Here is a 144179-nt window from a genome sequence, read left to right as displayed (position 1 = left end):
GTGAGCTTCACTCTGAGGTTCTCTCCTGAATGTCAGATGTCAGCAACCTGGATGTTGGAGGCCGAGGCCCACCCCCCACCCCCAGTGGGGTGGATGACACAGGCTGGTGGTATGCCCTCTGCCCATGGTGCCTAGGGTTCCCCTCTTGGGAACGGGGACCTTTTATTGTTCTAAAGTCTCTGCTTCTCTATTATTTTCCCCTCCTGATGACTCTTCATCCATGAGTATCACTGATTGGTGTCTGTATGGTCATCATACTACCCACGATCTGTCCTGTCAGCATAGTCCTTTGTTTCACAAGTCCATTACATAGATACATCCTAATGTAGGCTTTCAGGGCCTTCTATTAATTTGGTCTGTTTCCCCAAAACTGGAACCTCAGGACCCCACTCTCTTGGGCCTTGTGAGCTGGTGCTACCTTATGTTATGGAACAGTGTGGTATATGCCCACAATTTCTCAGGCTATGGATATGTCCGTTGGCCTTGTTGTGTTAGACACCCTGTCTGCCCTAAAGACTGTGAGAACTGTGTGACTGTGACCAGGCCTTTAAAAAACAATTCACCTGTGCTGCCACCCTGGATTATTGTTCTAATGCATATATATTTTATCTACAACCCAGTTCCCAAAAACAAACCTCTAAATACCATGTTCTAGCCATCACAGCACTAGTTCAAGTGGAGTGGGAGCTCCAAAACCTACATCTATGAGGGGCTGTCAGTCTGGATGTGGGAGCATGAGCACAGTTAATCAGCACGGCCGTGCCGCATAAAGGTCAAGGTCTTACAGGCACAGTGTGTGGCCATCACCAACCACAAACGGCAGTCAGGGAGTATCTGTAAGTCCATACACTTTATGCAGAAGCTGACAGACATCTTCATGCCCTGGGACCCAAGTTGCAGCCATGCTGTCTACAGCAGCATGGGCAGCCTACCTGCCTGAGCCCCCACCCTGGGCTGGCACCTGGGGCTGCCAGTGCCCATCCCACTGAACTCCCCTGCTGCAGCCTCTACAAGCAGCTTGCAGAACCTTGGCCAGCACCTGCCTTGCCAGCTCTGCAGCCCCATCCCCCACCATGAGGCACGGCCGGCCATGACACCTCCGGCCACCAGCAGCCGCAGCTTCCCCTGGAGGGACGCCCAGCCAGGTACCCACCCACTGTGGCCACCAGCCGTGGCCATGTGGTAAGGCCCACACTGGAGGGAGGGTTCTCCCCTGCTCCTGGCCTCCAGGATTCCCTCCCTGAACCATCGAAGCTCAGGGTCCCATGCTAAGTCTGCAGGTGCGCCTGGGGCACCATGGCCATCAGCAGCAGAAGGGCATAGTGAGCTGAGCGTCCCTCAGTCCACGCAAACAGATCCTCACACACCACCTGGACACACAGGACTGGCACAAGGAGGTGTGGAACTAGCATGAATAGACACAGGACTAGTCAGACAGGGAGTTCCGGGTGCAGCTCCTGGCCCTTGAGCATGAGCGGTGGAGGTGCTGTGGGAGCAGAGCTCCATCCTAGCCTGGGCAGTGCAGGCCACAGAAGATGATTGCTGGGTGCTGGACACTGTTCTGGCCCTGGCAGTCACCTTTGTGCTCCCCACTGACCAGCCCCCAACCCTACCCCCACCTGTCCCCTGACAGCCACCTGCCACCCAGAAGCAGGCCCCTGCCTCAGCCTGGGAGGAGGTTCTGAACCACCATCAGCATCCAGGAGTCCCTGCCCCAGATCCAGTGCCATCCAGCACCCTGCTCTCTGGGCCCAGCCCCACCACTTGCCACAGCAGGTGAAGAGCCAGAGCTGCCTGCCGCAGGGCCAGGACTGCATGCTGGCCCTGCCAACCCTGGACACCAGTTGCCAGAGGGGGGAGCCACCCAAGCTGGGGGACCACCAGCTGCCATTGCCCTTGGGCAAGCCTCACACCCACCACATTCACCGTGATGTATGCACCCATGAGGGAACAGCCAGAGGCCAGGATGCTGGCCACCCATCCCTGGGGGGTGAGACCATGACAGCACCCAGCTACAAGTCCAGCTACAAGTCCAGCACCCCTGGTGCAAAGTGCTCACTCTCAACTAGGCACAGCAGGCCAGGGTTCCTGAAGATGCAAATGTCATGGGTGCTGCTCGCCCAGCCAGCACTCACATGTGTGGAAGGCCTGTGGTGGTCCACAATGGCCTGGAGCACAATGGAGTGGAAGCCCCTCTTACTGTAGTAGGGCCACTCCCCATGGGGCAGGTGATGGGGATATGGGTCCTGTCCAGGATCGTGATGTACTGGGGGGATCCCAGGGCACAGAACCCTGCCACCACCACTGGGGGTCATGCACATGGAGCACAGTGTCCTCCAGTGCATCCTGGAGAGTGCCGCACACCTCCAGGACAGCCTCCTTGATGGTCAACATACTGCAGACTGGCAGGCATGGCCAGCCTGAGCAGGGCAAGGGCCAGCCAGGTGTCTGTGGAGAGAGGCAGCTGCATGCCAGTGTCCTGCCACTTCTGGTGTGGCCAGAGCTGCTCCATGAGGTCCTGGAAGGTGGCCCAGATTATGCAAAAGGCCTCCAGCTATTGCTCATTGCCCCAGGTATGCTGGACAATGTGCCACCACCGGTTCTGGCTGGCCTGGTAAACTCAGACATGACAGAGCTGGAGGCCCAGGAGGGTGATGGTGGCCCCAGAGGTGGCATCCTGGAGCCCATTGGTGGTGTCTCTGCCAGGCTTCAGCCAGGAAGACGGGACTGAAGCAGCAGGTGCTCTGCAGCGGCCCTGGGATGACATGCAGCAGCTTGGCAGGTGGTCGCTGCACATGGAGGAGCCAGGAGGAGAGATACAGCCATGGGTCAGGCAGCAGTCAGTGCAGCAGGCCAGCCGGGCCAGTGCCGCAGCCAGCAGGAGCCCAGGATGCTGATCATCACTGCCAGAGGCAGAGACTGGAGCAGCCATAATGCAGGGAGACAGATGCAGTGAGGACAGCGGTGCCACATGCCATTCCTGTCCTGGACATGCTGCTTCTGGCCAGGGAAGTGGCTGGCCAGAGAGCAGCGAGTGGGGCTGCCTTTTGAAGAGGGCTGCTGGCAGCTGCAGCTGGAGCCTGGAGCTCCCTGCAGTGGCAGGAGGGGCCCATTACAGGGCCTTGGGAAGGAAGAGCAGGTTGGCAGCACATTTTCTCCTGCTTCCCTGCATGTATAGATATTTGCCCAGTTTTAAACTGCATTCCCTCCCCTTCCCCAACCATTTCTGACTTTTTCTCTTCCACGCTATTCCCTATAGATAAGTATAAGTAAGCTAAGATTTAAGATAAACTTTAACATTTTATTTTAGGTAGTAAGTTTTATTTTTCTCTTCCCTCTTCGCAAATAAGTGCCCTGCTATTTTGATAACAATGTCACTATTTTATAAGTGATAATTATTATGTTTGCACTGATTTTTTACTGCTTTTATATTGTGTGATTACTGTTTTAGGCCTATATATGTAAGTTAAGATAAGTCATGTCAAGTTTCCATCTTGTAATGTCAAGCTTATCCCCATGCCCAGTTGTGTAACCTATGAGTCATACTACCCCTCCTATGTAACTTTGTTCCTGAATGAATGGGGATGAATGAGGGTGCTTGATCAACAATGGCAGTAGGTCTAAAAATAGCTCCTTCTGAATAACCAAACCGTCAACACCGATACCTGAACAAATGACCCAGTCATTGGAACCACTCTCAACATTCAAGACACAAAAGATGAGGCAACCCACCATTGTGCCAAGCTGCACATGCTCAGTAAGAACACCTGAAGCCCTTTGGAACAGGACTGACCGTGCCTGGATAGGCCCTCCCCATAGGAGATCAGAGGTAGTGTGCCCCATAGTAAAGACTGACTCCTTGGGAAACCCTCTCCATCTGGACCAGCACCATGCCACACCATCTATCCACCCAGAGGCCCTGCTGGCGACCATCCACTGGACAACACCTACTGGACAAAGACCCCTTTCCATCCTGGATAGGTAGCTATCACCCCATCCCCCCTCTCTTCAACCAAGAACTTGGATTCTGCTTCTCTTCCCCACCTGGACTCCAACCCTTCCACTGAGTCTCTTTTTCCTGCTGCCATTGTGAGTGCTTGTGGTGGCGGGGGGAACCAATACCTTCATGGGGCTGTGCAGTGTGTTGTCTGTTTAATAACCTGTTATTTTGAAAACCTGAGTTGGGTTTTTGTCTGTTTCCTGACTGTATCCTCCTTGCCACTACTTATCTGCCCCCCCCACTCACTCTCTAAGCTGCCATCCTCAGTTTCCATCCCCAAGCTCCCAGGTTTCTGCCCCTCTCTCTTTCCTGGCTGTCTCCTCCTTGCCACCACTTATCTGCCTGCCCCCGCTCCACCAATATCTCAGCTGTCTGCTTCAGTTTCCAACCCCAATCTATCTTAAGTAACCCCAAGCCTCAGTTCCTCAGCCAGCTTCTTTCTAGTCCACGGGTTCTAATCTCAGTTCTGGCAACTTTCACTCCCTACACTTTAACTCTCTCTCTCTCACCTTAACCTTGCCCAGGTACCCCAAGCACACACATACACACTGTACCATCCAAGTTAGGAACTTACCTGTGTGTATGTGTAGGTGGGTTGTATGTGTGTGAACTGGTATATGTGTGTATATATATATGTCATTGTATGCATGATATATGAATTAGTGATCTGTGTATGTGTTGTACTGAGCATTTGGGTATGGACAATTGATTTCTGTCTAACTTTTGGGGTGTATAGTGTATGTGCTTGAATTGGTGATAAGTGTGCATGTGCCTAGGCTGGTTTGGATGTGTATGTTCCTGAGTCAGTAGTGTGTGTGTATGTGTATGCACCTAATTGATTCATGTGTTTGTATATGTGCAATTGTGTCACACCCTCCTGTCTAACAGTGCAATATTGAGATCCCATTCCCATAAGGCAGGCACGTAGTAGTGGCCTGGAAGGGCACCTGCAACAAGCGAGAGTAGTAGACTCAGCTCCACGGACATGGTGCAGCACAGAGCGCAGCTGCTAGGGGCCCCACCCCAGCACGCCACCTGCTGTGCCTCTTCTGAGGCCTCCACCCAGACAGAGCCCCTTGCCCCCCTATCTGTGGGGGAGGCTCAGTGGGGTCCTGGTAGCCGGCGGGAGGGGCGGGGCCCAGTCGTTCCCTTGCCTGTCCCTCTTGTGCCCAGCTCAGGGCTCTGGAGGAGCAGGTATGGGAGCTCCAGGCTGAGGTGAGCAGGCTGCGGTATCCACAAGATCCAGGGCTGCTTGGGCTAGTGTGGTGGAGGCTCCCCAGGTACAACTGAGGAACAGGTAGGAGGCCCTAGCAGCTGTGATGGAAAAGGGCGAAGGGGATGCCTTCAGTGGGGACGATGACACTCCATGAACAACACACACGGAGCAGAGAGGGAACATCAGGAGAAGGAAACACTGGGTTCTTGTCATCAGGGACTCCATCCTAAGGGGAACAGAGGGTCCCGTCTGCTGACCTGACCCCATAGCATGAGAGGTCTGCTTCATGCCTGGGGCTTAGATTCAGGACATCACAGAGAGGATCCCGGCCTACATTCGACCCTCAGACCAGTACCCCATGTTTCTCATCTACATGGGAACAAATGACACGGTCAGAGGCAACCCAGACTGCATCATGAAGGACTTTGGGGCCCTGGGAGCCAAGCTCAAGGAGACGGGGGTATTATCCTCTATTCTCCCAGTGAGTAGGCGTGGACGGTGACATGAGGCCTGCATTGGTGAGGTCAACCAGTGGTTATGTAGTTGGTGCCACCAGGCAGGCCTCGGGTTCCTGGATAATGACCCATACTTTCATGCAGGAGACTTGCTTGGGTGGGATGGGCTACACCTCTCTCCTAAAGGCAAGTGTGTCTTCTCTTCCAGGTTGGCTGATCTTGTGCGGTGTGCTTTAAACTAGCTTCACTAGGGGATAGGGTCACAGGAGGACTTGAGGACACCTCCCAACCAAGAAAAGTGATATACACAAGGAGCACCCAGGTAAGCAGCAAGGGTCCAGATAATCCTGAGAATCATACGTACCAATTAGATGCCTCTACACCAATGCTCGTAGTATGGGGAATAAGCAGGAGGAACTTGCCCTCTGGATAGCTAGTTCAAACCCAGACATAGTAGGGCTTACAGAAACCTGGTGGGATTCATCCCACAGCTGGGCAGTCAACATTAGGAACTATAGGCCATGCAGGCAGGATAGAACAGGGAGGAAAGGCAGGGGTGTGGTGCTCTACGTCAAAGTGCAGTGCATATCCTCAAACAGCAGGATGGGGTCAGAAGAGGGGCAGGCTGAAGTGCTCTGGGTCAGGATACGGGGGGTTCGTAGGGAAAGGGACTTAATGGTGGGCACCTACTACAGACCTCCCAACCAAGGGGAAGAGCTGGACCACAAATTCTTGGGTCAGCTTACGGAGGCACTTAAGGCAAAGGATGTAATTGTCATGGGTGATATAAATTACCTGGACATCTGGTGGGAGGAGCAGTCAGCCAGGTTCAACTGCTCATGGAGGTTCCTGGCTGAGATACAGGACTTCAACTTAACCCAGGAGGTGCACAGACCTACCAGGGGGAATGCCCTGCTGGACCTGGTCCTGGCCACAGGTGGCGACCTGGTGAGAGGACTCCAGATTCTTGACAACCTGGGCGATAGTGATCATCACTTGTTGGAATTCACAACCTAGCTCAGGGTGTCAAGGATCTGCAGCAAGGCGGTAGCCTTAGACTTTAAGAGGGCCAACTTCAATGAGCTGAGGAGATTAGTGGGAGAGGCACTAGGATCCAGCTAAGTTGCAGTAAGATCCAACTGATTTACCTCTCTAGTTTTATATCTTCCCTTTTGTATTTTTTGAAAACAAATAATGGCAAGAGAGTTCTAGAAAGGGAGACTATTGTGTCCTGGCAGATTGACTGCAACATATGAACATCAGAAGGAAAATCTTCTACCTACATGTAGACATGCCCACTGTAGAGCTAATTAGGCAACTCTGCATTAAGCGTCATGTGTAGATGTGCCAACTGTCTTATAATTAAGATACTATATGGCTGTTGGATGGAATTAAACAACATCATTATGGATAGTATCAGACTACCCTCTGGTTGGTCTGCCCACACTCTGCCTCCTGGATTTCCAAAACATAGCTCAGCTCCTTGCTGGAAAAGGTGGCTGTACCAAAGATTGTAAAAACAATCCATCTCTTTTTTTTTCTTAGCCAATAGATATGCAAAGATTCAGCCATCAGCTAAGGTTGCTGAATTCTACTGCACATTCCCCTTCCCCAGTCCTATCACACTATTTATTTACTGTTATTTCAATTGCTGCAAGCTAAGCCTATTACAAGAAGACTGCAGCAAGTTAGCACTATGTGGCTTAATAAAGTTGGTGGCTTGAAGGAATATGTACATGGTTATTACAAATGTGGTTATGAGGTTCTCTTCATGCCATGTGGTTCTACATTTATTTCCCCTCCACAGGCAGAGGGGAAATGAGTCACCTTTATGATAAGTACAAACCCAATGGTGTATGTTAAACCACACTCAGATTGTATCACAGTGGCAAATACAGAAAAGACATGGCACTAGAATAATTTTTCGGCTCATAGCTTCTTCCATGCTTTCATCTTTGACCCAGTGAGAGGGATTATAAGATAAACCAAGGCCAGTTGCACAAACACTTATAAAAAAGTGAATTAAAAGCATGTTAAGGAATTCATCTCTCCTTCATATCATTGTACACTTCTGTTAATTTGCCGTGCATTTTACGCTGATCCTTGGGTGTTGAAAGAGAGAATCCAATGCCAAAGACTGTGCAGTCCTCTCCATGCTATCCACAGAACTTCCACTCCTGCTCTAAGGTCTGGCAGCACCATTCTTAGAAAAAACAGCCTAGTATATCTGCTCAGTTTGCCCACTGCCTTTTTGAACAGACTCTTCTGCTTCTGAGGGCACACCTTAGGGTAGCAACCCCCTCCAAAGCAAGCTCAGCCTGCAAAAGCATATATGTAGCTGGTTGCCTTCCTCTGCTGCTCCCCCAACAACCACAATCCCATCAAGAGCCTATGAATGTTTTGATATAATTATTAGTGTCTGCCTCTGCTGCAGCCTCTTTACCTGTTCACCAACTCTAACCAATAAATGTCTATAACCATCCTGTAGTAGAGTTGGAGTGTCATTGTAGCTGTGATGGTCTAGGAAATATTTAAGCAAGGTTTTTTTGGTGATATCTTGTATTGGACCAACCGTATAGTTGAGAGGGAAGGTTAGACAAGCTTTTGGGCACAATAACCATCATAACATTTTAAACTCTTTTTGCTAGTTACCACAGTACCCCTCCCCCCCCTCAGAATCTCCCTCCCAACACAGACCCACAGCAAACATTTTACCATTGCCAAGTTCATCAAAGCCTGGGAAGCTTCCAAGCAAATGGATTTCCAAAAATTTAAGACAAAATATTATCACTCTTGACATGAAGAATGTGAAAAATAATTATTTGTTCTTCTACCTCACAGGAGCTGGCACATTGTAACAAGCACAGGTGGGGAGGCTAACACTGACTCCAAATGAAGGATGAGACAAAGTAACTAAAGAGACACGTTCAAATAACATTTGTATTCAAGAGATGGCAATTCCCAATCTGTGGTACCTGTACCACCAGTGGTATGCAGACAACCTGTCATTGGTACACATTAACAGATTTATTGTAATTACTTTATATGACAAATATTTGCTGCTGATACTGAAGGTTGTATCATTTTCAATCGGTGGTGCATGATCTATCAAAGTTTGGGAACCGCTGGAACTTAAAAGGCAGAAGAGCAGAGGCAAGAGTTCCTGAAGCATAAGGAGAAGAGAGAAAAGGACAAGGAAATGGCTCTAACCTGACAGATAAAACTGATGGGAGCATCGAAACAACAGACAACCCTCCTAGAGAACATGGGAGCCTGTTGTCCAGCTATAGCCTCTGCAAGTCCTGCAATCTCCTAGTTCTGATATCTCTGCATTCTTGGACCCACTGTTCAATTAGTAACACCTAGATTACAAAAAAAAAAATCTCTTTTTTTTCACATCCTATGCTATAAAATAGGAATGTCCAATTGGTGGTACAAAGAGTGAAAGGGCAAAATTATTTTGCAGCCCCTGGGCTCCCACTCAGGCATTACTTCTCCAATTGCTCCAGCTGCAGCAGCAGCAGCAGCCAGGGTTTCTGGTCTCCCCTTTCCTCCTGCTCCCCACTCTCAGGGGCAGAGCAGCACAGTGTGGCACAGTCCATAGCACCAAGGGAGCCTGCTCCTGGGGAGTTAAACTTGGGGACAAGAATGCCCACACATGTAGTGCATCAGGGGGCGCCTGTGGTTCACGCTGCTGAAGTCCATGTGACCTGACCCCACTAGTGCAACCTGCAGGGTGTGAATCCCCTGGCCACTTAGAAGTTGAAGAGCCCTGCCAGACAAAGAAAACTGTAGACAGAGATCCTCTTGATTCCCTTCTCTGCAAGAGACAGGGCCTCCTAAAAGCATTCTACACCCCAAACATGAGGCCTTGAAAACACAAACCTGTTTGCACTCTGCACTTTAATTGCATTTTAGGTTTTTATCAGCTGTAACTTTCCATGGCACCTTGCGTGCACAGTATTGTTCTCCTCTTATAACATCTAACTTGGGATATTATTGTAATTTGTTTAAATATCCTTGAAACTGCCTTTGGCAATGTGGTTTTATACCTTTAACTCTGTGTGTGTGTGTGTGTGTGTGTGTGTGTGTGGTTATTAAAGCTTTTGTATAAGGCTTTAATCATGATTATCAATCATAATATGTATGTGTGTATATATATATGTGTGTGTATATATATCACACTGCCATAATGTATAACTGTTCCAATACAGAAGGGAACCTGGGCCTTACTTTCCATGTGACTCTTACTCATGCAATGGAGTCGTAGAGTTGGAGTGCTGGGGTGGCCATGAGGGTCATCAATAAACCTTGCTTCATACAATGCAGGTTGTTCCAGTGACTATGGTCATTATACAAAGTGGGATGGAAAGAAGACACTTTCCACACAATTTTTATGAAACATTTGAATTTAACATAGGTCCAGTTTCAAATAAAAACAAAACATTTCTGAAGAGGATTTGGATTTATATTCCTTTCTTAGGGATCATGGGCATCTATAATAGGGAAAATAGTGACTGCAGGGACTATGGAAAGAAATGCTATAGAAAACCTGCAACATTCCATGAAACAAGAATGTGGAGAATAGTGAACCAATTGGAAGAAATCAAAAGACCCTTTCCACTAACAAACTAACTGGACTTCTATAAAACAGCTAAAGGGAAAAGACAGAAAATACAGAGGTAACAACTATATTCATATCTCCTTCAAGCAACAGGCTTGATAAACATTCTGCTGCTTTGTACAACACCAAAAACACCAACACAGAGAGACATATATGTACCCCTGCTGCAACTCCCTTGCAGGACATCCATAAAGATGGTCACACTTCTAGTGTCACCTAGTTCATTCAATCCCCTTATAACTATAGCATTTACTGATACTGTTTCATACTTTTGAGTACTGTTCTTCTGAGAGATGTTTCCCTGTGCATCCTATGATTATTCATGATGTATTAACCATATGGCCCTACCCTTCCATGTAGACTCTTGTCCTCATCTTACTATGCTGCAATTAGAATGAATACTTCTGGATTGAATACTTCTGAAAAATGAAGGTTCTGGTAATGTAACTTTCATAAGGCAAGGTATATTTCTTTAACTCTTTTGGGCTGAGTGGGGATTGTAATACATGACTGTAATATACCAAACTTTTATCTCTACATCTACAGATTATTTCTAGAACAGTGTCCATCTAGAAAGCTTCTCAGAATTGGATATCTCAGAACAGCTGCTAAATGACTATGCCTGGTATGATGCCATGTTAAGCAGCAACTTTTAAGACAGTGTATCATTTCCCTTTTTGTCGGCACTAGCAGATCATATTTGATTTTCCACTCTCAACCATAAGGAACTTGACTCAAACAGAAACTATTCTCAGACACATCAAATAAACACTGCCCGCACCTTACACATGAATGCAAAAGTGTCAAAGAAATACTCACGAAACTTTAAATTATCAGAACCACTGGGCAGCTTCACAGCTGAGTGAACAATAAGCAGCATAACAGCTAGGATCATACAACTTGTTATTTTTACTAAAATAATGAGAAATATAAAGGCTAAGGCTACAATAATAGGCAGTTTTCTTACCCTATCTCATATACTTCAATCATACAGTATAATGGACTGCTTTCTACCTCCTTTTATATGGTATCTACATCAGAAAAATATAAATAAACTGAGCCTTTTCTAGTGCCCAGTCACACAAGATCTAAGGGCTATAGGTCTGAAGAAAAGGAGTGTATTTATTTTCATTTATTAAAAGATATATGGGACAAATATTCAACTTGGACAAATCCATAGAAGAAGATTAAGCTATAGTGGGGACCCAAGAAGGAAATTAGTCCTCCTTTTTTAAAGCACTGTTTTCCATTGACATGAGAAAGGACTGCTGCTAAATTCTTATAGCACTGTGGAGACTGATTTTTTTGTCAGTGACACTAAAAATGATCTCACATTTTCATTGCTGTTCCTGAGACACAACATAGTCAAGTAGTTAGATCAAGAAGTTTTGGAATCAGAGAACATGTCTACCCAAAACACGTTACTGCATAGCAGACTAATTTGCTGAGCAGTAAAAATGTTCCTAACTTGAATCAGATTTATTTTGTCACATGTGATATTGTTCATTTCCAAATAAACTAGACTGTTTTCATTAAGCATGCTCATTCCAGCAGCTCACAGGAAAAAAATAAGAGGAGTCTGCTCCCACAGGATTTTAAAGCCAGCCAGTCATTAATCAGTGGGAAATGTTTCTGTAACAGAGAAGAAGATACAGGAAAAGGCAAACAAATTAAAACCAATATAGAAATATTTCTTTAAAAAAAAAAGAAAAGAAAACATACACACATGTACATATATACACTGTATCTTTATATAGCAAAGATGCACATTTGTAAAAATATGTCCTGGATGCCCACTACTCAAATTTCAGAAGTGGCAAACAATTGAGGAAGCAACACAGATATTGTAAAATCTTTCCTTTACCCAAAACTGTAAGACTGAAGCTACTGAAGAAGCTGTCCTTGGGCATAGATACTGTGCGAGTGATATTACCATCTAGCCAGATTTCCTGAAAATCCTTGGGAGAGCAAATATAAGCAGTCTTCTATCCCTTCCTTCAACCTTTCCTGCCCTTACCCTGCTTCTCAGTGATCCATGCAGTACTGAATATGCAGAATATTACTACTAACAACAATGAACAAAAATTACTACTAACTACTAACAACAATGGAAATACGGGGTGCCTGAACACACAATAAACTGGTGTAACATATATCCATTTTGTATAGGGCCCACAATACACAATTATCTATCCTGAATAATGGAGCCAGTAGGCACTACTACAACATTTTTTCCAGTAGGAGGTAGGGAAGCCAATAATAGCCTGCTTGCATTAACTAACCAATTCCCCAGCCACCTACCACATCCTCTTGGTGGCAGTGGTCTTGATACTCCCAACCTTGGGGATGTCTGGCCTGGCTTCCTCTACCAATGGAACATGGTCCTCTGTTGTGAGGGCTCTGTATCTGTTCTCCAGGCAAACTGCTGCAGATGGAGGTGAAGACTTTTGTTTGCTGCCAGAGGTGGCAAGCTTCCACCTTCCTGGCAGTCCATGTCCTCTTTCTTCTCTAGTGCTGCCTCTGGTAGTTCTTCCTCCGCAGTCCTAGAGGTCTCCTCCATCATGGAATCAAATTGTTCCAGGTTGCCAACTGCTTCTCTGAAGCATATGAAATGCTTGGACTCACTGTCAACTTCACAAAAAACAAGACATTTTACTTTACCTACCCCAAACCATCCAGCAGCTTCCCTACAAATTACAATTAGGAGGGCAGTCCTTGAAGAATGCAGCGCATTTCATCTACTTGGGTAGTCATCTTTCACAAAACATGGATATAAATTGGGGGGGGCAATTATTTCGGGTGGAGGGCCACTTAACGAGGTTTGATGAGCTTTCAAGGCCTGCATGGGTAGCCGTGCCCCTTGACAGCTGCCCCACCCCCTGGTTGCCATTGTGGGACCAGAAGTCCCACCCCTATCCCCTGACCTTTGCCACAGGAAGTCCCTCCCCTTGCCCCCCTCCTGAACTACTCCTTTTTGGGGACAGGGGATTGTCATCTTAGAATCATAAAAAAACCAAATCATGCACTAGAAGTCAAACACCTATTATAACATATTTTAATTTTATTACAAAAAATATTTTTGTCATTTGCATTTGCGTACTGTATATAGAGGAGATTGCATAATAACTCAAAATAAATTCTGAATCTTGTATATTGTGGGGGAGTTGTGTGTGTGTGTGTGTGTATATGTATGTATGGTGGGGTGTGGGGAGGTGTGGCTGTGTGTGGGGGGCATAGGATATGTTGGGAGTTGTGTATATGTGGTGGGTTGCGGAGGCAGCATGGGGGTGTATGGCATTTGTGGGGTGTGAGGGAGGGTGGGAGGAATGTGGGGACCCCCCCACACACTTCCTCCCTGAGCACAGCAGCAGGCTGGGGTGCTCTGGGCACAGTGTTAGTGCCTGGCTCCAGCCAGTACTGCACATCGCAGCGCAGCCCTCCACTGGGCTGTCTGTATTGCTGGCGCTGCCCGCACTGGCAAAATACAGGAGGGAATCCCCAAGCACTGGAGTTGGCTGGGGTGGGGAAAGTAGCTAGCTCCAGCACATGAGGCTTCCCTCCCATGCAGCATGAGTGTGGGGAGCACTGGCAATACAGATGGCTTGGCAGGAGCTCCACCCTTCACCACAATGTACAGCTCTGCCACTGCTCCCTGCCAGGGCTGTATACCATGGGGGAGAGTGTGGGGGGTCCCTGCACCCTCCCTCACACCCTGCCCAGCCAGGCTCTGTGCTGTCGCCAGCCTCAGCCCCGCACAGGGAAGCCTGCAGCAGTGGTGGCGGCAGCCATGCACAGAAGCTACTACTGTTTGGGCAGGGCCCTTCCACCTACAAGGATGGGAGCAAGGTACAATAGGGTATGTTGGGGGAGGCTATATACATGGGTGCCTCACTCCTACCCTCACAGGAAGAAGGGCTCAGCAGGACACAAATCATTGGTGGGTGCCACCGGCCAGATGAAAGTGCCTGGTGGACTGGATCTGTTCTGTGGGCCGTATTTTGCCCATCCCTGATGTAGATGATGATATTCAACGCTGAATAAAATCTGCCAGTGCTTCCTTTTGATGTCTCCAAAACCATGTATTTGATGTTCATGCCAACAGGACGCAAACCAAACTTCTCATCTATCAGGCTGTTCTTTCCCTACCGTGTTGTATGGGTGTGAAACCTGGACAACATAATGGAAATGGCTGAAAGCCTTGGAATGTTATAGTCAGTGATGCCTTGAGAAAACCCTCCATATCATTTAGAAGAACAGAAAATGAATGCCAGCATTTTGGTTCTAGCAAACATCACCAGCACCAAAGCCATGTTTATATGGCACCAGCTGCAGTGGACAGGACATAGATTCATAGATTGTAAGGCCAGAAGGGACCTTGGAAGATCACTGGGTCCATCCCCCTGCACCAAGCAGGAAAGATAAATGGGGGTCAGGTGACCCCAGCAAGGTGACTGTTTAGTCTCCTCTTGAAGATTTCCCATGTAGATGACTGCACCACCTCTAGAGGGAGTTTATTCCACAGTCTGAACATCCTGGCTGTGAAGATGTTTTCCTTAACATTGAGCCTGAATCAGTCTTCCAGGAGTTTGTGGCCATTACTCCTAGTTTTCTCCTCGGGTGCCCTGGCGAACAGTTGCTCACTGAATATTTAATGTACTCCCCTAGTGTAGTGGTAAGCTGCTACCAGGTCCCCTCTCAGCCTTCTTTTCTTCAGGCTGAAAAGTCCCAGATCCCTCAGCCATTCATTGTATGGCTTGTCATGTAAGGCTCTGTTCACATGGATGGCTCTTCATTGGACTCTCTCAAGCTTGTCCATGTCCTTGTTAAAATGTGGTGCCCAGAACTGGACACAGTACTCCAGCTACAGTGCTGAGTAGAGAGGAAGAATCACATCCTTGGTTTTGCTGGAGATTGATGCATGCCAGAGTATTATTTGCCATACTGGCTACAGCATTGCACTGCCGGCTCATATTCATACTGTGGTCTATTATTACCCCCAGGTCCCTTTCATTTGTGGTGCTAGTCAGTTTGGTGCCGCCACGCCTGTAGGTGTGTTGAGGGCTGCTCATCCCAAGGTGGAGAACTTTACATTTCTCAACATTGAACTTCATCAGATTCTGATTGCCCAACAGGAGCCTGTCTAGGTCCTCCTGTATCTGTAGCCTATCGTCAAGCATGACCATGCTTCCCCACAACTTGGTGTCATCCACAGACTTGGCCAGTGAGCTCTTCACCCCCACATCCAAATCATTAATAAAGATGTTAAAAAGTACTGGGCCAACCACTGACCCCTGCAACATGCCCCTGCCCACTTCTAGCCAGGATGACACAGATCCGTTCACTACGATTCTCTGGGTCCTATCCTGCAGCCAGTTTCTCACTCACCCGACTGTCTCAGAGATAAGCCCACAATCCTTCAATTCACTCATGAGGACATCGTGGGATACTAGATCAAAGGCCTTTTGGAAGTCAAGGTATACAATGTCAACCTGCTCTCTCATGTCCAGGTGGTGAGTTGTCAAAAGGATGTCTGACAACAAGCTCCTAAAACAGGTTCTCAAAACTTGCAAATGGTTACTGCTCTAGAGGTGGGCCGAAGAAGAGATTCAAGGACAACCTGAAGGAAAATCAGAAGAAATGGAAAATCATTACCAATGAAACTGGAACACTGAATTATCTTCAATGGCTCTGTGAAATACAAAGCATCAACCATTTTCAGCAAACATGCCTCACTAAGGAGTCAAATAGGTGAGAAAGACAGAGAAGGAGCTATGACCTGACCTCACCAGGATCCACTCCTCTCTGGCACTGTGTGCTATAGTTGAGCATGCCAATTTCAAATAGACCTGTCATCTCCAGACCCACAAACAATGTGTGTGTGTACTGGAAGAGAGTCATCCTCATATAAAAAGAACTGCCAGAAACACCAGTGTAAAGTCAGATTATACTGGTGTGATGTCATGTGTCCAGAGGAATACAGAGATGAATGTAAACCTATATTTCCTGCCTCCCAGTATATGTGAAAGAGTGTCTGTAGATTTTGAGGGAAGGTAAATCATGTGCTCTTGACTATAGTTTTGATCCTCCACAGACCATATAGCAGAGGGAACACATGGCCTATAGTTTGTACACTATAATCAAATAGTTGGAAAGGAAAAGCACATTGCATTGCAATTATACAAAGAGGGTCTGTAAAGTAAATGAAAACCATATACTTATGTAAATACACAGAATTTAAATCACAGATTGTCTAAACCGGTCTCTAAGGTCTACAAATACAAAGGGTTTCTGCAAATTATTCTCCAGCATAGATGGTATCAGGTTGATGTTCTTTGTTTTACAAAGAAAGTGGAACTATGTGTGCAGTTCACATGGCACAGTAAGATAAACAGTGGAAAAAAGGAATGGCTACAAACCAGAGTTTGTAACCAAAGAGATAGATGCCAAACCTCTCATAATATGCATGACTAGTTCCTGACAGAGTTAAAAGTTGCTAGGTACACTAATTAAGGATAGACTTTACTGAAAAGAGGGCCATTACTGATTTAGGTGCTACTTCTGTGTTTTGTAAAGTTGATTTTTTGTTGTTCTTGCCAGCCAAACTAGAAGAAAATGCACCATATGAGACAGGTGAACAAAGAAGCCGCGTGCAAGATCTCCAGATAGTACTATCATCAGCACGGAACCCAATAACATCATCATCTGACTATAATATAATTCACTCCAAAATAGTGTAGGCCCTCTATGCTTCTGGTCCAGCCACTCATGAGAATAAAATAAAAAAAAAGACTTCTAGATTATTTTTAAGTTAGCACAACCATGTGAGATATACAAATAAAAATTGATATACCGTTCCATCAAGAAAATGCAGCAAAGATGAATATTTATAAAAATGTTGCCAGATTTTCCACTAATCAAATTTTGGAAACACCAAACAGTGGCAAAATGATGGATCTTGGGAACTTTTCTCATACACATGACTGCACAATAGATGCCACTGAGTACAGAACTGCCAGCATCAACAACATTCCCAAGCCAATCAGCAGGCCTCAGAGAAGTTTTTGAAAGCTTCTAGGCCAATGCAAAAATGTAATGAATTGTGAGCTAGACTGTTCTCAGTGGTGACAGATGACAGAACAAGGAGCAATGGGCTCAAGTTGCAGCAAGGGAAGTTCAGGTTGGATATTAGGAAAAACTTTCTCACAGGGAGAGTGGTGAAGCACTGGAATGGGTTACCTAGAGAGGTGGTAGAATCTCCATTCTTGGAAGTTTTTAAGGTCTGGCTTGGCAAAGCCCTGGCTAGAATGATCTAGCTGAGAATGGTCCTGCTTTGAGCATGGGATTTTTCCTGAAGTCGCTTCCAACCTAAATATTCTATGATTCTATGAGAATTTTTAACTGAGATTCACTTTGAGCTGTGCATCCAGCTCTTCGATAGCTTGCATTTTTCTCTGTCTATCTTCATGGGTGACTGCAGCAACCGAGAATATCTCATCTGTTTGTGCCAACAATATTTTTCTAATATTAATAAGAGAGATCTTGTGTAATCTAGGAAACACTATGGCCCAGAGACATGCCTCCTAGCTTTTTCTTTGCTCAAGGAATGTTATAGTCTATGAATGGTCCTTTGCTTTGAAACTCATTTCCTTCCTGTGCCCAAAAAATAGACTTGGTAGAGGTTTGGGCTAGAGCTAAACATGTACTGAGACATATAGTTGTATCATTTACAGTATTTTGCATTAGTTAAACTGTAATACTAATTATATATTTTTATGTCCTTCCCCCAGCCAAGAAAAGAACTAAATCATGCCACTCTTGACAATTCTGTGGCTGCATGGGCTATGTAAGTATCAGTGGAGAGGCAACTGGGGATTTCTTGTTCCAAAACCACAGACCCCTAAAGTTAAGCTAGATAAACATTAGACTCTTTTTCAGTTATAAGTTGGAGCAAGTGATGGGCCATAAGTTGCAGTACCCAGACGATATAATTGTGTTGTATATCTAGAGCAGCCTATTTGGATCGTGGTTAATAACCCCTCAAGAATACCACTGGAATTTCAGATGTGAGAGTGAAACTGTAGTGATGTCAGAAGGAAAGCTGTCTTACTTATTTACTGTATAAATATGGTACAATGTCATTGAGACACAATAAAATATGGAACTTCAGAGATCATATTTACAGCACAGCTTTTCACAGAATAATGGCACTTTTATACTGTTCTTTCTGGTTTTTTTACACAGTGAGAAAAGCACTATTAATATTTAAATAATATATGAATTGTTTAAACTTAGCAAGTTTTATGATCTATTATGTTAGCTTGAAGATTGGAAAGTATTGCTAGTGTTGCATTGTGTTTTTTTGTGGACACTGTCACATTGCCATTTTCAGCAAGATGGTTTTTGCCAAGATACCAGGATCAAGATGCCAGTTGTAACTAAGGGGTTTCTTTTCAAATATATTTCACATTTGAGTTACGCAGAGAAATTTCACTTACTTGTTAGACATTCAGGCTGATAAGTGTGGTATATCTCAACTGATATAAATCAATGAGCACTTCAACAGATCTATGACAAGTTATATCACCTGATGATCTAATCCTGTATTCAGTTTTAGGGGAAGATGGAATGCTTGAACTATGCTTATCAGGCACAAGAAGAATTCAATCATGTATGCTTTGGAACCTTCCCATAGATTTTTTGGCAATGCAAAAGAACCCCTTAACCATACCTCCACAAACACACACTAGTAGCAAAAGTCTGTGTTATCACTATTAATATTAGAGATGTGTAAAAACCAAATCCTGGAATCAAAATCTTTTTGTGTGTTAAGAGGCTTTGTTCTGAAACCGGTAGCTTCAAGTTTCCTGCTACAGTTGTGCTCTTGACCAGTTCTCATAATCAAAGTAGTTTCTTTTCTAGCAGGTAAAAATTTTGTAGAAAAAACAAGCAAACTTACTGTTGCTCCAAAATAACTTTTGGCTACTTTGCTACTCATAATATTTAAAAAATGCTCAGAATGCTTGAAATGTGTTCACTTCTGTGTACTTCAGGCACTTGATTTTTAATTTTAAAATGTGATTACTATTTGAATCTAGATCCATGAGTGAAATGCAGTGTATTTCACTTATTCACCACCATCTCAATTAAAAAGCACCTGCTCAGATGTCTTACACACAATCACATCTCCTCAGAATTAAAATGTTTCCGTACCTTCTATCTGTTTAATAACCTCGACTCTGTCTTAAGCCTCATTAACACATTTCTGAGTAGTGTTATTTTAAGGCACTAAATCAAGGGCAGGCAATCATTTTGGGCAGAGGGCTGCTTATTGAGTTTTGGCAAGCCATCGTGGGCTGCATGACAGGCAGCCCAGGGCAGATAAATATTAATTTTCTACTTTGTTTAAGGGCCCCATGGGCCAGATAGAATGGCCTGGCAGGCCACATCCAGCTGCCGGGCTGCATTTTGCCCACCCCTGCACTAAATGGACTTTAAAGCGGCAGGAAATCTGTTGTGTTGATGTAAACAGGAAATTTTGTTTGATCTACACACGCCCAAATGTATAATAACCCTTGGCTAACTTAAATACTTCAGTTAGATTATCTACAACATTAAATACATTTTAAAACTAAATAATAATTCCTACTTCCATTCCTTTCTCCTTATATATAAATTTATCATTTTTTTTAATTGCCTTCCTAGCTATAGTAATAAGTAATAAGGAACAAAGAATTTGTTCTATTTGAAAGCTTGTCTAAGTCCATCCTACTGATGCAGTTGGCCCAGTAAAATCCTTGGCTCTCGCATAATAAAAATAATTTGCTTTTAACTACGTAGCTTTCTTAAGACAACCAAAATTGAACACAGTACTCTGAACACTATACTAAGATTCCTACATATAAGGCTGCATTTTGAAGGGAAAGGACATTGCACTTCATGAGTCATGACTTCTGGAATCATTATGCCCACTGAGGCCACTAGCAGACACGATGACCTTTGTTGTGCTCCATTAACTCGTTACATCTTTTGAATTCTGGTGTGCAGGAAGCAAGAAGCTGAGCCACCATCCTCTCGCTGCCCAGACACTGCCCCCTCATTGTTCATCAGTGCCAAAAGCTACTAGATCACTCTGCACTAAGAAAATGCATGCAGACAAAAATGACTCCATATGTATCCAGAACCTACAGCAAGAACCCCCTAAGACACTTGTCTCACTCTTTACCCATCTCAAAGCCACAAGAGGCAGGGATACAAGGGTTGACAGGAATTCAGTTATAATGGGCTGGGGAGGTAGAAATAAAGAGGAGAAAACAAGGGCAGAAAATGTAAAATTATGCTATTATTATACGTATGGCCTGGACCCTACATACCTAAGGGACTGCCTTGTCCCTTATATTCCACTGCAGTCTCTAAGGTCAGCCAAGAGCAACCACATGTACAACAGTTTTCTTCAGCCAAAAGACTCTGGTGGCTGCGTTTAGTACTTGCTCCTCAGCTTTGGAGCTCCCTCCCATTTGAAGCCCATCAGACTTCAAGCCTGGACATCTTCCAGCAACATTGTAAGACCTTTTTTTGGACATGCTTTTAGCAGGGGGAGTTAAGTTCTGGGGTATGATTTGGGATGTTATTTATGGAAGTCATAAATAAGTCATAAAGGGGTCATCACCAGGGAAGACTATACTGAGGTTGCTCAGGGACGCAGGGGAGCAGTCAGGAAGGCCAAGGTGGAGATGGAACTGGGATTAGCTTCCCGGATCAAGGACAACAAGAAGTCCTTTTTTAAATACATAGGGGGCAAAAAGAAGGTACTGGGTAACATGGGGTCCCTGCAAGACACGCTAGGAAATTTGGTTGTCACACCAGACGACAAAGCTAACATATATAATGACTTCTTTGCCTCCATTTTCCTGAGCAGGGACCAGATCAGCCCCCCCACTGGGTCCCCCTCAGGTGCCAGAGGAGGCACACCTAGGCCAAGGGTCAGTGAGGATCAAGTCAGGGAAGTTCTGGAGGGACTGAACGTATTTAAATCAGCTGGTCTGGATGATCTCTACCTCAGAGTGCTGAGGGAATTAGCTGCGGTCATTGCGGGACCCCTGGCACGGCTTTACAAGCATTCGTGGTGCTCTGGTGTGGTGCCAGAGGACTGGAAGAGGGCCAATGTGGTTCCCATCTTCATAAAAGGGAAGGAGGAGGACCCGAGAAACTATAGGCCAGTTAGTCTTCCCTCGATCCTGGGTAAGCTTTTTGAGAAAATTATTCTGGCACATGTCCATGAGGGGCCAGCAGGGGAGCTTATGCTTAGGGGCAACCAACACAGGTTGACTAGAGGCAGGTCCTGTCAGACCAACCTGGTGGCCTTCTATGACCAGGTCACAAAATCCTTAGATGCAGGGGTAGCAGTGGACGTAGTCTTTCTGGACTTTAGGAAGGCCTTCAACATTGTCTCTCACCCTGTTCTCATTAAGAAACTGAGGGGGCTGTGGCATCGACACCTACACAATCAAATGGGTCGCCAACTGGCTGGAGGGCCGCACCCAGAGGGTGGTGGTGGATGGGTCATTTTCAACCTGGAGAGATGTGAGCAGTGGGGTTCTGCAAGGCTCGGTCCTCGGGCCCGCACTGTTCAACATCTTCATCAGTGACTTGGACGAGGGGGTAAAAAGCCCCCTGTTCAAATTTGCTGATGACACTAAAATGTGGGGGGATGTGGGCATGCTAGAAGGAAGGAATAGCTACAATCAGACCTAGACAGGTTACAGGGGTGGGCGGATGAGACTAGGATGGGATTCAGCACTGACAAGTGCAAAGTGATGCACCTGGGGAGGAAGAACCAGCAGCATACCTACAGGCTGGGGAACTCCCTTCTCATCAGTGCAGAGGCAGAAAAGGATCTTGGAGTCATCACTGATGCCAAGATGAACATGGGCTGGCAGTGTGGGGATGCAGTCAGGAAGGCCAACCGTACCTTGTCATACATCCACAGATGCGTCTCAAGCAGATCCAAGGAGGTGATACTCCCCCTCTATGTGGCACCGGTCAGGCCGCAGCTGGAGTACTGCATCCAGTTCTGGGCACCACACTTCAAGAGGGATGCGGACAACATGGACAGGGTCCAGAGGAGGGCCACTTGCATAATCGGGGGCAGCAGGGCAGGCCCTATGAGGAGAGGCTCAGGGACCTGAACCTGTTCAGCCTCCACAAGAGAAGGCTGAGGGGGGATCTCATAGCCTTTTACAAACTAGTCAGAGGGGACCAGCAGGCATTGGGAGAGTCCCTGTTCCCCCAAGCACTACCAGGAGTGGCTAGAAATAACGGTCACAAGCTGGCAGAGGGTAGATTTAGACTAGACATCAGGAGACTTCACGGTCAGGGCGGCTAGGATCTGGAACCAACTTCCAAGCGAAGTGGTGCTGGCTCCTACCTTGGGGGTCTTTAAGACAAGGCTAGACAATCACCTTGCTGGGGTCGTTTGACCCCAGTACTCTTTCCTGCCATGGCAAGGGGTCGGATTTGACGATCTGCTCAGGTCTCTTCCGACCCTACTAACTATGAACCTATGAAACTATGAAGTGTTATATTACTTACTATTTTATTTTAATATTGCATCTTTTTTAATAATTCATCTTGTTTTTACTATAAGCCACCCTCCCCTGCACGGGCTCAAGGTGGTATAGGAATCAAATAAATACAATAAATTGTAAGTACCATATTCCATGGTATATAAGTCAAGGTTTGAATCCAAAAAGTACACTTACATTTCCACCTTGACTTATACACTGTATCAGTACTTCACCTGCGGCATGAGGAGGAAGTTGGATCAGGCCCCTCGGAGCTTGGGAAGGCAATGACCCAGAGGGGTGCCACCGCCACAGAGGGAGGGACTAGGCCCTCCACAATTCAGGGGCTTCCTGGCCCAGTGGCAAATCACCCCCAGCCATGAGAGAGGCAGGCAGGCTCTGCCAAAGGCAGGATTAGGCCCCTCGTCACTTCTGCCTTCAGCAGGCTCCTGCAGCCCACAGGATGCCTGGCGCCACCTGGGAGTGGGCTGCCTTGCCCCATAGAAAGGCCGGGGAGGGGGGTGACAGGAGGGTGGCAGGGTGAGCTGGCAGCAGGAGAAATGGGCAGGGACAGTGTGGGAGGCAGTGGAATCCAGGGCAGCACCAAGCCCTGCCCAACACCCCTAGCCTCCACCCCTGCCCCTGCCCAACACCCAGCACTGCCCATGGGGCAAGGCAGCCTCTTGTTGGGCAGCATTAGGCATCCTGTGGGCTGCAGGAACCTGCTGAAGGCAGAGCTGGTGAAAGGCTTGATCGTGGTTTCAGCACAGCAGTTGTGGGGGGCGTGAGCTGCCAGGAAGCTGGGCAGCCCCTGAGCCAATCCTTCCCTCCATGGCTGCACCCCCTGGGCCCAGCTGGTCAGGCTGCTAGAAAAGCACAAACTCACCCAGGCTTTCAGCACCTCGCACACAGTACCAGCTGCCTTCTCCCACTGCCAGCACACCCAGCTACCCTCCTGCTGCCCCCTCCTCTTGGCAAGGTGGGGTTGACTTATACACAGGTTCTATGAAAATCGTAACTTTTTAAAGTGGAACTATGGGGCAGACTTATACAACATGTTAACTTGCACACCATAAAATATGGTTGACAGTCATGTATTTATAGCAGTGAACTGCCGGATACAGACAGGAAAAACTGAATAACCACATGATATATCATTGCATGCTTTTATTTCTTGGTTACAGTATTTTCCCATTAAGTTTGCTGAGAGTGTCATGAGCTCTTCTTCATACCATCTGTCTTTTAATATATTCTTGTACAGCAGCTAGCACAGTTCTGCTCCAGCCTTGCTAAAGATCCATAGCTGATAAGGAAGAAGAAGAAATGAAGAAGGCTTTCTCGTGGCAGACCAGAATGACCCAGCTTACATCAAAGGCAAGCCAACGCTAGAACCTGGCTGCCATTGCTGCCTATTCTGGCCTCCCCCCACCTTTCTGCCACCCAGTCACAGTGCAGCCATCATGGGCAAAGAGCCTCCCTGCCTGGCCACAGAGTGAGACAGCATGGCGTGGACAATGTCCCCAACTGCCAAATGCCATCAAATGCCACCAAAGTCCTCACTCCACGGACAAGATCCAGTGGCTCCACAGGCTGTAGGTTGCCACCCCCCATTTTACAGTTTTGAACATTATACCCATTCAGATTGTGGTGAAGGTAATTTTCCTAGCTCATCTCTTTGACCATGTCACCTATCTCTTTCCATCCTCTGTGGGCTCCCTCTTCTCCAATATATTAAACGTAAGCTATTTTTCAAGGCCCTTCACAGTCTTTCCTCACTTGACCTATCATCTCTCATTCCATATCAAGATGTTGACTCCTGCTTCTGATCAGTCCATTGTTCCACCTATTAAATTTGCAAGCAATCACCTTTCTGCTGGCTCTCCAGCTTCCCACCATGCTTGGGAGGAGCTTCCTATAAACAGTTACAGATTCTTCTTTGCTGAAACACTTGCAAAAAAAAATCTGACAGCAGTTAAGATGCTAATGCTGAACCACAGTATACTGACCTACCCTTTCATTATTTTTAGGTACACTTCCATATCCATGTTATCTCTTTCCTTATAGTTAGGTTGTAAACTCTTCAGGTCAGAAATGATCCTTGGTTCTATGTTTGTTCAATGACTTGGACAAGGATGTCCTGACCTCAGACTTTCTAGGAATGGTGGCAGTACAAATAGCATTAATATAGTAACAACAAGAACAACAACGTGTACTGAGACTATTTTGTATCCCTCTGGTTATAAAATAAGGACCCTAAATTACTGTGAGCACAGAGCTCCAAGTGCTGCATAAAACCTCTAAAAATGGCTTTTAAAAGTTTTTTTTTAATACAAGCATATCCAAAAATTAAGATGCAATGTGACAGGAACATCCAGGGCTGAACAACATTGCTGGCTTCCACTAGGAAGCTGAACTTGACTCCTTCCAAAAGAAAGAAATCACCTGTTTCTAGGCCAGCAAAGTCTAAATTAGTATAAACTGTGAGACTTTTAAATCCGTAAATTGAAAGATTTTTAAATCAGTCTAAATTAATATAAACAGTGAGATCAGTATAAACTATGAGATTTTTAAATCAGTCTAAATCAGTATAATCTGTGAGATTTTTATGTAGCAAAACTGTTAATGGTTCCAAATAGATTCTTACCCTTATTTGGCCTCAGTATATAATGCTGAGGAATGAGACACCACATAGTAGAGGAAGAAGATAAGCTGACCACCAACTCCGGTAAGTTGATTTTTCTTAAGCAGGGGAGTGTATGAAATGGGATGTGGTTAGCCATGTTAGTCTGAAGTCTAGAGAAGAAGGCAGGGTAGATTTTCACCTTATAGGCTAGCCATAGTAGATAGCTATATATAGCAAAAACTTTCATGGGCTGAAGCTCACGTCATTAGATGCTGTCTGAAAAAGTTGTGTAAAAGTATGTGAAATCCCTCAGGCACTGGAGATATGGATCAGTGGGTATAATGCAGACACCACTGTGTAGTAAGCTTAGTTAGTACCCTTACCTGTATGATATATTATAGGGGTAGCGGATATAACTTCATAAATACGGTTGCATAAATAAATCCACTAAAATTAGAGCTAAAATCTTTCCTCTTACACATCAAATTAGCAAATCAATCCAGTCACCAAGATGTGTCTCAATATTGTTAGCTGATGCACTAACTATACTGATTTTCATCTTTCAATAAAAGACACAGCTTTAGCAGAGGAAAGATTTTAAAATGCTCCTTTTTAAAAACAACATTCTGGTTTCTTTTCATTAATTTGGGTTCTAATTCAAAAAGTAATTGTTCTTAGGCTTCAAAGTTCGTTCAGTGACTCATCTTTGTATTCTGTCAGACAATGGCTAGGCATAGGCTAAAGCTCTGAGTGAATAGGTTAAGAGGCTGTGAGTGATGCTGTGGTTGCCAATTTGGTGGAATTGCTAGGTGGAGATGAAGTTGAAAAAGAGGAAGAATAGATAGGATTGCAACAGGTAGTGTCCCTCTCTAATAACTCCACACAAATGGGTTCCTGAAGCAACATACAGCATAGTCAGATCACTGGGGCTCCTTATAGGTATGGGGCTCATCCAGACCATGCAGTATGTGGTGCTGCAAACATGTATTAATGCTACATACCACACAATCTGGTGTTCTCTGCACTGCAAGGGCACACTCCCCGAGGTTGCACTGTACTGGGTTGTTTTTTTTTCTGTGTGTTTTTTTGACTACTGGATATCTAGGGGTCAAAAAAACTGTGGGAAAGAAAAAAAACAGAGCAGCACACACTCAGCCAGTGCATGCCACTGGAAAGTGGAGCCGGCCCGCCTGGAGTCACACACCACTGCCAGCCAGGCTCTGCATGGCGGAATCACTGTGGCTACAGCCCCAGGAGGCACCCAGGACCCCAGATAAGGCTGCTGGGACCTGCCCGGTGCTGGTCCCAGCTTTCCCTACTCGACCTGAGGCAACTTGCCGTGTGTCAAAGTGCACGTGGCATGGGCATTCCCTAGGGACAAGTAGCTACAGCGCAAGGTGTACTGCTGCTACTTGTTCCCTGGGAACCAAACATCCACGCATGTCTGGACACACCCATGGAGTCTATTGGTGAATCAGGGTCTACATTTTCAATGTTTTTAGAGCTTAAGAACAACTTAAAACGTGAAATCAAGGGCAATAATACTTTGGTTTGTTTGTGCAGCCAAGTGAAAAATAAAACTAAATCTCCATAACAAATATATCTGTACACTCCTCTTACCAAAGCTTTCTTTTGTTTAATGTCAGAGGGAAGGTATGCTAGCCAAATGCTGGAAATGCCATTTGTTCTGCACTCCTGCTCTGTTTCAGGTTCTAGCTTTCTCATGTCTTGAAACTCTTCCGTTTTCTCCGTGGCTTCCCTTCTCTGCTCGCTCAGTAACACAACTGTGAGCAACAAGGCAGACCAAAGTATGGCACAGCTAAGCACATGGCAAGAGTCCCAGCATGACTTTGCTCAGTTCTAGAGAGTAGACTCCCAAGAAAAATACTGATTTACTGTGGTAGAAGAGAGTTGGCAAGCCTACAAGCCTGGGTGCACTTAGCAAGGAAACTGACTGACTGAAGTGGTTTCTTGCATCACTCAGGTTTGCAAGTTCAACTTATCTGCACAGCAACACTGTTTTTTGGGAAAACCATTTTGACAGATCCACAGATGCCTTGTGTGCTGCTTTGCCCCCGGTTCTAGATTTTCACTTATTTTCCTACATGCTGCTCCTAGTAGAGAAGCCATTTCCAGCTACCTAGCTATTCCTTGATGCAGCCATTGGCAATATGGACCCTGGTAGAAGCCTATAGTGGAAAAAACAAAGATTAAAGTAAACAGAGCAATGACTTGGCTCTGAGCCTCAATAAAAAAAACAAAACAGCTTCCTATACATGCTGTTGCCGCTGTTAGATCTAGGTGCTACTCTAACCCAGTAATCAACAGGACAGGCTGCCCTAGGGGAAATGTGGCTCTTATTCAAAGATGCTAGCAGCTCCCATTTAATACGAACTAGAGAGAGGTTTATTTTTTCCTCCAAAAATATTTGATTCCAGTGCATTTTCATGAAGCTAATGACATTTTCTCTGTCTGCCCCCCCTCCCCTATTTTTCTGCTTCCATTTACTTTACTGGCAGGCACGGGCAATATGGACGATAAGTGACTCTTATGGCATCTGCACAGCCACCAGGCAGCCAGGCTCAGGAGTCCCAGGCACAAGTGCAGGATATTGAGACAAAGTGAAGGAGGATTCAGGCATGGGATTGGGAAGGGGGTGGCCGGGGACAGAGGAGAGGGAGATGAAGTAATGAGGGGGTGGAGGAATGAGGAGAAAGGAGTTGGGGGTGAGAGGGAGGACAGGCCGATGGTTTGGAGGGGCAGGAACATGGGGGACGGGGTGAAGAGGTCAGGGGACAACATGAGGGAGATGAAGTAAAGAGGGGAATGAGAAGGAGAAGGGAGTGGAGGATGGTAGATGGTCCGGAGGGACCCTTTCTCCTCATGGAGACGTGGGGAAGGGGAATAAAGAGGTCAGGGGACAGAGGCGAGGGGGATGAAGCGAAGAGGGGCTGAGGGGGATGAGAAGGAGAAAGAAGTGGGGGTTGCAGGACAGGACATGGTGTGGAGAGTCCACCTCTCCCCGTGGAGACTTGGGGAGGTGGAGTAAAGTGTTCAGGGGACAACGTGAGGGAGATGAAGGCAAGACGAGAAGGAGGGAGTGGGGGCTTGGAGGACGGGAGATGGTCTGGAGGGAGCATCTCTGCCCATGGAGACATGGGGAAGGGGAGTAAAGAGGCCAGGGGACGGAGGGGAGAGAGAGGAGGGGAGTGAGAAGGGGAAAGGAGTGGGCGTGGGAGAACGGGGCTATGGTCTGGCGGGACGGGGGCTGAAGGGAAGGGAGGGGGGAGAAAGGAAAACCCAGCGGCGCGGGCTGGGAGCGGGACCCGGCGGGGGGCTGAAGCGAAGAGGCAGCTCCCGAGGGGGAGCGAGAAGCGGGAGGGGCGGGGAAGGAGGCAGCGGGGCTGGAGGCGGCCGGGAGGAACAAAGCGGCGGGAGGCGGCGGTGGCTCCTCCCCGGCGGGCTGGGCGCCGTCCCGGGCACTGCGCTGGCCGGCCGCGGGGCAGACGCACGGACCGCGGAGCTGGGCTCGCCGGGTCGGCGCTGCAGCCGGAGCCGGGACAGCGCGGGGCGCCCCGCCGGCCGGGCCCGCGGCACAAGGTGAGGGGCTGCGCCGGCGCGGGGCTGCGCGGCGGGCGAGCGGGAAAAGTTTAGCCAGCGCCGCTGCGGGGCACTCCCGGGCCGCGGGGACGGCGCTTGATCCCTGCGGGGCTCCGCCGCCTGGGCCCCGCGCTCCGCGTGTGCGCGGCGCCGGCCCGGGGGCTGCGGCGGCTCGCGGGGCCGCGCACGGGCTGCGGAGGGGTCAGACGCGGCGCAGGGCGCCCGGCGGTGCCCAGGTCCCGCGGCGGGTGCTCCGTCCCCCTCGGGAGGCGCCCCGCTCAGCTGCAGCGGTGGGAGGGCACCGTGCATCTGCCCCCCCGGTCACAGCAGGCGGGCAAACTCCGCGGACAATGCGCCTCCTCCCGCGGAGCCTACAGCGACCTTGCAGGAGCATAGAAACCAGGGCTGAAGGGACCGCCGGAGGGCACGTCTCGTCCAGCGGGTTGAAGTTCGCTTCAGGCTAGACACGAGGGGGAAAAAAATACTTCTTTACTAGCCGAGGGTGGGGAACAGAGGTGGTGCAGTCACCCACCCTGGCCATCTAGTCTTTCCTGCCCACGGGCTGATGATCTGCAAGGTCCCTTCCAGCCTCTAAACCCCCTGCTCTGAGCAGGACCAGCCTCAGCCCCAGCTAGATCATCACAGCCAAGGCTTTGTCTGCCCCATCTTAAAAACCTCCGGGATGGAGCTTCCCGTCCAGTGCTTCACCACCGTGCTAGTGAGAAAAGTTTTCCTTATATCTAACCTAAACATCCCTTGCTGCAACTAGACACCGTTGCTCCTTGTTCTGCCATCTGCCACCACTGAGAACAGTCCAGCTCCATCCTCTTTGGGACCCCACTTCCAGTAGTTGAAGGCTACTATTAAATCCCCCTCCCCTCTCCCCCTCAGTCCTCTCTTCTCCAGACTAAATAAGCCCAGTTCCTTCAGCCTCTCCTTGGAAGTCAATGAGTGAGGCCAGAGGCCACGCTTTCTTAGGGTGAAGTCTTTTATCGGCCCAGCTGGGGAGCCAGCTTTGAAATGTGAGGCATCCAGGAGACCGGATGAAGAAAGTCTTGGATTCCAAACCTGGCCTAACTCTGTCCCAGCTCCATACTTGGTCCAAGAAAAGATCTCACCCTGAGAAATCCTTATTTCCACTCTTGCTAATCCCAGCACTTAACCTACTCCCATATTGATCAATGGCCAGGAACTGTTTTTGCTTTTGAAGGGAAGTGTTTAAGTAGACAACCTCCACCCGAGGAATTGCCTTCCTTATGCTGATAATATGATTGAAGTTGGTTGGGACGGTGCTGTGAACAGCCAGCAGGAGGTGCTGGTTGGGATATGTAGTTGGTGAGCAAATTCTGGGTGTTAGGGTTAGATAATAATTCTGAGGTCATGCCCCTTCTATGATGCAATCTTGAATCCTTTACAAGTAGGATCTGCGATTTAGGTAGCATGTTGACCTAGACAGAATTGTGCTGCAAATGATATAAATCATTGCTGGAAATCACTGTATCGTTATATCTGAATTTATGTCACCTCTTTATTACTTGTCACATTTTATTCCTCAGCAGTTGTTTTTATTGACATTGCTGATGTTTTTACCTGCCATAGGAACGTGTAGAGTTCCAAAGGTTCTTTTAAAAGTTGTACTTCTCCTAAGATATTTATTTTAAATGCAATTCAAGTTGAAAATTGCTTCATCTTTTATAATCTATTCCTTGCCCTGCATGCCATACTTAATTTAATTTCCAAGGTTCTTTCTATTTGATAACCTGAAAAGAATATCTGTTGGCACCACTTCCCCTTTTCTTATATTATTTTTGTTGGCATAATACCTAGAAAACTTGCAAAGGAAATTTCTTTAGTATTTATAATGCAGGCTCAGTGTCATGCTGACTGAATTGTCAGAAGGCTGGTTAAACAGGTAAAGTTATGAAAGACGTTTTGGATTAAAAGAATACTTTCAGTTTGGAAACTTTATATCATGGCACTGTTAATGTTACTTTCTTCCATATCTTTAGCTCTTTGCTTTGACAAGGCCTTTAACTCAAAGAGAAAGTTGAGATCACTGCAAAAACATATGGAAACTGGGAGAAGGAAGGGCATGGGGGATCAGTGGGGCAGAGAAAGGAATAAACGTGGCTTCTTTAAAGCCAACGCTAAAGCAGTTGAGAGCTCCTGTCTGACATATATGAACGTGCTATCCAGAAGAATTCCAAAAGGCAATGCGTTGTCCAAAAGCCATGAGGCCAAGAAAAATAACCATTTATTGAACAGGCTTTCCTAGGCCATAAGTGTGCCAGCACATTCATTTTACATTTGTTGTAACTATATTTTTTTAAAGTTTATTTGAGCAGTCCAAGACATTGTTCTTCAGCAGATGTTTGTTGTCTGAACATGGTTTGTAGCTAGAGCCATTCAATTCTAGACAGAGTGTGGATTAACATTTACTTATGATCTGACAAAGCTTTTTTTGCTCTTAAATTGAACGCTACCAGGGTGTGCCTGACAAATTACACATATTTTCTCATCATCTGGAAAAGATTCTTTAAAAAAGTAAATAGAGAAAAGTTTGGCTCTGTATACATATTCATCCCTTTTCATTCTCCCTTCTTAAAATTGTCATTTGTGGGTAAACTAAATGGCTACATACAGAAAGGAAGGAGACTAGGAATGTAGGGACTGTTTTTTCAGACTCCTTTTTCAAGGTTTTTGTTGCTGCTTGGAATATAGGAATAGGTGGGTTCCAGTGTTAACAACTGAGTTACAGATATAATTGTGTAATGCTGTGTGCCCTTATATGGACAGAAGTAGGAAGAATGAGTATCTCTTAGGCTTCAGTTTTACAAGTACCGAATATCTCTTCTGAGATGTTAGGACCCTTCATCACTCAGTGGGAGTCTTAATTAACACCTTGCAGGACAGACATGATATACAACAGACCAGCTCCTGTCCATATTAAACCCAGCAGTGCAGTCTTGAATCTGACAGTATTAGATTCAGATCCTCGACCTCTCTGGAGTCCATGGAAGCATTACAGAATCGTACTGAGGCCAAAAAGAGTAGCAGTTGGGTAGCATTGTTATGTTAGCACTACACTACTTTCTCTATTCTCAGCTTAAGGAATCTAAGCATGAACGGTCTGACTGAAGTAGGAGGCTGAATACCAGCTCACACAGCCACATTATGTAGTGCTATGCTACTTCTTCAGTTCTCAGCATTGAGGGCACTAAGGTCAGAGGAGGATGCATGACCAGAACATGGCTGTCTTGGTGTTCCCTGTCTAACCTGATTACCAATGGTGCCAGGTAAAGTAACAATGAGGCTGCTATGAATTGCTTTGGTGGGGACCAGTTGGCTTCCAGGAGCACAAAAGTTTTGGAGAATGTAGAGTACAACCATATTTGTCTGCCTGCTTCCCCTCCCTCGCCATTTTTTATTCTTTTAAGATTCCAGGATCAGGTTTATAGTTTGTAAATAAAGTATCTAATTGGGATTAAGAGATTTTTGTAGAATAAGTTTGAAGCAGTGCTGACAAAAAGGTGTCCCATAAAATGCTCTGGGATGGTAACAGTGTCTAGTTAAGATAGTATTCAGGCAACTGAATTAACTAAGCTAACAGACTGTATTGTGCCATTGGTTCTGAAGAATGGAGAGCTTTGCTTAAAGTCCATGTTAAAGTGTGGTAAAAAAAATCCTTTGGAATGTTGATGTGAAAATGTGATACTTTTCAAGCATTTTCCTAAACTGTTTATTACATTATTATAAATATGAACATTAAAAGTTTGTTAGTACGATTCATATTCTCTGAGTCCTGTTAATAACATTATGTGTAGAGCATTTTGGTGTCATCTGTCTTGTTGAAGGGCACTTTTAAAACTCTGCTCGCTGTACTGCCTATCCAATAGACTGTCCAAATAGACTTTTATTGTGATCATATCTCTTTTAATTATATTAAAATATATTTAATTATATTTTAACATATAAAAGGTAGTTAACAATGGAAGCTCTCCTGTGTATTTTCTCCTGATTGAGTAGTCCTTATCTTTCGATGGTGGAAATTGGCAGAGCTTCCTTGTCTTTAATAGTATAAAGCTGCATAATACTACCCTTCTACATAATGTGATAGTTCTGTCCACAAGGTGGTTATTATTATGGTATTTATTTTGTTGAGCATTCTTAAATTACTAAAGCACTAAGTAGGATTCTATAATACATCCATCATCTACTCATTTTAATCATTAAGCCAGGGGCATTGTTGATAAATAGTATCTTCTGTGGTCATCCGTAAGTATGTATTGTATGACAGACAACACTGAGAGTGAACAATTCAGATAGTTTCAGTGCTACACAAGGTGAATTACAGTTGTAGTGAACTGCTTAGGATAAAGTTGTTCTGTTTAAAAATTATAACTTCTGGGAACTTCAGAAGAAACTATTGTCAATCTCAGATCAAAATGATTTGCTTTTATCTTTAATGAAAAAAATGACAAATCACCAAGTTGCAGTGGTGTTTCCTGAGTAATATATCTAACTGATATAGTACCCACCACTATTGCAACTAAAAGTACATTTCCAAAAAGATTTTTAGGGGTATGTCTACAAAGCACAATGTAGATAATTTAAGTGCCTAAATGTGAGAACTGGCTGAAGCTGTCTTAGTAATAGTAAATTTGCCAAAGAATGCAGTGCTAATTGTCACAGATTTGTTCATGAATTTACCAATTTGTCAAATAGTTTTGACTAGAGAAATGAGGGTCTAAGAGGAAGGTTGAGGTGGATAGCTGTGCCCCACCCCTGCCTGACCCCCAGCCCCACTCACACACCCTTTATCCAGTGATTCAGTGGACGTGTATACACATGGACACTTACTAAGCAGTAACCAAAATTACTGCAAAGTAACCAAAATTTACTGCACAGTTCAGGCAGCATCTATACATGCATGGTCATACTGTGCAGTTAATATGGCAATTTATGCCAACTTGGATGTGAATTTGATACCTGCATCATGCAGGTCTCAAATTTAAGCCCAATTAATTACTGCACAGTACCACACATGTAGACACCTTACTGCACAGTAACACTGTGTATGTGGACTGACTTGGGACTAACTTTAGTCCCAAGTCAGTCCACATACAACATTACTGCGCTTTAACACCTCCATGTGTAGATGCTGGCCTAAACCCACTTACTGTACAGTAAGTTACTGTGCAGTGAATTTAAAACACAATAAATGCATATGTAGACATGCCCAGTGGGTCTCAAAATGTTCACACGAGGTGTAGATGCTGTTTCAAGTCCCAGTGCTTGAAAGTATTTGAAACTACAGGTCTCATGTCCCAGGAGAGTGTTCAAATCGTAGAACCGTAGGGCATCCTGGGGTATGTGGAGATGGGGTCTCTCAGTCTCTTCTATTGATACTGCACCACTTTGTAAAAAAAATTGAACTTTCATTAGAGCAGGGCCTGGAATCAGGTTGTCTCACCTCCCATGGGAGAGTGCTACCTACAACCTATGGGGTACTTTAGACTAGGTCTTACTTACCCCTTCTTGTTGGAGGTGTTCCACTGTGTATAAAATCATTAGTGTAAGTAAGGTGGGGAGACCAGGGCAGCAGGCCTAGGTGCCAACCTGAGAGGCATGGAAAAAAAGCAGCCGCTACTATAACCATGTACTCATAATGACACTGGAAGTCACTGCTACCTTCATGCATCCCAGCTGCCTTGAGTGTCAGCTGACTTGTTACTCCTCTGTATAGAATAAATATTAATGGAGTCAGAGAGAGAATGACTCTCTAGCCTGCTGTTTTGGATATTCCTGTGGACAACGGAATACCTACACTTCAGCCCCTGCTCTGATGCACATTTAATTATTTATGCAATGTGGAACAGTTTAGCAATAAAGCTCCCATCCCATCATCCATAAATAATCAGTGGCAGGGAGGTGGAAAAATTGAGTTCAAATCTCCTCAGCCAGAAAAATAAATTTGTGTTGAGTCTACGACATGCTGCGTGATTTCTGTAACCACCAAGCTATTGAATTAAGGTGGAGGGAAAGGGTTACCTTCAGCAGGTTGTGATTCCAGCCTTTCCTTTGCTTTTCTTATCAGTGACCACAAACCAGAAGCTTCATTTTGGGTCAAATAAAAACTTTCATTCAATGCAAAACATTTTCTTTATTTATTCTGGCAAGAGAAAAAGAAAATGTTCCAATTATTTTGAATCAAACCATTCTACTTTTTTTAGCTAAACCAAAAAGTTAATTATTTACTCATCTCTAATAAATATTTTTGAGGCCTATGTGCCAGCCCAACTATTCAGTATCTAAATGCTAAAACTCCCTGCAAAACTACAAGTACTAACCTTACTTCATATTATTTCCCCACAGGCATAAGGTTCACTTGCAGTTTTTTTATGCCATAGTTGAAACAATGAGACCTAGCAGAATCCGTTCTGAATTTATATTACATCAGAGTCCATGGAAAAAAATTAGTGAAGATTCAAAGTCAAAACAACGGAAGGCTAATCAAAGCTGTTTTCTAAAAATATTAATACAGCATTTATTTAAAAGTATTAAATGTGGAAAACTCTTCCATGTATAATGAAAGCAAAAGTAATGTAAATTAGCAGAAAACTTCAGTGCTATGAATGTTATTTTAAGCATTTGTAACTTAAACTTTAGCGTAGTATCACAGGCTTTTGCATTTTGGTAAAACTAGTTATATGCCGTGTTTCTGTCTTTGCTGATATGGGACTCTCAGGGCCACAACATTGTCCCAAGCAAACTTTTAAAAAGCAGGTCTGGTTTTTTTGTTTGTTTAGCAGAGCACATAATGTTTCCACGCATTTATCCCTTCTTAATACCTCCACCCTAAAACCAGGTGTCTTATTATAATTTTTGGATTTTCTTTGTCATCATCACTTTAAACTTGTGCTATGTCCACCATCTGTGCTCCTTCGGTGGCACAGAGACCATAGTAGGATCCAACACTCTGTACTGTGATCTAGAATTATAATCAAATAAAGTATATGACTGAAGTCTTAAGTAGTGGAGAGCTGGCACTCGGGTACCAAATTAACTAAATCCACTGCAAATCCAAACTCAAGTACCCAGTTATATCTAATGTTCCCTTAAATACTTGCAAACTTGAAGTATATTATTGCAGTAGATTGAATGTATTTCATATAAAAACCAGTGATTTATACTGGATAGTGAGGATAATGCCAGTGATTTATATTGCCTTTCTTTTGTTTTCAGAAGCTGGATTTCAATGCCACTACTAAATACTGATATGCAACAATTGCTGAAGCTTGGGTCATCCTCAAGTCACTCAGAGAAGTGCTTTAGGAAGCATGACTTGATCTCCCTCTTGTGGAAAGAAATTGGAAGTGAACATTTGTGATTTGAAAAAAAGCAAAACCAACTAACAATTATGGCAACAACAACTACGCCACCTGCTGCTGCATCCAACCTTCCAGGGAATGATGGAACTGACTTTCTGATCGTGCTACACTACAACTACACAGGAAAACTTACTCTCCGAGAAAAGGCAACAGATAGCATAGACTTTACAACTGTGGCATTTCTGATCATATGTAGCTTCATAGTCTTGGAGAACTTGATGGTGTTAATTGCCATATGGAAAAATAACAAATTTCATAATCGGATGTACTTTTTTATTGGCAATCTAGCACTCTGTGATCTCCTCGCTGGAATTGTTTACAAAGTAAATATTCTTATGTCTGGCAAGAAAACTCTGAGTTTGTCCCGCACAATCTGGTTCATTAGGGAAGGCAGCATGTTTGTTGCCCTTGGAGCTTCTACTTTGAGCTTATTAGCCATAGCCATTGAGAGACATCTGACTATGATTAAAATGAGGCCTTACGATGCAAATAAAAAGTACAGGGTGTTTCTTCTTATTGGAACTTGTTGGCTTATCTCAGTTTCCCTGGGTGCCTTACCAATTCTTGGCTGGAACTGTATTGACAATTTGCCAGATTGCTCAACAATTTTGCCTCTGTATTCTAAGAAATACGTTGCCTTTTGCATAAGTATCTTTATAGCCATTTTGGTGGCTATTGTTATTCTTTATGCACGTATTTACATACTGGTAAAATCCAGTAGCCGTAATGTCACTAATCATAATAACTCGGAGAGATCTATGGCTCTGCTTAGAACAGTTGTGATTGTAGTCGGCGTTTTCATTGCCTGTTGGTCTCCATTATTCATTCTGTTGCTCATAGATGTCGCCTGCAAAGTAAAACAGTGTGCCATTTTATATGCAGCTGACTGGTTTATTGTCTTGGCTGTCCTCAATTCTGCAATGAATCCTATCATCTACACTTTGGCCAGTAAAGAAATGCGCCGGGCTTTCTTCCGTCTTGTTTGTGGCTGTCTAGTGAAGAGCAACGTGGCTAGATCTTTACCTATTCAGCACACCCCTGATCAAAGTCGGAGTAAGTCTAGCAGTAGCAATACCCAGAAGCCAAAAGAGGATTTTCCACAGATTAATGTTCCCACATGTATTAATGAAAAAACTGAATCTTCTTTTCACAATGGAAAGTTCTGCAAATAAAGGACTTTGCAAGTCAAATACTCATCTACAGCTGTTTGGATGAAATTACAGAGTTTATCAGTTTTCAAGCACTTAAATCATAGGGGAAAACACTAACCACTTATTTAACTTTGAGTACCTATTTATCATACAAATCAGCTTGTTTTGGATATTAATTTGGTAAAAGATCTGACTCAGGAAAACTCTATATAGTAGCCAGAGCCCTTGTATATGTAAAGTCTTTGTACGTGTAAAGATGGCATATGTCATATAGATGTGTTTGGCACAGTCTAACTTTAGAATGCATTTAGCTCACCTATACGAAACATCAACGTTCATTAAGCACTGTGGGCTTGATGAATGAATGAAAACATGACCCTGCTTATTGTTAAACTGGACACAGATTAATTACGTTATCCATTGTGTGTTATAATTCTGTACATGTATCTTGCTGTTATTTTAATAGTCTTACATATATGTAGTATAAATAACTGTATATTTGTACATTCCTTTCTTAAATAGTCGTTTTATAGCAAAAGTTTACATTATACTACACATATTATACTATATAATGTAATATAACAGATTATACAAATATGTAGATGCATTTCAAATAGTATGTTTGAAAATGTATGAAGAAATCTGATCTAAGAGGACAAACTAAATATGCAGTATCAACTGAGTAGTTTATCTTACAACCATTACAAGTCCTCAACTTTAAATGCAACAGGCACAACTCTTGCCCTGTAACTAAATTTTAAGCAAATAGTGCTAAATAACCATTAGCATTAAGTAGGTTTGTTATTTAAAGTAATTAAAATGTGACTCAGTAGGACACATATAGCAAGTGTATGTAATTTTACTATGTCTTTACTATTTGCAGTGTTTAAAAATATGTGAAATCTGTGTAAGTATGTATACCTTGTAAATGCACTACATGAACTAACACTCTTCCACTGCAAAACTAAGAAGACATAATTTCAAGTGACAGTAGACAATGTGATCCCCACAGAACTTGTGGAATTCCATCAGGAGCTACTACAACATGGAGCTTTATTAGGTCTTTCTGGGGACAGGTCCAGCCAATGTAACACTGTTTCTGTAGAATCATGTTGCAAGATGGAAAATACGAAATAGCAAGTCCCCACAGAAGGAAAGCAGTCCATGTACAATTATTCCTTCTTCTGTATCTGGAATTACTGTTCTGAAATCCTCTGGATTTGGAAAGCCTTGCTTTGTCCACCCTCCTCGGTATCCCATATCCCCTTCAATGGAGAATTCTACAGGAGACTTCATGGAACAGCTTTGTGGAAGGTTTCCCTACCATTCTTACTCTCTTCAAGTGTATTCTCCATCAGATGGGGCAGCGTGGCTCACTGTGTTCAACATTTGCTTAATATTATGGTATGAATTTGCATAAATCTAGTAAAAGCAATTTAGCATGAGAGATTTATTCACAGGCTGAGAAGCTGGCTCATGATTGTTTTGTGAATTGTACTTTTAAGGCTCAGATTCTCAAAGTGTGTTAGCTGTTCCAAGTCTAATAATGCTCATTATCTTGCAAGCACCTAACTTCCATAGGCCCCTTTAAAAAAATCTCAACTTAAATTTTTCAAACTAAGGGGGAAAAAGCATGATTTTTTATTTACAACTTATAAAAATGGTCCTTATTTTTTCTCTTATATTAGTCAAGTATAGCATCTACATCAAGAATATTTCCAAGTATGTACAGTGTATAAATCATGTAAAGTCTGGAAAAAGGTTTTCTAAATATACTGTTTTACATTTTGGTTATTTTTTCAAGGCAAGAGTCTACTTGTAAATAGGTCAGGAGTGTCCCTTTGATTTTTGTAAAGAGAAATAGCTGAATTTTCAACAGCTGTGAATGATACAAGTAACTATCAAGTGTCTTACACAAAATGGAGACTGCCCCAAGCACTAAATAGTAATTTAGACACTAAATGGAAAGAAAGTCTAGCAAAGCTGAGCTAGAAAACATGTCATGATATAGGAGATGAGCTGTGGATATGAATTGAGTCAAAATGTCTGATTCGCATCTGTATTTGTGCTGTAAATGGAACAACTTACATAGTGGTGTTGTGGTTTCATTCTTTAGACTTCAGAGTGATATTTCAATATACTTCGCGGCCTGGAGAGCTTTCCTGAAACAAGAGTCTTTGCAAAATACTTGCTAAAATTCCAGTGTTCTCTGTTCTTCTAAATGTTTGCTTTTATTAAATGATCAGTCCTTCCAAAAGGCTGGAGTTCCAGGTCTCGCAGATGTGAAGGTCTTCAACAGCGCAACTTCCCTTAGCTTTGGGGCAAACATGGCTGAACCTATCCTGTGCCTCAGCTTAAAGATGTTAGTTATGTTTCCCATACCAAGATTGTAATAAAAAGAAAAATATGTATTAACCAAGGCCCAAACACATGTCCATAAACAAGATTTTTAGGATGCAGGTCCTACTCTTGAATGCTGTTCAGTTAGCCCAAGGTACAAGCAACTGTTTGGAGCCTCGTGGTTCTGCAGCTCTATCCCTTACCCCAAACTCTCTCTTTCCTTCTGACAGTGGATTCAAAGGCAGAGCAAGCTTGCTACTAAAGTTCTTTCTAGCAGCAAAGCCCAACAGTCATTTTACAGTTGTTTCCTATGTTTCTGCAGTCTGGATGAACAATTGATACATGAAGCTGAGACACGCAAATTCCAAAAACCAGCTCCACCCCTCATGGACATTGAAGACACTGCCCATTATGGAACTACTGTAGAAGGGAAAGGCAGGACTACGGAAGACATCATGGGGGTGCAAACAGTATGGACTGGGTGCAGAGAAAGCCCAAAGATTGGCAGTGATGGAGACTCTGTACGCATGGGAGGATACTCCAGCCTTGAAGCTGGAACAAGTGTTTGGAGAGAACTCCATCCCCCTTCCCTTTCCCAATTCCATCCCTGAAATAGATGAGATTTTTTTAGAATGAAGACCAAAGAACCAGGTTATCCATTAGGCCACAATTTGATCAACATCAGTCTCTTGATCTGTAAATGATTTGTCTTATACAGAGAAAAAGTGACAAAACAAACATGTTTTGATAGTGTTGAGATGATATTGTATCTGTGATGGTCCAGGAAATATGAGACAAGAATTTTTGTGAGAGATATTTTTTAGCGAACCAACTATATGGTTGGGATAGACTTAGACAAGCTTTTGAATATGCTGCATTCTTCTTCAGGTGTGTGCCTGTTTTTTCCATCACACCTGAAGAAAAATGCATTGCATTCAATTGGTCCAATAAAAAAGGTATTATTCACAAAAATCCTTGCTTCACATACAAAACAAACACATACTTCACTAGTGTTATTCCATGAATTGGAGTCTTTATTTTTGTTCTGGCCTGCAGAAGAAATGCAAAAGAAAGCACCTGAGGAAAAAGAGCTTTCATAAGAGTCTTTATTGCCAATAGTCTTACAGATTTACAGTATTTTAAATTATTAAGTACCATAGTCATTTTAGAAAACTTTTATCTTTATATCCCAGACTTTGGAACCAGTTATGTAGCAGTCACTTTCAAAGAGTGTAACAAGGTTTTGTGTTTGAGTAGAAAACCTACAGCTAGATTATAAATGTCATGCCTGAAAGCACAGTCTATAAAACAAAAATTAACTAAACGCCATAAACTCTGATTCCACTGTGTTGAACTCAAAGGTAGGTAGGCTTTCCTTCAAACAGTGGGAGCAGGCTTAGACTCATATTTAGGATAAATGCTGGAAGGATTTGCTACGTAGTTGGAAATGTAAACTGCTATACCACAGGAAAGGCACAATTTCCCATTACCGATTTTAATTAGAAATGCAGCATTGGCTAAAAGTTCGCCGTTTGTCAATGGTGGTGATGGTATTGAAAATAAATGCTAGGCATAAAACTCCATTGGCTACCACAAAAGCCAGGAAGTCAGGATTCTTAGAATTGCTGTTTAGCTCCCATTGAGGTGAATTACGTTAGGTAAGCCTGGAATAATGACATTTAACTTCAGAGAGACTTGATTTACATAGATGTAATTCATAGTATAGTTTAGTCAATTGTGGTTTCAGCCTCTATCAGGAACTGGGGCAGCCCTTTCTGGGGTAATGGGCTAGATCAGTGGTTCTCAAACTGTTTAAACTCAAGGTAACCCTCTTTAGGCTCAAGGCACCCCTTCTTAGACTCAAGGCACCGCTCAAAAAATGCCAGCTTAGTTTTCACTCATTTTTTGACTGGGAAAATACTACAATAATTTTTCTGTTGGAAAAAAACTCAGAAATACCAAAACAGGTGAGCTTTAAAAAAATGAATTCTTATTTAAAATCATTGGGTTTATCATGTTGCACACCTAATGGTGCTAATATTGTGGGGCATCCTGTGGCACTCCTGAAGGGATCTCAAGGAACCCCAAGTTGCCACAGCATCTTGGTTGCAAATCACTGAGCTAGACTCAGTAGGTTTTTTCCCTAAAAGTTTTGCCTATATTGTTTGCCCTCCCACAGAATGAGCCATACTGTGGGGCCTGACCACAAACATATCAACACATCTGGTATCTCCACCAGGCCAGGATCTTTCATACAGAGTTCTGCTACCTCCATAAACCTTCCTGACCCCTCCATCTATCTGTCAGCAGAGTTGCAAGGGGCCTCCTTGCCCATAGTGATTTCTGACATCTCCTCTCTGAGAAATCTTCGCAGGAAAGGTATGGTTTTTCTCTGATTATTCCTCTGGGACCAAAGGAAGACTGGGTTAAAGAGCATTAGCCCAATCCTGTCTCCCTTTAACATGGAGTTACGCATTCCCCTCTCCCCAGCACATTCAATTGCCGACCCAGTATCAAGAGCATTATTGAGTGCAGGGCGAGAATGCTGCTGCAGAACTGGGCTAGCGCTACCTTTGCATGTGGGGGAAAATTCCTCTGACAGACCAAGATATAATTTGGCTGGAGTCAGGACCTACTTTTGCATTGCAAAAATGGTATTTGGCAAAACTGCATTCATGACTTTGATTCCTTCTTGGTCTCTTGTAAACCAAAAGTGTTTCTGTGGAAATAAATGGAGCTACTCTGCTGTGAAACCAACACAGCTGAGTTCAAACTCTGTTCCATGTTATTTGGTCCTAGTGCCACTGTAATCTAAGGTTGCAAATAAATGTTGCCCTTTGTGCCTCCATAATAACCTTTTTTATGGTGCCCCAAAGGGAAAGCGATTTGATGCCTATACCATTTCTCACACCACAAATACCCAAATTTGTGGCCTCGATGAAAGGTGGTAATAGTTTCCGCTTCTTTATTGAGACAGATGTCTGTTGGCTTTATTGTGAGAGTACATGCAACTCAGGGCTTGAGGGGTTCAGTCTTTGTGGAAATCTCTGGGCTGTGTCTCTGGGGAACATGTTGGCCATTGTTGGCCATTGTCCACAGCATCAACAGATGGGACAATGGGTCAACATGTTTCACCCAGCAAAGTGGATCAGCACAGCCAATCAACTTCATTTGCTGATGTCTATTTCTAGCATTGCTTACTTGTGGTGATCATTTCATTCTCTCCTGTAATTTTTGCATAAATTGCAAATATGAAAAAAGTGCAACGTTAACTTCTAATCCAACCGCTGGTACTAAAGAATTTCCTAAGAGACAATTTGCTTCTGTAATCAAAGTGGTCACTATTGGTGGACTGACAAAAACATGGCATAGAGTATTTCATAATAGATTTCATTTTGGATTAGAAAAAGTTACAGAGAAAATAAATTCTCACAATATTTCAACACACCACTTGTTTTTCCAAAAAGTACTTTGTGTACGATGCTCAGTCAAAATTATGTCTAAAAAGTAATAAATATCTTGTTAATAAATATTGAATGCACATTTGAATTTTCTGCAGCAAATGTTCACCTTTTCATATGACTTAAGGAAACACGTTTATCTTACAAAAAACAAATTTGGTATGTTTCAAGACTAAGTGGATGATAGCACTTCACTTGGAACAGAAAATGTCATCACACAAATACAGTCACAGAGGAGAAAAGAATTTCACACACTACCTATGATCTTCTTTTTCTTTAACTTGGAAAATACTTTCATTGGTTTATAATGAATATTTTCTGGATGGTGATTCTTACCTCATTGAAAAGAGAGGAGAACTAGGTAGATAAAGCTGTCAAATTTACCCTTCAAATAGATGTTCATGTCATGGATGAGCAAATTTAAAATTCAGCCACTTCATTTCTAATTCTTTAAGGTTATCTCTATTAACTGAGTCCATTTTACTTTCAGAAAGCTGTGTAGCAAAACAGGAGAGTAATTAAGAGTCTTCTGACCCATTTTCAAAGCTCTTTTTGCTAGTCAAGCTAGGGGGCTTTGCAATGTATTGCTTCCTGTACAAGTCTCTAGTTCCAAAACTTTATCTTCTTTTGTGGGGGAAAAAATGTTTTCCAATTTTTTTTTTTAGTGGAAACGCTAGAGCAGCTTGTGCAGAGGAGCAGTGCATATGTCTCATAGGCAAATGGATTTTAGGTGGAGAACAAACCTCATATAATCTCTATGGACAGGGTTTAATTTTACTCTGAGTACGTCAACCAAAACAGCAAATATGCAACTTAGCGAAGATGTACCTACATTGATCTGCAACATGTGGCTCTGTCAGTTGCCTCAAATAGCTACATAAACAAAAATCTGAAACCTAGATTTATATCTCTATGCAATAGCATTCTCAAGTTGCAGAGTCCTGGTATAAATCTACAAGTTTCCTGAGGGTTGTGAATCTGTGCCAGCTCTGAAATGGTGCATTCTTACTTACAAATGTATAAATTCTATTGTGAATAAATTATACCTGGCATCTGGTACCTTAACTGCCAGCAATTATTTTATAATGGTATAAATGTTTATTAATTCCCATTTCATAATAATACAATATGGAGCATGGGGACTATCATACTAAGAAACTTGAGACTGCTATTCCCCAAGGGAAAAAAACCAAACAATAAGCCCCTGGTACAGAACATTTACCTGCCAGATTTCTAGGAAAGCTATTATAATGACTTCCTGCCCCACTCATTTTCTACTCATTCCAACAGCTCAATCCTGCATTCCTTGTGCATGCCTATGTTGAACTTTCACATAGAAAAAGCTCAAGAAAGGAATACAAATTTGTAAAATGGCATAATGAGATACTAATAGTTTTCTTTTGATGCATCTCTTAGAGACAAACAAGACTGAGGGCTGGGGAAAAATAGGAAAAAAGAGGCATCAGCCTCTATATCTAGGGCTTCACTCAGTCAGCTATGTTATCATTTTCTGCTTCCCACAAGACTGCTCAAACAAGCCACAGAGAGCTTGCTACCTGAAGCAGCAGCAGCTCCTATCAGTGGTATCTGTAGGGACTGAAGAACACCATGCTTCAGCGTGAAGCTGTTGTATAGCTGCATTCCTAGATGTGATACAGGGAGTTGAATTGGGGCTTTAGGACCTTCCATAGACAAAGAAGCAACCCACTATGGAAGCTGGTTCTCTTCCTTTTCCTAGGAGTAGTCTGAGTGCCCGAATGCTGCTTCACTGAAGAAGGATACAGGAATCCTTACTGAAGAAAAACTTCTATTGAAATCAGTAACTAATATGTGAGAACCCAAATGCTTCACAGGATTAGGTTCCTTAGCCCCCTGTAAAGATGAGGGTTTGTAAATGAGCCAGGGATATAGATAACCAAAGAAATAGGTGCATGTGATCTATCCAGCTGTTTGCTGCAGCTTTTACTTCAAGGAACACTTCTCCAGTCAGCGGTATAGGACAGCTGGTGTGTGCCAGCTGAGTGGGGAAGCACTACCCTTTGAAGTAAAAGCCCATAGCAAATATTGGAAAGGCTTAATGTGGCAACCCACTGGGAATTCAGCAGAGTGAGAGCCCTTCAAGTCCTGCCATGTCATTTTTATTTCTTTGCTTTATGCCCCTGCCATTTTAAAGTTTCACATTTTAAAAATTTGCTCCAAATTTCTACACCAACTGAAACATTTGATTGAAATGTTGGAGAGAGATCTGAACTTCAGCTGTCAGAAGTAGTGAAGCCAGCTTCACTGTCAACCTTATTCCTATTACATACCTACAGTACAATTAATCTAAAGCATTTAATTTAGTATTTTAGTAGCATAGATTCAATGCATGCCTAGTGCACAGGATTCAAATGATCGTAATATAAACAAAAGTCACTTTGAAGGGGAGATTTAGGTTTTTTAACCATAACATTTAGATTTTGTGCAGAGAGGAAGTGTGCTCTGGTAAGGTAGTGGAAACTTCTTACATACTAAATTACCAACCCGCAACGAAGAAACTGTGGACATTCCAGTGTTACCAGCTCTTGTGAGTTTATCATGAGATCCATAAATGCATTTCTTCATAAAGCCCCAGTTCCTGGAGTCGTGAGATTATGTGAAACTTTCTTCTTTTATTTTATGAACTATAAAGGCCAGAACCAAAAAATAATTTAGGTAGGGTTACTATATTTCCAGTTCTGAAAAAGAAGACACCTGTCAGGGAGACACCTCAATCCCAACTCACAGCCCTTTAACCCTGCCAGTGCCCTTCACTCCCATACTTCAACCCGTCCCTGCTGCTGCCCCTCACTCCAAACCCGCAGTCCCCTGACCCTGCCAGTGCCCCTACCTCTCAACCCACAGTTCCCTACCCCCCAGGCCATGCTGGTGCCCCTCATTTCCCACTTAGAGCCCCATGGCACTGCCAGTGCCCCACACACCTGACCCACAAGTCCCCTGCCTCCCCTGTGCCCTCACTTCCAAGCCACAGCCCCCCCAGCCCTGCCAAAGGAGACCCCAGTTGCCCCCATCTCAACCAAGCCAGAGCGTGGTGACTCCAATTTATGCGGGCATTGGTGGAGCAACTTTGGCCCCAGTGCAGGCTGGAGGGAAAAGGAAGGGAGGCCTGTGACTCTCGCTGCCCTGGACTGAGGCCCCAGCACTGTACCAGGTGGCCTAGCCATGCCCTTGCTCCCTGGCCAGACAGTGTCTTCTGGCCACTCCATCCCTGTGAGCCTGGGCACTGGACCCTGTGCCACTGGCCCAGCCATGGAGCTCCCCACCACCCCCTGCCCACTTCACACACCCTACCACACCGTGCCACACACACACACACACATGCACACACAGCCCTGACACCCCCTATCCACCTCCCCAAACCCCTGACCCTCCAACCACCACTCCTCATAGACTTACCTGCATCCAGCTGTTAAGGTTGCTCGCACCACCCTACCTGGTTGCATACCAGCCACGTGCACATGCACACACATTCACACATGGTGCCCCCTGCCTCCAATTGCCTACCCCCCACTCTCATCAGTGGAGCAGAGAAAAATTCTGGACATTTGTTCAGCTTTCAAAAAACCACCTGGACAGAGCTGGAGGATCCAAAAAGAGGACATGTCCAGGAAAACCCAGATTCCGGCATTCACCTCCAATTTACTTAATCAATGGGGTTTCAGGTACCTAAATAGGATTTAGGTGTCTCCATAAAGTTCCATAGCAAATCACTCACTGTTTCTAATGGCAACAAGATCAGACCCTGAACTTACAGATTTATAGCCTTGCTGTATAATTTTTCATGCACAGTACCAAATCCATCAGAGCAGCAACCAAAGCAGCAGGGACTAGAAAGGTAGCTTTGCATAGTCTTTATGTCCTCCCTTTACCCCCAAAAAGCCTAGAGTCAGATGGAAGTTGATTTGATTCCCAGTCATTTTAAAAGCTTCAGAGGCATGACGTCCACTACAGTCCTTAGGGTCTATCTAGAAACATGGCTTCACCACAGCCCAGAGACACAGCATTGGTATGCACTACCCTTTACCACAGTTCCACATCACCAGGTGACATCTTGAGCCAGGTCGATATGACGGGTTTTCAGCTACTCTCTGCTGTCAGAACATAAGGTAATACAAGGTAAAAATGATATTAGTATGTAATTACAATTGCGGTTACAACAGGTAAGAACTGAACTAAGGGTAGGGGATTTTATATGGTAGCAGATTGGTTGGTAGTTTGTTAAGACTACAGCTGGTAAATTCAGAAACATTTTTTTTTTTTTTTTTTTACAAATTCATTTCAAAACATTTGAAATGCATTCATTCATGCACTCATCTCCCATCACTCCTTTTAGGCCCAGATTGTTCAAACAAAACAAAACATTGTTTATTATGAAATCCTACTTTCTGACAGGAGAATTTGTATCACAAGTCAACAGCAAAAACATGACATCCTTTACTGAAAGATAATAAAAATGGAACCACAGGCAGAAGGCATAGGCTGTACCAGGCCATGCCTAGGGCCTCATTAAAAGATACAATGAGGTCACATTTTCAACTTTTGGGGGAGGGGAGGTTAGTAAAAAAAAAAAAAAAGCATAAAATATGACCTCAATGTAACCAGTACTGGTCTGAACATGCAGACAGTCTAGAATAATAGGTCTGAGAGGCATTGCCTGTCAGAGAGAAGGTGGTGTTACATGTCCAACTTAACACTTGTTAAGTTAATGCATTTAAAATGCAAGCAAACACACATTCAAGCAGTTTAGCTCCTGTTAAGAACGCTTGTGACATTACAAAGTAGTATCCCTTTCAGGCAAAAGTTATCTCCTAACTCCTACTAACTTTAATGGGTCACTATAATCCAATGATTTGCAACTGTTGCAGGTGAATGTGTGACAAGGCATGTTCTGCTAAGGCGCACAGTGGCAGGTCTTTGCCACTGGACAGGGTCATGGGATGCTCCATGTACGGAGGGCCCTAGACTGCCTTGTTTCCGAGTCTTCTTCCACAAGACAACCACACTCAAAAAAGCAAAATAGAGGCTTTTTTCCCCTTAAAATCATCATTGCTCTCAGTCAAAATGCTACTCTGGAGCAGAAGTGCTTCCACATTTTTGCCTTATGGATTCCAACATGGCAACAGGGCTGAAGGACTCAGCCATGCTAGACAGGGCAGTAATCAAGCATCTAAGTACTCCTTCCTTGAGGACCCAGATCCCACCCACACTTCTGTGCTATGCAGAGGAGAAAAGAACTGAAGCAAACAGTTCCCTGCTTCAGAAAACTGCTTTGATCTTATCATCACTGCAAGGAAAATAAGGGGAGAACGCAGTCATAATTCCCCTGCCTCCTAGGAGGCAAGGTAAAGAGGAGTTGCTTTCTCCACATAGTCGCACAGGGAAAGATGGCAAAAAGAATCGGGTTATCACATGCCCTGTGAGGTGGAACTACCCTCTTGCTCTATGGGGAAGTACCGATGGCAACCAGCCTCTACAGCTAGGCAAAAAACATGTCAAGCAGTGGTTAATGGGGAGGTGGGGACTAAGAGAAAAGTTGCTAGGGGATGGGAAAGGGAAAGGAGGAAGATCCAAGAGGAAAGCCAGATTCTTGCATGCCTGGAGGTATTCTTGAAAGAGATCAGCACAGGCTGCAAATTTTATGTGACTAAGGACACAGTGATATAGGAGTTAGGATCCTATGATGGTGCCTGGCAGAAGTAGAACATGGTGAGATGGAGGAGATTAGAGGTAAGAATGTAACTTCAAGCTCCCTGAAAGATTTGCATGTCAGCATTGCCTCTGGAAGGTATTTTCAGGTACTAACTCTGAATCAGCTGCCAGAATGATGGGATTTATGTGTGGGGGGCAAGGGAAAGGTCGTTTTATAGATTGACCCCAACCAAACTTGCAAAACAGTGACTTTTCTATGCTTTATGGCAGAAAATACCAAGAAATTATTTGAGAATTTTAAAACAGCATCCTAGGAATGGTTTCTAAATCAAATCCTGAAGCCAATTGGACACCAATTCAGCAAAGTACTTAAGCAGCTGTCTAAATGTAAGGAGTCTCATCAGCTATTTACCTACCAAATGTCAGGTACTTACTTTGCTGGATCAGGACCTTCATTAGTCAAATCTTCAAACATGGTTTGAGTTTTAGGCTAGGTTTAGCATTAGAACCCACAAAAATATATTCTGTTTGTGGTGAGAATGGTTCAACCTCCAAGGAACCACATGGGAGTTGCACTCATAAAACTGGGCATGCCTACATGTTCATTAATACGCCTTAGAGACTGTGTATTTAGTTTAATACTTCCTTAATAAAGCACTAATTAAATGTGCAGTACCTAAAGTTACTGCACAGTAGCGCAGGCACATGCTTATTTAGTGACGCTTACTGCGCATTAGCCTAATAACACTGCACAGGAGGCTATTAGCACAGTTTTTGCCATGACACACTACTACACAGTGTTATTAGGCCAATGCACAGTAAGTGTCTTGTGTAGATGCACCCTTTGAGAACTAAAATTAGCTCTCCTTAAGTCATAAGCAAAAGCTAAGGTCCTTTCCAAAAACCAAAACTAATTCATGGATTTACTCTGTGTGTGTGTGTGTGTGTGTGTGTGAGAGTGTGTGTGTGTGTGTGAATGTTTGTGTTAGACGGCTTTTCATTGTACATATCTCAATACCAAGAGCTACTGAACTATTTGCCAAAAATGCATCACCAATACGCGTGTATTTTTCCAAAGTGGGCATTAAAAACAACCAATACATTTATTAAAAATATCATTTCCTAAAGGCCAACTTTAAACTGCATCTCAGATAGAGACACCTAAAAATTAAGTAAATCAAAGTTGGGTCTTTTACATGGATTAACATTCTAAGGTTTGATATTTTGTGATTATTCTATTTTTTAAAATTTCAACTGTGTCCCTGACCGGCTGCGTGCATCTTTCACTAAACACATTAAAAAAACAAGCAATTGGAACCCACTTAATCAATATATAACATCTCACAAGTGACTGGCAGTCACTGCACAATTTTTTTTTCACAACAAGTGAACTACTTGTAAATAATTTACTTTGATTTAATTAGATTTAATAAATAAAAGCTGCAGAATAGTGTTATATTATTGTTAGAAAAATTAAATGCATACATCTCAAACACACAGAGATCACACTAAGTCATTGTCAAAGTAAGTTACAAACATCTTGAGCAGCATCATATAAGAATTGAAACAACATCAGAAAGATAAAATGCTTTTGAAATCAGTGACACTAACTAATGCTTTTAAAAACTGTTTCACACTACATTTCCATGTTGGAATACTAGCTCTGAATTTAGTCCCCTCTTCTGGTATTTAATCAATGTAATCCACTTGTTTTCTCCCCATAATTGTGCTTATTAGATAAAACTACAAATATGACTTCCAATATTAGATTTCTCAAGGAAATGAGATCATTGAATTCTATTTTTATCTGAACAATCACAATTGGCATCTTTTCCAATTAAAAACACATGGCACAGAACATTTGTTCCATACCTTCAACAGACTGACTTGAAAAATATAAATATATACTGTATTTATATATAATGCATGTATGTACACTATCAATATTCACATTAAGGAATCGGAACAATTTTATTGAAATTACATTTTAAGAAAGCCTTCTGTCTGTGTTTTCAATCAGACTTCATATCTGAGTAGAGCAGTAAGAATTTTCAAGTAGTACCATATGGGATGGCGCTTCTTAAACCTAAAGGGAACACACGGGTGAGATCTACATATATATATTTATGTATGCATTTTTAATGTACATGGTTTCAGGTTTGCAGTATCCACTGGTTATAGCTTACAGGGTACAAAAGCTGAAAGTGTCATAACGCATCATTGCTTCCTCTCAACTGGTTGCTGGAGGCAGAGCTCACTCCCAGCAGAGACTATTGGCAAATTGTTCTCAAGATGGTGGTTGATGAGATGACTTATGCTGTCAAATATACGGTCTTTAGTACAAACCTTAAAAGAAGAGGATGAAACAGCATACATTAAACAAAAACCAAAAAACATTTCTTTCCTTTAACCTTTTGCTAATATTCTTTGGAATTAAAATGAAATATCATGCATCTCTTTTACTCCATATTTTTGTTTGTGCCTTTTTCCATCAAAGTCAATGGACATTTTGCTGCCCCCAAATTAACTGTTTTCCTGTCTCCAGATTTCTATTTTGCCTGCTATATTTGGAGAAGAGTCCACCATCTTTACTGAGGCTGAATAGGTTCTGCAAAAAAAATTCCATTAAAACTATTTTTCCCCAATGTAAATTTGGGCTTTAATGAAACTTTTTTCTTTTTCTTTTTTTTTAAGTTTCTGCTTTCCTCAAACATTTCCCATTACCACTGAAAAGCCAAACCCCTGAAATCCAAACATTTTACACAAAGCTCTACATTTACATGAACATTTTAGCAACAAGCAGCTTTGGTGCTCCAAATTTTGGGAGGCTCCAGTTACTTTTAACAAACTGAAAAATATTTGTTTTTTCAGTGAAACTCAATATTTTATGCCGGACATGTGGAATTTTTGGTTTTGTCAATTTTTTTCAATGAAACAAAACAAACTAAAAAAATGCTGACCAGCTTCAGTCCGAGCAGACTGAGTGACATAACACCCCTTCAGGATCCTCTTTGATTTCAACAGGGCCTGATATATACAATGTCCTCCATCATTTCTTCCTGAAAAGCCACTCAGCTCCAGGGAAGCATTCCAAATACAAAACCATATTCTGTATTTATCTGCATGTTTGTTCTGTACTGCATCATACCCACTTTGTCCCTTTGGGCTTAAACAGCTTCATAAAAAAGGAATCTGCTATTTGTCTAGCACTTTTCCAGACTTCTGTACTACTATCTTATTATATAAATGATCACAACCAAAACCAACTGGATGTAAAGAACATTAAGTTTACAAAGTCAAGCACTCTGAAGTTAGAAAATGCCAGAACTAAAGTAGCTTTTGTATGTATAGGCTATGATTCAGACTTTAATTATATGGTCATATGCTATTATTCCTAAAGGATCCCTCCCTTATTTGTTTGAACTGCTTTTTTTTTCCTCAAAGACTTATAATTTTCAGATTTTCACCCCTGCCCAACATAAAGCCCCTCTCCAGCCCAATATCAGGTCTTTGTTCCAAAGAAAGAAGTCTTACAGCTTCTGGATGAACAGTCTCTTAAGAATTTCTTTGACAATGGCAGAAACAACCCAACAACTTTTCCTTGAGAAATGAAAGAATAATTTCATTCTAAGGCAGACACCAAACCTGGAAAATTTCTCCCAAAATGGCTCTGGGGGAGATTGGGGGGCAGGCAGGGTCCATGGGGGGTTGCTGGGGTCTGGGAGGGTTTGGCAGGGTCTGGGAGGTGGGGGGGATTTCTCTCCCACCCCCCATGACCAGGGGCTCTGTATAGCCCTCTACCCCACACCAACAGACTAACAACCCCACCTCCCAGTGACCTAATCCTCCCCCAGCCTGATGACCCCTCCCCACAACTCAACTTACTTGCTCAGGTCCTGGCATTGGCAAACAGTAGCAAAACCAGCACCAAGAGATGCTTGTGGGATGGAGGCTTTGGCAGGCTTGGTGGTGGGGAGGGGATGCACTGGATGGTTCGCAGGGGGCCCATTGTCCATCTTGGGAGGAGGAGATGGGAGCTAAAATAGCCCCGTGTCAGACAGCGGGTAGGAAAAATGCAGCCCCAGGGCTTTTATAGCCCTGGGAACTGTACAGAAGTTCAGAACAGTTAGATTGGCCTAAAAATAGCCAACCGAATCTAAGTTAGGTCAATGTTGGAGGTAGGGTTAATTTAGATCAGGTAGGCCATTTTTAGACCAATATAGCCATCCTGAACTTCTGTATTATTCACACTTAGATCAACCTAACTAGTGTAAGGTCCATATCAGGGCCAGTTTTAATGTGATCTAACCTCCCCAAATGTCTGTACCTACCCTGTCTAGCTCAAGTAAAAGGATCCCATTTTGAAACAAAGCCCACCAGCCTCAGCAGCATTTACTTTTCAGACCTGACCCCCAAAAGGGCCGGTTTTCTTGAGTTTAAGGTAGGGTGTCAAAGGTACAGGCCACAGGCTAGATATGGCCTTCAGAGCCTTATCATCCAGACCATGGTGCATGGGTCTTAAACCAGTCCTGCATGCCGCATAGAGCATGTGCTGGCTCTAGCCCTGAACACTACATGAAGCATGTGGGGCTAGTTTGGGATACACGCTGCATGGACCACTTATGTCAGACTGGCCCTGCACATTGCATGTGGTGAGTGGGGCCAGTCTGTGAGCCCAATCCAGTTCATGGACTGGCTCGGTGCCCCTAATCCAGCCCACAGGGCTGAATAAGTTTGATATCTCTTTTTTTCTACACCACTGTGTCTAGTACTACTGCCATCACCCAATCTGAGATGCAAAGCCAGGCAGCCCCCTTTGAGTAGCCCTAAGCACATACTTTCTATTTCTATCAGGGTTCATGTGGCTGGCTCAGGGCTACACCAACGAGTCAATACTGCCTCATTTCCAGGATTTGGTACAACATATGTAGTCAGACCATGCATCTCAGAGCTTGGGCACTGCACAGAGACAGTGTAGACACGCACAAAGAAATGCAGACTGTGAAAAAATAGTCTCCCAAGGCTTGTAGTATGTTTGCATTTTGCTAGGCATGCTCATGACATGCTGCAAATGAGCTAGCGGGTCACAAGTTATAAGGCCAGCATTGTTAAGAACAATAGGCAAGCACTCCAAAGAGAGTGAGTTTTTCAAGTGGTGTGTAACTTTTGATTAGCACCTCCTTGACTAAGCAGTCCTTGAGACTATTAAGGGCTTTTATCATGACCAGCAAGCCAGAAAGCCAAGCTGACAGAGTACTGGAACAAGCCTGCCCCAGATGGACAGCCTTTCCAAACAGATGTGACTATTGACTCTTCACGGTTGATAAGTGTGATCACATCCCACCTTTGAAGGATATGGTCAAGCTTAGCCCTAGTTTTATAAAGTGTTTCAAACACAAAAACCACCCAATGGGCACATCTACACGTATGCATTTACTGCTCAGTAACTGAAATTACTGCACAGTACAGGTGCTCATCTACACGTACACACCCGTACTGCACAGCAAATATGGTGACTTATGCTGGCTTGAGCATAAATTAGATACCTGCATGATGCAGGTAGCAAATATATATCCAATTATTTACTATGCAGTAACACACATATAGACAGACACCTTACTGCACAGTAACATTGTGTGTGTGGACTGACTTGGGAAAACAAATTCTTCAATTCTTTAGTCCCAAAACAAACATAGAAAATGCTTGTTCTACTAATTTCTATAATGCATTAAGGATATAAATGACATGGCTTGTAGAGGACGGTATTAAAAAACAAAGTCTATTAACAGTGTTAATGCACTTTAATGCCTGCACGTGTAGATGCTGGCCTATTCCTGCCTATTGTGCAGTAAATTACTACACCGTAAATTTAAGCCAGCACACATATATGTGTAGACATGCCCACTGAAATGCTGCTTCAGTGCTGGAGCCCTCTTTGGGTGGAATCATGCCCAGTAGAGTTCATTTGTAAGACCCAGTCGATTAATGTCTGTGGAACATTTTGATGTCAATGGAGAGAATGTGCTCCAAGTCATGAGTGTTGTTGAGGGTAGGGAAAGCTGGTAATACTAATACATCTGTATAGTAAACAACATCCTTTCAGTGCACTGCCCCCATGCCTAAAATAGGAAGGCTTTTTCTATGTGGACATCTGGAATCTGACATGAGAATGTGAAGTATGAAATATGCTTTATAAGGTGCAAGGGAGGGAAGGATATACGTATGCTGAAAACTCTCCAGCTAGATAGTGACTTGGCTTGCTGTCCTCTGCATGGGCATAAGGAGCCACATCTCCTTCTGAAGGAGTTATCCTAGCCTTGAAGTCCTTAGGAGTTACTGTGCTTTGTAACAGGTATGCTGGAAAGGTGATAAAAGGAACCTTGGCTCTACTGTCTATACTCACTGGACAGCCCAGTAGAACCAGTACAAGGGCGTGAGTGTTCCTGTTTACTATTATAAGCACAGACCTGGGGTGTCAAACATGTGGCCTGTGTTCTCCAGCCTCTGGGGCTCCTAGTGGGCCCAGGACTTCAGGGCCAGGGCCAGTGTGGGATGAGACCTGCCACATAATTTGGGGCTATGGAGCCTCTTTGGAGGTGGCCTTTGGTGGCAGGGAGGCAAGCAGTGGCTATCGTTTTCAAACTGTGTTCTGTGGAAGCCCAGCATTCTGCGAGAGGTCATCAGCCTAAGGGTTATCATGAGTTTGAGACTTCTGGCACTGACCAATAGCAAACCATTACTCGCGTCCTCCCAAGCTAAAGAGGAAGGAGACTATCCTTTTGAACTCAAGGGCACATTACAAATGGGTTCACAAATGGAGGGAAGGGATGCAAGAAGTACTGTCGCAGGGAAAAGGAGTGGAAAGATGTGGGTTTATACTCTCTCCCTGTACCAACCAGCAGAATTGCCTAGGCATGGAGGAGTGGCACTGGCCATGTACTTCCTATTCCAGAGTATAGCTGGCTCATTGCATCTCTGCACAAGCCAGATAACAGTCCCGTAAGGATACAATAGATCCCTACTATTAAAATCTCACAGCACCCCTCTAAGACAATTATTTGCATGTTAAGTGAAGATAAAGGCCTTCTTCAGGAATCACAGAATTGCTGGAAAACCTTCAGCCTGTAAGTAAAAGAGACATATCTCTAGTTAACACACAGTCCTGCTAGCTTGTTGAAAACGATGGAACACAAGTAGTCAGAGACTACTGCAGCTGTAAAAACCAAACATTAAAATATTCCTTCACTGCCCTCCTGTGGCCAATACAACTACAGCATAGGCAATAATCCTCTCTAGTCAAAGCTTTGTGATCTCTAGACCAATGGTTCTCAACCTTTTTAGATTCAAGGCACCCCTCCATAACTTTTTTCCACTGAGCTGTACCCCATATAAAAATGAATTTATTCTTATAGGGCCAGTAAGGGCCCTTATCTTCTCACTGGAATCTGCATATCTTGCTTAGCTCCTCTCTCCCTATAACACTTTTTAAAAGCTGCTGTGTTACCCTAGTTGGGAATCACTCCTCTAGACCCCAGATTTAACCTCAGTGACCTTATGCCAGTTTCTCAGTTTAAGTCAGTTAGTGCAGCCAGACGTGGCCTCATGGATGTATATAACACGTGCCAATTTTTGACAGGTATCAGTTGCTCTGACACCTGCTTTTAAACTAGTCTCATATGGAGGAGTAGTTGGTTGGTTAGGCACTATTAATACACGACTGACATATATTGCAACACACGAGATGCTTTGAGTCACCAAACTGAGACACATCAACAAACTTAATACAGCAGCTGCAAAAATACCAAAGCTCAGTGTACTTGCCCAGCTCTGGCTTCTTTATGTGGCTCCATTGCTAGAAAGCCCAAGTCACCAGCTGAGGGAGTCCTGAGGTGCTAGAGAGAATTGTTGTGTGCCAGTTTCCTCTTAGCCCAACTTTAGAAAACATCATGGCCAGGCTGGCCCTGTGCCCTGACAATCATCATTTATCAGAATGGCATGTTGTTACCTCGAGCACCACAGTGTAAGTAAAATCAGTGACAAGACTGTTTTAAGTGATTCAAGAAATTACCCAGCCACTGATTCAGGAAGTCATAAAAGTGTCTTGTCAGAGTTGACCACTGCACTACTTCTCCATTTCAACTTGAACTCAAGAAAAAATGATCTGAAGGTTGCCTTTACATGGATAATTCCTGCAGCAGTTCTTAACCAGACATCATAAACTGAGGCTTAGGTTTAAGTGATAGACACTTTATACATGCCTCTGATAATAATTAAGCATTGACAAAGGTAATCTTCTGCTTTACAGAACACTATTTTACTGTTATTGAGAAGTCAATACTTACAATTCCTTCTGGATCCACTAAAAGAAGATGTTTGGCTTGTCCGTTATGCATACCAGTCAGCACATAGGAACCTGGATTTGTAGTGCTTTTTCTGACCAAGAAGTCTCCACATTTCTTTAACAACTTTTCTGCTTCTTTCCTGCTCATCTCCCCTTGATACCAAGGTTCTGTACTTAGGTCTTCCATCATAGCGCAGTGAGCCGCTCTGGATAAAAGAGGACTGGTACATTCAACTGAAGTTGCCTTATTCAACACAGGCCCAGTAGTTTGATTCTTCAATGCATCTTCAAATGGTTCTGGTTACAGAGACAAGTGCAAATCATTCACAGGTAAACTGAATTACAAAATAGTATAAATCCAGCCATTTTAATCCCTTTTTTTTGTAATAGCTACTTCCATTTATCCTTAAGAAAAAACAAACATAGAAAATGCATGTTCTACTAATTTCTATAATGCATTAAGGATATAAATGATATGGTTTGTAGAGGAGGGTATTAAAAAACAAAGTCTATTTGGACTTGATCTTTTAAAAGGGAATAATGGCAAAGATCATGTATTTATAAACACCTGGCATTTGCATGTGCTGGAAGGGTTCAGAACCCTCCTTTTGTCTTGCCGCTTGCTTTGGGCAATTTAAGTTTTAATATCTGGCACAGTCTGAATAGTCAAGTATATTGCACTGATAGCTGCTGGAAAGGCACTTTGTGCCAGAAAGCTTATCTAATATTTCTCCCAACTGGACAGTTAGTCCAGCAAAGGATATAATCAAACTAACCTTTCTTTTTTTTTTCCAAAATACAGTTTTCTTTTAACAAGCATCCATCCTCCTGTTTAATCACTGTGATGAGCTCCTTATAAGTCTATATACTAGTGGATAATCTGCATTACCTAACCTGACCTTCATCCTAATGTGGGTTAACAGATTTTACCTTGTTTGAGATGACTGAGGGCAACACTGTGGGGAATGCCTTTTTCTAAACCAAAATGGTTTTGTCTAGACTAGGATTTAACCATGTGATGTTAGAGGTTCTAGTAGTTTAATACAGAAAATGTGGTGCATACTTTGAACTGTGCTAAACCAGTCTATGTAAAGCTTAGGTCCCCCCACCAGATTTTAGTTTGCCTGCCTAACACTTGTCAAAAAAAACATACACTGCTTTGTGTACATGAGACTTTTAAAAACACATTAGTAGCCTGGATCATCCAATGTGGTTTCTGAAAACTTAGCAATGAGGTTGTAAGGCATTTGCATTACAGTTCTCATTTGGCACCTCATCAGCTCAGGAAAATGCAACTTAACATCAGTCTGGGCTGGAAGAGTAGATGGATGCTGAGGCTGCAAGGCCTTTCTTCTCCTCATGGGCTTAATGGGGAATGAGTAGAAGGAGAAGTGTCTTAGTCCTTATTTACACCAAGAAAAATCTCATGGCCAGAAACAAGTTAGTAATATGTATTAATGATCAAAATGTCAAACAAGGCATAATACTTCATGGGATCATCCCTTCAGTTAACCAAGATCAGCTAGATTGCTCAGGCTCCAGAAGCAGTCTAGCCATGGTAGCACAAAGCTACATACAGGCTAATTTAACCTGCTTCTCAACAGAGTAAATCATCTGGTACAGAGCTTCATGCATAGGCAAACTACTCCTGGTACATAAACTGATTCATTTAAGGCTATCAGGTATCTCTCAACTGTACTTCAGTCTGCAGTAGAGATATCCCATTACACATTTTTTACAGTAACAAATTATGCTTAACATTGTGTTGGTTAACATATTTGTTAACAAGATGCTTTTTTTCCCAATGTAGACAAGCTTTTAATGGTGGACAGGGAGTACAGCTGCACATGATTCCCATTCTCATGTGTGAAGATGGAAGGATTCTGTACTTTTGGGCTGCATCCATATAAGATGCTTTATGCGAGATTAGAGCAAATTACTGCCCAGCAAGCACCACCATCTACATATGCAGGTGCTTACTGCGCAGTAATTTGCTCTAATAACAAGTAAATTTGCTATTTGTAAATGCAAAAAACAAAATTTCTTGTGATTACTTATTGTACCATACAGCATGTATAGACAGCCAACTGGGAACAAACTTGTTCCCAGTCAGCCAGACAGCAGAGGGTGGGAGATTGCTCCCTGCTCCTGGGAGTTGCCTTCTGCAGGGGCACCAGAGTCTAGGCAGAGACAATGTCCCTGCACCCCAGCAGCAAGGAAATCCTAGCCCCTGCTCCCCAGTTGTGATCACAGAGCACGGGCTGGGAAGATTGTTCCCAGCCCCTGCCAGGAGACAGCTGTTTCCTGGCCCTGTGCTCCCTGCCAACCCATGGGCTAGCACCCAAAGGGAGCCTAGAGCTGCCCCTGGCTGCTTCAGGGGGTCAGTATAGGACCAGAAGGATGGGAACCGACTGCTGCTAGGAGCAGCAGATCTGCTTTAACCTCTCTGCACATGTAGACACCTGGCCCTGGCTCCCCGACCAGGAAGAGAGGGCTTAGAAAGAGCCACAGAGGAGGAGCTGGTCTTGACCCCCTGCCCCCATCCACCAGTGGGCCAGCTAGCAGTGATCATGGGGCAGAGGGCTGGGACCTGGTAGGGAATGTATAATAAATATCCAATAAAGACCAGATGCAACAAGACCAGATGCCAACGGACCAAGGCACTTAAGGGGGCACTTAAGGGAGCCCACCCCTGCCCCAGCCCTGGCACAATCTGTGCGCAAGGCAAGAGCCCCCAAGGGCACACTTGCCTGCCTGTACACTAATGCCAGGAGCCTGGGCAACAAGCAGGACGAGCTCGTCCTCCTGCTCAGTGCAAAGAAATACGATGTCATTGACATAACAGAGACCTGGTGGGACTCCACCCATGACTGGACCACGGGTATAGAGGGCTATACCCTGTACAGGAGGGATCGTGTTGACAAAAGGGGCGGGGGTGTAGCTCTCTACGTGAAGAAAAGCTACATGTCCCTGCAAGCTGATGTTGGCGACCGGCATGGACAGCTGGAGACCCTCTGGGTAAAAATTCGTGGGGAATTTGGCACAGGGGACACAACGGTGGGAGTCTACTACAGACCTCCCACTCAAAGTCCCGAGCTTGACCAGGAGTTTGCCTGGGAACTGACTGAGGCCGCTTGCTCCAGGACCTTGGTTGTCATGGGTGACTTCAATTACCCGGACATCTCGTGGGAAGATCACTCAGCTAAATCTGAGCAGGCGCAAAGCTTTCTCTCGTGCGTGGATGACCTCTACCTGACTCAAGAAGTCTATGGGCCAACGAGAGGCAAAGCGCTGCTTGACCTGGTACTGGCTACGGGGGATGACCTAATCGGCGACCTAGTGATTGATAGGAAGTTGGGTGACAGCGACCACGAGCTGATCACCTTCACCATCTGCCGTAAAGCTGGCAAGTCAGTCAGCAACACAGAAGTCCTTGACTTCAGAAAAGCCGACTTTGATAAGCTCAAGAGGCTAGTTGGTCAGGCCCTCAGGGACCATGACCCCAGGGAGTTGGGAGTTCAAGAAGAGTGGTTGCTTCTCAAGGAAGCGATCCTCAGTGCACAAGCTAAATCTATTCCAACACGGAGGAAAGGCAGCAAGAAGGCACAGCAGCCCCCCTGGCTCTCCAGAGACCTAGCGGACCTACTGTGGCTAAAAAGGAAAGCCTACAAAGGATGGAGGATGGAATTCACCTCCAAGGAGGATTACGCCGCGCTGGTCCGGTCCTGCAGGGACCAAACCAGGAAAGCCAAGGCTGCAACTGAACTCCAACTAGCTTCAGACATCAAGGACAACAAAAAGTCCTTTTTCAGATATGTGGGGAGCCGGAGGAAAAGCAAGGGCAATATTGGACCCCTGCTAAACCAGATGGGGCAACTGACAACTGACGCCCAGGAAAAAGCCAACCTATTAAATAGGTACTTTGCGTCAGTCTTTCATCAGTCTCATGGGACGACCATGCCTGCTATGGGACAGGGAAATCTGGGTGAGGGGGATCCCCTACCCTCCGTCAATCTGACCTCGTGAAGGAACACCTTGAGAAGCTGGATACCTTCAAGTCAGCCCCCCCTGACAATCTGCACCCCAGGGTACTCAAGGAGCTGGCGAGCATCATAGCTCAGTCCCTGGCATGGATCTTTGAAAACTCCTGGCGCTCTGGTGTAGTGCCTGAAGACTGGAAGAAGGCCAATGTGGTGCCGATCTTCAAGAAAGGGAGGAGAGTGGATCCGGCTAACTACAGGCCCATTAGCCTGACTTCTATCCTGGGGAAGATCTTAGAAAAGTTTATTAAAGAGGCCATCCTTGATGGACTGGCCCAGGCTAACATTCTAAGGGATAGCCAGCATGGGTTTGTTGCGGGTAGGTCTTGTTTGACCAATCTCATTTCCTTCTATGACCAGGTGACCTATCACCTGGACAAGGGAGAAGAGCTTGATGTCATATATCTTGACTTCAAAAAAGCTTTTGATCTGGTATCCCATGATCACCTCTTGGCCAAACTGGCCAGTTGTGGCCTTGGCTCCACCACAATCTGCTGGCTGGGAAATTGGCTTCGTGGTCGGACCCAGAGGGTTGTGATTGATGGCAGTCACTCATCATGGTGCCCTGTGACCAGTGGGGTCCCTCAAGGCTCTGTCCTGGGACCCATACTGTTCAACATCTTCATTAACGACGTGGACATTGGAGTCAGGAGTGGACTGGCCAAGTTCGCCAATGACACCAAACTTTGGGGCAAAGCATCCACACCAGAAGATAGGCGGGTGATCCAGGCTGACCTGGACAAGCTCAGCAAATGGGCAGACGAGAACCTCATGGTGTTTAACACCGATAAATACAAGGTTCTGCACCTTGGGAAGAAAAACCTGCAGCACCCTTATAGGCTCGGCAGTGCTACGTTGGTTAGCACTACAGAAGAAAGAGACTTGGGGGTCATCATTGACCACAAGATGAACATGAGCCTGCAATGCGATGCTGCAGCTAGTAAAGCGACCAAAATGCTGGCGTGCATCCATAGATGCTTCTCGAGCAAATCCCGGGACGTCATTCTCCCCTTGTACTCGGCCTTGGTGAGGCCGCAGCTGGAGTACTGTGTCCAGTTTTGGGCTCCACAATTCAAAAAGGATGTGGAGAAGCTTGAGAGAGTCCAGAGGAGAGCCACGCGCATGATCAGAGGTCAGGAAAACAGATCTTACGATGACAGGCTGAGAGCCATGGGACTCTTTAGCCTGGAAAAGCGCAGGCTCAGGGGTGAGCTGATGGCCACCTATAAGTTTATCAGGGGTGACCACCAGGATCTGGGGGAACGTCTGTTCACCAGAGCACCCCAAGGGATGACGAGGTCGAACGGTCACAAACTCCTGCAAGACCGTTTCAGGCTGGACATAAGGAAGAATTTCTTTACTGTCCGAGCCCCCAAGGTCTGGAACAGTCTACCAGCGGAGGTGGTTCAAGCACCTACATTGAACACCTTCAAGAGTAAATTGGATGCTTATCTTGCTGGGATCCTATGACCCCAGCTGACTTCCTGCCCTTTGGGCAGGGGGCTGGACTCGATGATCTCCCGAGGTCACTTCCAGCCCTAATGTCTATGAAAATATCTATGAAAAAATATGAAAAACAAAGGAAGTGGTAGAGAGTGCATCCTATGCGTGGGATGGGTCATATGGTTTATTTTGTCCTTCCAAAACCAACCTGCCAAAAGTTTTATGGCAACTGACACAAACAAAGTTCCAACCAGCTCTGTTAGGAAAGTTCTGTGGATATTGATCCAATGTAATTGTATACATGTTCATTTACAAAAAAAATGTATGGTTGTTATAGCTTGAGCTAAATGAATTCAGTTAATTCAATTGAAATAAGTGAATGAAATAAGCCCTGTGCCAGCAATTGTTTAAAGACAGAAAAGAAGGCTAGTGTTAAACAAAATAACTCCCCTCTTGCCACTGCTAAATGTGCTGTGCTCACAGTTGTGTAGCACTAAGATCACTAGATACCAGCAAGTACATTCCAAAAAATATGTGATCAATATTTATGCCATTATTTGAAAAAAGAATAGTTTTGATTTTTTTTTCATAGACGGTAAGGCTGGAAGGGACCTTGGCAGATCATCGGGTCCAGCCCCCTGCACCAAGCAGGAAAGACAACTGGGGTCAAATGACCGAAGCAAGGTGTCCATTAAGTCAAGTTATTATATTGATTTTGCTAACACTGACTTCAAAGCTGAAAAATAGGGCAAGATAAACCGTATGACCCATCCCAGGCATAGGATGCATTATTCAGCGGTCCGATGTCTCCCCCATTTCCTTTATTGCACCTGGTCTTCATTGGATATTTATTATATATTCCCTACCATTCCAGCCCATCAGGAGGTGACCAGGAGCAGAGCCAAGTCTCTGCAAATTCCCACATTTGTGTGACCATCTGCATGGGTAGGTAGGATGCAGCAGCTCTGTTGAGCCTGCTTTCCCTCCCACTCTGCTACCCAGGATGTAAGGGAGTAAACAGGCCCCTTATTGCACAAGACAAGTCTCCATCTGGTCTGTAGCAGGTGGTTGACACACACTAGTTTCAAAACTATCAGCACTCCTATTTTTTAACTCAAAAAATTACCATCATTAATTCAAACAGTTTTAGGAGTGAATAATTGGTGATTCTTTGGGGCCAAAATAACAGACTCATTATGCAGAATCTATATTTAGAAAAGAGATTTTAAAAGGAACTTACTCATATCAAACAGATCTTTTCTTGGACTGCTCTCTTTGGTACAGTCTGTTGTGGCATTGAACATGCTTTCAGCATCAGACTGAAGCGCCAGTAGAGCTTCCATATTTATATGCTGGGTGTTCACATAAGTTGGTACCTCTCCTGTGGGGGTAAAATGGGTTTTCCCTTCTGGCACGCCGTAAATGTCCAGGGACCCTGGAAAATTCAAGAGTCTTATCCCCAAGTCTTTCTCTAATTAGGCTTGTGAAAGGATAAAGCAGCATTGTTTAGAAAAATCTTAGAAGGGATCGATAACAAAACTGCAGACTCAACATCGTATAGAAAGTTTGCAGCCATTTTTAGTTACGAAGAAAAGTGAATTTTAAACTTAAATTTTTGCTCAAACTAAATTATACATTTGATTATAATCTTCAAAACTCATGCTGTGTTTGTTAGTTATTCAAATCAAGGAACTGAAATAAAACCAGGTGACTTAGCTGTACAAGTAATATGGCATACTTTTCTTAAAATATCTGCAAAGCCACCACAAAGTCATCAAATGAGGAGAAGGCAATCAGGACTCATAGTCGAGATGATATCTTTTATTAGACCAACAATTTCTTTAACATTTTCTGAAGACATTTTCAAAAAAATGTTCAACCGTAAGCACATTTCAAAATGCTATACTTTTCTCATAAATATCTCACCAATAATAAAACCCAGAATTTTAAACAATAAATTAATTATAAAAAATTTGCTCAGCTCATACACGGGGGCACACACATACACACACTCAGATGCACACACACCTGAGTGTACATTTTCAGAAATTACTACTGATATTGCTTCTATTTGGGGAAGCCAGCATGAAACACCTGTATGAGGTCAGATTTTCAAAAAGTACTGACTTCCTTTTTAGAAATGAGGTTCTTTTAAGGCCAGGTTGAGCTGCCAACAATTAATGCATTTTGAAAACATAGGCTTTTCCATGCTTGTGTGTGTATGTGTTTTTGTGCATGTCCGTATTTCATAATTACATTGGATTTAGGTTTGCAGTGCTGTTTATCCAATGCCTTTCACCACCACACACTCTGAAATTCACCTTAAGGTGGGAGCAAACCTACCAATTTAGTACAGTTCACTGCTGCAAGACCTATATGTAGCAGACTCACACTGTGGGCCCACAGTGTCAACACAGATGCAACTACACAGTTGGGGCCAATATGAGTAATATGATTATTATAAAATATAGCTCACCTTGTTTAAGAGGTGCATGAGGCCAGTCTTCACTGAATTTGTCTCCTAAATGTCGACTCTGGTAGTACATTTGTTCTCTTCCTGCAGCTGTGGCAGACTGTAGTGCACACACACAAAAACATGCTTCAGCAACCTTTTCTTTTAAATGGGTGTGCTGCAGTGTCAGGTAGTTCTGATGAATTCTCAGGATGTGTTCCACTTACACACGGCTTCTTTAAATTTCTTGTGGGTGAAATTTTGATTGAACATTCTTTGTTGAGTGTGTTTGTGTCAAGCTAGGTAAATAATTGGTGTGTGAGTACTTAACTCCTTTCTGTTTATATTAACCCCTGCCATCCTAAAAAGGCACATCAACTTCTCCAGTGTAGTCATCTTTACTTGAGCAAACTCTGACAGTATATTGATCTCAATGGATTTTTTTACAGAAAACAGATGGTGTGGAATGCTCAAAAATTCAAGTGTTTCAATAGTTTTGAGTCACTGGTACCTAACGACTCTATGTTGAGGAGAAGGCTCTCTCCAGATAGCATAAATCTGGGAATTAAACAGAGGTATACTGGCAATAGAACAACCTTTGGCTATGATCCTGAAAGTTGTTCCACACACGGTCTGACTATGCTGCAGTCAAAGGTGTGACTGAAGTGATTATCCTCCTCTATTCAACACCGGTGAGGCCACATCTGAGTACTGTGTTCAGTTTTGGGCCCCACCACTACAAAAAGGATGTGGACAAATTGGAAAGAGTCCAGCAGAAGGTGACAAAAATGATGAGAGGGCTGGGGGACATGACTTAGGAGGGAGGACTGGGGGAACTGGGCTTATTTAGTCTAAAGAGGAGACTGAGAGGAGACTTAATAGCAGTTTTCAACTACCTGAAGTGGAGTTTGAAAGAAGATGGAGCTAAACTGTTGTCAGTGGTGGCAGATGAGAGAACAAGGAGAAATGGTCTCAAGTTGCAGCAAAGGAAGTTTAGGTTAGATATTAGGAAGGATTTTCTCACTAGTAGTAAAACACTGAAACAGATGTGGCAGAAGCTCCATCCTTGGGGGGGTTTCAAAACCTGTCTGGACAAAGCTTTGGCTGAGATGATCTAGTTGGGGCTGGTCCTGCTTTGAGAAGGGTTTGGACTAGATGACCTCCTGCAGCCCCTTCCAACCCTAACTTTCTATGGTTCTATGAAACTTATTTAGATATATCCAAGCTAGCTAGAGCAGTATAACAGCAGCAGTCAATGGGTTGCAGAAACCACCCAAGAACTTGGGTAAATACTTGCAGGCTAGTCCACGCTGATCTCTGGTTTGCCATGGCTACACTGGTTGCAACACCTGAGCTGGCTAATTAGAGCTAGCTCAGGTAGGTATACCTGACTGCAGCTAGAGCTTTGACTGTAGTGTTGACTTACGGAGGCAAGTATTTTGACTTTTTTATTTTGACACCACCTGATTAGGGCAACCTTCTTTTACCAGGCTGGGGAACTCCCTTTTCACCAGTGCAGAGGCAGAAGTCATTATTGCAGGAGTCATTATTGATGCCAAAATGAACATGGGCTGACAGCGTGGGGATGCAGTCAGGAAGGCCAACCATACCTTGTCATGCATCTACAGATGCATCTCAAGCAGATCCAAGGAGGTGATCTTCCCCCTCTATGCAACACTGGTCAAGCTGCAGTTGGAGTACTGCATCCAGTTCTGGGCACCGCACTTCAGGAGGGATGTGGACAACATGGAGAGGGTCCAGAGGAGGGCCACGCACATGATCAGGGAGCAGCAGGGCAGGCCCTACGAGGAGAGGCTACAGGACCTGAACCTGTTCAGCCACCACAAGAGGAGACTGAGCGGGGATCTAGTGACCTGTTACAAACTAGTCAGAGGGGACCAGCAGGCATTGGGGGAGTCCCTGTTCCCCCAAGCACTACCAGGAGTGACCAGGAATAACAGTCACAAGCTGGCAGAGGGTAGATTTAGGCTAGATATCAGGAGGCGCTACTTCATGGTCAGGGCAGCTAGCCAAGCTGGCTCCTACCCTGGGGGTCTTTAAGAGGAGGCTGGATGAACACCTTGCCAGGGTTGTTTGACCCCAGTACTATTTCCTGCCATAGCAAGGAGTCAGACTTGATCTGCTCAGGTCCCTTCCAACTCTACCAACTATGAAACTATTAAACCTGCTGAGGCCCACTAAAATCAATGAGGTTTCATTTAGTTGCAGGAAATAGTACTTACAGATCAACTTAAAGAGCCATAGTCTATAAGCATTACCCTTGGATGTGGGTCCAAGAACAGCACAATTGAATCAGGAAGCAAATGATATTCTTGCCCTCTTAACCATGTATACAGACAATAACAGACAGACGCTTTGGGTGCTGATTCGATTCAGAGGAGATTTGGCCTGATTCGGTGGCCAAATGTCCAAATCCGAATCAAATCAAATCAGGAGACCAATAAAAAGGCCTGAATTGATTTGAAGCTCTCCGAATTGGACCTGGACTCTGTGCCAGAAGTGGGGGAGGGGGCTGGCAGAGGGGCGAGGAACCATGGAAGGACCCCCACCAGACCCCATCCCCTGCCTGCTCCCCCAGCCCCTCTGAGTGTCCCCGGACTCCCGCCTACTTTCCCAGCTCCCCCTCCCCTCCGCATGGCTGCCCCGCTCAGCCTCAGCTCCCAGTTCCTTAAGAAGAAAAAAAAAAGCTCCCACTCACCTGCTGCTGCCAGAAGAGGGGCGATCCCCACTGCCCCCAACTGCCCCATGCTGGGCAGGGGGTTCTGCTAGGAGCCCCCATCCCCGCCCACTCTTCCAGTCCCTCCAATAGCTGCCCTGCCTGGTCCCAGCTCCCAGTTCTTTAAAAAAAAAAAGTGTAGCCACCAGTGCTTCTGGAAGCTCATGGCAGAGCCCCCCATGCAGCACAGGGCAGTGGAAGGCAGTGGGGATCGCTGTCCCCCACCCAGCAGGAGCTGGTGAGTGCGGGGCTTTTTTATTTTATTTTTTTTAAGAGCCAGGAGCTGGGGCTGGGAGAGTGGGCAGGGGATGGGGGCTCGTGACAGATCCCCCCACACAGCACGGGGCAGTGGGGGGCAGCAGGGATTGCCTCCCACACCCCACCTGGCAGTAGTTTGTGAGTGCAGGGTGGTTTTTTTTAAAGAGCTGGGAGGCTGGGGCTGGGTGGGGCAGCCATCGACAAAGCTGGGAGAGCAGGCAGAGGATGGGGCCTGTTTGATTCAGAGATTCGGCGGCAGCCAAATCTCTGAATCAGATTTGGCTGTATCAATTCGGGACAGTGATTTGAATCACTGGATCAAAGCACTGTCCCACGAATCAGCCGAATCCAAAGCAAATACTAGCCACTTCGCATAGGCCTACTGGTAATAAGGCTCAAAGACTCTGTTAAAAGGGCACTTTGTTGTTATAGCTCTCGTTAACTGCACAGGGCTACATTCTCATTTTTGTGGGCAAGAAGATGTTGAGGGGAGCCAAAAGAAGTGTATATCTGCTGGCAGACTGACTCAGGAAAGACTGGGACCAATGCACTTAGCATCACTCCTATTAAGGACTTTTGCATCTGTGTATTAACAAGGACTAGGGACCATATCATTCCTGCCTAGTGAGCCACCCAGTAATAGGATAGTCAACAAATGGTAGCCAGAGACATATCCCACTAGCATGTGAGGGTCTAGAAAGCTATGGTTTTGACTGTCTGCTAGATTTTGAGAGGAGGTCATCTGCAACCTCTGCTTCACCATGTGTCCAGCAGGATAAGCCAAAATTTAACTTGTAAACAACAAACCATGTTTCATCTCTTATTCAAGTCAAGGAATGAATGTGATGCCACAACAGATAAGCTGCAACAAAAGAAGCCAGCTGTACATGAAAAGTGCAAGATACATCACATCTTCAGAGTATAAACCTGAAAATATACACTGCTTTCAAATTTTGATTGCTTACCCTGACTATGAAACTGAACAGCTAATGAATCACTGACCTGAGCAGTGTCTGCCACGTTAGGAAGCCTGGATTTGAGTCTGGCATCAATAAAACCCCCAGTAGGGGGCATTTTATTAGGAATGCTGTTGTAATAAGGATGTTCCATTGCTTCCCCCTCTTCCTCCATCCAAGGCTTATCAAAACTCTGCATCCTGTAAAAAACAATGGCTTTGCTTCTCATTTCTGCTTAGAAGAGCACTTGCAACATTGTAGAATGGTCTAAAATGGGACAATTATTACTCAGCTCGTTGTCAGTGACATCAGTAAGATATCAAGCAGCTGCCCACCTCTGTTTATGGACCTGGTCTAAAGCCCACTGAACCTGATGGAAGCCTTTGCATTGACTTTAGTAGGCTTTGTATCAAACCTTATATTTCCCTAATAATAAACATGGTCAAACAATTTCCACCTCTGGTATTTAAGTTTACTGTGGCATTTGTAATATTTTTGATTGTTTGGTTGATTTATTAAAATTCATATTTCATGATATCTTAAAACTAATCAAAATAACAGTAAATCAGGCAAGACTCCTGTGAAGTCAACCGGCTTGAGCCTGTGAACCAGTAAAATAATGATACCACTTTACGAGGTTTGGGGGACTTACCACTCATAAGCATGCATTAACTTCTGTAACTGTTGTTTGTGTCCTCTCCTATCCTACAGCATATAAAGCTAACTCAAGGCAGTTTATACCAGTATGAAACAGCTACTAAATTTTCCTTTTTTGTAGAACAGAATAGGCACACAAAAAAGTTATAGCAAATTATCAAGAAATACATCCCCTTTTTTCTTTGGGTATAATTGTCCGTACCCTGAAACACTATTTCATTCCACCAAATACAATTACTTAAGCCAACAAAGAAGAAGAATATGATGCTTTCCTTTCAGAATACTGGCATTTTATATTCATAATATTCTCCCCATTCCCTGGCATAATTTAGGAGACAGGGTGCATAGCTTTTGGATTTACACTACTATAGATGAGCTCAAAATGGAATTTTCAGGGTGCTTAGGCCAAAATTCTGCATGATAAATTTCAATCATAGCCTACAGCAGAAAAGGCTTACTCAAAAGGGAACCAAAGAATACCCCCCTCTTTGCAAATATCTAAACGTATAGTGTTTTCATCTTCTAAATGTGGATGCATGTGTTATCCTGTTCCAGTAGGTCCAATTTCTTTAAAAATTCTGACCATTGCTAATATTGGCAATGACAAAATTATGTTGCAAATCCAGGCATTAGCAATGTTGAGAATTCAGGCATTGTGCCTTTACTAGCTGCTGTACATCTTTGTATCACCATTCAGAGCAACCTTGAGGTTCTCAATATTGTTGTTCCCAGTAGACTTGTTATTCTGTTAACACGATGGAAAAAGTTTCTAAAACGCTATGAGGAAACAGAGACTGAGGTCAGGGAAAGGGACCTGAAAATCTTTACGGAGCATGAGCCATCACTAGGGACCGACTGAAATCGCAGTTTCATAGATTTAGCAAAATCCAGTGTTCCCCACAAAAGCAGGCAATGGCCATGAAATCCACAGGAAAAAAAGAAAACTTACTGAAAATAAAACACTGGGTCCCCAGAGGGAGCTAGCAGTCTTTGGGGATCTGCAGCAGCCTGCTGGTGGTGGGAAGAGGGGGCAGGAGAGAGGGGGGAGGGACAAGGGGGGACTTCCCACTTGAGGGGCTGCCAGCAAGATGGCTGCCATCCCCACCCCTCACCACTGATGGTTGTGAGGGCTGCCTGTCATTTGGCTTGGGGCCACATAATGGACAGCCTTCACAGCCAATCAGCAGTGAAAAGCAGGGTCACCAGAGTACTTTGGCCAATCAGAGGGATTGGGGACCCCATCACAATTCTCCATAAAATGGCTGCCAGACCCCACATTCTGACCACGAAATCAGTGGACAGCTGTCTTGAATTCAGTAGGTCCCTAACCATTGGACCTGTGTAAATAGGGAAGTATTTGATTCAGATTTGGATTTGGATGATTCAGAGGACAGTGATTCGATTCAGAGATTTGGATCACCATCCTGAATTGATCTGTCTGAATCAGCTTTGGAAGATTCAGCGCTGATTCAGAGAAATTCAGCTGCCTGTTTAGTCTATGACCAAATCTCCGAATTGGCCAAATCTTTTCCGAAACTTCTGCAAATCGATTCAGATGCTTCGAATCAATTCAGGGCTTTTATTTGGTCTCCTGATTCAATTTGGATTTGGAGATTTGGTCCCTGAATCAGGCTGAATCTCATCTGAATTGAATCTGCTACTGAAGCTGCACATGGCCCTACTAAACATTATTCTCTGGATAGGAGAAAAACCTAGTTTGCTTAGTTTAATAATGCTACCAAGGTTTTCCTCCACTTGGTCCTTCTGCTTGTGCTCCTCTTCATGGGAGGGACCGCCCAGTTTTTCTCAATGTATTCATTTGTAGAAATCATGCTTCTTTCCAATGGATATCAAATAATGGATTGGAGGTATGATGGAGCAGCTTCAGTGCTCCATCACTTAAAGGGCCAGAGTAGCCAGCCACCAGGTGTCTGACGAGGGTGGCCATTTTGGTAGAGCTCTGATATAAAAGCAGGACAATCTGTGTGGCAGGCCCAAGGAGGCTACATTGGGTTGGGCTAATCCTGGAACACCTGGGAAGTAAGGGTGGGGCTATAGGGAAGGAGGAGATATCATTGGTCCTGGCCATGACCTGAAACTGTACCCTGACAGGATAGGGAGGCCTAGTGGTCCTGCCTGTGGCAAGGCAGGGCCAATTACATCCCAGGTTTGAGGACCATCCTGGTGTAAGGCAGGTTGGGAGCGCCTAAACCCCTGCCCCCACCTTTGGGCGGGCTTTGAGCTCAGGGCCAGGCACACAGAATACCTGAGCCCTGTGGAGTATTAGACCCTGGAGGTGGGCCAGGCACAGCAGGAGAGTGCTACCTGAGCCTGTAGAGATGTTCTACCTGGAGCCTCAAGTGTGAGTGTGGAGTGGGAGGCCAGGCATGGCAAGCGGAGTGCCACCTGAGCCTGTGGAGGTGATCGACCCCGAGCCAAGTGGTAGGGTGCAGTAGCATGGCCCTGAGAGAGGGCAGAATAGTGTAGCCCAGGTTGGGGGGGAGTGAGGCCTGAGTTTGGGGCAGTGTTGTGAGAGGCTGTTGAGTTGTAGGGCATAGTTGTGAGGCCCTGGAGATGAGGAGGCAGTTAAGCAGCCCGAGTAGTAGGGCAGAGTATTGAGGGGTGCAGTGGTGAGGCCCTGGGGTAAAGGAAACAGTTGACAAGGCCCAGTGTGAGCCACTTGAATGGAGGCCGGGTGCTAGGCTGGCTATGGAAGGCCTGGTGTGTGCACCAGTAGGGAGGCCAGGTGCTAGGCCTGGAAACATGTGCAAGGGTGCTGGGACTTTGAGCTCCGGTGGGGAGTAATAGTCTCATGTGAGGCTCTGGAGCTGAAGTCCCAGTGCTACCTAGCTGGAGGAAACATCTGTGAAGCACGGGACACATGTAGGGATGGTTGGATCTTGTATATTAGGCCCTTGACATCAGGGAAGATCGAAGGGCAGCCTCCCACCTATTAACATCAAAACAATATGACATCAAAGTGTGGCAGGAGAAAAAGGTAGGCAGTTGGCCCAAGGAGAAAAGGACCAGGCTGGTCTCCCAACCGGGCCATAAGTTGGCTCTGTTTGTCACAGGAGGGATAAAGGTTATCAGTAGTTTGACTTTCAGGAGAAAGAAAAATCTCTATAAGCACCAAATCAATTTTTTTGGGAATAGTTGAGATCTTACAAGGGAATTGTGCAGATTCAACTCTAAACCATTTGTATCAATCTAAGAATCCACCCAAACTGGAAGAAAAGTTGGATTTAAATTAGGTATAGACTGATATGTCTTGTATATGTGGCACTGGGCAGGATTATTTTAAAATCATGCTTCACATTATGTTACTGACCCTGAGCCAAATTTAGAGAAGTTGTGTAACATACTTCTTCTGGTCATCTGGCAGACAAGCTTATACCAGTTTTGTCTCCCTCATTCTTGCTTACTGATTTGTGATATATATTTTAATACACATCACCTCTAAATCCAGCCTTCCTTTTCTCTCTCTCTCTAAGAGCTAATATTTAGCCCTGAGGTCATGTTTAAACATTCTTTTAAAATGATTATGTCACATCCATACTATTTCACTAACTTAGCAGGAAACTGTTTTAAAGAGTGTCCAGTTTTGCTAAAACTCCCTTGTGCAGTCATGGATTAACTCCTACTGGCTCAGAAATATTGATTTAGAAGGTTTCTATAGCAATGTTACTCACCTGTCCTGGAGAGCAGGTATATTACTGGGGCAGCGTAAATATTGCTTAAATCGAAGTTCGAATGCTTGCCCTATAGTGCTGATGACATCCTGAGCAAGGCCATCACAGCACTCCAGTATATGGCATGCTAAAATAAAGAAGGGAAGACAATGATATTTATAAACTATTATTCATACAATCCTTACCATGCTGCAGTGATAATGGCATAGCTATTCTATTCATCATGTAAACATAAATGTAAATATGAAGCAGTTAGCTACAGCTACTTCCAGACAATGGGTTAAATTCTCCTCACACTTAGAATATCTTAAGCCTGGAGTGATTCCACTAAGGTTAGATAGAATTACTGCATTATAACTTTTTTTTAAAAAGCTGATGTGAGACCCCAGTCCAGTCTCTTCATTCTAAAAACTCCTGAAGTTCAGGAAAATGAGTTAAATATCCTTCATTATCAGAAAACCCTCATATGGGCAGAAGCATGCAGCAGCACCCTGGCTGAGAATCACTGACATAGGCAGAGGCAAATTTTCTCAACCAGGGGTGCTGCCAAATTCAAGGTTGTGGAGGAGGGCCCTGACTGAAAAGACTGAGAACCACTGAACTAAGTTAATAGTGGCAGATGCACCTCACGGGTACAAAGAAAAGGCACTGTAAAAACCTCTTTGAGATCATTTGTCCTATTCAAAAAATGTTGTCATCTCTGGACAGGCAGCAGAGTTCATGAACAGGGTACTGTCTTGAGCCAGGAGTCCTCAGTTCACATTATAGTTTTGTTCCTAGCTGGCTCTGCCATTTTAAATGAGGCATTTAATCTCTCTCCCTCCCCTCCCACTTTGTTGTTTATGTCGTGTCTATATAGACTATTAAATGCGTCAAGGTAGGGATTGGCTTCTACTACATATGTCCAATGCCTAAGACTGGGGCTCTGTGGATTCTACATACTAACCTAACAATACACATAAATGAAAATGGTGACATTTGTGTTTGGTTGTACAATTTTATCAGTCACAGGTGTACTGCAGTTGAGACAGGTCTAGGCAATCGCCTCCAACAAGCTAGCATACAGGATGGACCTATGAGCCAGCCAAAGCTGGGGGACACCAAATTTGCAAGTATGCAGTTCCAGGGTCTTTTTCAACCTATGCAATGCCTGTTATTCCTGCCCATAGACTTGGATGATGCTTTGATTTGCAGGAAATGTTCCTGGGCTACAGAGGGATTTTGCAATCCAAACCCAGTGCATGTCACTGTCATAAAGACAGAACATAATGCCACTGGCATTTTGCAGACCACATGAATTTGCCCTAGAGAAATAAACTGCACTATTGGTGGTGTTTAACTACCAGCACGGAGGGATTCCCTGGCTCTCATAGTGTTTTACCTGCAAATGCATAGTCTGAAAGCAGTTAAGTTGAACAAAAAACTATAATATCCATATGGAAACAGGTATCTAAAGAAGGTATACTGCCTGCTGCTAACCTTGTTGGGGGCTGAAATGAAGGAAGAGTCATACTCAAGAAATTGGTATCAGAAGATGACGTAACGGGTAACCTGTCTCCTTGGATACGAGAATGGACTTTGAGCAAGTAGAAAAGACGTTTCTTATAAAAAGAGAGAAAGGTTTGGCTCACACAGGTCTATTTCCTTAGTGTATGTTACAAGCTGGGTGGGTGGAAGGCAGACTGCCTCTAGGTTGCAAGAGCATTAGATTTTGAAAGGAAAAGCATTTTCTGCCATTTTAACCTCTCTGGAGGAGAAATAAGTCTTCTTGTACATGTCTGCGATGTGCAGCCCATTGTAAATGCAAACATAGATAGTAATAATTCAATAGCATGTTCATTAAAAAAGGGCTAAGGAGAGTTAAATATCAGTCACTTCCACTGAAATTTACAGATGACACAAAGCTTGGTAGAATGATAAAGAATGAGGCAGTCACCCTCAGCATACTGGTAAGCTGAATTCAGTCAAACAAAATGCAAAGTTATACAGGGAAATGCAAGCTTCTATGTCTAGGAAAGAGGTATTCAGACCATTTCAACAGAATGGAAGGCTGTACTCTGGAAAGCAAAGACATAATGGACAAGTAACTTACAGTGAGCTCTCAGTGCAATGCTATAGCAGAAAAAGGGCTAATGAGATGCTTTTCCACATTTTAAAAGAAGTGTAGGAAAATTGGAGAGGGTACAGAAAAGAACCACAAAAATGCGTCAAGGGTTGGAAAAATACCGTACAGTTGGAGACCTACAGGGCTCAATCTCTTTAGCTTAACAAAAAACAGAAATTAAGAGGTAGCTTGATTACAGTGTATAAGTACCTTCCCTGGGAGAAAATACCAGACACTAAACAGCTCTTTAACCTGGTGGAGAAAGGCATAACAGGAATCAGGGTCAGGAAGCTGAGGCTAAGCAAATCTGAATTGGAAGTAAGGCACACAGTACATGAAGCAGGTACACAATACATTACTGGGACCAGGGACTAAAACCCCGGGGCATCTGTACATGTGCTCTGGGGCAGGGACAGAGGGGGCATTTTAAGCAGAGCAGCTCTGAGAGCTGCTTTAATTAAAACATCCACCACGTCATGCATATTCAGCATCCTGCACTTCAAAATGGCAGCAGGGGTGCTTTAGCTAAAGCTCATTAAGAATGCTGTATACATGTGACTTGGAAGCTGTTGTAACACACTAATTAGCACACTCCAGCAGACTCACAGCAGGCTCCATTAATGGAGTCTGCTCTGCACACGTCGGAGCAGAGTTCTGTCACGTGTATGGGTGCGCCTAGGTTTCATCCCTCCTGTCCTTGGACCAGAGAGTCAAATGCACTCTAAAAACTGTCTTTCTGGCCCAGTGTTGTATGCACAGTGGTACAGCTGCAACGCAATGATCTTTTTGTGGCATCTGAGAATTTGAACCCAGTCAGGCAAAAAAGAAAATTAAACCTGGGTTTCCTACTTTTCAACCACTTACGCTATTGCATCCAGGGGTGGAGCTGGAGGGGGTACAGTGGTACAGTGACACCCCATCCTTTTGGACTGAACAGTGTCAGAGACAGCAACAACAGCAGCAGCAGCAGCAGCAGGGTAGGCTCCTCCTACTTGCCCAGCTCTCTGGGAGCAGGCATGAGAGAGGGTACCCTCCCACCAATTGCTGCTGCTGTGGTCCCCAGCTGAGCCCAGCCCCCAGGCAGCTCCACTGGACCAGGTAGGAATGAGCCTGGAGTTTCCCCCACCCCTGGGAGAGTGGGGAAAGCAGCAGCAGGTGCTAGGAGTGAAGGAGAGGGGAGTGGAGGGGACATGCCTCTGAGCATGGAGAGGAAGCGAGGTGGAAAGGGTGGATTATTACCTGCTTTGGGGACTTAAAAAAGCCCTCAGAGGCTCCCATAATGTGATCCACCTGCACTGGTGGGGGGCAGGAGAGAGGGGCCTGGGAGCAGAGGGTGACTGCCAGTTTAACTTGTAGGGACTCCAATCCTGTCATTCCCTGTTAGGCATGATCTACAAAGGCCTACCTGATATGGCCTTTAAGGGGACTAGGTATGCCTAGTTTCTGTATTCCAATAGGGCTTAGGCATCAAGATCCTCAGCCCTGTCAAGCTTAGGTTGCTTCTACAGAGAAGGAAAAATAAAATTTGTAGGCAGCAAAGAGAATGATAAGGTCATAGACTGTGGCACATATGGGATGTTTACACCTCCACGGTTAGGCTGTAAAGCTTCTGCAAAAGCAACTCTTTCTTCCGCTGCAAAAAATATATAATCTTTGTTCTGCTTCCACTCAGTCATACCAGTGTGTCTTCAAAAGCACTGCCTTTAATGTAGAGCTGTGTAAGGAGGTTTCAGCATCACAACTTTAGACTTGGGCTCCGTAATTCTGCCTAGGACCTACTTTAGGCTCCTAAATCATTCTAGGACTCAATCTTAGAAACACTACACAATATTTTGAAACTAAAACACACTGCCTTTTGTTATAAGAGCAGGGGAGTTTATTTTGTTGCTCTCCTTTTAATTTATGATTTCCTCTCTGTTTTTTTATGATTTGCTCTTATTAAGGAGAATCTAAGCCACATCCAAAATCCCAAACATCGGAAACAATCACTAACAGGAGAACTTACAGTGAAATGGATGTCTGATCTCCAGCAGGAAAATTAGGTAACAGATTTAATCAAGATCACAGACAAAAAGGCTATGTTCTCCTTTCCTGCAAGTTGCAGTGAGTTGGTGCAGAAGGTCCAGTTCAGACATGAAAAGAACCCCAAAAAACTGAAATATATTTAATGAATAAGAACAATTTTGTGCTGCTAGACTAACTTGTGTGTGGTCCCTGTTTACTGCTATGTCATTGTACCAATTATCAGCTCAGGTATAAAGCCTTTATTTTGTTTCATTTCTGTTTTCTGGAAAAATCCCCAAAATACCAGGAATTAAAATATTAATAATTAATGTTTTTAAAGGAAAGAAGGTGCCAAATATGATGTGTACCTTACCTCTGCGGTTAACAGGGTCTTTAGCTACATATGCAACATAGTCTGTTGTATCCTATGAGAAAAGGAAGATATGTATCATGAACAAGAACATTTTTGCATGATGACAAAAGACCAATGAATAGCATATAAGGATTTCAGACATGCTGTAGAAAAGTACTAACTATGCCCTGCTAAGCACCATGCCTATAATGTTTGAACACTGGCTGCTTGGATACCACTAAAGCTTCTGCAAAAGCAACTCTTATTTCACTGCAAAAAATGTATGATCTTGGCTCTGCTCCCACTCAGTCACACCAGTGTGCCTTGAAAAGCACTGCCCTTAATTTACAGCTGTGTAAGGACCTCTCTCAAAGCCCTTGGAAGTCAATTAAAAGACTCTCATTGACTTTAGCAGGCTCTGGGTCAGGACTGAGCAAAGAATCAAAGCCTCAGTCCTTGTCTTCAATCCCTTGTAGGGTTGGGCTCAGAGTATCAAAATGATAGACTGAAGTCCTGGGATGAAGAGCATTCTTGAGAGCCCTGCTCTTTGGGCACAACTGGATTTTCTTTCAAAATAGTCAATCTTGTTTGTGTGTGAGATAGAAGGTAGACATATGCCGCAGATTGAACTGTAGTGTAGGGGCGCCTGACCTAGAAAAATGTCTCATACAGAAAGGAGACAACCCCTTTCTCCATCCCCTAAAACTTCGTCCGAGGTGTGGGGGTTGGGGGATCACCAACCCATGCAGAGAAAGCTCTGGAGAGGTAGGGGGAATGATGCAGTCCCTTACCTTGTAAACGTGATTAAGAAACGATGACCAGCACTGTACAAGTTATTGCCACACAATTCCCAGGTGAGTAATGTTGTGGCCTAATTAAAACCCAACCTTTGCATCTTCCTTTCCTTCTCTGTGCCTGCGACAAAAGAGCCACCTGCCATATGAGCAAGCTTGTTCTTTTATTTAAAGTTCTCTCTGTGATTAGCCTACTGTGACAAGCCTGCTGAGTATTAGTGAATACTCACACCTACCCTCTCCACCCCCAGGATGAGCTCATAGTAAAGGGGTCTTGTTGTCAACACTACTTTACAATTTCATCAGCTCTGGCTGGCTCCCATCCTTGGTGCAATGTGATGTCTCTGGTAGCTCAGTGACTCAGTGGCATGCTTTTTGTCTCACGAAAACATTTGGAATAGCTTGTTTACTCCAGTTCAAATCTCTTACTGCTGCAGCTCCCCTGTTCACTCCACCAGTGGGCAGGAGGCAGTGGTGTTTCGAGGACTTAGCATTTGGGGTGGCAGATGGAGTGGCAAAGTCTTTTTCTTATGGAGGCAGGGAACTGTACTAATCGCTCCTCTGCCCACTGCAGGAATTGTTCATTTACAGCATTTATGGCAATCTGTTGTATTTCTGAGCTGCTGTTGATCAGTGCTTTGCTCCCTGAATTATTATTGTAATGTGCTCCAAATGTATCACTGCTGTAATGTCACTGAGTTTAACAGAACTGTTCTCAGAAATGAATTTGTGCTTTATGGTGTATTCATATCTAACCTACTGCAAACACATTAAGGATCTTCTTCTAAGAGAAACGGATTATATTAAATTATACCATAGTAAAGGTGAGAGATCTCTTGTGCAGAGGATACATAGCACCTTACATATGTCATATGAGTGGACCTGTCCCTGGCAATATAAATCAATCTCAACTAAAAAGCTTTGAAGACTCAGGAGAGACTTTTACTGTTTTGAAATTCCTTCAATTCTTCATGGCTGGGAAATAATTTTGAAGCATATTTAGTGTGAAATTAGGTGGACCTCTTGTAAAAATATGTAGATAAGCAACAAGCACACCGGTCTGCCTTTGATATGCATGAGGTAAGTGCAAGCACCATATGTGTATCAGAGGGTAAAACTGAACTTGGCCAATTTAGGGAAATGGAGCTTCTCCCAAAAAAATCAAACCCTGTCTTCAAAGACATGTGTGGAATCAGTAGAGCAACTAGGGTGGGGGGACCAGGGCAAGTGATCATGCCAGTGGTGGTAGGAGCAAGCGGAAATAACCACTGCCCCTGTGTGTGGCAGCTGTCTTGGATACCCAGCCACATTGTTACACCTGTGTGAAATGAACATTTCTGAGGACAGGATTTACCCCACTCTGTTACTTTCTCAAGGTGAAGTTGGGGGAAAAAAAAGAGAGGGGAAAAAGATTACACTGAATGACCTTACTAGAAATATAACTGCGTTCTAAGTCTGTCATTGCAGGGAGGACAAATGCAGATGAAGATTCAAATGACACCAATTTGAGTTTACTTTTTCAAAGCAGCTTACTGTGCAAAACAGGGAGTCACATCTGCAATATTTATCAAGCTTTATATGAAACACTTGAGGCTTTTCAATGCCTTTTCGTTTCAGTCATTCGAAGAGGAGGATTTATTACTGCCTGTCCGTGTTTCCCCTAAAGAGAGTTTGATGGTAGTAGTCAAGAATTTATGTAACAAGAAACAGGAGTTATTGTGTTTATATTTTCCTTTAAGTAGGATATGTGATAAATGCCATGTATGAGATAAATGATAAGGTCCTCAGATAACAATACCAACAAGAGTAAAAGAAAAACTAAAGAAATGCTTACCGGATCACCTCCAGATGCAAAAGAAATAGACTGCATATGATGATTGGCTATGATCTGTGTGGATCAGACAAAAAAATTAAGTATAAGTCAGCAGGCTTTCTTATGTAGCTTGGAGCTTTTTTTAAGAGCTTGTAAAAATGAAGTACACCCCAAAAGTAAAAGCCAGGATCAAAATAATTCCTATATTTCACAGGAAACATGATACTGTAAACAAACTTAAGACTATCAGATGTTTCTACTTGGGGGTTTCTTTCTTTCTTGATATGCCCTGCTGAAATATTCTACTCTTCTTTTTGTTACATGGTGACAATAAGCATACACCCACCAAAAACTACTAGCATCACTTCAATGGTTAGCAGAAGTATAACAATTAAGTCAAAGGGTGATAAAACAGGAACAGGAGTACAGGTCATAGGTTAATAACCAGGGTGTCAAGGGAAGACACCAAGCAGAGCATTCCAACTAGCATCTACTGCCCCTCGAATGTATCTAAGGGCTTTAACCATTACATTTTAAGCTTGTCAAATGTTGATCTGTATTAGCATTAGCTTGAGTTTAGAGCAGTCACATGTTCAGGCTAAAACCCTTCTCTGACTGTCCTGGACCTGCAAAGCTGTGATTTGCCACTAGAGGGCTGGCAAGGCAAGATAGGTTTCTTTCCCTGCTCTAGGTGGGGATGGGTTGGTGGGGGGTGGAGGATGAAGCTGGAAGTGGGAGAGTAATGATAGGTACTGGAAGGTGAAATGGGAGGGGGAGAGGCAATGGGTGGGAATGGCGGCTAGGGGCTGGGTGGTGCAATGAAGGAAGTCAACCACTGAAGCCACTAAAGGCTAAAATAATTTTTTTTTTAAAGAAACAAAAAGTAAATTAAAGAAAGTCTCATGTTTTAGGAAATTGGGATTGGAATCAGGATTACAATTGGATAGGCCCAGCTCATGGGAACACTGATCTGGCCTCCTACTTTGCTCTCCCTTCCACCTCTCCTAACCCTCTTTCCCAGACTGATCTGTATCCCTGGAAGCATCCTAGCCAGGTCATACCCCCAAGGCTGGGAGAAGGGGTTGGCTTGATGCCAGTACCACCCCCTGAGCAGTAGAGTTCAGGGGGTAGAAACTTTGTTCACACAGAACAGGAGAGTGGTGGAGAGGATGCTGCATCCTGGGATTCTGGAGGACTGAAACTTGGGCAACTTATCTCTGAGGAGTCACCGATTTGTGGAACATGAGCTGAGTAACGTGGATCAGAGAGAAACCTGCCCTGGAATGGCATAACTTTAAGCTACTTTAAGTGTGCCTAAAACTAGTTTACAGATGTAATGTGTGGGCAACCCAGGGGTATGAGCTCCCTGAGCCACTGAAAATTAATGTGTAACAAAGCTTAATGTGCCTATGGACATTACCCCATGAAAGCCTACTCAGAGATGTACACAGCCAAGGGACCGGCCTGAAGTCACCCAAGAAATAAAGTAGTGGACTAAATGAACCTATAGTCTGACTTAGTATGGTGCTCCTTATGTTCTTGCACTCTTTAAAGTGAAAGCCACTGTAAATCTTAATAGCAGTGATAAAAAAAATCTTATAATAGCAATGACAAAGTGTACTGAGCACTCATCACATAACTTTGTCACACCATATCTTGTTTGAAAACATGGCTCCATAAAGATGTTGGGAGAAATTTGAATCTCCTGAAGTCAATTTTCTTTATAATCCAGTAATGATAAAAAGTGATCAAGGATTTAGTTCATTCAAACTTTGATTCTTCCATGTTCCTGCATGGCTGTCAATGGTGGATTCTAGGAGTTTCCGTGCCCTCATGCAGTTTGATGGGATGGAAACTAAACAGATTTTCTAGCTGAATGGAGTCAAAATAGTGTTGAAATCAATACCAGACAAATGTTTTTTAAAAAGGCACAAATGACTTCCAATTAAAGAAGTATTTGATGCATTTTATTTTTATTTTCATGTCTTTGGTATGAAATCTTGCAAAAAGCTTTCAGGAAAATAGAAAAGATGGGTAATCCCCCTAAGGGTAGCTAATTCGGTTTGATAAACCTAAAAATTGAGTTTAAATTAAATGGACCTTTGCACACCTGACACGTCTTTATACTGCAAGCAGTTCTGAATTATGGTTGCCCACTTCTATTCCCAATTACACTGTCAGAGCAATGTAAAGGAGCTTTTATGTAGCTGAGAATCAGGCCTAATGCATACATCCTTTACTTGCGTGTTATCCACCAAGAGTTTTGCTGGGCCACCTGCATGGGACTGCAGTATACAGTATTAGAGGTATTTATATAGCACTCATCAACATATTATATAAGTCTCTAGGGTCTTCAGTAATTTCTTTCAGTTAGTATTAAAGCTCTTACAATGCCACTTGCCTTAGAAGGGAGAAGAATAAGTATGGACTACAACCCCAGCCCTATTGAGGTCAATGGACCGCCCCACTTTTCAGCAGTTAAAGATCTGTGGAGGGGAGGGTTCTTATCTTTTTTTAATTTACTCCATTTTGTACATGCTGAAAATGCTTAATATGTTTAATATGCTACTACTTCTAACATCTGCTATGCAATTAAATATTTAAGACCTATCCTAAATAAGATACACTTTCAGGATTTCGAGTCCAGTTGTAAATTAAAGTATTACTGATCCCTCTCTCAGGTGAATCCTGGTGCATCTGAAATGACCATATTCAATTTGCCTAACAGATTTGTGTCTACATTGTGTTTGTCCGTAGCGTAGCAGAAAAGATGTATGTACTACTAGGAATCTCCAATCTAAGACGGATGGTTCTTCTGTATGGCTGTGCTGAAATTTAACTTTTAAAATCCTTGTCCACTGAACAACAAGGAAGGACAAGTTAATTTAAAGCTTGAGCTTGTACCAAAAGGAGTTATACCATTTGATTTAAGTGTCACAGGATTGGGTTCTTACTAAATATATGCAAGAATAGCAGCCAGTGCCTCTTTTGGGAAAAATAAAAAGCAAATATTCTTTGTCTGGGGAGTGGAAGGTTATAGAAAATGATGATCTCTGAGCCAACTTATTTTCCTTCCACTTTTTCTTCCTGCAGCTCTGTGTACTTGTGAGGAACAGGCTGGATCTGATTTTCTCTGGAGTCTGCTCTTTCAGAGTTACAGGTCACCAGAGAAGAATATGAATGTCTTCCTCCTTGTAAAGTATGCTGCTTTCACAATATTTCCAGCTCAGACTGCTCATGTGATCAAAGCCCTTGTAGAGATCTGGAATTCTTTTGTTCTCAGCAGAGGACTATATTCCTCTTAGTCTGCAAGGAGGATTTTCCTCCAAAGCCTTCTTCAAAACCCCACACCACAGTGACATTACTACACAGGGGAATGACCAGAATGTTTTCTTAATCCACTGGCAGTGCTGGAAAATTGAAAAAGAAAAAAATTCAGGTTGATGCAAACTGAATCTTCTTTCAGAATTTCAGAATACATTTCAGTTTGAATCAAACAAAATGTTTCATTCGACCCAGAACTAAATGTTTAACTCCTGAGTTTAAAAAAATGTTTTAACCAGCTGTCACAAAACAGAATTTTATTTGTCCAGCATTTTTAAGGGCCTTTTGACTGAAACAATGCTCCAAAATTACAATTAATTAGGGGAAAATTTCAGGCCATCCAGATCTGTATTTTTAGTGGAAAAATATTTAGCTGAAAAATATCATCCAGCTCTGTCCTTAATTAATATCATAAAAATATTACTGTCATATTACTGTGACTCAAACAGTCCCTGACACTTCCCTTCCCACACATTAGACTGAGAACTCTGTTCTTCTGGCTTTGCTTCCAAGCCCAGCCAGTCCAGGGACAGGAGACTATTGCCAGCCCATCTTTCTTGCACGGCATTGCAGAAAACTAATCATAAAGCCAGTCTTATTTTCAGCATTCTTATAGGTATGCCAGAATGAATGCATCACACTTTATCTAGCTTTATAGGTTCAAATTTATAGGTTATAGAATTTTCCAGCCTTGGAGGTTTTTAACACCCAGCTAGACAAAGTCTTAGCTCGGATGATCTAGTTGGGGATGGTGCAGCTTGGAGCAGAGGGTTGAACTAGAGGTCCCTTCCAACCCTCATTTTCTGTGATTCTGTGTCCTGGGTAATCTAATATGAGACAAACCAGAAACAAAGGGGACCATCAACAGACAGCTCTTTTTTCAAAGAATCTTCTATTTCCCAGTCACCGTGGCCAGATGCAGTTCATCATTTCTCAAAGTAGTAGACATGGCTATTCCTCCTATTAGCCATCTCTAATGATCCCAATTCACTGGAATTTCCTCTATCTATATTACAGAGAGAAGCTGAAATAATTTGGGGAAGATTTTCAGGTATAGGTAAATCAGTGCAACTTCACTGCTGAAGAGCTGGCCCTTTATTAAAATTATTCCTGGTCTCTAAGGTCACAGATTTTTTTCAAGTTTTGATATTTTTGGAAATGGAGCATATTAAAAGCACGCTCTTTTGCTCAGTGGCTCTAGTTATAACACATGCTGCCATGTTCTATCATAAAAGTGCAAGCCACTACAGCTTGCAGTTGTGCTGCTACTACTATGTTTCTACTATTACTTTAGAAGGCCGCAGCATTCTATATCGGAAGGTGAGGGTGGGCAAAAGACAAATCAATAGAAATGCAGTAAAAACAACAACAGTTTAAATATCTATATAGGTTTGTGCTTCTTGTTATTTTTTTATCTAGAGGCTTCTGAGCACAGCAGGACTTTTTTTTCCTAGCTGTATCTGGGCAGAAAGTTGCATTCCTTAACACAGTATGTAGCTCACAGCAAATAGCATCGCAGCGATTATGCAACACTCTGCTCTCTCTATATACTGAGCAAGGATTTTTCTCAACTCATACATCATTCACAATCCGCTGCAGTGATTCCCCAAAGTCAGTATACACTTTCAGCACAAAGGAAGAAACAGAAAGGAGTGGACTGAAATAGGCTCCCTTGTTTTTTGAAAAGGCAGACATTTCACTGCAGTGCAAAATCTCAAAGCTGTTTAGAACAGTACCTTATGAATAGACTGTCCTTTAAAACTGCAAAAAAGAAAAGGCTGGGGGGAGGAGAGAATGAAGAAATCTGTTCCTCTCTTAGGATATGCCTGAATCAGACACCTCCTTCGAGCACAACCAAAGTTTGTAACTGGACCAAAAAAAATCCCATGGCCAGAAAATTCTGTTTCAGCCTTGGCATGTCTACATGAGATACTTAACTGCGCAGCAGCATAGTTTACCATGCAGTAAGTACGTGCATCTACACGTGCACATGCTTATTGCACAGTAAAAATGTAATTGCAAGTAAATTTGAATGTAGCAAATTTACTCATGCTTAGTTAATGTTAGTTACTGCTCAGTTATCCGTGCGTAGACACAACCCGGGAGCAAGTTTGCTCCCAGGTCAGCCATGCCACTAGGGTGCTAGCCTGAAGCTAGCCCCAGGGCTCCAGGCTAAAAGCCTCTCCTGCCCTAGCCTGCTGGCACTCAGAGCCTTGGGGCACACTAGCAGAGGTCCTGAGTCCACTCCAGGTACCTGTGTGCCCTAGCCTGCCTCCACCCCAGTGCCACTGCCAGCACCAAGTCTGCACTGTCGAGACCTGCAGGCTGCTGCAGGATCCAGCCAGGCCTACCAGCCCCCAGGCCCAGGTGCAGGCAGCTTCTAGCTGTGGAGTCCAGCTCCATCTGCCCACAGCCCACCCTCAGCAGCTTGCCCTGAACTCACGGATGCTGCAGAGCATTGCCTCTGCCACACGGCTGCCAGTCCCATGCCATGCCCCTGTGCTGGGCACTGCAAGCAACTGTCCAGGCCAGGCAGGACAGGGACAGACACACAGGGGTTCAGAAAGCCAGTGTAGGACCCATGTTTTCCTTGTCTGTTGCCATGTCGACATCTGTGCCCACCACCTGGGACCCCTACTGGTCCATGGACAAGACTGGTGAACTTGTGGCACTGTGGGGTGAGGCAGAGGTGCAGCACCAGTTTGAATGAGGCAGGCACTCTAACTCCCATGTCTGTGAGGGTCTATCAGCCCAGATGCAGGAGCATGGGCACAAGTGGTTTGCATGGCAATGCCACATAAAGGACAAGGTCTTGTGGGCACAGTGGGTTTCCACCACCAAGCATAATCATCAGTCGGGTAGTTCCCATAAGTCCATGCCCTTCATGCAGCAACTGATGGACATACTCATGCCCCAGGACCCAGGCCACAGCTGTGATTTCTATAGCAGTACAGGCAGCCTGACTGAGCCACCCCCACTGGGCCGGGCACCCCCGGGAACACGTCACTGGAGAAGAGACCCTCAGACATCCAGCAGCCTATCCTGTTTAGCTCCCTGGCTGCACCCTCCAGCAGGAGCTCAGAGAGTCAGGGCCAGCACGTGCTATGCCAGCTCTACAGCCCCAGCCCCCATGACAAGGAACGGCCACCAATGATACCACTGGCCACCAGCAGTGCCAGTTCCTCCCCAAGGGCGGGACCCTGGCTGGGTGCCCTGCTGCCGCACCCTGCCATCCAAGGACACTGGCCAGAGCTGCACACCATCACTGACAGCTGTGACCATGCAGAGCCACCAGCCATGCCAGCCCTGGCCATGTGATAAGCCCCACTCTGAGGAGGGAGGGTCTTCCTCACCCCTGCCTCCAGCCCTGCCCATATTCTATGGGCCCCAGGTTCCCCCCACAGCATGCAGAGAAGTGGGAGACAGTGCAAAACCTTATTGAGCATCCCATGTCCTGCAGCTAGGCAGGCACAAGCCTCTCACACGCCAAGCAACATGTCGGTGCCAGCGGCAGTGTACTCCTCAGCTGTGGGGGAGCGCTGACATATAGTGCAGCCACAGCTCTTCAGGCAGTGGCAGAGGTTGTGGGGCAGCCTGGGCTTGTCCCCCACAACGTCATAGCTCAGGGTCCCTTGCAGGGTGCACAGGTGTGCCAGGGACACCATGGCCATCAGCAGCAGGGCATCAGCAGCAGCGGGTCAGGATTAAGCCTCAGGGTCACCGCTGCCCACTGCTGGGACCCTATGGATGCATCAGCCTTGCTGGAGGAGGCTCCTGGACAGGACCCTCCTCCTGAGCCATCCAGTCACAATATTGGATGACTGCCTGGAGGATACCTAGGCCTGGCAGGTGGAAGTCATGGCCTGCCATGACAGGTGGTGGGCAGAGGATGTCACCCACGAGGAGATACAGGACTGGTGCAAGAAGGCACAGGAGCAGGAGGACCAGGAGTTCCGGGCAGAGCTCCTGGCCCTTGAGCGGGAATGGGTAGAGGAGCTGTGGGAGCAGAATGCCACCCTGGCCTGGGCACTTCAGGCCACGGACAATGACCACCAGGGTACTGGACACCATTCTGGCCCTGTCAGTCACCTTTGTGCCACCCACTGCCCAGCCCCCAACCCTAGCACTGCCTGCCCTCTGAAAGCTACCTGCCGCCCAGCAGCAACCCCCCATCTGGGCCTGGGAGGAGGTCCTGTGCCACCTCCAGCAGCCTGAAGCCCTTGGCCTGGCCCATGCCCCAGGTCTGGAGCCACCCAGCCCCCCTGCCTAGACCCAGCCCTGCTGCTTGCTTTGTTTCCATGGGGGCAGGGAGCCAGAGCTGCCCGCAGGTGGGCCAGGACCACATACCAGCCCTGCTTGCCCTGGACATTGGCTGCGACAATGACCCAGGGGAGATTGTCCTTGGTGAACTTAAGGCAGGTGGTAATGGAGTTTCAGTGTCCCTTGAGACAGCTGAAGGCACACTCCACCAAGGCAACGATTGAAGTGAGACTGGAGGAGGTCCAGGTGGCCAGTGTAGGCCACATGAGCCAGGGCAGGAGTGAGCAGACACGGTCCCCAATGAGCAGGGGTGAGACCACCATAGAGCCCATCTGCAGGTCCAGCACCCCTGGCACAAAGCATTCACTCTCCACCAGGCCCAGCAGGCCAGATTTCTGGAAGATGCAGATGTCATGGAGGCTGCCCGCCCAGCTAGCACTCATGTGCGTGAAGGTGTCCCAGTGGTCCACAATGGCCTGGAGCACCCAGAGTGAAAGCCCCTATGGCTGTAGTTGGGGTGGTCCAAAAGGGGCCGGCAGGTGGTGGGGATGTGGGTCCCATCCAGGGCCCTGATGCACTGGGGGATGCCCAGGGCATGGAACCCTGTCACTGCCACCAGGGGGTTGCACACACAGAGCACTGTGTGCCCCAGCATGTCCTGGAGGATTTTGCACACCTCCAGCATGGCCTCCCCAGCAGTGGCCTTGCCCACACCAAACAGCTGCCCGACATACCACAGGCTGGTGAGTGTGGCCAACTTCAGCAGGCCGAGGTGTGTGCAGGGAGGGGTGGCTTCATGACAGTGTGCTGCCATGCAAGGTGGGGCTGGAGCTGCTCCAGGAGGTCCTGGAAGGTGGTGTGGGTCATGCAGAAGGCCTCCAGCCACTGCTTGTCCTCCCAGGTGTGCTGGACAATGTGCTGCCACCAGTTCTGGCTGGCCTGGTGGGTCCAGAGGTGGTGGGGCTGGATGCCCAGGAGGGTGATGGTGGCCCTGATGGTGGCATCCTGGAACCCACTGTTAGCGTCCCTGCTGGGGTCTGGCCAAGCCAATAGGGTGGAGGCAGCAAATGCATGGTAGTGGCTCTGGGACTGTGCATGGCAGGCAGGCAACTGGTTCTTGCACATGGGAGAGGTGGCAGGGCTCAGATGGCCATGAGCCACGCAGTGGTCCAGCAGGGTCACCGTGGCATCCAACAGGAGCATGGAATACTGGTTGTCACTGCCAGGGATGGGCTGGAACAGCCATAGCATAGGCAGGCACAGGCAGTGAGGACAGTGCTGCCATGTGCCGTCCTTGTAATCCTGGCCAGGGAAGTGGCTGGTCAGAGAGCAACAAGCAAGGCTGCCTTTTGAAGAGGGCTTCTGGCTGCTGGCTGCTGGCTGCTGGCAGCTGCAGCCAGAAGCTGGAGCTGCCCCCAATAGTGGCATGGGCCCATTGCAGGGCCCTGGCAAGTGGGAGCAGATGGGCAGCATATCTGCTCCTGCTTCTCTGCATGTGTAGATGCATGCTTAGCACCATTTATTCATGAGTTATTTGCGAATAAACCGGTGCTATATCAAATGCATTTGTAGACGAGCCCTGTGAAGTAAATTTGATTAGAGAAAGCAGCAGAATTACTCTATACAAGTGAAGCACAGTTATTTTCACTGCAGATCTGTGAAAACAAAGTATTTAATCCACTGTGTCTTATATTTTCATACTCTTTTCTCATTTTATTCTTTATGTTTTGAGCACACAAATATTTGAGTACATAGAGCACCCTGTGTGGTACACAATTCATCAAATCCTTGGTAGGGATTATTCTTCACAAACCTGTTTTGAATCAGGTGTCATCAAATTTAAGCTGGTTGTGGAGATATTCAGAGTGATGCTCATCCCTGCAAACTGAAGGTTGCTCTTGCCCAAGATGCTAGAGAGAGCTTTGCTTGGTGGCTGTGAAATAAAGACATGATGTTTAGTACTCTATTGATTCATAATGGCAACTCATTTAATGCAGGATCAACTGAAATATTAAGGTCTGCTTTTAAGAATGAATATACTTTAACGATCATGATATTTGGGCATTTTGTTTTCTCCAGAGATCATTCCTCATAATACACCTTTCCCCCATGTGTTGGCAAAGCACAATTAAAACAGTGAAGATTGAACCCAATTGTGTCACGAAGGTGCGGGCACAACTGGGGAACCAGTCCCACGCCCCAACTAGAGGGTGATGGGGGCACAAAAACAGTGACTGCTTTACTGCTGAGCTAGCACCCCAGCTGCAGCTACTGCTACTGCTTTGTGCCACTGCCACCCAAGACAGAAACATCTGACCAAACCTAGGATGTAATCAACAAAAACTACACGTTTCTAACCCTTAATCTAATGTAATAACTTTGCTGACTGCTGGTAAGTAGGAAAGCCCTATTTCTATTGGAACCAGGCATTAGAAAGAGATGAAGGCATTGCACCTGTTTACTACATGAACAAGATTTTTTTCTATGTAAAAAACTTCAGTAGAGCCCCCATGGCTCCTTTCTGGTTTGCACTAAAAATTTCTGCTGATCATTCCTGCACCTTTCTGCATGTGGAGCAGGGCCTCCAGTGATGCCATAGGAATGTGTGCAGACACGGCGAGGAAAAGTGGGGGGGATATAGTGCAGATAATAAATGTGATTACATAAATTTAAGAACTGGGAAGAGAATTTTTCCCTGACTGGAGAAAATAAGATGCATGAGCTGAAACTGGCAAAAACATGAGACTCACCATGAAGACAGGATAAAGTACAGGCTGGCAAAAGTTTTGAGAGTGTTATTAAGATTTAGTTGAAGTGCTGCTGCTGTTGGATGCTATCCCCTTGTCAAATGGCTGGCTTATTTTAAAAGCAGTATTTCTTTTCTATACATTCTTGCCTTTATTTGACTTGCTGATATAAAAACAATTCACGCCAAAAATGATTGAACACAGAAGAAAGCTTTTACCAAAACATTTATTTTCTGAGGTCATTTCCATTGATATATTATAATATTTGTTATTTTGCTTTGGTGTTTGCATACAGCTGAGTGAGAATTAATTACAGTACCCTATTGTGGCCATGACAACAAAATATATATTACATGGAAGCATGCTTGTGTGGATATATCTTGTGTCAGCTAAGCCCATTGTATCCAATGGGGGATTAATCACTGCAGAAGATAAGTGGTATTTCTTCCTCTGCCTTCTGTCAGGACTTTGCCTAAGTAGATGGGTAGGTAGATAGAAAGAATAATTGCATCTTTCCTTCATTCATTTAGGACCTGGACAGACTACATGATTACAAAGAGTAAATTAAATTGCTTGTGTCCCTAAGAAGCATAGTACATAGGAAATTTGGTGGCCTGGGCATAGATGCCCCTTTAAAAATCAGTGCCCACAGTTGGTAGCCACCTTGCCCACAACTAGTTATGCTACTAGTGTTAATTACACCACTGTGGGCACATCCACACATGATTTAAGGCAAAGCAATAAACTCTGGTGCAGTTCACATCTGAGTTTATTGTTCCTGGGTGCCACGTTTACACATGCACCTGTGACCACAGCATGTTGAGCCAGGTCAGAGCAGCCCTGACTGGCAGGGGCATGGAGGGTCAGCCTGCCAGCCTGAGGCTGCTCTGACCCAGCTTAATGTGTTGTGGAGGGGCTTACTGGGAGTGCTCAAGTGTAGGGCTAGTAGGCAGGCAGTCCCTTCACTAAAGCACCCTTTTCCCCCAGCCAGCCCAGTCAGCATGTAAACGTGTGTTGCAGTGCGCTAAATAATGCTGCCATAGAATAGGACTTGTGTTTACAAGTACTACACTACGGCAGTGTTTATTAGTTTACTGTGTCCTCGTAGGGCCACACATGTAGAAGGTGAGACTTTACTGCAGACCTAAATAGGCAACTCCACAGTAAACATCTAATGTAGACCCATCCAATATGGACTAGAAAGACCCACATCTATCCCAGAGTAGCTGCACACAAGTTAAGTGGCTACTACAGCATGTCATCACTAGGTAGCAGAGGAGCAGGTAATTTCTTGCCTTGATTTAACAGCCTTTATGGGATGAAAGCAGACAGACAATAGCAAGCTAAGCAGGGATGAATCCAGGGGGTGCACTGGTGCACTTGCACCTCCCTTTGATTCATTTTATTCCCCAGGTGTTAACGACCCTCTCTTCTTTTTAATGGTCTTACTGTTCCACCAATCCTGCTACCCTTTGTTCTGCAATTCTGCTGTCTGTTAGCTGCTCCTGGTAATGAAATCTTATTTCACAGCCCTTCAGATTGTTCTTAACTCATTCCAATGAAGTTATATTTGGTTTTGCTTCAATATTAAGATAATACAACTCTAAGCCCCTAGCATGTTAGTAAAAGTTCTAGTTTCTTTTTAACTGGAGAAAAATATGATTTGTTTTATATGTGATGATGCACCTCATCCTCTGCACCCCCCTTTTCCAAATTTGTGATTGTTAATTATACCATGAGCATAAATTATACAATGGGGTTTTACACCTGATTTTATTGGGGTAATTTTATATTGGACTGGATGTAGTTACCCTAGCATAAGGGTTTATGTTGTCCTGTCCACATTTTTTTTATACCAGTGTAAAACCTTCTTACACTGATGTAAGCCTCTCGAGTATCCAGGCCCTTATTCTTAATCTAAACCTTTCCTAATATTCTCTTCACATTAATAGAAACAACATTCCTTCATTTCAGCTATAAGCTCATTTCACTGCAAACTAAATTTCCTAGGAGCTAAACTGTGGCTTTGCCATATGCTCTGCAGAGGAGGCAGTGCATAACTGCCCAGGGACATGGAAGAGAAGGGTCTTTGGGTGAATCTGATATCTTTTATTAGACCAACTTAAATAGTTGGAAAGCAATTATTAAGCAAGCTTTTGGGTTCAAAAACCCTTCATCAGGCTAAGGAAGTTTCACTGGTTGGTCTGTGCTCTTCCATTTTGCTATGGGCACCAAAATGGCCCCACAGTATGCCAACCTTTTTATGAACCACCTGGAAGAAGACTTCCTCAAGAACTGCACCATCAAACACTTATTATACTTAAGATATATCGATGACATCATCATCATTTGGACTGAAAACCTACAATCTCTAATTGAGTTCCATCAGAAATTCAACAATCACCATCCCTCCATCCAACTTTCTCTAGAATACTCTAGCAGCAACATCTCCTTTTTAGACATGATGGTCAGTATCCAGAATGATAAAATACAGACCACATTATACAAGAAACCCACAGACCAACATACATAGCTGCACAGAACCAGCAATCACCCTAAACACACCAAGAAAGCTGTGATATACAGCCAAGCCCTTAGATACCACCAAATTTACACTGAGGAGAACACCTGGGATTGCTACCTCACCAATCTTGAAAAGGTTTTCACCCAACAAGGACACCCCTCCAGAGAGAGATTGCATGTTTGAAAGAGCCACCTAGATACCACGGGAAGACTGCTGCAGTACAAAAGAAAACCCCCCACAAATTGCACACCGCTGGTTATGACATATCACCCCTCCCTCAAACCTGTATGGAAAATCCTCAAACAATTGCAACCCATGCTAGAAAGAGACCCTATTCTTAAAAAGATTTTCCCAGAACAACCCATCCTAGCCTTCAAACAAGCACCAAACCTTGCTAACCTCATCACCAGAAGCAAACTTCCTCAGGCCCAGAACACACCAAAGGGATCCAGACCATGCTATGACAAGAAATACAAAACCTGCCAACCCATCTCCACCACCCCCACAATTACTACACCCCACAACAGAGCCATCGGCATTCCTGGATCTTACAGCTGCACCTCCAGAAACGTAATACATCTCATCCAATGCACCAAATGCCCTGCTGGAAAATACGTAGAAGAGACCAAACAACAACTGCGCACCAGAATGAACGCACACCGGAAATCTATGAAAGACAGGAATACACAATTACCTGTGGGGGCACATTTCTCACAAGAAAACCACTCTCTCTCCAATCTCTCAGTCCTGATCCTCAAAGGAAACTTACAAAACACTTCCCAGAGACGAGCCTATGAACTCCACTTCATCAGCCTCCTGGATACTAAAAATCATGGACTAAATACTGACATTGGATTTATGACACATTATAACCTGCCTGACATCTGACTCCTAGGTATCCACTTTTCATTCCCCTTCTCTCTCTTCCCCCCTCCCCACCTGTCTGTCATCCATTGACTCCTTAATTTACATTTTCACTGACTACCTGTTTTGTATGCATACCAGCCCAGCCTCTGGCTTCTTTACTTTTCATTCCATCCAGGAAGAGCACACACCAACTGCTGAAACTTCCTTAGCCTGACAAAGGGTTTTTGAACCCGAAAGCTTGCTTAATAATTGTTTTCCAACTATTTAAGTTGGTCTAATAAAAGATATCAGATTCACGCAAAGAACCTTGTCTGCCTATGTCCTTAGACCAGCACGGCTACAACCTACACCCCAGGGACATGGAAGGAGCATAACATCACCCATTTGTGACTGTAGCTTGTGTATGCATACCTGGGCTAGTTTTAGACTAGTTTGGGTAATGCAATGTGGCTGTTGCGCTGTTGAAGCTCATCATCACAGACTGTAAAACCCACTAAGGAGCTTGTTCAATGCTCAGGTGGTTAGCCTGTACTGAGCTCCAAACCAACCCAACCTAAATTATACAAAGTATTCAAGTCAGCCAGTCTGCATGAGCAACAGTCACAGCAGCGTAGATATACCCATATGGTTCTCAGTTCTCTCTTTGCTCCAGGTGGGATGATATCTGGGGTAGCTCTACACATGGTATAGAGTACTTCCCCCTTTGTCCTAGCTCAGGTGTAGTATATGGATGAAAGCAAGACTTCATCCACTCCCATCTATGTGTGTTACCACCCATGATATGAAAACCTCTGTAGGAAAGGAAGGTGACTCAGTCCTTCCCCGTGCAGGTGCAAACACAGCAAACAATGACATTTTCTTAAATGAACTCATGTCAATAACTTTCTGTGAGAGGTACGGCTGAGAAGGAGAGAAAGAGATACATAACGGTGGCTAAACACAAATAAGCCTTTGAATTATTCTGGACCTGTCTTTCTTGGGCTAGTTTAAATGCTCCTGCATCTGGTTCCATCTAGGTTGCACTATGGAAATACAGCCAGCCTAACAAGAAGGAAAGAAAACTACCTTTCGTTTTTTGAAGGCTCCTTTGGCACCAGGCACTGCTTCACAAACACGGCTGATTGCTTCCCTGGAGAGACAGAAAATAAGCGTTTTAGGAAATAGATGTGTTGGTTTCATCATTATATTTTGGAATTGCACTGAAAGGGAATATTGACAGCTTAGCTCTTTGTGGCATTCACATGCATAGGTGAGAACTCAGTTACTAGTGAATCAGTTAGATCTTTTCGTACCAGTAAAGAAAATGTCATTTTTTGAGCAGCTTGAAAACAGATTCCATTTTTTCCAACTATGACTTGCCAGAAATATACCTTCTTTCCATCCCCCTAAATTAAGCCTGCTTTGCTTTGAGATAAGAGAGCGATAATGTTTAATGCTGGCTTAAAGTGGTTTGAGAATCCATAGTAGGCAACCATCAAATCTCTGGATCATGGTGTACACGTAAGAGGTCTAGCCAGATGCCTGATGAATCAGTTTGTGGCTGACAATGAGTTCCTTATAAAATGAAGAACTAAGACTCTTCTCCAAAATGATAGAAGCTGCCAACTTCTCATGTATTTATCCTACTGTATTGTGTGATATCATATCTTAATGATACACTTAATTAGCAAACCCTTTTATAGACCACTTTAAAAATATGTTATTTGTTTTTGTTTTGCTTTTTTAATAGAAGTTAGTAACTAACATTGTTCTCCCTGAGAGTTGTACAGTTGAAGCAAAGCCATCTGGCTTCATATAATATCAAAACTTTCTAAAATACATGTTGCAAACAATCTCTGATATTGTGTTGTGACATAAGATTTTAACTGGTATTTGTTCATTATGACACACAACTTGTGGCTTTGGTTTTCCACTTCAAATACTTTTACGCTACCAACATTTTGTTTTAGGTTCCTAATAGCATTTCTTTCATTGGTCAATTAAGGCTGACAGGTTCAAAGTGAAATAAATGCATGTTCCGAAGAAATTTGAATAAAGAGAATGATTATATATTTCAAAATGAACCTTTGCAGATCATCCAGGTATAGACGAATATTAGTAGGTCTTTTCAGTATTTAACAATAAGTTAAGTGCAATAATTAAGTTATTAATTTTTGAAAATATGTACATATGAATGCACAGTCATTCTTGTTAGATATTAGCATCAGTGCTGTAATAGATCTTTTGCATTAATGGATGTTGCAATGGCTCTACAGGGACTGTTAAAGGTAAACTGGAAAATATTGTTTAACAATATTAAATATTAATAATCATTGCAGAGTCTTAACAAAGTACTATGTGTAGGTTTCAAAATGAACAAAGAGCATTTGCTTTCTACAACAAAATAATGTCAAAAAATAATAAATATGGGAGGAAATAGCACAGTCAGTCAGAAACAACCAAAACCTCAAAACCAAGCTGAAGAGTCATTACAAACTAAAATGTTATGTGAATTCAACCCTAACCCAATGATTGGTTCGTGTTCTGTAGCTTTCCTGAATGTGCGCATGTGTGCTTGCATACATACCTGTGATAGCTCAGCAAATTATTATATAGGTTTATTATGAAGTAGTGACTCTGCAACTAAGCTGTGATGCATTTTATCTAGGACCCAATCCAAAAACCAATAAAATCAGTGGAAAGATCCATGCTAGCTTCTACAGGCTTTGGATCAGGCCCCTTACACCAAGATTACAATTGCTCCATTTCACAGTACACTTATTGAATTTAATCATCAAATTCACCACAGTTGCTATTTATAGGTCGCGTGAATTTTCTGTGATGTATTTTAGATAAAAGAATTACTAATTTTCCCAAGAGAGCAATTCCAAATCAGCCCATTTTAAGAACTAACCATGGCATTTTCAGAAGCCAGCACAACAGAATGTCACACACATGTATGCCCTCATGACATCTCAGGCACGGGTCACTTTTGAGATATTAGACAGGGGTAAATACATCCTCACTATAAGTATTTTCATTAATCCCAGGAAAACTGAACACATGCTTCAATTATCCAATGCTGCTTCCTTAGCCCAGATGCCCTCCCATGGCTCCCCATCTCTTTTCCTCGAACCCCTGTTCCAGGAAGATCTAGACCCTGCAAAGGGTAAGACCAGGGAACTGGGGGTCTTTCTGTTTCTCCACAGCCTATGACTGGTTCCCAGACTGTCTCTGAGAAATGGTGGGTAGCTACCGAGCTAGTCTGATGGCAGACTGCCCTTCCACACCATGGGTTTGTACAGACATTCAGGGAGGTTAGGAGGAGGTTGGATGACATTAAAATTGGCCATCCAATCTAACTTAGTTCCCCAGATGTGGGCCTTACACGTAGATCCCTAATTAGGTCAATATAAGTGTGAACCGTACAGAAGTTCCAGGAAGGTTAAATCAGTTAAAAAAATGGCTGACCTGATCTAATTTAACTCTACATCAGAGGTGCATGAAGTTAGATTGGGTGCATATAGATTGATATAACTGAACTTCTGTACATGGTCGGAGTGCAGCATCAGGGCTAGAAAAGTTCAGCTGCTGGCCCCAGCCCTGGGCCTGTGCCTTTCCCACCTCACCCCGGCACTGGGCTATTTTTAGCCCCCTCGTCCATCCCCCCACTCCTAGATGGACAACCAAACCTTTGTGGTCCAGCCAGGCCCACCCCACTGAGCCTGCCAACCCCCCCAATCCTGCAAGCCACTCCCAGTGCCAGTTTTACCAGCAGTCTTTAGTGCCAGGAGCCAACAGAAGTAAATCAGGGGAGAGGGGTAGGCAGGACTGGGAAAGGGTTGGTTCACCAGTGGAAGTAGTTTGTCGGGGGGGGAGGGCGGGGGATGCTAAAACTAGCCCCAGTGTCAGGGAAGGAAACAGGACCCCTAATCCCTCCAGTGAAGCTGCCATCCCCTCCCCAACCTCAGCTTACTTCAGTCAGGCTCCTGGGACTCATGAATACCAGTAAAACTGGCCCTGGGAGCAGTTCGTGAGGTTGGGGGCAGTTTGGTGGCATCAAGAGGGCTGATGGTGGGTCCAGGGGGCTTTGGTGGGATTGGAGAGCCTCTCTTATCCTGCCACCCCCTCCCAATCCCCTTAACACCCCCCATGGACTCCACTAACCCCCCAATTTTCCCAAGCTAGGTGGACCTTGCTAGCCACCCTGATCCCAAGCCATCCTAGACCCCACCAATACGCATGTGAATCCTACTAGCTCCCCCCAATCCCAAGCCTCCCAGCAGAGCCTGCTAGCCTTCCAGTACCTCCAAGTCCACCACTAACCCCCCATCCCATCTGCCCCTCCCCCTACTCCAATTTACCCTAGATCGGGGGTCATTTTTAACTTGCTCTAACCTTTCTGAACTGCTAGCTGTAATGTCTGTAAAAAGCCAAGAAGTTAGTGCAGAGTACACTATATAGCTTACCTTAGCTTACACACTAACTTCCCTTCATCTTGTCTTTCCCCTCCTATAATTGGCCCAGCTCTCCAAGATTTTGCAAATTTTACCAGTAGGATTGCTGTCTTGCTCAGCCTATTAAAATCTAATAGAAGTTCCTCCTCTCAAAGAAGATAGTCTTGTAGCAGAGGTAAATTTAACTTTGCCAATAAATTACCTAGAATCTACGCCCTTCCCCCAAACAAACAAAAAAAAACCCCCAACTCCCACTATCAGACTATCAGGCAATAGGAGTCATGGGGGCGGGAGGCAGAGAAGTCAGTCAAATATTCCTGACAAAAACAACTTGCCTCTTTGGACTGGAGGTATTTTCTCCACCTTTGGTGTAGAGCTGTGTTTGTAATTTTTGGGCTACTTGACCACTGAGCCTGCTGGCTGCTGCCTGTCAGAGAGAATCGCTCCACTGTATATCCACCCAGCTGAGATTTCTGCTAGCTGACCTTATCAGGACTGAGCTTGGGCACAGGAATGCATTTGTGTGAAACAAAGTAATCTAATTTGAGTTGGCTGGTTCGATTATCAGCCCCCTGTCACAATCAAAGAGCTCCACATGTTTGTGCAAAAGAGGTGGTAAAATGTAGGAAAAACAGGTTTCGTGTATTTTTAAACAATAACGCCACATTGCCATATTAGGATAAGGGCATTTGTCCATAAAACATCTTCATCTTGTTGACCTCAGGGTTTGCATTATGCATGTGCACTGGAAATGAAAAGAAGTATGCTGTGGAACTGAAGGAGGTGAAGACAGTACCCTTAGTTGTTATATATTGATCTGCTAAGACATGCCTGTCAAAATTAGTCTCACCTCCACCGTTGCTTCAACTGGTGACATGATTTTTAGTTATTGTGTGGAGCAGATGTATACTCAAGAAACCTCATGTCCACACAGTAAATTTACCAGCCCCAATGGCAGTGATTTCAGGTCCATTGTACTACTCCAAGAAGCCTGCCTTCTAAACTAGTAGCAGTGTAGCTGCATCCACAGCTGTGTTGTAGGTGGGCTACTTGCCAATGCCACTCAGCGGTCCTAATTAGACCTCCCATGGCACTGTGCAGAAGTGACTGTTCTGGTTCTGGACTGGAAGGCATCCTGCACAGAGCAATGCAGAGTGCTTGAGCATACGATTGCTGAGGATAAGAAGTCTGTTGCGTAGACATGGGCAATATTAGCAATGGGTTTGGTGAGGAATATTAGGAGTTTTGAGATCAATGCTAGTTTGTTTTTGAAATGTGCCTAGAGAAAGGTGTGAAACTGGAGCACCTGAACCAAAGTTTTCTCCACAACTCTGCCTCTGCAAGACCAGCTCTCCCAGGCAGGCATGGAGTTACCATTCTCAACAGAAGGCCTTATTGCTGCTGTGGAGAACTACAATATTTGCTCCTCTCAGCCAGCAGACATGCAGGCACTGGGGTACTCCTGTAACTATTTAAATAGACAGGCAGGCAGGGAGAAATCAGACGGCAATCCCTCCCCATTCTCCAATGACAGTGTAAGTGCCTGTGCAGGGTTGGCACCCATTCAAATAATTCTAGATCCACATTCAGTTGTATATTTACCCGAGTATGTTGGGAAAGTGACAAAGACTGAGACTTCTGCCTGCCTCCTGTGCCCATCCAGAGTGGGGAAAATATTTGCCTTTTTTTGTACCAATATCAAATTTGCAAAAGCCTAAGCAAAAAGTGAACCATATGTTGATATCTATACCACACCATAGCTGCTAGTTTGAGAGTACACTTATCTGACTTCTAAAAGTGCCAAACATGTGTCTGAAAATGCCAATGAAAAAAATCTCAGGATATATTTGCATGGCTAATCATTCCATAGACTTTGGAAATTTTGGTACAAGTATACTTTCTTCCTCAGCAGAGAAATGTGATTTGAAAGAATACATGAAAAACCTTTCTTTGGCATTTCATTAGGCAGACACTGGTCTCAGATAAATACCAGATTATCTTGAGTTCTTGTAAAATTAGCTTCTGTGCAGACTGTAGCATGGACCACATACTGAGTTCCAAATCTGTCCCTGAGTATTTTCTGCTTTGCAGATGATCATACCTTGAAGTAATTTTCTTGGCAAAAACCCATTGTAAATTTCCAGTATAGATTTCAGTCGGCAAATGTATCCAGCAAAGTGTTATATAGATGTAATACTGCACTTTGCCAGTCTGACATACAGAGCTTCAAGGTGTTTTGACACTTTTCTAAGACAGAAAAGGGTACCTTTTACATAGGCCTTATGGTCAATTTGAAAGGATGTTATCTTGGTATTTTTCATAACTTTCATTAATTTTGTTCTTGCTGCTATTTTTAGTAGCCCAAGTAAAGCCGAGACCTGTTTCTTTGGAAAGTACACTATCACGAGAATGTATCTTGCTTTGTTTTGGATTTTTCTGCCTGATACTATTTTTTATTTAATTCATTAACTGATTCATTTTTAAGACAAGACAGCATTGGAACTCCTGTTTTGAGGATAAAGACAGACAAGCTTAAAAAGTCTGCACAGACTTTCCAGTTGTATATTAGGACAAAAAATTGTTAAATCAAATTTTACAATTAGCAACCTTGGCCAATCATGCAAGTCATTTCATGTATTCCAAGTTTCACCAGTAGGATTGCTGGCCTAATCCACCTACTAAAGTCCAATAGAAGTTCTTCCTCTCAGACAAGATGTTCCCATGGCAGAGGTATAGTTATTTGTCAGTTAAATTGCACCCCAAAAAACTTAACTTCTTATTCACATTTCCCCACACTTCTAAGTATATCTTTCCCATCCTAATCGCTATGCCATGGGACTTTACAGGTTAAAAAAGATTTTCATAGATTTAATAGACATTAGGGCTGGAAGGGACCTTGGAAGATCATCGAGTCCAGCCCCCTACCCCAGGGGCAGGAAGTCAGCTGGGGGTCACAGGATCCCAGCAAGATAAGCATCCAATTTACTCTTGAGATTGCATAAAACATGTGTATACTATAGTACTGCCTAACAATTCAATTAATTTTCTTAGTGAAAGGAATTGTACATTTCTGGACAACTGCAGCAGGCAGTCCCTATTTATTTTAGAACAATTCTCTTTGCCAATTGTTTTAATAAACAAATCCACTACCACTTGCTAACACCTGCTGCAGAGAAACAAGGTCTGTATTAAAATTAAAAACAGCTTAATTCTGAAAAAAATCCCACAGAGACCAAAAGTAAGTTTTCACAAATATATTTAATACTCAGAATAGCGTTTGTTCATTTACAACACAAGCAGTTAAGAAGCCAAAAAGGCTAGCTCTTACATACTACATGTAGTGACACTTTAAAGGCTGAGGGGAAAAGTAAATTGGCCTGGTAAGGCTGGGGCTTAAAAAAGTAGCTCATGAAAACAGAATGGAGAGTAGGGAACCCAATGCTCAATGGCTGGTGAAAAGAAGTAGTGTTGGGCAGGTGGGAATGGTCCTAGGGATATGACTGGCAGAGTGAGCCCCTGGAGGCAGTCACATGGAGGTGAGCCAACTCAGAAAAATGGCATGGTAGGCAATGCTTACAGTGGAGTTGAAACAGAAGAATGTAAACTAGCCTTCCTGCACAGGTCACAGAAAGCATGAAGAAGGGAGGGTTTGTAGAATAAGCTTGCAATAACAGGTCTGGTAGCCAGGTTGTAGTAAACTTATATGGTGAGAGAGAAAGCCATTCCTCTTTCTCTTCCTTTCAGCATCGTGCATTGTTTCTTGCAAACAAGCTTCTTTAAATGTGATGGATCTGAAAAAGCAAACCAAAAACTAATTGCCCACTCTGTCCTTGACACTGTTTATAGCCTTTATACATGATTAGGACTGCATACCATATAGAGAAAAAATACCACCTTGCTAATGATTAGATACACTTAACTATGTATCTAACTGATAGCTGTCTTAGCTAGTGTATCTAACTTATAGCTAGGGACTAGCTAGGGACTAAATTGCAGTTTCACGGAAACCACAAAATCCACAAAAAACCCCTAAAAAAAAGTTCTTATTAAGTCTTCCCCTTCCAGGTGGGCCTTGCAGCCCTCTTGGGAGGGGAAGGCACCAGCTGGGAGGTCAGCACAAAGGGAGAAGCAGACAAGATGGTGGCTGCCTCTTTACTTCCTCCCCACGGGGCCGCTCCACCAATCAGCACTGAGGGGTGGTGTAAGACTAAGGGCAGCCAGCAGTCAAGTTGGCAGCTGCCCCCTTGTCCCTCCTCTCCCCTGGGGCCTCTCCACCAATCAGTGCTGAGGGGCGGGGCCTCTGCTAATTACCACTGAAAGGCGGGGCCATCACAAAATGCCTGCAAAATGGGCTCTTCATGTTGGGACAAAGCCACAAAACTGGTTTTGTCTTGCCGCAAGTGAAGTTGATCCCTGCTCATAGCTGGTGTATCTAATTCATAGCTAGGTACATATCAAATGACCCAATAGTAAGGGCAGTCGTATTGCTGCTCTTGAAACCTCTGTCTTAGGCATGGCTGAGACACTGCCCCAGCATGGGATACTCCCAGACTGGCTTCACCATCACATTTCTGAGGTCATCATGGTTTAGCCATGGCAATTTCAGCATGCAAGGGAGTGATGTGGTTAGCCCTCTGTATGGCTGCCTTTGTTTCCCCATTCTGAATGACCAAGTACCAGTTTACAGCTGAGTCAAGAGCAGTGTTTTGTCCCCCTGCAGGTCCAGATACAAGAATTCAAGCCCCCTTCAGGATTTGGGCCAAAAGATGCCTACAGTTTCGCCCTCAAGGGCATCATAAAAATAATGTCGACATATCCTTAGCCATGCCTAGGATGGCTAGAATAAAAGTGTGAGGAATGGATTGGCCATTTTTTCTCATTAATATAGAGCTGCCATATTTTAGTTAAATTAACCCAAATACTAATTAACACACCGCTATTAAAAATCCATTAAAAAGTAGGTGCTGAATATATAAAGCATATATAATCTTTTTCTTGTAATATTTTCATGTTGCTTTCTGGATGTATGTGGGGAGATGAAAATAATTCCTCATCAGTATCCTCTACTTTATTGAGTACATGTATCTAGTACTGTAAATCACTAAATACCTAAATACTATCCATGATTACTGGTACATATTAGTAGCGGGCACTATTTCCATACTGAGCACATTTCTGGTTATGAAGCTCATGAACAATAAATTACTACAGCACTTTATACTAATAGGAATCTTCAGACTTCAATTGGAGGTTCACGAAATACTTGAAGAACATTATCGCCGCAAATGTGACCTTTTAACTGCAAACCTGAGTAGTGAGTAGTCAAGAGCTGCACTGCCCATGAGGAGTACACATGAGCAAAGCAAATTGTCTGCCCTGGTCTGTTGTTACAGATTATGAGTATAGCCCTGTTCCTGGTTTGCAGTCCTCCCTGGGGAGCAAAGCAGCAGTGAGCAGTCCTGGGATTCCTCAAAGATCAGCAACTGCACAACTATGAAAGGAAGAGAAGCTTCTTATACAAGAGCAGGCAGAGGGGTGCTTGGCAAGCTGTGCAGGATTTCCAGTCGGTCTATTCAAATCCTCTACATCACTATCCCAATTTCAAAAGCTGTGGTACAGAAAGTACTCGTGACTCTCTATGGCACTTTCCAAGCAAAAGGAGTGAGGAAGAGGAGACAAGATTGGGAACATGTATAGGATGTGTTGGGTAGCATATGTTACCTAACTTTCTTCATAAGCTATAATAGAACCATTCTTCTCTTCCAGTGGCTTTCTTTCTCTTGGAGATCCTTGTTGATAATGAGTTTCTGCAAAGAAGATAAATACAGTTTAAAGAAATACTGTATCTAGTGAGCATCCACATAAATTAATGGTGGACCTGAGGCCAGTTCTGAAACATGGGAGAAAAAGTGCACACTTAAACTTTTGATTTAGTTCCTTGTAAAGGTAGGCTCCATCTAAAAAGTTTCAGTCAGGATCTAGTTTCAAATTGTTCAGCCCCAGGAAGTTTAGGGAGGGGATTAGTGTCAGGGGATTGGATTCAGGCCCATCACTAATACATGTTATTTCAATCCTGTGATCTACGTACTATTAACAGAACATGCAACACAATGTTTCACTCAGCATGGTGAGGTATGATTTTCAGCTGTTGCATGCATTAAAGAAATTGCGTTCAATTAGATAACAACAACACTGAGCATGCAAGCCTTGTACTTCAGTTACCTATAGTAGGACAAACTGCATGCAACATAATTATAATTCTGTTTAATGTATAATACACTCAAGCATGCAACGGTAGCTGAGACTCATAATATAAAGAGACTGAATGATGAGCATACAGATGTGGACACTGATGTATTAGATGAACTATAAACACTCCATGTGTTGCAAAAATATTTTTACCTGATTTTCTTAAATAAAAATGTTTGACACAAATAGGCTGGCCACAAAACTTTAAAGGCCCCTTTTACTGGTGATGGTGGAGAGTGCCATGGTGTATTCAGAACCAGCTGCCAGCTGCTTTTAGTTCAGTTATCTAGCCTGCTCCTCTTCTTGGTTGAAAATGATTTTTTTCTGTTTATCCCAGGCAAATTAACATACTTCATGGGTGCCAAGAATTCTCTTGGATTGTTACTGATGCACTTTATGAATTCAACTGCCTTTTATTTTACTATGATTCACACCTGCTGACACTTTTGCTTGAATATCCATTTATCAGTTCAAAGATTCACATAAACGTTGTGAAAGAAAAAGGAGAGTACAAGTGACCAATACTGCTCTAGTTCTCTTGCTCAAGTAAAAGCTGAGAGCTTCAAATTCCACAGTGATGAAGGAAAAAAAACTCATAATTACCCACTCATTTCTCTCTAAACCACATCCAGGAACAGAATCTTTCTGGGTAGCACTATGGCTCTCGGTACCCTACTAATAGCATGGTGAAAGTTTTCACCCATTCACTGACTTCACTTAACAGGAAAAGTTAATTTGTTGTTAAAAAATTAATATTTACATGTTTAAAAATTGTGGGAACAATTTAAGGGTCAGAATGTAATGCACCAAATAAAGTAATGTGAAATAGCAAAAGTATTCTACAAGGAACCCCAACAAGAGAAGAAATCCCTGTAAATCAGTGGTTTTCAATTTTTTTTTCATTTGTGGACCTCTAAAGAATTCTGAATCAAGGTGCAGGCTCTTTTGAATTGTAGGTGTGAGTATTCACATACTTTTGATTGATCATAGTCATCTCTTGTGGACCCCTCAGACATTGTCTGTGGACCCCCAGGTTGAAAACCACTGCCCTAAATGAATTGTCTTTAATCTGGGGTTTCACGCCAGGTCCTATAATCACTGTCAGAGTTTTACATGTGTGTTTTGTTCCTACCTGTACCTAGATGTCTAACTATCTGATTAACAATAAAGATGATATTTTAAGTGATGTAGGATATCTAATTCCCACCTAGTTCCCATGCACTTCTAATGAAATTCCAGTATCTAATTGCATTAGACAGCTTTGAAAATCTTAGTCATATTATTAATAGTTTTCATTTCTATAGTACTTTCTATCAAAGGATTTAAGTGCAGTTTATAATTATTAATTTAATTAGTCTCACAACCCTATGAGATTCAAAGAGATGGCGTGGCTTGTCCAAGGTGATGCAAGAAAGTCCACAGCAGAGCCAGAGCCTCCTGACTCAGCTCTGTGAGTCTACTTTTGACAAGGCTACTTGTGACTTTTTGACCCTAAAGATGAACAGAAACATCAAGTGAATTAGAAGTCTGTTTTTTTTCCACTAAACAATATAGATGATCAAATATATGGTATTATCCGAAACTTTTCTCTCCCTCCCAACCCCCAAATCATGTTATTTTAAATGTGCCATCATTGGGTAACATGTTCAGCTATCAATTTTTGAGGCTTTTGAATTTTGAAATTTTTCTCAGCTCTGCAGGGTACAGAGAAAAGTAGCAAAAAACCACACAAAAAATGACAATTCCTGACTTGGCAGGCATAGCACCACAGCATATATAATGTTTAGTAAATTATGAAGGAAAAGATAGAGAGGATTTTATACAGCTTGGATGTGTCTACATGTGCATTTACATCACATTAAATTTACTGCAGCACAAATAGGCTGCCATCTACACATGCAGGCATTAAGGTGTATTAATGCTGTGCGTGGTCTGATTTGGGACTAAAGTTAGTCCCGAGTCAGTCCACACACACACAGTGTTACTGTGCAGTAACTAGTCAGGCATAAATTTGATACCTGCATGATGCAGGTATCATATTTATGCACAAATCAGCTTAAGTCACCATAGTTACTGTGCAGTATGGGCATGCACATGTATATGCGCACCCATACTGCACAGTAATTTAGGTTACTGTGCAGTAAATGTACATGTGTAGATGTGCCTATTATGACTAAAACATAGAAGTACTACAATTAGAGTAAATACAGGTTATTGGAGGTTTGGTGTTTGATTTGTAACTAAAGGCAGAGTAAACCAGTCAGGGCATGATAATTTGCTGAAGGGAATTACATGATTCCCTTCTATAACATGGATCTGATCTTGATCCTTTCTGGTTCTATGCATATGTACATGTCAACATTCCTATACAAATGCCAGTGAGTGACCATGAAGGCTGAAGCTCAGATATCTGAATTTTGGGAAATATGATTCCTTAATAAGAAATAGGCTTGTATGTGAGAAACCAAATGACCAGATGAGGCACAGGTTGTTGTAGGCTCCTGTATGGACATTAATCCAAGCCATTAAGTATTTTGAGGATCAGTGGAATGAGCAAAATGCAAGTTCAAAATTTAGTGGCTGCTTTAAAGTTCATCCAAAGGCTCTCATGACTTTGGCTGGCTTCAGATTAGGCTCTAAGAGATCACAATGAGGCATTTGCATATGTAGCATCATTTTTTCTTAAATATCAGAAAACTATAATCGCAAATGGCAGTCAAAACAGGAAAATAAGTCAGTATTTTGTTCCTTGATGACATTTTCTGTGTTCCACATATGGTCAATGGCACAAGAAAATGCCCAGCATGTTGTTAAATATGCCTTACTTCAACGAAAAAAACCAAAAGTACATTTTCACAATTAAAGCCAAAAGCATCCACATACTCGGAAAGCAAAATAGACATAACACTCCCTAGGTGTCAATGATGTTGCTTTAGATCAGCAAGTATGGCTCAGTATTAATGCCAGAGTCGGGTCTTAAAACTTGTTAATAAAGAAGAATGCAGGCAAAAAATTTACAGAAAAAAAACAGTGACAAAAATTAAAGCAAGGTTTGGTTAATATTCACATAAAGAACCCTGGCATGCTTAATTATAATAAGCCATTCTGAACTATTATAAACTAATATCATTTATCCTTCCAAAAGGTAAATCAAAATGTGCCGCCTGGGTTAGAACTAAAAACATTTTTACGATGGTAAAAAACAGGTGATAAGTCAGTTAAAAAGATTCTCATTATGAATATACTTATCTTTTAAAAGAGAATGGTATGAATCTGATACCTGTTCTGGCTGGGTTCCCTAGAAGATCTAAGACATCCACTCATAAATGCAAAATACCACTGGCTCAAATACCTGAACATTACATTATATATTTTTTCTTCTCCAGTTCTAAGCTTGACTATTTGGATACAATCCAAAGAGTTAACTATGTACATTTATTGGCAGAAAGTCTTACCTTGTAATCTGTGTTCTAGTATTGAAGTCAAGAGATCTCATTGAGCGTAAGACCTCTATGCACCCCAAGTACTGTAGGGAGAAAGAAACAGTTGTAGCATGTGTATTATAAGCACTGTTGAGTTCTAGGAGGAAATACAATTAATCAATAAACATTATTGTACAGTCTTTGTTTTACAACTGTTTTTTCTTGCTTGTAACCTGGATTTTCATTACTATATTCTAGGTCAAAGTATTATTCCATATCCACTACATTTCAGTTAACATTCTGGTACACTTTTTATATCTAGTCATTGTAATACATAATTCATAATGTAGTCCTGTTCTTTTGAGTATTTCATTCACATTAATAATACCTTTTTCAAATTTGTATATATTCAAAGGACAAAACACAAAAAGGTAGTTGTGCCAAAATATGCCAATACATAATCACATCTAACTTCACATTATAATATACTGATCTATATATTATGGTCCAGATCTTTCAAAAGTCAGGTACACAGCTGCATGCAACCGCATGTCTATTCACATATTGTATGGATGAGTGGATAGCTAGAAACAGTTATTTGCACATATGCTTTTCCCTGGACTCTTAAGTATCTGTGAGAGGCAAAGTGTTTTTGATGATACTTTATTGGACCAACTATATTTGGGACAGATGTTAGCCAAGCTTTCAGGAACAAATGTTTAAAAAAAAAAACCCCAAAAATGCACTTTACCGGAAGAAGCAGAGAGTTATTTCAACCTGGCTCCACAGCATCTGTATTGATCAGGTGCTTCAGTGGAGCTTTTTGGCATTTCTATCTAAAACTGGTTCAATCAGCTATTAGATAAACGTGCCAAAAAGCCCCACTAAGGTGCCTGATCTATACAGACATTGGGCAAGCCGGGTTCAAATAACACAATGCCTTTTCTGGGCGTGTGCTTGGGTTTGGTGCAGGAGCACACAAAGTTTAAAGTACAGCACTGTTTTGGTTTTTTTACATCTGTAAGCAGCCAAAGTGCCATTCTTCAGGTCTAGGAAAGTAGCGTGCCTGTGGATCTGAAAGCAAGTCTTACATCTCTTCCAGCTATGAAGTTGGACCCTTAAAAGATAGATACTACCTAAAAAGAATATTTCCTGGACCATCATGGCTACAACACACCAACCTTACAACTTCTTAGATATGGTTCTTTAAAAAATAGTTTTTTAGAAGACATAAAAAGCAACATGATCCTTTAATCAGCTGGTTGTTACTTCAGTAAAGAAAATCCCAGAGAGGACATGTGGACCATCATTATCCATTATTCTAAAGATAATCTTGCAAAATTAGAAATACTTTGGTCAGGCAAAGTCTAGCACTTGGAAGTCTGAATGCAATCTGTCTTACTGTTACAAGTAAATACTTTTATTTAATACTGTTACTGAAAAAGGATCATATTAAAAATATGCTAAGAAATGATCATGCCTAGCAATTACTTTGATAGAAATATATATATATAGAGAGAGAGAGACAGACAGAGAGACAGAGAGAGAGACTGATTTTTCAAAAAGCCAAACAACCGTATAATTGCACATGAAGATATTTACACCTTACTATAACCTATATTATGTGTTTCTTGGTAAATGTAAGTATCCAGTTAGACATAAATGCCCTAGTTCTCTATTTCTCTATTGGTTCAAATTCATGCACAACGGGAAGAGTAGGCATAGCAGAACCCCAGTCTATCCCATCTCTCAAAGCACCCTTTTCTCCATCAGGAGTGAAAGACTGGTAAATATAGGAGCTGGCTGTTACCTCTGGCAGGACCTCACAAGTGGAAATTCCTTCTACACAAGGGAAGAATGAGAGGAAATTTCCCAATTGCAAAGTCATTTCCCAAAAAAAGACACTATGGGACCAGAGTCTCCAGTCTGCTGAGGCCACAATTCACTATTTGCAAGTACAAACATTTGTCATGTACAATCTGCAGTAATTGTGTGTGCACACCAGATGTACAATTACTCACCAGATCTTTTGACAGTCAGGCCCCGTGAAGCACATAGATAAAGAGGGAGAGTTATAGACAGGGCCCATTACTTCACTGTTTCTTACATCAATGTAACTCCAATGAAGACAAAAGAACTATGCTGATCTCAAACTGCTGCTGAAACAGAGTGGAGATTCAAGCCCACATTTTTGCATTATGGATTGGTAGCTGTCCAGAAGTCTCATCAGGGAAAAAAATTATACTGAATTTATGAGATTTTAATTGAAAAGCCTGATAAAATAAATAGCAAAATATTTTTATGGGTTGTTTTCGTAAGTCCAGCATAATTTATTACTGTATATTGTTTATCCCTATCAAATGTTATTGGAATCACTGAATTTCATAGATTTCATAGACATTAGGGCTGGAAGGGACCTCGGGAGATCATCGAGTCCAGCCCCCTGCCCAAAGGGCAGGAAGTCAGCTGGGGTCATAGGATCCCAGCAAGATAAGCATCCAATTTACTCTTGAGTTCACAAGACTGAAGCTCTGAGTAAAATAAAATGAGAAAGTAACTAGCTACTTTTAGTTAATTTGTTCATGTTCACCATAGAAACTAGTCTCTGGGTTAGGTTTGTTTTAAAATCTATTTTCTATTCCTTTGAAATTCCCCTGCACCTCACTTCTGGGATTTTGAAGAGTTGGTAAAATCATAATGCAGAAAATCCCATGTACAGTGATTATTGCATTGCGGGCCAAATTTTCATACTGTAAGTTAAAATATATTTGGGAGACCAGATCCATGTGTGTACAGATTGAACTACATTTTGCATACACAAATATAGCAAGAACAGTCAGGAACTTAGTGCAAAATTTTCAGACTTCAGTGCAAAATATTAAGTTGCTAAATCTATATTTAGCCACCTCTGAGGTAGGCTGAGTTTCAGTGAGGCCAAAGCATCCACTGACTCAACAGAATCGACTGAAGTTATGCCAACAGACACCTGTGAAAGATCTTTGTCATGTTGTCTGTGCTCAATAGTCTTACCTCAGTGATGGTTTGCTGCTTCATTTGCTGTATTTATTTCATTTTGGATTTTTTTTCATGTGATAGTATGTAATTTTTTTAAAGAGAGCTACATGTGACACTTTAATACTCCTTAGCCTAAGCTAATGTACATTAAGGGCAAACATCTGCACATGCATGCCCTTAATGCACATTAAAAATGGTGAATTTAGGCTATTGGTGCCTACATTTGATACTTGCAAATGCAGGTATCAAATTTAGGCGTGAATAATTAAAGCGTGTCAATGAACATGTAGATGTGTTAAACTGCACTAATGCTATCCCAGGTCAGTCCACACACAGCACTAATGTGCTTTAATGCCTGTACATGTAGACACCTGCCTAAATTCGCTTAATGCACATTAAGTTAATGTGCATTAAATTTAGGTATGCTTAAATGCACATGTAGACATGCCCACAGTGTATTTGGTATTGAAGTACTTGGCTTCTATTAGCCATATTAATAACTTGGTAGTGATACATTCTTTAATTCCATTACTTTCTTCTTGTATCTACGTTCAGCATGAGATCATTAATTTGCTGTGATTAAGAAGTTGTACTATATTGAAAATTGCATGGAATTATTTAGAGCCAAATTCAGAGAGGTAAGTTTGTGAGTGACATGTATATACACATACACTAAACAAATAATAATGATAAAGATGTATATAAATTTAATGGAACTGATTTTTTTATCTTCCAAAAATTATCCATTTTACACACATTCTATGCAATAGTTGTTATACGGTGGGTTTCATAGTAGCTAAGGTCAGGAGGGACCTGAACAGATCATCTAGCCTGACCCCCTGTCACAGGCAGGAATGAATGCTGGGTTCACAAGACCCCAGACAGGTGATCATCCAACCTCTTCTTGAATTTGACCATGGTAGGGGCGAGGACCAGTTCCCTGGGAAGTTGGTTCCAGATTTTGGCCACCTAACTGTAAAATATTACTTTCTGATCTCTAACCTGAACCTATTCTCCGTCAGCTTATTACCATTGTTCCTCATCACCCCAGGTGGTGCTGGGGAGAAAAGGGCTCTACCTATTTGCTGTTGATCTCCCCTGATGAGTTTGTAGGCAGCCACCAGGTCCCCCCTCAGCCTCCTTTTGCTGAGGCAGAACAGGTTCAGGTCCCTCAGTCTCTCCTCATAGGGCCTGCCCTGCCGCCCTCTCACCAAGGGAGTGGCCCTCCTCTGAACCCTCTCCAGGCTGGCCACATCCCTTTTGAAGTGTGGCACCCAGTACTGGACGCAGCACTCCAACTGTGGCCTGACCAAAGTTGCATAGAGGGGAAGTATCTTGATGTACCTTTGGATGCATGGCAAGGTATGGCTGGCCTTGCTGGCTGCGGTCTGGCATTGGCAGCTCATGTTCATCTTGGAGTCAATAATGACTCCAAGATCCCTTTCTGCCTCTGTGCTTTCAACAGGGGAACTCCCCAACTTGTATGTATGCTGTGGATTCCTTCTCCCAAGGTGAAGCACCCTGCATTTGTCTATGCTGAACCCCATCCTATTCTCATCTGCCCACTTTTGTAGTCTGTCTAAATCTATTTACAGCCTCTCCCTTCAAGTGTGTCCATCTCACCCCACATCTTAGTGTCATCAGCAAACTTGGACAGCGTGCTTTCCACCCCCTTGTCCAAGTCACTAATGAAGATGTTAAACAGTGCAGGCCCGAGGACCAAGCCCTGGGTTACCCCATTGCTCACATCTCACCAGGTTGAGTACAACCCATCCACCACTAGTCTCTGGGTGCACCCCATCAGCCAATTTTTTACCCATTCAACTGTTCAGGCATCAATGCCACAGTCGCTTAATTTATTGATGAGGATGGGGTCAGAGACAGTGTCAAAGGCCTTCTTAAAGTCTAGAAAGACTACGTCCACGGTGACAGCATCATCCAAGGATTTAGTTACTTGGTCATAAAAAGCAATCAGGTTGGTCAGGCAGGACCTGCCTTTGATGAACTCATGCTGATGTCCCCTGAGCATGATGTCCCCTCCAGGCCCCCCACAGATGTGCTCCTTGATTATTCTCTCCAAGATCTTCCTGAACACTGAGGTGAGGCTTACAGGCCTATAGTTGCTTGGGTCCTCCTTCCTCCCTTTCTTGAAAATTGAAACATTAGCCAGTTTCCAATCCCCCAAACCTGGCCAGATGACCACGAATGCTCATACAGCTGGGCCAAGGGCTCCACAGTGAACCCTGCCAGTCCCTCAACATCCTTGGGTGGAGGGCATCTGGACCTGCAGATTTAAAAATGTCTACCCCACCCAGAAGAACCGTAACTACATCTGCACCGACTGAAGGCCTGACAGAGCTATCCCTGAGATTGTCCCTACCTCTGGTAGGTGGGATGTCCCGGTCCTTGTTCAAGAAAAAAGAGGCAAAGAAAATGTTAAAAATAGCAGCTTTCTTGTGGCTTAGCCACAAGATTACCGTTTGCGTCTTGCAGAGGCCCTACATTGCCTGGTGCCCTCTTCTTGCTCCCAATGTACTTGAAAAAGGACTTTTTGTTGTCTTTAATCCTGGACAGTAGCCTGAGTTCCATTTCTACTTTGGCATTCCTAATAGCCCTCCTATACTCACGGGCTAAGGAGGAGTACTCCTCCTTGGTGATAGCTCCTCTCTTCCACTGGTTGTACACCTCCTTTTAGTCCCCAGGCATTCCTGAATGCCCTTGCTGAGCCAAGGCAGTTTCTGAGCACTCTTACCCTCCTTGCTTCTCTCAGAGACTGTTATCCTTTGGGCCTGGAGGATCGCCCCCTTAAGGTACGACCATCCCTCATGGACTCCCATCTCCTCTACCTTCTGGGCCCTCAGTGCCTCCCTCACTAGTCTCCTAAGCTCACTGAAGTTGGCCCTTCTAAAGTCAAGGGCTTTAACCTTGGTGTGAGCCCTTGACGCCCTGCATTGGATAGTGAAATCCAGCAGGTGATGATCACTATTGCATAGGTGGTCAAGGACCTGCAGTCCCCTTACCAGGTCATCACCCGTGGCCAGGACCAGGTCCAGGAAAGTGTTACCCCTAGCGGGGCTGTGCACTTCCTGGATAAGGTGAAGGTTCTGTAATAAAGCCAGGAACCTATGTGAGCAGTCAGACCTGGATGCCTACTCCTCCCAGCAAATGTCTGGGTAGTTTATGTCACCCATGACAATAACATCCCTTGACCTAACCACCTCCATAAGCTGACTGGAGAAGTCCTGGTCCAGCTCTTCCCCCTGGTTGGGTGGTCTGTAGTAGACACCCACTATAAGGTCCCTTTTGCCACGCCCCCTTGTAGTTTTACCCATAGTGTCTCTGCCTGACCCTCCTCTAACCTCAAGCTAATCTTTGATGATGTGAGGTGCTCTTTGACATAGAGCACAACCCACCCCACCCCACCTTTCGTCTCTGTCCTGTCTATTCTATATAGGGTGTATCCCTGAATGCCTGCCGCCCAGCCATAGGTAGGGTCCCACCAGGTTTCTGTGAGCCCTACTAAGTCTGGGTTCTTACAATCAAGAGGCACAGTTCCTCCTGCTTAGTCCCCATACTATGAGCATTACAAGTTACTGATACCTCTTCAGTTTATCCAAAAAAAGGGATTTTTTTCTTTAATTCTTATAAACATACCTATGTAACTCAGTTTTCATTTTTCAAAGGACTGCATTGGTAAAGGGAAAGTTTTAGATTTCAGGACAACTTATTGCTGTTTCAAAATTATAGGTACAAAACCAGAGACTCAGAGAAGGCTAGACTGAAAATTTGTGCTGTATTTGACAAATTTGTATATGTGTAAATGTATTACTGTTCCCTTGGATTTATAGAGCATTCTTGCTCCTTAATTCTGATACAATATATGGATAGTCACTTATCTATAACTGCCTAAAGGGAATAAAAGAAGAAAGAAGATCCACAAAGAAGACTGTAGGCATGTCCCAAATTTAGCACATTGACAAGTTACATAAAATCACAGAAGCTGCTAAAAGTCATAATGGTAAGTTTGCAATATTCCTTACATATCAAAGCAAAGATAGGAACTCTTATTTTTTTGAGGTTGGAAGATGCTAACCATTACCTGCCACTGCATGTTTTCAAGTAATGAGCTTTTTGTAAACACTGACATCCAGATGAACACAAATCCAACAACAGGGTGATTTCTCTCATGTATCTTCACCTCAAAACATTCTTCAGTACTAAGAGTGACCTCTTGAAATACATGCTAACAAGGGTCCACAAATTAGATTTCATAAATTTCATAGACATTAGGGCTGGAAGGGACCTTGAAGATTATCAAGTCCAGCCCCCTGACCCAGGAGCAGGAAGTCAGCTAGGGTCAAAGGACCCCAGCAAGATAAGCATCCAACCATTTCTTGAATGAGTCCAAACTAGGTGCCTGTATCACTTCTGGAGGGAGTCTATTCCAGGCCTTGGGGGCTTGGTTAGTAAAGAAGTTTTTCCTTATGTCCAACCTAAAACAATCATGGAGGAGTTTATGACTGTTGGCCCTTGTTATCCCTTGGGGTGCTCTGGTGAACAGATGCTGATTCCCTCAGATCCTGATGCACACCCCTTATGTACTTATAGGCAGCCACCAGGTTACCCCTCAGCCTGCACTTTTCCAGGCTGAAGAGCCTCATGGCTCTCGGCCTCTCATCATAGGGCCTAGTCTCTTGTCCTCTTATCATGCACGTGGCTCTCCTCTGGCCTCTCTCAAGCTTCTCCACATCCTTCTTGAATTATGGAGCCCAGAATTGGATGCAGTACTCCAGCTGTGGCCTCACCAAGATCGAGTACAGCAGGAGGATGACATCCTGGATGCAAGACAGAGTTTTGTTTGCTTTACTGGCTGCAACATCACATTGGTGGCTTATATTCATCACATGGTCAATCATTACCCCCAAGTCTCTTTCAGCTGTGGTGCTAGCAAGCGTAGCACTGCCAAGCCTATAAGCGTGCTACAGGTTTTTTCCCCCCGGAGGTGGAGTACCTTGCATTTTTCGGTATTGAACATCACCAGGTTTATATCTGCCTACTTACTAATCTTATCCACGTCAGCCTGGATTACTAGCCTATCCTCAGGTGTGGACGCTATGCCCCAAAGTTTAGTGTCATCGGTGAACTTGGCCAGTGCAATTCTGACACCAATGTCCACATAGTTGGTAAAGATGTTAAAGAGAACATCTGAAAAAACAATCAATATAACAAGGACATAAATTGTTTATTCATTCATTTCAAAGAACAATGTGCACAAACAAAAAAATATTGCCTATCTTTGGCTCTAGGCAGCCCATGAAATAGTTGGAAAGAACAGTTCTAAAAGTAAACTGCATGCAATCCTCCCTGTTTAACATGCATGAAAACCAAGCAGCTAAAATGTACTGGTGACCTTTACCAATACCCAACAGAGTTCTCACATTCCTTCAAAGTTCAAGAGAAACAGGGGTCCTCAGCACATCCTGAAGTAGGCTTGTGTTACACTAGAATAGAACAAGTTCCAAAGTTATAGGACTCTCATGGATGCCATCCTGCTTACTGTCCCTTTTCTCATAAGGCTACACTGAATTAAGATAGAACAGCCTAAAGAAAAAGACAGTTTTCAAGTAGGTAGGTCCAAATCAGTTAGGCCTTTTTAATCAGATACATAGTATAAAGTCAGTACAAATCCAAAAGCATAGTATCACGCACTGCTGCAATAATGCCCCCCTTAGCAAAGGAGCTGCCAAATTCAATCTGTACCAGGTACCAGTAATGTGGCAATGCTTCTGGGTACCTGGGGCACATGTGTAACAGCAACTTTCAGTTGCCACTACACTGCCAGCACAGCCATAATCACAATCATGTGACTGCTGGTAGCAGCTGGTTTTTTCTGCCTTCCCCAAGTCAGTACCTGGGGTGCTTGCCCCACCCTAGTTACACCACCACCAGCTAAAATTTCTGGGTAGATCTAAGAAAGTAGCCATAGATCTCAGTTTTTCATACTATACCTTGGTAAACAGAGATTTTTTTTTGATCACTTGATATGTCCCACTTTTTTCCCATCTAAACAATCAGTTATTTTTAAGAATGAAAAATGCTTATTCAAGACTCACTGCTAGGCAGTCTTGAATTTTGCTCTTCATTTACAAGGAACAAACAGTGGAACAAGCGTTCAGCATGATCAAGTGCTTGTAATGAAAAGTCAAATGAGTGTAGGCACTACCAGAGCTGTTTTTGCTCAAAGTGAATACTAACAACATTTGTGCAGTGTTTCATAATATGCTCATTCAGAACACCATGGCTAAGCACAGACATTCAAGAAGCCCAAGTAGGAAGTGCTCTAAGTAAAGCACTTTACACAAAGCACTCTTGATTAGGTTGGGACAGAAGAAGCTGAGGTGCGTGTGGGGACAGAAACCCCTCTTCCTAGCCCTCCACTCCTGGCCAGGCTGTGAATGGGACTGGAATCTGAGGCTGTCACTGACTTGGGTCAGTGACAGCCGGGGGGACAGGGCCAGCCCAGAGGTTGGGCAGAGTACAGGAGCTCTGCTCAAAGCTAAAGCATAGCCCTGTGCAATGCTGCCTGGGATGGCAGCAATTGTACTCTAAGTTAATCCTTGATAGGATCTGGCACAGATGTTCAGTAAAATGCTCTAACAAAAAGCACTTTAATATCTCATCCATTGAGGGTTAACTTGAAGTGCAATTTGCCATTGTTAAAGTGATCTAAGAGCAGTGAATGTCTGTCTAGTTATGGCTTTGGAGCTCTTTCTGCCTGCTTAAAGTGAGATTGCTGTAACATCTGTACCTAGCCTATGTTACTGGAAGAAAGCTTCCACTCCAAGAAATAAGCATATGTTGCTGCAGAAGCAAAAGCTGGTAGTAGCATTTCCAACATACAGGGTCTTTTAAAAAAGCATAGCAATAGATGCTCCATGTAGATTCCAGTCAACAATCAAATCTAGAAGTAATTAAAGCATGGACAGCAGATGCAGATGCAAACCCAAAAGGAACAAACATACTGTCTTTGCCATTAGCCTGACTTCTATCCTGGGGAAGATCTTAGAAAAGTTTATTAAGGAGGCCATCCTTGATGGACTGGCCCAGGCTAACATTCTAAGGGACAGCCAGCATGGGTTTGTTGCGGGTAGGTCTTGTTTGACCAATCTCATTTCCTTCTATGACCAGGTGACCTATCACCTGGACAAGGGAGAAGAGATTGATGTCATATATCTTGACTTCAAAAAAGCCTTTGATCTGGTATCCCATGATCACCTCTTGGCCAGACTGGCCAGTTGTGGCCTTGGCTCCACCATGATCTGCTGGCTGGGAAACTGGCTCCGTGGTCGGACCCAGAGGGTAGTAATTGATGGCAGTCACTCATCGTGGTGCCCTGTGACCAGTGGGGTCCCTCAAGGCTCTGTCCTGGGACCCATCCTGTTCAACATCTTCATTAATGATGTGGACATTGGAGTCAGGAGTGGATTGGCCAAGTTCGCCGATGACACCAAACTTTGGGGCAAAGCATCCACGCCAGAAGATAGGCGGGTGATCCAGGCTGACCTGGACAAGCTCAGCAAATGGGCAGCCGAGAACCTGATGGTGTTTAACACCGAAAAATGCAAGGTTCTCCACCTTGGGAGGAAAAACCTGCAGCTTCCTTATAGGCTTGGCAGTGCTACGTTGGATAGCACTACAGAAGAAAGAGACTTGGGGGTCATCATTAACCACAAGATGAACATGAGCCTCCAATGCGATGCTGCGGCTAGTAAAGCGACCAAAACGCTGGCTTGCATCCATAGATGCTTCTCGAGCAAATCCCGGGACGTCATTCTCCCCTTGTACTCGGCCTTGGTGAGGCCGCAGCTGGAGTACTGCGTCCAGTTTTGGGCTCCACAATTCAAAAAGGATGTGGAGAAGCTTGAGAGAGTCCAGAGGAGAGTCACGCGCATAATCAGAGGTCAGGAAAACAGATCTTACGATGACAGGCTGAGAGCCATGGGACTCTTTAGCCTGGAAAAGCGCAGGCTTGAGGGTGATCTGATGGCCACCTATATGTTTATCAGGGGTGACCACCAGGATCTGGGGGAACGTTTGTTCACCAGAGCACCCCAAGGGGTGACGAGGTCGAATGGTCACAAACTCCTGCAAGACCGTTTCAGGCTGGACATAAGGAAGAATTTCTTTACTGTCCGAGCCCCCAAGGTCTGGAACAGTCTGCCAGTGGAGGTGGTTCAAGCACCTACATTGAACACCTTCAAGAGTAAATTGGATGCTTATCTTGCTGGGATCCTATGACCGCAGCTGACTTCCTACCCTTTGGGCAGGGGGCTGGACTCTATGATCTCCCGAGGTCCCTTCCAGCTCTAATGTCTATGAAATCTATGAAATAAGCAAGCCATACAAATTCTTACCTGCCCATAGCTGCTATTTAGTTTTCTAGTAGTAGCTGGAATTACTATACTGGATACTACAATAATATACTGCACACCTGCCCCTCAAATCACAGGTGGACCCATTCAACCAGTTCCAAACAAGTTAAGAACTCCCAGCCTCCATAGTCAAAATACCTCAGTATCAATACCTAAGTTTACCAAAACTATGCAGCTCTTCCTGATGATGTACAATGGATCAGGTATAATGTGGCAACATTTGTTTAAGGAACCTAATTTGGTCTGTAGACATTTTAGTACTGGTGCTGATACATAAGAAGATAAAAACAGCCAGTTAATTCTCAACTTCCAGATTGTCAAGGCTACCAACTGCAAGCACTTGGAAACTGGAGCACATTTATACTAGAAATCTTTATAACAACAACAGAGCCCAGTAATTTAATTTTTACAGTCACTTTTCAGCATATAACAGCACTTTACCCACATACTTTCCCTCAACCTGTAAAAGACAAAGGAAGAGTAATCAAGGAACTGCCTTCTTTTTAGTACAGGCAGTCCTCGGACTTATGACACAATTGGTTCCTAAACACAGCATCTTAAGTCAAAATGTTGTAACTTGGAACCAATTTTCTTATAAGAAACAATGTTATAAATGGGGGATTGGTTCCTGAACCAAGGCCCCATACCCTAGTTTTAACCAAAAATAACCCAGAATTTTGTACTCAATCAATTATAGATGAGGAATATAGCTACGTTAATGTATTTATATTGTAAATAGCAATCATATTGATTTGGAAGGGCTTCTTTCAGGTGATTTGGTTGGACTTTTTGAAGGGTTCTTGGCTGGAGTCTTCTCAGGAGTCTTGGCTGCAGGTTTTCTGGAGTCTTGTCTGCTTTCTTAAAGAAAGTGCCCAAGGAAGTTTGGACAGATGTTCTCCAGGGAGATGGGCGACACAGTGAACGTGTTCGCTGGCATGGCTTGGTGTCAGATCAAGCATTGTAAAGTTAAAACTGCCTGTTTCATAAAGTTGAAACAGGGTGTCAATTTATAAATGTTGTAAGTTTGAAACGTTGTAACTTGAAACATTTTAAGTCAAGGACTGCCTGTACTCAAGTCACAAAGATATTTTGACAATTTTTTAAACTGTTGCTTTAAGTGGACATTTATTGCCTTAATTACTTTACTAATTTGAAATGGGGTTGACTGGGAGTTGAACTGAATATGGCTGAAGTTAGCCAATTAGTGGGCAAAAATCATTAAAAAGAAAAAATAGGACATTACAAAATTTATTTGGTCATTTACTTCACAAGCAGATCATAGTGTATTTTAGGTATTTATTACATTTTGTAGGATATGGCACTAATAAATATGTCCAATGCATTTTGTAAAATGTAATTACAGCTTAGTAACACTTAACATCTGCACAATAATCTATTAAATTTCTGTGGAGAAGAAGCAAGAGTCCCCTGAGTTTGGTATTTTGATATACACCTCTGAACATACAAGCCAGACGTATCCATGTCATAGTCCTCAGACTGGTGGTTGACAGCTTGTTGAGCATTTCAGAGGTGCACTGTAACAGAAGTCACTTGACATTTTCCATCTAAACAAATGCTGTTCACATATTTTGCTAGTTTTGATGACAATAATATTGGGCATAGATTTCTAGGATTTGGAATAATTAGCAAAGAAGTGACCTGTTTCACATATCTTTCCCTATCCCTGTTTCATTATTCTTTAAAGAGTATTTTACTGTACTTATAAAAAAAGAAAACCTCCTTCACTCAGTATTGTGTTGTGACAGTACTGGTCTGTGAATGGAAAGAGCTTTACTGTGCATTGTTTCTAAAATCCTGGTAACAAAATAAACCCCCCAAAAACGCAAAAAAGTGCAGCCAAAGCTGACCTGAGCAGGGTATGGAGCCCAGGGCAAATCAGCCCATGCAGGGCCCTGCCCCACCCCCACTCTGATCCCACGTGCTCTGAGCCTGAAAAAGCTGCCACCGCCATTGGCAGCGGTGGTGTTGGTGATGGGGGGTGGGGGGCGATAGCAAGTGGCTGGATGCAAAGCCAGCGGTGGTGGCATAGAGTTGCTGCGCTCACTCTGCCCAGCTCTGTGGGCCCCCCTAAAGCGTGGGGCCTGGGGCAGTTGCCCCAATTTGCCCCCCCCACCACCACAGGGACAGCCCTGAGTGCAGCACACAGCACAGGAGCATGTGCCACAGAAGCATGTGCCAGCAGACACGGAGGCTCAGTCCTTCCAGAACTCTATTTCTGGCCTAGCTACTCCAGCACACTGGGAGCCAGGAGTGGGGAAATTACATTTTCCCTGAAGTGGGGCATTTTGCCCCACACCAAAGCACATGTGCAGGGGCATGTGCAGCAGCAAAGTGTCATTAGTTGTTTGCCACTACAAGCACATGCTCCTACGTGTGGGGATGTGCCTGTACAATTCTTCTTTACATAGAACATATGAGGATCCAAACACAATCAGGGAACTTCGGAAAAAGAAAAAAGAAGCATATGAGCAATGGAAAAACGGTTCAGCATCCAGAGAGGAATACAAGCCAAGGCAGGCATGGAGATCAAGCTGGCAACTGAAATAAAAGACAACAAAAAGTCCTTCTATAGGTACATAGGAAACAAGAAAAATCAAGCTCCACTGTGGGACCCCTATGGAATTTAGTGGGGGGGGGGGAAGGACAGCCCACAGTTGATCCCCGTGAAAAGTCAGAGCTCCTAAATGCTTACTTCACAGTAGTGTTCCTGAAAACAGATGGGAGTTGTTCACCTGTCCAGAGGCCCAGGGAATATGGGGAAGACAACAGCCCACACGAAATCAGTCCCATACAGGTGAGGATACTTTTAGAACATTTGGATGTGTTCAAGTCTGCTGGGCCAGATGACCTGAATCCGAGAGTCTGGAAAGAACTGGCTGAGTTCATAGTAGGGCCTCTGGCAAAGCTGTTCAAAGAGTCGTGGAATTTGGGAGTGGTCCTGAACAACTGGAAGAGGGCTAACATGGTACCCACCTCTAAGAAAGGGAAGAGGGACAACCCTGAAAACTACAGGTCAATCTAACCTCAGTCTTGGGAAAAATCTTTGAAAAAATTGTTAAGGAAGCCAAGCTTGTAACTGGTGGGGTATTAAGAAGCAACCAGCATGGGTTTATTGAGGGTCAATCATGCCTAACAAACCTGGTGTCCTTTTACGACCAGGTAACTAACCAGCTGGACAAGGGCCATAATTTACCTAGACTTCAGCAAGGCCTTTGATATTGTTTCCCATTAGATCCTTTCAATTAAGCTGGAGGGTACTGGCCTAGACCAGTCTACTGTGAGGTGTATTAGCAATTGGCTCAGAGGCTGATCCCAGAGAGTTGTAATCAATGGGATGGCCTTATCCTGGAGAGCTGTCTCCAGTGATGTCCCCCAGGAATCAGTGCTTGGGCCCATGCTCTTTAACATCTTTATCAATGACTTGGATGAGGGGGTGGAAAGCGCAAGGATTAAGTCTGTGGATGACACCAAGCTGTGAGGAAATGTGGACACATCTGAGGATAGGGTGTCCAGGATGACCTTGACAGACTGATCCTATGTGCTGAATGCAATCAGTTGAGGTTCAATAGGGACAAGTTCCGGGTCCTTCATCTGGGTAGGAAGAACCTTCACCACAACTATACAGGGGGTGGTAGTCCACTGGCTGGCACTGCATCTGAAAGGGACCTGGGGGTCACAATTAATCAGAAGATAATATGAGCCAACAGTATAATGAAGTCACCAGCAAGGCAAATAGAACTCTGGTGTGCATCAGCCAATGTATTGTGAACAGATCCAGAGAGGTGCTCCTCCCCCTCTATTCAGCATTGGTGAGGCCACAGCTGGAGTACTGTGTCCAGTTCGGCACTGCACTTCAAGAAGGATGTGGATAAGCTCAAAAGGGTGTAGAAAAGGGCCACTCATATGATCGGGGCCTGGAGGATAGGCCCTATGACGAGAGACTCCGGGAACTGGGTTTGTTCAGTCTGAGCAAGAGAGACTGAGAGGTGACTTGATAGCTGCCTACAAGTATGTCAGGGCTGAACACGAAGATCTAGGGGAGCAACTCTTCAGAAAGGCACCCCCAGGGAGGATGAGGACCAACAGGCACAAGCTAACTGAGGAAAGATTTAGGTTGGACATTAGGAAAACTTCTTTTCCATAAGGGTATCTAGAATCTGAAACACACTCCCAGCAGAGGTGATGCATTCACCATCCTTGGAGGTGTTCAAGGTTGGACAAGCACCTCATTGAGCTTGTTTGAGCCCTATAACCTCCTGCCCATGGCAGGGGACCAGACTTAATGATATTACATATCCCTTCCAGTCCTTTGATTCTATGATTCTATAATCTGGTTCTCAATTTGGGGAGGAAAACAGGGGTGGGAGTCAGTGGGAGAGGTCTGCATGTACTGGCAATTTCTTGAAGTGGGAGAATACAGTCCAAGATTGTGATTTGATGTTAGGTGTATTTTGATTAGATCTACACAGACTTTGATTACATTATTTAGTGTATAGTAAGTAATGATATTAGAAAATACTGCATGCAGAAGTAAGACTGGAGATGTGAGTGGAAAACAAATTTGTGAGATTAGCTGCCAAAAGGCTTTAGGTTACTTTTTAGACACTTAAGAGTCTCTGCTGCTTTGGAAGATCTATTTAGGTACTGAACAACATAGATATGGAAGTCTCCTTTAAAATGGATTCATGCTGTATTGAATAGCATGGACATGGAAGTCTCCATTTATACGGATTCATGATATACGGATTCATGCGTGTTATACGGTAACAAAAAGTATTCGTGCAGTCTGAGGCACTAGAAATAAAATATTCTTTATTTCTAGTGCCCCTTCTTCAGATATCCTTCTGTACACTGCATGTAGTGCATGAAACCTTCAGAGAGGTGATTATTTCAGACTTTTTTTTAAATGTCAATATTAAAAAATCCCAAGACCTCAGCATGCATTGTAAGGGTTCAATCAGGTACTTTGCTCACATTCTACACTGGAGAGACACAAAGCACAGAAACATTATTAAAGGATCCTTCAGGCAGGAGGCTTCCTGGAGCCAGTGAACGTACTCAGAAAGAAAGCCTGTTGCTCAAATTCTGAGGGAATGCAATGGATTCCTACCATTGTGCAATGCTATAACTTCCTTCCTCCTTCTTTGAGTCAATGAATGTCCCAGAATATACTAATGGCGCAGTCTTTGCACTGATGGAAGTGAAGGACTGCTTGCTGTCTAACAAGCTTTTGTTCAGGGTGAACAAAACTGAGGAAAGATTTCTTGTCTCCTCTCATTCTTTTCTTGTACACCTGCCTAACTGTCGCAGTCAATCTGACCCTGTGGTATTGATTCATGTGCTTAGTAACATTGTGTTAATTATAAAATAAATGTTCAGTGTCTAACTCTAGGTGAAATAAAACCACTCATCTTAATTTTGTCATTCTAATGGTAAAACAAGTGCCACCACAATATATATTACATTGTAAATAATACCATGCAATGCAGAAAATAAAAACAGCTACTATTTGGTTTTTTTATATATTTTTGTAGCTAAATCTTATGCCGATATGTAATTCCAAATAAAACTTTATAGTGAATTAATTTCCCTCTACAAAGGGTTTTTTCTCATTGACAACTGTACAGAATTTATGGTCTAATTCAGAAAAGTTTAAGTGAAAATTGAACAGAAATGAAATTAAAACTCTGAAAGCACACCTCCTTTAGAGTTCAGGCAAAACTTGATCCTTTGGCTCCATATTTGTCATAGACTGCTGCACGAAACAAATAATCCAAGTCTTCAGTATGACTCTTCTAAACTGGTTTAAACAAATGTCAGTTTCTTCATTCCTCCTAAATGCAGATTGTGGACTGCATCCATAGCAGTTTATAAGTAAACTTGGTGTTGGAAACAGTTACATAGTCTTAGGACACTATTTAGCTCCTTTCTCTTGGACATCATGTAATAATTGGCCTCTCCTAGCTATCTAAATATAGAAAAAATGTAATCTTTGTACACATTTTTTTAATTTTTAATTGGTGAATAGCAGCAGTCTCTTGTTTTCACAGACTATCCCATTCTATTTGAATGCAAGGATAATTTCATACAATTGTAACGGTGAATGGATTTAGGGAACAAGTATGCATCTTTTGTGGATGAATTCAAAACCTCCCAGAAAGTCCTTAAAATTAATTGCAGCAAACATTGCACAGCATATGTTTTCTGCTAGTATTAATTACTATTAATTTTTATGCCTCACTGATTTTGTTTTGGCAAATTAGGAAGTCTATAATTCAGCATTTTCTCCATTTTGTTCTTTGAACTGTATGCTTGGTTTTCAAAAATGAGGTCACTACTAAAATTATGCTATTAAAATTATTATGGAAAAGAAATATGCTTTGGGAGCTCTTGATTTAGTTAGCACAGTAGAATTATGCAATATTATCATATGGGGCTGTAGGGAAAAAAGGAGACTTTCTTAACTGCCTTTAAATCAATGCCTGAATATTCTTTAACTTGTTGCATAAAACAGAAAATGAAACTTTGGGTATAAGCATCAGAAATTACTAGTGCATGGGTGTCTGGTGCCTCGATTCAGGGGGGTCACGTGCCCCCTCCGACACCAGTCAGCGGCTGTGGGGAGTCCCCCGGTGGCTGATCTCACTCACCGTAAAAGCGGCCACACTGCTTCCGGAAATCCCAAGGCGGGCACAAAAGCAGCACTGGCACGGAGAAGCGGAGGACTGGAAGGGCCGGGAGAGGAGCGGATCCCCGGCAGGAAGCTCGGAGTGGCAGAGGCTTGCCGACATGCGCCCGGCACGTGTGTTCTGGGGAAAGGGTAAGGCCCCACAGGGGCAAGGCACCAGGGGTGACAAGCCCCGAAGTCATTTGAGGCGGTTGTGAAGGCTGGGGGGGGCACCTCGCCCCAGCTGAAGGCTGTTTGGCCGGTAGCTGGGAGAAGCAGGCTACGGGCCTCGGCCACAGTGCATTGGGGGCAGGAGGCAGAGCCGCCCAGGCAGGGCAGGGACGCTCTGGTGACAGGCGGCGGGCCCCAATAGAGGGATGAAGGCCTCCTGAAAGAGGCGAGCGGGACTTGAAGGGACCCGGAGTCAGACACCCGTACGGGAACTGACTGTTCGGCTTACGGGTTACCAACTTTGTGTTTGATATTCAAAGTGTTGTCCCACCCCCCCGCCACCAGAGGGGAGGCTAGGTGGGCAACCCGGACTTGTATATGGAGGCCCGGGCGAGGGTGTAGGGGAGGAAGGAGCCCTCAAGGATCTTGGACCTGGATCGACGGGAGGTCCCACTTCCAGACGTGCACACGCCATCATAGACACACTGAACCAAGGAAATATCGAAGTCGTGGCAGGCGGACCTGGCGTGAGCATCCCTGGAGCAGGGGCAACAACCGGAGATTAATGGACAATCATCCGTAGACGCCCGAGCGAGTGTACTTGTTGACGGGCGCGTGGACATAAAGTCAGGTCATGTTTTAGAAATGTCACTACATGACTATGAGTCACTGTGTATTATTTGGGCCTACTTTAATTTAAATCTTTTTATTATTAATTTCCCATAAACTCTTCAAGAGAGGAAGCTTATTTTCATATGGGATTGTTCAGCACCAACTACAAGAGACTTAGGGGCTTTGAATTTAACTACATTAGAAATGTTTATTAAAATAATGTTACCAATAATAAGTACGTAGAAACTGTGTAACCTGCTTTACCAGAATCTAACCAAAGAACAGCCATTTTATCCTCTTACATACGTACTTTAGGCATTCAGTTGCTCAAAAGGTTCAGTCTCCTATACCAAGACAAAAAGTTATCATAAATAAACTACATGTAACTTAGAGTAGCATACAGATTCCACATGTACACACAAATATACACTTGCATGGATCTTAAGAAAGCTTGCTAAAAATCATATTGTGAGTAAGCGAGTACTATTTTTGTCACTTCTAAAATACAAATACAGAGATAGCAGTCATACATGGCAGAAAGCCATGCCACGCCTGTTTGCTGTGGAGTGGGCTTACTTTAGAGTAAATTATTCTAGAGTAAATCCAACTCAGGCAGGCATCTACATTTGCAGGGATGCAGGAGCAGATCTGCTGCTCCTGGCATCAATCTGCTCCCACTCCCTCCAGCCCTGCACTGGCCCCCTGCAGCAGCCAAGGCACCCCCTGCATGCTAGCCCTGGCAGGGAGCACAGGACTAGGACACAACTGTCTCTTGGAGGGAGCTGGTAGATTGCTCCCTGCCCCAGGGGGAGGGGGCAGGGAACCTTCCTACTGTCTCAGCAGCAGGGAGCTCCTGCCCCTGGCTCCCCAGTTGGGGGCTGGGGACTTTGAAGGAGCTGAAAGGGAGAGACGGGTCCCAGCTCCTTGACCTGATTCACCAGTAGTGCAGCTGGCAGCAAGCCCCTGGCTGGGTAGGGATTCCTTTCCAAGCCCTGTGCCTTGGTTGCCCCAATCAGGGCATGGAGCTGGGACCTGCCCCTGACTGGGACAGTTCCCAGCTCCCACTCTGTGATCAAAGGGGAGCCTGTTCTCTGCCTAGGTCTCTGTTCAGGCTCCCAGTCGCATTTATGGAGCAGTGGCTGGGAACAATCTCCCCAGCCCCTGCTCCATGAGCAGGGACCAGTGCTTGGGAGCTCCCTGCTTCTGGGGTATGGGGACTTTGCTCATGTTCAGGCTCTGATGCCCCAGCAGCTCCCAGAAGCAGGGAAGAATCTTCTGCCCCTACTGCCTGGCTGACCAGGAGTAAGTTTGCTCCCAGCCAGCTGTCTACACATGCCATACAGCACAGTAAGTAATTGCAAGTAAATTTCCTACTTGTATTTACAGGTTGCAAATTTACTCATGATTAGAGCAAATTACTATGCAGTAAGCATCTCCACATGGAGACAGTGACACTTACTGCACAGTAATTTATTCTAAACACAAGTAAAGTGTCTCATGTAGACATGCCCACTGCGAACATACTGGGCATATCTACACATGCATTTGATCCAGGATCAGTTTACTCATGAGAAAGCTACTTGTGAGTAAATGCTCCCAGGAGGCATCTACACATGTAGGGAAGCGGGATCAGTTTGCTGCTGTATGGCAGCAAACTGCTCCTGCTTCCTATGGGCCCTGCAATGGGCCCCTGCCACCAGCCGGGGGACTCTAGGCTTCCTCTGGGTGCTAACTAGCTGAGGGGCTGGCAGGGAGTACCAGTGACTGGCAAAAAGCACCAGGCCTGGGACATTACACCTGGCCACCAGAGCCTGCCAGGGTGGAAACAATGTCCCCAGCAGGGAGTTCCTGGCTCTGACTCCCTAATTCAGGAGCAGAGGACTTGGTAAGAGCTCCTGGGTGGGGAAGGTCTCAGCCCCCTGTCCCAATGCACCAGTGGGGCAGCTAACAGGTAGCTGCCCCACCAAAAGATTGGGGCAGGGAGCTGGGACCTACCCCATCCCTGAAGCTTTTTCCAAGCCCCATGCCTTGATCACCTGATTAGGGTATGGGGCTGGGACCTGCCCCTGACCAGGACAGTTCCACAGGTAGGGCAGAGACTGGGGAACCGTTCCCCACTCAGCTCCACAGGCACAGTGCTGGCTGGGGAACAAGCTTGGGAGCATGTTTCCTGCTCAGCTCCGTGGCCCCTCTGTCACAGGGCTGGCACTGGGAGATAAGGATCTCCCAGTCCCCCCACTCCCTAATATCAACGGTGGAGTGGGGACTGGGAGATCCTTCTGATCACAGTCTCAGAGCAGGGGACTCCCTGCTGTCAGGACAGGGGGATATAGTCCCAGCCTGGGCCCTGGTGATGGAGCCCACCCCAGCACCAGGCAGCTCCTGGGGGCAGGGAGACATCTCCTGCCCCCTGGTAGATTGCTAACCGGGAGCAGATTTGCTCCCAGTCAGTCATCGACATGAGTGCTACAGTGCTGTTACTAATCAAAAGTAAATTTGCTACTTGCATTTTCAGGTAGCAAATTTATGCCCAATCAGCAAGGTTTACTGCATAGTAAGCATATGTAGATGCACATGTTTACTTTGCAGTAAACTATGCTACTGCGCAGTTAAGCATCTTGTGTAGGCATGCTCACTAAGGTGTTTTAATACTCTATAAAGGCTCAAAATTGAAGCTTTTCCTGCTTTTCCATGGAAATAACTAATCTTTACAATCGGTCCAGAGTAGCTGGTAGTTCACATAAAAAAGGAGTGCCCTGAAAACCTGAGCATACCTTGCAAGCTACTGAATGCCCTCAACTTGAAGCTATGCCTCTGCAGTAGTTGGCATTCAGCAGCCCCCACAAGCACAATGTGCTACTTTACATGGGCTTCCTCCTACATGAGAAGCAATACAGTCACCTCCGTATAGGGTTTGAGGTGGGATAATTAGCACTGCTGAGCCACAGTGCCAATTAGCTCGCCCCCAGCTTGACTTATGCCTATGTGGCTATACTAGTTCCATCTTATGAAGTAGGTACACCAAAGCAGTGTAGCACAGTTGAAGGTGTCATTGACAGGGACATTAATTTATCTCCTAAAAATCTACTTACTAAAGGTAATGATGAGAGAAAGAGTTGACAGAATTTGACACTGGATGATAAACGTGTAGATAGAATGCAGCACACAGTCCATGCATAGCCCAGTGGCAATGGGAAATGGTAGACAACTAGTACTTTTCATGTCCCTCAACTTGGTTCTCACATACTCCAATGAGTTTACATGATAAAATATTAACATCTGCTGAGGGAAGGAGGTCCCTAAAAATGTGTTCTGCAGTGATTTTCACCACATATTTAAATATATTTTCCTTTGTGTAGCCAAAGTGTTACCCCATTTTTCTTCACCTGTTTGTGATGTTAATAGTAAGAGTTAAAATGTGTCCAGTATTTCTTGGGTTACTATGTATAGTCAAGAGTAAGAACCTGGTTATAGAAATCACTGTAAAGCATAGAAGCAGGAGGAATCTTATCAGCATGAAGAGAGAAAAAAAGCTATCCAATATATCTCAGTAAGAAATGGGCAGGCTCTTTATCACCTGGGATATTTCGGCAACTCTAATTACAACCTCCAGCCTTAAGAGTAATACATTTGTGATTTTAGACTTGTCCCAGTGATTTTAGACTTGTCACTGAATCAAAACCAACACATATAGCAATAATTCAATGCCACTTCAAAAAGAGGTCAAGAAGTTAGTTAAAAGAGATTATTTTGTCTCATCCCTAAAGTACAGTTCCTTTCAGTCAACGTTAAAATCACATTTCTGGCGAGCAAGAGAAGGAATACTGCTGAGAAGTAAATTTTAGCTTCCAGTTCTGAAAACTTTCTAATTTCTAACATAAATGTGGATTAGAAAGCCATAAATTTTTAAGTAAATTCCAGAATGTAGATCACCATCCCTGCAATTCAGAAATATTTGGGCAATATAAGTAGTACACTGAACTTTCATGAGCTTCCACAGTAATTAAACTCACAATTTTGCACATGTAAGCTTATGATTGTGCATCTTCTCATGCATGCACTTCAGCTTTCAAAAACACAGCAGTACCTAAGTTAGAAATGTACATATAGGGTGCATCATTGCTACTGAACCATCATGTAGTACTTCCTTCTGGAAATACTAAATGATGACACAGTAACAGCCTGTACTGTGCGGTGCTAGCAGTACACAGTTGCTTTTAGCCCCTACATCGCCGTAGCAACATGCTATAAGGAGGGAGCATGTTGCTACAGCAATGTAGTGGCGGTGTTATGGTTTTTGCCTGCAGACACTATGTCACCATAGCACATTGCTACAGTGACATAGCATCACGTGTAGACGTGCCCATTGGGTAACAAATTACCCTTTGAGCAGAAAGAGGTAGTTAGCCATGTTAGTCTAAAATCAAGCAGATGGCAGAGTAGAGATGCATCTTATTGATTAAATCAGATGCATAAGCTTTCATGAACCAGGTTTCAGAGCTCTGGCTCATCAAAGCTTTGGCATCTCTGATTCAATTAGTTTATAAAGATGCATCTCTACCCTGGATTCTGCCAAATTACCATATGTTCTATATGCAAAATGCATGTGGTATTACGAAATGCAAGTTTCTTCGAAGTGCAGTTACTACTTGTGGGGAAATAAATAGCACATGCAATAACTTCACTCCAATGACTTTTTGGTGTAATTTTCAAGTGACACAGATTATTCAACTGTGTGAATGTAAATATTTATATGATGCATCACTACATCTGAAATACGTTGTTTAATCTTTACAAGTGCCTACTTAGATAAGGTGAACTAGTCTAGAACAAAGTCTCAAAGTATTTGGTTTGCCACCATGCATATCCAGGAAAATATATTTCCTTAAAAGCACCATGCAGATTAGTTCTAGCAGCTTGTGTTACACATTAGAAATCCTTTAATACAAGCAGGCAAAGGCTTCCAAAACCAAAACCTTTTATGACAATAAAGCTTATAATTAGATATCAAAACCATTGTCACTGTATAGCATCTCTAGGTTTACTATATTACTATTTGTATTACTGTAGCACCTCTTAGTTCTACCCACATCTCAGGACCCCATTGTGCTATGTGGTGTAAAAACACATAAGTGAAAGATAGCAGTTGCTCTAATAGGTGCTCTTTGGCTGACCTGAACAGAAATTTACATTACCTCTAAGATGCTATATAGAAATATATGTTTATATCAATATATATGGATGGAATTCATAGAAAGTTAAGGATGGCAGGGTCTCCAAGAAGTCATCCAGTCCAACCCCTGCTAAAGACAGGACCACCCCTACCTAATTCATCCCAGACAAAAGTGCAAAAGTTCAGCTGAGCCAGTGGGAAATCAAGCTTCTGCCTACAAGACAGGGAAGGGCAGTGTCAACTATACGAATGAGAAAGCATATCTTTGAACATATGAAGAAATGTTGTCAAGAGTAAATTCAGATATTTGAAAGATATGTATGTACTGGCAGCATTTTCTTGCATCATTTTATATGTACTAACTATTCTTCATCACAAGTCTGATAATTTAAATATATCTAGCATAGATTTCTATCTCTCTGTCTCAGAATATCTACAGCATCTATTCCGGTTTTTTCTATAGTTCCTATCAAACACATCTCATTCAGTCTTAATATGACACTGTAGGTTTTTGAATTTGTACAAAAGGAGCCCTGTATAGTCCAAATTAACTGAAAGAATAGTGACTGCTAAATGGATCCCTGAGTGTTGGAAGTAGAGCAGGAGACAGGTACAATAGATCCTCTGGCACCATCAAAGCCAAGGAGAATGCTGGGGGGAAAAATAGGTAGCTGAAAAGAAGCTTATTCAGCTGTTTAGCTTACCTAGGGTGTTGTTTTGTTTTATTACTACAAAATTAATTTCAAAAGCTTTTATAATATACAAAGATACAGCTTAATATATTAAAGGTTTTGAAAGGTCTCTGTATTCCAGTGTGTACCCCCTGCTTGTATGGACCATTTATCCAATGTAATTATCTACTTTATGAATTAATTATTACAAAGCCCTTTGAGTATTCTAAGTATTATCTATGCTATTTCAGATAGAAACCCCCCCCAAATGGTAGCTGTTTAGGACTAATAATGTGGTATGGTTCCATGTTAAGTTTAGCTCCAATTCTCATCATTTGAATAATTTTCACATACCTTACTACAGGGCATTGTTTGTGTCTAATATTAAATGCTCAGGACTACAATTCATAGCACTATTCAAAAAGTAAGTTAGATACAGAGTACAGGAAATCTCCAAGAAGCCTAAGTCTTGAATGATACCCATTTTGCATCTCGTTGTCTCCTAATGTTCTTGACAGCTCCAGTCCTCCAGACCACCCAAAATCATGCTGATCACTGAGCGCTTGAGTAATTCCACTGACTTTTGTAGAATGATTCACATGTATGATTTGCTGGACTGAGCCAAACTGCAATTCTGTTCTGGAAAAGGACAGTAAATACAGCATTTGTGGGGCTGTCTCTTAATAATTTACAGGTTAAACTTGCTTACTTTACAAGTAAAAAATGATTTCTTATTTGCTTGCTCTACCTACTTAACTAGGGATCTGAATCAAACTATTTCCTCCATCTCATGTATTAATACTAATTATAAAGGTACCACAAGCTAAATTTGGCCCTCAGATATAATGGTGCAACTTGTCTGCCTTCATAACAATTTTCTAAACAACCTGCAGCATATGCACAGGTTGGATTTAGTTGGCTGCCAGCTAGGTGTGAACTGAATTTATGTAATCAATTTCTGGACCCCAAAATTCAGAACTTTTAGAGCTGAACTGGTACTGTATAGCCTGGACTCACACCTGCACACCACAGTACTTTTTGGTTTGACAGCAGCAAGCTCATATTGAAGTGTTTTACTTTATTTAGTAAAAAGAGAAATAGCAGGAAGCACATCTGTTTAATATGTCAGACACACAAGTCAAAAGTTTCAATGCCATATCATAACAGATTAGGTGTATACTGTGGGCCAAATTCATTATGAGTGGAAGCCTGAGCAACCTTATTAAATTCAACAACAGCTTACAATAGGATGAATTTGATTCCTCCTCTTTTCTGTATGTTTGACTCATGAGTCACTAACTCTTATCCAGCACGTCTCATGTTCAAATTCAAAAAGCTTTTAACACACATTCATACACACCCACACACACCCACACAACATTTTAACATAAACTAGGTGATTATTCTTTACATCACTCACGAGACACTGTCTCTTGCGAGCCCAAATCTAATTCAGGCTCTTTTAGTTTTTGTCTCCTTTGAGGATATACTAGGTGTGGGGCCTCATTTGCAGTAAGAAACCTTTGCTGTTTCAGGTTGACAGGGCTTTGAGGAGTAGTGTTGCCTAGCAGATGAAGTGTTGGACTGGAACTCAGGACCTGGCAGCCTGGCACCGTCATTAGCCTTCTAGGTAACCTTCGGCATTTCAGATGTATGTGGCTGTAGAACATAGGGTTTATGTGCACAGAACTTCTGTTCTGTTACAGATTTAAACCAGTTTCTAAGCACTTAAACCGGTTTATGTGTAACTTCTGTCCCTGGCCCTATAGAACAGAGGTAATACTCCTGAGTATTAGGGCCTTGAAAACTGTGATCAGGGCTCAGTAAAGTACTTTCTGAGATCTATCACTGAAAGAGCTATACAATATTATTTTCCTATGTAGTGAGCTCCACTCTAATGCCCCTTTACACCGTCAGAGAGATGTAAGAGAATCAGACCCACTGTATTTAGCAGCATACTTTGATTTCATACTTAGGTCTTAGGTCTTGTAATGCTTCTCAGTACTGAATCCTTTCCTTATCTCTGGGTCAGCGAGGATACCAACCATATTAGAATCTAGAACCAAGGACTATTCTAGGCAGTATGTTTTGTCTGATGTAAGAAAAGTATCTTGGCCAATTCAGAACATCACACAGATACTGTATTTTTACAGCTACATTGAACATTGTTTGTAATGTTACTCCACATCTTTTTAGGAGCTGGCTCATAGGCATACAGATTTAGTGTCTGTTCTTTTCTCTGGTTTGCTGCTTAGCCTTTAGGTAATATTAAATAAAAATGACTGATATCCTATTTTATTAGAAATATGCCACCTGTACTAAGAAGCGTGACTGGCATTCATGAATCATTCAGGTTTCTGTGGAGGTGAAGGGAGGAGGATCTCTTTAAAATGACTCAACTGCAAGTCAACCCAGAGTTTTGTTTCTGGTAATCACTTCATTGTACCCTCATGGTGTCAGAGATAAGTGAAAATATAATTTTACAAACACTAGCACTCCTTGGTATATACTTCTATACTAACAAAAACAAGGGTAACAACAGATCACTTGTATCCAAAATGCATACAGTTGAGCACATGGCTTCCAAAAGTCCTTCAAGTAAAAGAATTTATTTTCCTCTTTTTTCATATTTCTTATTACATGGATTGGACTAATTTAATGTATTTATTTCCTAGACTTGATTTAAAATGAGAAAAAAGCCAAAACCAAAAAAGACCCTCTCATATAAATAATGTCATGGGAAAAAGAACTTCTACAGATTTTTAACTAGTTTCTACTTATCTCTCATATCTTTGTACCAGAACCTTGCTATTATTTGCCAGTTACAATCAAACATTCTGATATGAAAAATGATACAGAAGAAAATATGGCTATACTGAGCCATATTAAATCTCCCTAATACACAGCCCAGAATGGGTGGGATCTTCACTAAATCTGTCTAGAATTGGTGGAGACACAATTTCTGTGGAATTAATTCCATTTTAGCACCATGTGGGTGACAGTCCATCAACTGCATTCAGTAAATCAGCCTAGAAAGAGATCTCCTTTGCATTGTTCCCTAGCAAACGGGGTGCTTCTTTTGGAATCATTTAATTTTATATTGACTTTTTTTGCATTAGCTTCCACTTCTTCCCTTGAAGTGGAGCAGAGATATGATATAAGTATAGACAGTCCACCAATGGAAGCTGGTTCCTCAGTAAGTCAAATTGCTAGGGTACTATTGAATGTAGTAGGAAGACAGGGAGACTCTACAAAAGATCTAAAAGCCGCTGATTTTCCCTGAGGTTCTTGGTTTGTCCATGTGGTTGAAGGGCTTTGTCTCTTTCATCCTCGATGACAGAAGTTCCCAGCATTGCTATTGTAACTGTGATGTCATATGAATCCAGCAAAAGTAACCAACAATCTAATATCTAATGAAAAAAAGAAAAGGCCTCTTTCACCATGTTTAGATTTTCTACCTAAATTAATTATTTGGACTGTTTAGTACTCCATATAATCAGCAGGATTAAACAGATATATAGCTGAAACATTACTATTTAGGAAGCTATTAATAATGCAAATACAGTGTTATTTACAAAAGACACATAAACCTGGGGAAATAAACCAGGGCTCCTAAAGCATTTTGTAAATGCAAATTAAGTATTCTCATGAGGGCCCGATCCTGAAACCAGTGAAAAGAAGGGGAGTTAAATTACACAAGTATGTAATAATAATTGCTGATTTAAATAACATTACTGTTATGGACTACCTAATTACATGTGAAAGCTGTTTGTAGAAACTGAGGCTAGGTCAGTTTCAATGAGAACCTGCCCATTGACTTTAGTGGCTTCTGACTATCAGCCCAAAGACATTAGATCAGAGATAGTGACCTCAAAAAAGAATTTGGACTAAGCAAAAAAACCCCAGAATTTAGACCACTATCAGCTGGCTTACCATTAAAGTACAGACTGAAGTAAAGTATTAAAGTATGAAGCAAAGTATTAGATTAAAATAAATAATGATGTGACTGACTGACCCTAGAAAGGATATGGTATACTAGCAAAATTAATTACTGAAATCAAGGCTGGTCTTTAAAATTTTCTTCTGCCCTTTCCTTACCCAAGTTTTTATTTCAGAAAACAAAGAGTTGCAGTGTTTCCAATCTTTGAAATATTTGTTTTTCTTAATGCTCCATTTTCTAGAGTCATGTGATTATATGAGACTTTCAGTCTAGAATTAGAAGGGGGAAAAAAGGAATTTCTGGTCCTCATGGTTGCAGAGAAAAACAAAAATAAGAAAACAAAAAACCCTCAAAATGTATTTTTTTTTTCTTAAATTCTATTATTCTAAGCCAATCATGACTTTTCAAAGCTTAGGGTTGGAATAGTGAAATTTGACAGTAAGGATCCATTACATTCATTTCACTTACTATCACAAAGTCACTTTTATCACCTGGACTTAAAACTTAAGACACAAACCCCATATTTGGAAAAACAAACTTGATACCTGGGAATTACTTGCATTACATGCCTAAGTATCTATTGCGTACACAACTTTTGCTCATGTCACTTTAGCGGCTGCCAATTAAAATCTGGGATATATTTAACATGATTTATATGCTTATTGTGTAATTAGCAGATACATCTTGGCATAAGCAAAGAAAAACTGATGAAGAAAAACATAAATATAGGAAGACATAAATTTAGAGCCTCAGCCAAATAAACTTGAGAGAGACAAAAGAAAGCAGGTACAAAGATACCTTTCTAATGTAACTACTTAAAAAAAAAGGAATGGATTGTAACTTGGATTACATACGTATTCATAGGATTAAGGGAGAAGTGAAAAAAACCCATCCCTTTCTTTATGGCCTACCTTGGGTACCCTTTAAACCTTGTAGGCAGAGACTGACCATCACAGCTGCACTGCTGCAGGGGGTCTTGAATTTACTGCAGGCATAGGCCAGAAGCACGTACAAAATGGAAGAACAAGGAACAAATTGTACAGCACAGGGTGTTATCTCTCAGGCACAACATCTTCTGTAGAAATTCCCAGAGTGGTGCAGCTTACACATCAACCCTTTTAGGAGCTAGGACTACAGGTACAATGTAGCCCCTCAAAAGCAAAGAATTCAACAGCTTCCTGCAGAATGCTACTAAAATCTCACACTCTATAGTTTGTACATTGAAATGGATGCTCTAATGAGATCCAAGTAGATGACAACACTTTAGTAATCTCCCAATTCCCTAAATCTTTACTGAACACATGGGAATGGTCCCGAATATTCCAGTGGGACAGCTCCTGTAAGCATAAGCAAGCAAGACCCTGCAACGCTAGAGTGTGCTCAAATTTAACAGACCCACCTTGCAAGTGTATAATGCAAGTTAGGCATTGCTATATATATTTTCATGTAACATAATTTTAATTACTTTAAAATGCTTTTTCTTTCAAATCTGGCTTTTGATGTGGTAGAACCTTTGCCCTTTGAAAGGCAGATTGTATCTTTGTTTTTTTAAGTCTGGGTTTACATAAGATTTTTTTTCTAAGGCTTAGCTACCTCCACTGGCTTGTTTTTTATAGCTAGTAAAGGTCTTTGGATCTACCACATGAAGGACTCTGTATATAAAACCAGATTATATACATTATTGGAGTGTGTTTGTGTTTATTTTACTTTAGAACTGTTGAACACCAGTGGTTTAAACTCATCGATACCTATAACAAAACCAGACTACAAGTTATCCTAAAAATGAACATGGATTTGCGTCCAACCAAGGCTGATGACTGTTGTCAATTAAATCTCCAAATAAATGAAACTCCTATGCTACTATCACAGTTAAACTAATCTGTAGACATTTATCAGTTTACACAAAGAAATTTCACTGAAACACAACTGTTGTTGTTGGTAGTTTAAGCAATTTTACACTATTTTATTACATGGATTCATTCTTCTAACATGAACATCTCCAATCATTTTCTGCATTACTTGTAGGCTCTACCAAGAAATCACTAAAATATTCAGGGACTTCCATCATTACAAACAAGTTTATCCTCATTTATTTCCTTAGTCCATAAGTGTCCACAATTTCAATTTGTCCACCAACAGTGTCATATAGAACACCAGTACCTTGGGTTTATATTTCCAAACACATTGAATGTCAAAGAAATTAAATAAAAGGTCAAATATATTTTGATCAACTATACCCTGATAAACCACCTCTTCAGTCTTTTTGTGAAAAAAAACTTTCCACAAAAAAAGCCAAAAAGGCAACATGATATTCACGGGGGAAAAAATTATAGGCAAGACCAACAGTTTTATCTCCAAAAAATTCTACAACAGTAGAGAATAGTACTGAGATCAGAGCTTCTATACATTATAATCCTTCGCTATTTTTACCACATTGCTATTATATTATCTCAAAATAGATCATATTTGCACAAGCTCAAAAAATGGGGATAACAAAAAGTCTGGCAAAAAAAATGACCACTATTTTCACTGAGCAAAGCAATGCATTTTTCTCTATTGCAATTTAAGCATTGTTAGCAATTGTGCTTATTAATAAAATTAAGGAAAGAGTCTGTTTCTTACATCATATATAAGTAGGTGACTGAACTACGCGTAAGGATCTTGCCCTTTCTGCTTGTAGATGCTCGAACATGGTTTACATCAAACTGTCTATTGATGACAGCTTGCCCTCTTCCATTCCACATTTCTGACATAAATTAATGACGAATACTAACTTTATGCACTTACACATACAAATGATGAAAGCTTTACTGGTTAACAACAAATCTAATTTTTGTCTCATTTAACTTATGGCATATGGAATACTCTGCAAGGCATATGGCATTAATTAAACATGGTACAAGCCCCCCAGATATTCAGTATAGCCATGAGGTACCCAAGGAATGCTTCCTTTCAGTGTACATTATCTTTGTATTGATTTGATGGTTTGAATGCGCAAAAGCCCTGAGAACTAACAGTGTTTAATGATGTGGGAACTGCACTTCTATTCTTATCTACGTGAATGCTGCAGTTGCTGAGGAAAATTCAGAGATACTTAATGAACAAGCAAATTATGAACTAAGTAGGATGGCTTTTATTTTCATTCATGTAACATTAGCCATTGATTTTGATATCCCTTTTAAACCTCTACTTTGACATTTATATTACACCATATTTTCTCTATGACTAAATATTCCTGAGAGCAAAACATGAAACATTGTCATCCTATTTTAACAGAAATACTAAATATCATAATTCTATTCATGTTGATGACCTGGTAACACCCAACTAAAATACTGCATACATAATTCTGAAGCCAAATAAATTGGCTTAAATATTCTACACCAGTTGCACCGATGGAAATCTTTATCTTGTTCAAGTGAGAGTTTTAAATATTGATTCATCACTGAAAATTCATTTTTTATTTTAAAACCAAAAATAAGATATTTTTGTCACCTCTTGTCGACTCAAAACTCAAAGTTCTCAGCTTTCTCCGCTATACTTGTGGTCAGTCAGTGAGAAAATCAGATCAAGAAAATAAATGCTGTATTTGCTCTGCGTCATAATTGTTGCTTACAAGCACAATCAACAGTAGAAGTGAATTCCAGAAGTCATTATCTTTGTTTATAATGATGTCTTGAGGAAAAATAGAACTGAGGTTCATAAGCTATGGTAAGACTATTGTACAACCTTCCATTAACTAAAATATTGTCATGACAGAGGAGGATAGATACACTCCTGTAACATTCAGCATCAAGGTGCATTTCTACCAAGACAGGTCTTGAAGAGGAGCAGAGGAGCAGTTTGCATTCTGAAAGGTAACACTGGCTCTGTCATTTTCCTCTACGTCTCAGACTCTTCTGAGACTGAATAAAGCCCTAATACTTCTGAAGAAAAGGTTTGAGTGGTTTTTCATCAACACCATCTTTAAAAAAAACACCAAACAACTTATTTCCCAAAGTTTCAGTGGTTCAATATATCCCCTGCTTTTAATATGGAATTTAGAGAAAGTGAGGTAAGTGAAGAAGTGAGGGTTTCATTTTATTGTAAATCATACTTAATTAAACTTTATGCCGTAATTTTTTATGCTTTAAATAAAATTGCTCTATTCTCTGTTTAACCCCTTGCTACACTATCACTTTATTCATAAGAAATATTACTAGTAAGTATAAGAATGCAAAATTGATGATTGAATTGTATACAGTATACAGATGTGCACTTCTGTACCTCCTGTACACTATCTTTGAACATTTAAGTGGAACCTGACACAATTGCAATTATGACACAATTTTGTACCCCCTCCCTACCAAAGGTACAATCATTGTTACAGTACATTTCAAAATGTCATGATTGTTGCCCTGGACATGAAGCGTCACTGTACTCAAAAGAGAAATAATGTTTAAGGTGCCCGAAATCCCTGTTACGTAAAACAAGGCTATATTTTTCCTTGTTCTACCATAAATCAACAATATTTCTATTTGTGGAACACAACAAGAACTGCAATCTGTGGCTTTCTTTTGTGTGATTTCAAATAACAACTTCACCAAAAAGGCACATATTTCTTTGAAGATATTTTTCATTTGAAATATTGTGCATGATAACCAGGTTTTCACTCATCAAGGTATTTCTCTTTCCTGTTCTATAATAGACAGCAACAGACATATTGAAAATCTATGTAGCCAAGTTATATACAATATACTAGAGATAACTGAGCACCTGAACTGAGAAAAAACAGAGTAAGAAAAAACTGCTTTTAGCTTCAGGAAGGATCTTTTAAAACACCTATAAAACATATTAACTCACAGCAAGCAAATGTGCATAGTTCTCTATTATAATAAATTAACCCTGCTTTCCAGTCCTACCTTACTACATTTATATTCCATGCATTATACACAACAAGAAAGATAAAAATAGAGATCCTTTCAGCCTCACCAGTTTGCCATTGAAACCAGCAGAGAATTTTTCATTGAGAAAAAGAGAGAATGGAAGGAAAACAGACCAACCTTCACAATGTACGTCACACCAGGTCCCAAGATCTTTTCGTTCGAGTGCAGCCACCCTCGAGAGGGTTTATTGACAAAGCTGCTATTTTGATTCCAGTCTTCACCTCCCAGGTGCATTTCCTCTAACCGTGTTTTTTTCCCTGTACTCATCTTGCTCACGTCCTGCTGAGAACACGAAGTGGCAGAGACAAGGTTACATGTGTTGTCTGAAGCCCCTGCTGCTGAGCTGGAAGCACTCGAGCTTCCCTGCAACTTGGAGACAGCAAGCTCCTTCACTGCAGAGGAGAGGTTTTTGATGCCCAAAAGGCTGCCTGTGTTGGACAGTTTCAAGTGGGACACTTTATGGATGAGGGTGCAAAGGGTGGTGGGTCCATCTTCTTGGTCCTTGCGGAGAACCTCAGGTGAGACCAGGTATGAAGGTGTTGTTGAAGTCGGAGCAACTGCTGAGACCTTGCTGTTCATGGACAAATTGTGAATAAGATCATCAACTGATGTCACCGAATCATTCCTGAAGCGGTTATACTTGGTACGTTGAAGCATGCCCTTCTATCTGGTTTCCTGCATACGTTCTGGCAAATCTGATGCCAACGCAGAAGATGCCTGTGCTAACATAGCAGACGATTCATAATAACAAGGACGGGAAATAAAATTTTGGTTTAAAAAAAAAGAAGAGAGTATAACAAAGAGTAAATGCTTTAAAATATATTTCTTATGGTTCTACATTAAGGTTGGGTGAAGTAATAGTTTTCTATGACAGAGATCCCAGTCCTGCTTAGAGCTGCCAACTCGCTCACAGCAAAAGCATGACTCACACAAATGAGAAGGACCCTTTTCAACAAAAGGCTCAGTGAACACTGCAAATCACTTCCTGTAGCAAAAAAAAAAAAAAAACCCATCCACCCACTTACAGCATACTAGCACCAATCAATTCTCAAATTTCCTTTTCCTATCTTCCCAAACAGATATTTCCTTCCAACCTTTAATTTTTTCCTCTTTTGGTATCAAAGGCAAATACTTCTAAGGAACTGTATTAACATTTTTTCAGAAAATCCTTCACTCTGTTCTGTTAAAATGCTCCTGCGTTGTAGATCTGTAAGAAGTCACAATTAGGCATTATTATAATGTTCACCACCCCCCATCACTTCACAACCCCCCTCCCTGAACATATATATGTACCTTGAAGGATTTCAGAAAACCTTAATGAATAACAGCATTGGGTGACAAAGCTACACTAAAGAATACACTCATTTTCTTTTACAAAAACAGCAAAACAGCTTAACAAGTACCTTTATGTCAATGCAGTTCCTCACAAAAACTGTTACATCACAGTTTTTGTACAGAAACAAATCCTTCTGCCCTAATACTCCACAGCAAGCTTCTTATTGAATGCAGTAAAGTACCTATGTGTGAAGAGAAGTATTCTCTGGATGTACGGCAACAGGGTTAAGAACTGTGCCTTCTTTCGTAGATATTCATTCCCCAAGAAAAACTGTAAAATGGACCTGCAACCCAGTTTAATATTGGGTTATGCTCTGAAAGACTGAAAAATACTACAGGGATATTCAGAAGCATCTATAGCAGTGTGCTGAAGCTCTGTAGTCAAGAGAAAAAATGCACTAGCTCCTATTAAACATGCCCGCCAGCCCAAAATACCTGATTTGAAGAGTAAAATAGGTATCATACTTAAAACAGTATCTCTCCTTCATTTTAATAGAAAAATACAAATGTAAAGTACTGCAAAATTACAATACCCAGTGTAAACCAAACGGCACTTTTATGTTATTTGATCTGCTTTGTAAACTGCAATTTGGATTTAGGACGCTACATTGCACTGTAAAAAAAAGACAAATGCAG

The 144179-nt window shown here is 43.1% G+C and overlaps 2 protein-coding genes across 3 annotated transcripts; one reads left to right on the top strand and one right to left on the bottom strand.

Moving 5' to 3' along the window:
* The first annotated feature begins 28867 nt into the window (after positions 1–28867).
* On the top strand, positions 28868–43509 carry S1PR3 (sphingosine-1-phosphate receptor 3). Of its 2 annotated transcripts, XR_016441246.1 has the most exons (3): positions 28868–29078; positions 36324–39024; positions 40283–43509. XR_016441246.1 is itself a non-coding variant. In XM_090038556.1 (2 exons), the coding sequence occupies exon 2, from the start codon at positions 36499–36501 to the stop codon at positions 37639–37641; it is 1143 nt and encodes a 380-aa protein (XP_089894682.1). In that variant the 5' UTR covers positions 28868–29078; positions 36324–36498; the 3' UTR covers positions 37642–43509. The 2 variants fall into 2 exon arrangements, 1 of the variants encoding a protein (XP_089894682.1); XM_090038556.1 differs by having other exon boundaries at positions 36324–43509.
* A 7076-nt stretch (positions 43510–50585) lies between these two features.
* Positions 50586–143120, bottom strand: SHC3 (SHC adaptor protein 3). Its single transcript, XM_090038555.1, has 12 exons — positions 142326–143120; positions 108615–108685; positions 95540–95603; positions 90150–90269; positions 80774–80827; positions 78167–78218; positions 73686–73812; positions 69383–69536; positions 65410–65506; positions 64174–64368; positions 57452–57747; positions 50586–51455 (listed from the first exon to the last, which is right to left on the bottom strand). The coding sequence occupies exons 1-12, from the start codon at positions 142863–142865 to the stop codon at positions 51327–51329; spliced, it is 1899 nt and encodes a 632-aa protein (XP_089894681.1). The 5' UTR covers positions 142866–143120; the 3' UTR covers positions 50586–51326.
* Between the last annotated feature and the right edge of the window lie 1059 nt (positions 143121–144179).

This window comes from Crocodylus siamensis, chromosome 3 (assembly GCF_052110815.1).
Source record: "Crocodylus siamensis isolate JL-2025a chromosome 3, ASM5211081v1, whole genome shotgun sequence".
NCBI lineage: Eukaryota > Metazoa > Chordata > Crocodylia > Crocodylidae > Crocodylus > Crocodylus siamensis.
The sequence above is the reverse complement of the archived record's forward strand: the minus strand, read 5'-3'. Positions and strand labels throughout refer to the sequence as shown.

What these genes read in the sequence shown, in the direction of transcription:
- SHC3 (XM_090038555.1), bottom strand. Translation starts at nt 142,865, where the DNA reads ATGCTTCAACGTACCAAGTATAACCGCTTCAGGAATGATTCGGTGACA. An exon ending in AGACCCTGTTAACCGCAGAG is followed by an intron (nt 73,813 to 78,166) that starts GTAAGGTACACA and finishes TCTTTATTTTAG; the next exon opens with CATGCCATATACTGGAGTGC. An exon ending in TCATGCACCTCTTAAACAAG is followed by an intron (nt 64,369 to 65,409) that starts GTGAGCTATATT and finishes TGAATTTTCCAG; the next exon opens with GGTCCCTGGACATTTACGGC.
- S1PR3 (XM_090038556.1), top strand. Translation starts at nt 36,499, where the DNA reads ATGGCAACAACAACTACGCCACCTGCTGCTGCATCCAACCTTCCAGGG.